This window comes from Gopherus flavomarginatus, chromosome 3 (assembly GCF_025201925.1).
Source record: "Gopherus flavomarginatus isolate rGopFla2 chromosome 3, rGopFla2.mat.asm, whole genome shotgun sequence".
Classification (NCBI taxonomy): domain Eukaryota; kingdom Metazoa; phylum Chordata; order Testudines; family Testudinidae; genus Gopherus; species Gopherus flavomarginatus.
The window spans coordinates 209,958,027-210,079,922 of NC_066619.1; the positions used below are offsets into that span (position 1 = coordinate 209,958,027).

Consider the following 121,896-nt stretch of genomic DNA (forward strand, 5'->3'; position numbering starts at 1 on the left):
GGCAGGGCCTGGGGTAGAGCAAGGGTGGGATGGAGCTGAAGGTTTGGGGAAAGGGGACAGGACCTGGGGTGGAGTGAGGGGTTAAGCACCCCCCTGGGCCCGGAGGTAGCCTTCGCCTATGACCATTGTAATCATCTAGTCTGACCTCCAGTATACACAGGCAAAGAGCTTCTCTAAATAATTCCTAAAGTATAGCTTTTAGAAAAGCATCCCATCTTCATTTAAAAATTGCCAGTGATGTCCACTATGTCCTTTGGTAAACTGTTCCAATGGTTAATTACTATACAAAATTTACACTTTATTACAAATCTGAATCCCTGTAGTTTTGACTTCAAGACGTTGGCTTGTGTTACACTCTTCTCTGCTAGAGTGAAGAGCCCGTTACTTAATATTTGTTCCCCAGGTAGGTACTGATAGACTATTTACTCTTCTTATTGTTAAGCTAAATAGACTGAGCTCCTCCAGTCTGTCACCGTGAGGCATGTTTTCTAGCCCTTTCATTATTCTTGCGACTCCTCTCTGAACCCTTTCCAGTTTAGAAACATCCTTCTTGAATGGAGGGCTCTAGAACTGGATGCACTATTCCAGCAGTGGTGACACCAGAGAGAAGGACTCAGGGAAAGCGGAGACCTGTTAACGCAGTTGCAGGGTCATTTTCCTTCTTCCTTTGACTCCAGACCTGAGTCTCCCAGTGAGAAAGCAATAAACCCCAGGCTGTGCCCAGGCAGCGTTTGATGGGGGTCACTCTGCAGCTCCACCTTCCCCTGCACAACTGGCTCATCACCGCAAAGCCCTCTTGACTCACCACTATGCCTTGTCCCGAAGAGCCCAGGCCCTCGCATCCCAGCCTGCCTCATGCCCCATGCTCAAGCTGGGACATGGCACGGGAGGGCACGAGGTTAGTGAGCGTCCCACTCACTTAACAACCATGTAAAAGAAGCAGTGAGAGATAAAAAGGCATCTTTTAAAAAGTGGAAGTAAAATCCTAGTGAGTAAATAGAAAGGAGCATAAACACTTCCAAATTACATGTAAAAATGTAATAAGAAATGCCAAAAAGAAGTTTGAAGAACAGCTAGCCAAAGTACATCAGAAGCAGGAAGCCTGCTAAACAATCAGTGGGGCCCCTGGACAACTGAGATACAAAAGGGGCACTTAAAGACGATAAAGTCATTGTGGAGAAACTAAATGAATTCTTTGCTGCAGTGTTCATGGCTGAGGATGTTAGGGAGATTCCCAAACCTGAGCCGTCCTTTGTAGGTGACAAATCTGAAGAATTGTCACAGATTGAAGTGTCACTAGAGGAGGTTTTGGAATTAACTGATAAACTTAATAATAACAAGTCACCGGGACCGGATGGCATTCACCCAAGAGTTCTGAAAGAACTCAAATGTGAAATTGTGGAACTATTAACTATGGTTTGTAACCTGTCCTTTAAATCAGCTTCTGTACCCAGTGACTGGAAGATAGCTAATGTAATGCCAATATTTAAAAAAGGCTCTAGAGGTGATCCCGACAATTACAGACCGGTAAGTCTAACATTGGTACCGGGCAAATTAGTTGAAACAATAGTAAAGAATAAAATTGTCAGACACATAGAAAAACATAACTTGTTGGGCAAAAGTCAACATGGTTTCTGTAAAGGCAAATCATGTCTTACAAATCTATTAGAGTTCTTTGAAGGGGCCAACAAAGATGTGGACAAGGGGGATCCAGTGGATATAGTATACTTAGATTTCCAGAAAGCCTTTGACAAGATCCCTCACTAAAGGGACCTCTTACGTAAACTAAGTTGTCATTGGATAAGAGGGAAGATTCTTTTGTGGATTGAGAACTGGTTAAAAGACAGGGTAGGAATAAATGGTAGATTCTCAGAATGGAGAGGGGTAACTAGTGGTGTTCCCCAGGGATCAGTCCTAGGACCAATTCTCTTCAATTTATTCATAAATGATCTGGAGAAAGGGGTAAACACTGAGGTGGCAAAGTTTGCAGACAATACGAAACTGCTCAAGATAGTTCAGACCAAAGCAGACTGTGACGAACTTCAAAAAGATCTCACAAAACTAAGTGACTGGGCAACAAAATGACAAATGAAATGTAATGTGGATAAATGTAAAGTAATGCACATTGCAAAAATAAACTCAACTATACATACAATATGACGGAAGCTAATTTAGCTACAACTGATCAGGAAAGAGATCTTGGAATCATTGTGGATAGTTCTCTGAAAACGTCCATGCAGTGTGCAGCAGCAGTCAAAAAAGCAGACACGATGGTAGGAATCATTAAAAAGGGGATAGAGAATAAGACTGAGAATATATTATTGCCCTTATGTAAATCCATGGTATGCTCACATGTTGAATACTGTGTACATGTGTGGTCTCTTCATATACTGGCACTAGAAAAGGTTCAGAGAAGGGCAACTAAAACGATTAGGGGTTTGGAGAGGGTCCCATATGAGGAGAGATTGAAGAGGCTAGGACTTTTCAGTTTGGCAAAGAGGAGACTAAGGGTGGATATGACAGAGGTATATAAAATCATGAATGGTTTGGAGAAAGTGAATAAGGCAAAGTTATTTACTTGTCCCCATAATATAAGAACTTGGGGTCACCAAATGAAATTAATGGGCAGCAGGTTTAAAACAAATACAAGGAAGTTCTTTTTCACCCAGTGCATAGTCAACTTGTGGCACTCCTTACCTGAGGAGGTTGTGAAGGCTACGACTATACCAGGGTTTAAAAGGGAAGTAGATAAATTTATGGAGGTTAAGTCCATTAACGGCTATTAGCCAGGACGGGTAAGGCAGGGTGTGGAGCGATCACTGAAGTTCTCACGTATCAGAGGGGTAGCTGTGTTAGTCGGGATCTGTAAAAGCAGCAGAGTCCGGTGGCACCTTACAGACTAACAGAAACTTTGCAGCGTTCCTTCTCCTGGGTGAAGACCCACGCAAATTGGATGCATGTATCCTCACGTTCACTGCGAGGCTGCGTGCTGACGTTGCGCCGTCACCGCCCTCCTGGCTGGAACCCGGAAGTGGGCTGAGCTAGCGGCGCCCGGCAGGGGCAGCGTAGCCCGGCTCTGGCGGGCAGATGGATGGGAGCCCGTCTCCTCCTGGGCGGCGGTAGGGCCCGGCAGGGGAGAGGCGCGGGTGTCCCGGCGCGCGCGGCGGGCATGGTGCGGGCGGCAGCGTGCGGTGCCTGCGTTCTGAGGAGGAAGCCTGCTCGGAGCCGCGATGGAGATGCTGCTGCCGCCGGTGTGAGTGCGGGCGGGCGGGCAAGAGAGGGGGGCCTCGGGGATGGCCTGGGCGCGCCCTGCTGATGACGTGGGGAATCCCCGGACGTGTCACCCCCCGTGGCCTCCGGCCTGAGGAGCAGCCCCCCCCTCCGGTCTCCGGTAGCCTCTGCCTGGAGGGAGGCGGCAGCTGTGGCTCGGGGTCCCTCTCCTGGTGCCCAGGTACCGCTGTGCCTTGAGTGCCCGTTGCTCAGGCTCATCGCCCTTCTTCCTCCCGCTCCCTCGCTTGTGTCAGCGCGATCCTGGCAGGGGAGACCTGGACGCCGCTGCCAGGGACCCGGCAGAATGCGCGTCTCCCACTTGCCGGCTGGCTCTGGGTCCCATCTGCCCTGGTGCGTTAGGACACGGTAAAGCCTGGCACAGTTACAGCCCTGCTGGATCGTGTGAAGGCGGCTATCCCATTCCCCGCCTGGGTTAGCGGGATTGGTCTGAAAACAGGAGCACCCAACAGGTAAAACGTGGTAGTGGGCAAGGTATCGGCAGGATTTTAATAATACTTTGCCCTAGTACTGTAAGATCTTCAGGGGGTAGACTGTCTCGTTGTACCTTGGACAACGCCAACAGTGTTTCCTAGATAACTCTTAAGGGCTGTCACAAGCAGAGACTGGTGAATGAGGGAGATCCCAGAAAGTGAGCAAGATTATAAATGGTCAGCAGAAAACATGATAAAATTCACTCCCATCCCATAAAACCAGGAGAGGAGATGCTAAGGAATGCCCTTAAAATCTCTTCCCAAGGAGGGGAAGAGCACCCTCATTTAGGATGCCTTCAAAGGAAATGTGTAACCACCATGTTATATTTCCCTCATCGTGACTGAGATGCTCTCATTTTTGCATTACCTATAGACATCTTTATAGCATCTGTTTTATGAAGAATGGTTTTGCAGAAAATATGAAACATTTATAGTATCATCCACACTCTTGCTGGCTTTGTGTATACATAAAATGCATGTACACCTGTTAGAGCATGCATTGAGATGTATTACTACATTAAGAGATTTCTAGAGTGTTGAAGGCATGTGGACGTAGTGGCTTTTTTTAAAAGCAAGGTTGCTAAGCAATAACCAGTTTCATCAGTGGTTTATGTAGGTATGTATATTTTCTGCTTCTCAGTATTTTACAACATTTTACCAATTCCATAGTTCCAAACCTCCTCAGATTTGAAGCACAATGAGTGTTCCAGTGATTGAGCAATAGTATTATGTATAAGTGTGTAACTCCTTCCTTGCCCATGGTACTTGCAACCCCCTTTTCCTCCTTGGTGCAGTAATTTTATTTTCGTAACTAACAACCATACGTTTTCTTTGTATTAAGGTAAGCAACATATTACCTTTTTTGTACCCAGGATTTGGAGTATTACCTCACTTATTTTTCTCTCTGATACCCATGGTTTGGCAGTTACCTAGGCAGTTGACCAAAAAATTGCTACAGGCACCTTCTCCCCACACTGTTATAAATAAATGGAAAAATATACCACCCGCTGTTTCTTTCTTTATCTCTTATGGTAAATTTGTGCTTTCCCAAGCTGTCTTCCAAAAAGAAGCCTGTCTGCAACAAATCTTGCAGCCTCTGCTGCTTGTAGGAGCCTGGATTTTGGAGGAGTTAGCAGAAGATTGAGGACAGAAGGAATTAACCGTGATGGGGTGGTGTGTATGGGATAGTGGAAGTGAATATGCTTATGAAAACTCAGCTTGGTGTACATGGCAACACTTTCTGCTCTTCCAAGATCTGGCAGGTGAAGACTTTGATATGTGAAATTAGAAATGACAACTGGGTCCCATCTGTTGTTTTCTGGTTTTCAATAAATGTGTTGCATGCCTATATACAAATCTAGACTCCCATTTTTTATACCAATCCAGGATTGAATGATGTGAGAGATCCTGCATTATGTCTTTTCTCCCTACATCATCATGTGTGTTGTAATCTGGCATGCAAGTGAGGTTATATATTGCCCCATAATGTTTAAAGTTTACTTACTTCTCAGGAGCGCCAAAGTGTAGCTATTGTAGTCCTGGAATTTCAGGAGGAGCTAGGATCATCAAATGGGGAGGGTTGCATTAATAGAATAGGCAGAGAAAAGTTAGTATGAGTCTGACCATTCCTCTGATTCAGGTAACCACACTGTTTGTTTTCACCCTGTTTGGTTAAGCATGATAATCAGGACAACTGGAAGATCTTTTGTAGCATCTATGTATTGAAGATTCAAACCACATGCCTCCACCATGCTTAGGTTAAGGTTCACCCGGCTGTCTACACTGTAGTCTAATGGACGTGCATCATACCCTCCTCATTACAGTATAGTCTCAGATGCCACTGATATGGGACCACTAGAAACAACTGAAATAGAGTTGCTGTCACAAACAACTGTAGCTCAGCTGGAGATACCACTAAACAAATCCAAAGTAGTTTAAAGTATGTAAAGCAGCCCCCAAAATAGGATGCATATTAATGAGGGCTTTTTAATTCATTGTAGTCTTTATAACATCATAGCTAACTTATGACAATGCTGTTTTGTAACCTAGAATCTGACAGTTTCATCATTTCCTTGTGAATCTATGGTTCATATGTAATCAACCCCTCCACCTCAGCCAGTGTGTCTGGAAACCCTCAAAGACAGCATTTGGCATAGTCTTTAAGTTTTTAGAGTGTGGTGTATTGTGTTGGAGTGTGAGAAGTTATGTTAGAAGAGGTATTGCTGACTTGGATGTGTGTTGTAAGCAAACAGAGACGTAAAAGGGTAAATGTTTACTTCACTGTTAATTATCTTATGGTGCAATATATATTGCCTAATACCTGTAGTTTCAGTATATCATTTTGATTGATTGCTTTTATTTCTGAATGATGATCCCTATATACAACATATAAATTGGAAAATTAAAGTTTACTCTAAAAGAAATGCACTACGGGGGCTGTATTTAGGTGTTTTGTAGTATAGTGATAGATGTAAGGAAGAAATACTTCCTAATGTTGGTTGTGGTTTTTTTTGAACATTGATGCAAAAATTTTCTACTAATTATCCCCTGAAACAATTTAAGTAAAAAGAGGATCTCTTTGTTTAGGATACTTCTCAAAAGTTAGCTGTAAAACAAACTTTTCAATTCTGGAGTGTAGCAAATGTTTAAGTTGCTAGGGGTTCGAAGTAGACAACCATATTTTTCTCTCTATCGATGATTCTTTCTTCCTTTGTGACAGGGTGGATTTGATTTAACTAAAGTCAGGAAGACTCGATTTAATCATGGTTTTCTACATAAAAGTGCACTCTTGTTGGTTATAACCTTAATACATATTCATCACAACTCAGATAGATGTAGATTTCATTTTTAGAAGGTACACACTATACATTTTTAAACAGTGACTTATTTTGAAAATTTTCAGATTAGTTTTACAGCTATATCAAAAAATGAATGAATGATTGGTTATTTCATTTACCGAAAGGCAATTGAAGCAGATATTTATGAAGTCATTGGGAGGTGAACTATCTCCAAGTCAATGGGTTAATCATTAATATTTGGAGGGTTTTCTTGCCATGTGTATTAGGAAGAGAACATCACCAAACAGACATTTAAATTGTTTTGTTTAACTAAAACAACAAGGTTAAGTATTCTAGATTTTTTTCTTCGACAGCAAACATAACATTTTAACAAAACAAGCATATGTCCCTCGCTTCTCACATTTATCTCCAGACTTCTTCTCCTTGTCCAGATCTATTCCGCTCCTAATAATCTTCTGTTCATTGAACTTTTTGAAACTTTGCACTTTTAGAAAGAGGTAAGGGATTGACTCTGTGTACACAAATTTGCAGAAGGACAATAGAGTTGAAGGTCTGTTATTTCTCACCTTGCTGTTAATAAGCATGTTACTTCTGGAGACACAAATCCACAGTTCGAAAGCTTCAAAACTAAGCATCTCTGATGGTATCTTCTAGAGTGAGCATCGAGTCCGATTGGGTAGATAGAAAGATTAACCTAAATAATCTGTACAGAGGCCCTTGGAACCCCATAAGATTGGGTCCCTAATCCATGAACTATTGGAACTCATTTACAAAACTTTTCATAAACTTTACATGAATATATTGACTCATACTACAGAATTAGAATTTATAATTCCTATTCTGTGATGAGATATCTTTGAGCTATAATGTATCTTAATTAAAACTATGTTTAGATAGGTTTTTTCCTCAACAAGCATTTTATCAAAAAAATCTGATTTAAATAAAAAAAATCAGATTTTTTTCCCCCTTTTAAATCATTGATTTTTATCCACCCTGCTTTGAGGATCAGTGCTTTTTGTCTTTCTTGCAGTTTGGTCCAAAATGTTATGTTACTAGACCCAAAATCCTGAATGGTATAGTAAAGGTTGCTTTGCTTTCCTATTTGTGGGAATACAGCGCATCTAGAATTACAGGTTTAAATCTTAAATTCAAGAAGCTGTTATCTTCATGTATGTGATATATATATTTTAAGCTGCTTCAGACATGCTTAGAAAAATACTCTAGCACAATGGTTCCCAAACTTTAACAACCTGTGAACCCTTTTCACTAAAATGTCAAGTCTCATGACCCCCCTCCTAAAAATGAATATTTCCAGGGTTTTTCTTCTTTACCTGAGTATAAATTATAAAAGCAGTGATCTTAGAATTATGAAAATGGCAACACTCTTCCAAGATCTCACTCTTGTAGCTTGTATCACTTTGAATAAGCCTGTTATAATACAGGGCTCCTACGTTTCATCAAGGAGTATCAAATGTGAAACAGCATGAAGGTATTTAAGAAGCCAACTCAGAGTGTTCAGGTCTTGAGCAGTTCAGGCAAACAACGCACTTTACAACAAAGCTTAAACTTGTTCTTCATAATAATTTTAAAAAGAATACTAGCTGCCCATTTAATTTTAAAAACAGCGAAAAAACCCACCTCCCTTTCCATTTCTTATAAGGAATCTTGAAGTTTAAATCTCCTCAGTGTGAGAGATCTGCTTGCTTTGATCTGCTTAGCTCTTGGAAGTCCAGGGGCTCCAGGCTACTGGCCCCATGCTGTCCAGGGTTCCTAGGGACAGCTCTGTCCTCCATTAGGGAATTTTTTCCCAGGAACCCCCTGTAACATTTCGCGGACCCCTAGGGATTCACGAACCCCAGTTTGGGAACCACTGCTTTTGCAGATGCAGTGGAAAAAACAGATGAGAGTTCTAGGTCCCTAAATCTTATGTTGAATTTGACCCTCCTAATTTGGTAAAAAAACTTAAACATGACAAACTATAAGCAGTGATTTAATCTTCACTATAAAATATTGTAAACTTTTAAAGTATTTGTGTCGGAGTGGATTGCCTCCGGCAAGTGATTTGAATGCCAAATATTCATGCTTGATTGTTGGGTAATTTTAAGCTTAGGGAATTAAGTTGTGTAGTGCAGATATACAATATTTACTAGCTCTCATATGTTCAACAGAGTGGAATGGTAATTTGTCTCCTTTGTGGGAATAGCAACAGAGCATTTAGGCATTATAGGCAATAGCATAGCTTGAAAAGATACTTGCCTACTCATTACTGGCTAGCTCAGGTGGGCAAAGGAGCTAGTATAAGCAATGTTTGTAGAATTTAAACCTTCTTTTAAGAAGTTAAGTTTTTTACCTTTATGGTTGTGAGACCACTTGCCAAATCTAAACAGAAGTGATGCTGTTCTTCAGACAGCTTTGTTGTCTCTGCTGCTACTCTGAGACTTTTCAAGCAGCAGTAACTCATTAAAAAATGTCTGATCAGTTTCACTCTTTGTGTTCAGAAGAGTCTTGTGGATAGTGGTGAAATTGCCCATAATCATGTCAGTTTCATGTTGCTGATGTGGAAAACTGTACAGGAGCAGATATTGGAATTTTCAAAGGGGGAGGATGACCTGGAAGCTGTGGGAGATATTGTGTTGTAGCAGGCTAGGGCTAGGGGAGAGGGAGTGAACTGATTCTCTTCCAACGGACAGATAAGGGTATTGGAGATTGAAAATTTATCAATACTGGGCTTACGTCTGAGATCTTGTCTACTCAGCTTTTCTGGAATACCTTGTACGGTTCTGGGAGAGTGCTTCATCTAATTCTCAGTTTGACTTCAGATTTTGTCACTCAGATTCTCTCTTTTTTTTTTTTTTTTTTTTTTTTTTTGTCGCAAAGCTGCCCTGAGTTGATTGGGCCCAAGTGTAGGTGGGTATAGAGAAGTGCCACACATCCAAAGTTACACAGAAAGCCTCTTCCTTTATATATATTTACATATTACATTGCATAATATGTTTTTGGATTGGCTTGAAAACTTTGCAGGAACCAATCCCTGTGCAGCATGCTCTGTCCATGCATTGCCCATGCTCCACCTCATCTCTTCATTTCTAACTTATTTTACCCATTGTTAGTAAATGGTGCTCTGGGTGTTCTGCTTCTTACCTTAGCTGGCTCAGACGTTGTCTTTTTAGTCTACTGACCTATTTACTTATCTCATTTAGCACAAAAGTTCTGTTTTCAGCCTAATCTGTTTACCTCTTTAATTCTATCCAAGAAGTAAGGTCTCCCTCATTTGTTAATCACTCATGTCAAGCCAGGCCTCAGCTATGATCAGGGAACAACTAATTATAGGTTTAGATGAAAGATGTTCTACCTCGCCTTACCAGGACTCAGGGACAGCAGCTGGGCAAAAATTCCAGTATCCATTGCTTTCCCAGCAGCTGAGGATTGGTCAGGGGGAGGATGGACTCCTCACTAATGCCTTTGCTCATGGAGCTTACTAGGCTAACATTCTCCTTTATCATCAACCTGGTTATTAGATGTGTTCCTCTGACTAATATTATTAGGTTCCTGGTATATTTTCCAAAACATGTACTGGGTGTTGGTAATGTGGAATTTGAAATTACTCTGAGTACAAAGTAAGTTTGGCAAGAAGAATTGGGACCATGATTTTCAAGTAGACAGAAATGTTAACTAAACTTGGTTGTCTTGTTTGTTTACAGATGTACAAAACTTTGCCATCAGAAGCCTGCAGATCTGAAAGATGATAATACTGAAAAACACTGCCCTGTTACAGTGAATCCTTGGCATATGAAGAAAGCTTTCAAAGTTATGAATGAATTAAGAAGGTATGTATTGTATTTATGCACATATATGGGGTCCATCCATTTTCAGTTGTTAGCAAGTTTTTTTTTTTAAGTTTCTACTGTAAATAGGATGTGTAATCCCATGAACATAGCTTTCCAGGTAAACCAATAAGACGAATTATAAAACTAAAAAGTGATAACATATTGGTCTTCATAAAGTAATTTGATGGAATCTATACTATAAATTCATATCACCCTTGACAAGCTAGCCAGAGCTACTGCTTATTTGTTGGCTTGGCAGAATTCAATGTTGTTTTTTTTAATAATTTCAACAAAAATAAACACTGATATCTAAGCATTTTTCTGTTTTTCTGGATATATATTATTAAAATTCCACAACATTATGGATTTTAAGCATTTTTATTTTTCTATATTTAAATTTTCACGGTTGCATGAAATTATGGGGGGTCAGACAATAATTATTTAATGACAGTAGATATTGAGATTCGAAAGTTAGTTTATAATAATTAAAACAATTGTTAACATCACATCAAAATATACAAAGTAATTATTTTAATTTGATTTAAAGATATCAAGCAATATTTTGTTTTACTTTGCCTATCTGTAAATTGTAGTTATTATTGATGGAGATATTCATTTGTCAATTTGGGTGTGTGCAGCGAAATGGATGCGTACCAACATTTACTGATAAAAATCTAATCCTTCCAAGCCTGCTTATGGGGTATGAAAAACATTTGAAGGGTTTTGTTTGAGTTTCAGTGACACTGTCCGTTGCACAGTGTATTTCAAATAGGTTCAGTAAATAGGTCACTTTTCACATAGGCCTCTTATGCCCTAGGAAAAGTTTTTTGTCAAGTTTCCCACCATTGCAACACTGGAAGCCATTGATGGCAGCAGTAGGTAAAGTATGGAACTGATCACTCCAGCCTATCAGAAATGCTGAGAATAGCAAGATTTTTAACTTGTATCTTGAGAGATTTGACCATGAAGAGTAATGTTAAATTGCAATGGATCAGACTGGACAGAAGTATCTAGTAAGTGTGCTACAAAGATCTGGATGAAGCCAGGTTTTAAATGAAAAAGTTAATAAAGAAATTTCTCTCTGAAAGAAGAGGGAGGAAACAGTGTACTGTAAACACTCAGGAGAGAAATACAAATGGTTCTAGAAAAGTTACAAGGTGAATGAGGTAATATCTTCTATTGGACCAACTTCTGTTGGTGACGGAAACAAGCTTTTTAAGCTGCAGGGAGCTCTTCAGATGTGGGAAAGGTAATCAGAGTGTCATAGCTAAATACCAAGTGGAACAGATTAAGCATAAGAAATTAACACATTGCAAGAGACCATTCAAGATGAAGTGACTATTAACACCTCTGCAGTCACAGGGCAAAGGAGGGTTAGTAGGTTACAAATTATTGTAATGAGCCATGAAACCAGTGGGTCTATTGAGGCCATGTCTACACTAGCACTTACGTCAGCAAAACTTCTGTCGCTGGGGGTGAAAAATTACCCAGGGCTGCCAGGCTCTAGCTCTGTGTTCCACAGTGCCTCACTTCAGTCAGTGGAAGTGCTAGTGAGCATGTGTGCACCACTGACAGAAGGAGCGAGTACGGATGTGAACCACTATTTTAATTACTGTGGTGACTGTACGTCAACTTAAGTCAGCTTAATTTTCTAGTGTAGAGAAGTCCTAAGTCTCTAGCAAAGTTATGAATTTAAGTTCCCAGGTTTGTCATTTGGAGGTGTTGTGCAAGTTTCCTTTGAGGTCAAGTACTAAGAGGCAGATATTGAGTGATCATTTTTTAAAGAGTTTGCCCATAGTGACAGGGTGTTTTTGTTATTTATCGTTTTTCTGTTTGAGTTCTATCGAGAATATAGTAGTTGTCTGGCTTCACCCAAGTCGTCGTTGGGGCGTTTAATGCACTGGATGAGGTACTCTATATGTTGTGATAGGCATTGATAGGACGTATGTATCTTGGAAGGTGTTGGAGGGTATTGATCCACTTAACAGTGGAGATATATCTACAGGCTTTGCATCTGTCACAGCAGGATCTGCTGTCATTTAATTTGTTGTGTCCTGGTCTGTGGGGAACTTGCTTCTAATCGTGAGCTTAGAGAGGTTGGCTGTGGTGGGGGGTTGTTTGAGGCCATAAGAGGGGATCTGGGAAAGATTTCTTTCAGGATGTGATCTCCATCAAGTATGGATTGCAATTGTTTGGTGACACCCCACACAGATTCCAGTATGGAGTGGTAAGTGATAGTTAGGGATGTGTAGTTGGTGGGTTTCTTCCTTTATTGAAGCAGATTTTCTTGGGGTATTTGGATGGCCATTTCCATCATGCAATTTACTTCTCTGATGGAGTGTCTTGGTTTGGTGAAGGCAGTTTTAAGTGTATATCCTGGACTTTCTTCTTGGAGCATATTCTGTGGTGTGTGAGTGGATAACAGATTTCTTGTTGTGTTTGTGGTGGGTACTAGAAATGAAAGTAAGTGTGGTGATCTGTGAGTTTCTTGTATATAGTTGCTGTAGAGTTTCTTTGTTGAAGCTGATTGTGGTGTCCAGGAGGTTGATGCTTGTGAGGGAGTGTTCTAGAGAGTTTAATGGATGCGTGATGGTTCTTTTAGGAGAAATTGTGGGATATACACTTCACCCACTTAAAACTGCCTTCATCAAAAAAGGACACTCCACTGGAGAAGTAGATTGCATCGTGAAATGATCCATCCAAATATCCTGGAAGAATCTGCTTGAATACAGGAAAAAATTCACCGACCGCACACTCCTAGTTCTCACCTACCACACCATACTGCAGTCCATACAGAATATCATCAAACAATTACAAACCATACTGGATGAGTCCTGCATCCTGAAAGAAATCTTTACCATCCCCCCTACTACCTTGTCTTTCTCATGTCCTGGGACCAACATAGCTACAACACTACCAACTAAAGAAGTTGGAAATTCAGGCATGCTATGTTTCATCCTAGAAAAACCTAAGCTATTTTTCTTGGTTGTAGTAATAACAAAGAAGACTTTATGGTGATTTTGAATAGTAAACAAGACATGAACTTGCAAAGTAATACAACAAAGAAAGCCACTCTGAAGTTTGGGCTCATCATTGACTAGGAAGCTCATAGCCCTGATCTACATGGGAGTGAATCGTAACCTTTTAGTATTTGTCCATATTGATACATAGCATGGAAAGAGGATTCCTCCAGAGTATGTAGCCTCAAACTCTGACAGGCTGATATAAGTTGTTCTGTATTTGGCATACAAGTCTTTTATCCAAGCAAGAAAGCAGAATTAATTAGTTTGCGCCTAGGAAGCTGCATGAACCCAAGCACCAGCTGTAAGTATACAGCTGTGTGTTTTTTGAAACAAAGTTAAAAATTTTGGTTTATCAACGTTGTTTTTGTTGGGGAAAAAGTCATGTTTACTCTAAGGTAGATGTTATGTGCTTTTCTACTATGGTTTTTCTTATGTAAAACTACTCTTCCTCTGATATTTTTTTTTCAAACAGTCAAAACTTGTTGTGTGATGTGACAATAGTAGCTGAAGACATGGAAATTACAGCTCATAGAGTCGTGCTAGCCGCTTGCAGTCCTTACTTCCATGCCATGTTTACAGGTACTAAATATTTTTAACACTTGTTACCTTTAACTATTATCAGACTATGCTGAAGTGCACAGGCAAAAAAGTTTTGTTTTGCTATGCTTTATTTATATATTAATAAAACATTGAAATTATAGGAACCTTGTATATTTTGTTAGTTTGTTCTAACTTTAAAGGGGACTGTCAACCTGAAATCCAGTATCTCTGTATAAAGAGAGTTAAAAGTAGGTTTGGGTGATTCTCTAAGTCCTCCTGACAATGCTTGATATTTCTCTCTTGTTTTGTTTATTTTATCTTTCTCTTCCTTTTTCTTTGTGAAAGATGCACACAAACAGGGGAAACAGTAGAAAATGACTATGTAAATTGCTATCACATGTTCAAAGTGAAAAGGTTAGAGGATCTCTTTCTCCTTTAATAGTAATAATCCTGTGTAACAGTGGGTTAAATCACTCTTTTCTGGACTTTAAGTAGATGATGTCCCTTTAACATCTCTTCTTTCCGTTAAGTAAATTCCTCAGTCCCATAGTGTTGTAAGCTGTTAGACATGAACGCTTTCAGTGGTTTTGGCAGCTGGAGTGCATATTTTGGTATTCTTTGGATAACTGAGTGACAGAGATGCTGTTCATTGTTGGCATAACTTTTCCGTGCAGGCTGGATTCTGCCTCTTCTTACTCCATGCTAATAAGTTGCTGTTATATTGTTACAGCAGGCATGTTAGAGGATTTGTAGGTCTAAAGTAGGTTTAGATCCTTAATGCCTCCCAGTGGATTTTGAATGTTGAAGATTTACTTCTTCACAGGCTGTAAATTACTTTGAAACCCTCTCATAGAAGATGCTGTCAAAACGAAAATTATTATTAAATGTGTATTTTATAATTTTATTTTAAAATTGCTTGGCTCTTTCCTCCCACCCTGTGATATACTTTGGTCTTTAATGTTTTCTTATTTTTTCTCGATAACATGGGACATCAGAAATAATCACTGTGATATGTATCTTACAACTTCAGTTACATTCCTGATATGGGGCATGCAGGTAAAGAGTAAAAATAAAATTTTGACAACTAACTTTCAAATTAGGATCAGAAGTTCTAGTTGTATATACAACTGTGTCTTGGGAAACAGGGATCACTTTATTGAGATTAAACTGTAAATGTAGGATAGACCGCATTTGCTTATGATATGGAATTGACTGAAATCTGTCAACATTTTCTTTCTGCTAGGACTGACTCGTCTTCCGTTCTGTTCTTTCTTCTCTCCTTCACCCCACATTTTTGGCTGAATACCCAGTGATGAGCTGCCAAAATATTAACAACCGGTTCCCTCCTCCTCACCTCACGAGGTCATCATACTGCCCCCCACCATGGGACTCCTGCCCCATCCAACCCCCCACGTTCCTTGACAGCCCCCCCCCCCCGGGACCCCTGCGCCATCCACCCCCCTTTCCTGTCCCCTGACTGCCCCCTGTGACCCCATCCAACCCCTTCTCTCATTCCTGATGGCACCCCGAGACCCCTGCCCCATCGAACCACCCCTTCTCTCTGTCCCCTGACTGCCCTCCACTACCCTATCCAACCCCTGCTCCTTCCTGACTGCCCTCCCCCTAGGAATCTTGCCCCTGTTCAGTACCCCTGTTTCCTGCCCTCTGACCGCCCCAACACTAATCCACCCCCCAACTCCCCTGCCTTCTATCCAACACCCCCTCCCTATACCCTGCCCCCTTATCGCGCTACCTGGAGGTCGGGGCTGAGGTCGCGACCGGACCCAGGGGCCTGGCAGGAGGTCAGACCGGAGCTGTGCGGTGCCTGGAGTCGTCCTCCTGCTCGTGCCCCCGCCCCCCTGCCCCAACTCACCTGGGGGAAGCCGCTGCTTCCTTCTCAGCCCTCTCAGGCTTCCCACGCGAACAACTGATTCGTGGGAAACTGGGGAGGGGGAGGAGAAGCTGGAGGAGCATTCAGAAGAGGAGGCAAAGGCGGAGTGAGGTGAGCTGGGGCTAGGGGAAGAGCAGGGAGCTGGTAGAGCTTTTGTTTAAATTTGAAAGCCCTTTTCGAACCACTTGTCCCTGGCGGGACAACTGATTCTAAACGGGCTTCTAAATTTAACAACCAGTTCCTGTGAACCGGTCGGAACCGGCTCCAGCTCACCACTGTGAATACCTACGTAGTGCAACGTAGAAATGACATTTAAGTAATTCTCCAATTATTAATTCTTAAGTGTTCATTTATGGTTGATACACAGATTACCAGTGAAAACAACGAGGAGTCCTTGTGGCGCTTTAGAGACTAGCACATTTATTTGGGCATAAGCTTTTGTGGGCTAAAACCCACTTCATCAGATGCATGGAGTGGAACACACAGTAGGGAGGTATAAATACACAGCATATGAAAAGATGGGAGTTGCCTTACCAAGTGGGAGATCAGTGCTAACGAACCAATTCAGTTTAAGTTGGAAGTAGGCAATTCTCAACAGTTGACAAGGAGTGGAAATCACTTTTTTGTAGTGTTAGATGCCTGTGTAAACAAGGTGGCCCATTTCAAACAGTTGACAAGAAGGTGTGAGTATTTAGCAAGGGGAAATTAGTTTTTGTAAAAACAACGAGGAGTACTTGTGACACCTTAGAGACTAACAAATTGATTTAGTTTCTGTAGTGACCCTCTATAGTGACCAGTCTCTATTCAGGCCTAATTTGATGGTGTCCAACTTTCAAATTAATTCCAGTTATGCAGTTTCTCATTGAAGTCTGTTTTTTTTGTTGAAGAACTGCCACTTTTAAATCTGTTATTGAGTGACCAGGGAGATTGAAATGTTCTCCTACTGGTTTTTGAATGTTATAATTCCTGATATCAGATTTGTGTCCATTTATTCTTTTGTGTAGAGACTGTCCAGTTTGGCCAATATACATAATAGAGAGACATTGCTGGCACATGACGACATATACCACATTGGTAGATGTGCAGGTGAACGAGCCCCTGATGGTGTGGCTGATGTGATTATGATGGTGTCCCTTGAATAGATATGCATACATAGTTGGCACCAGGGTTTGTTGCAGGGTTTGGTTCCTGGGTTAGTGTGTGTGTTGTGTGGTGTGTAGTTACTAATGAGTATTTGCTTCAGGTTGGGGGGGCTGTCTATAAGCAAGGTCTGGCCTGTCTCCCAAGGTCTGTGAATGAGGAATCATCCTTCAGGATAAGTTGTACATCCTTGATGATGGGCTGGAGAGGTTTTAGTTGGGGGCTGTAGGTGACGGCTGGTGGCATTCTGTTACTTTCTTTGTTGGGCCTATCTTTTAGTAGGTGACTTCTGGGTGCCCTTCTGGCTCTGATTACCAGAGAGCATTGATATTTTTATCAGATTAAAAAAAATTATCCTAGTTTTCTGTTAAACTCAAGTGAAAGCAACTTTTTTTATTATGCTTTTTTCCATCTGGTTGATAATGCAGAAATGCAAGCCCTTTAAGTTAGCTGTATTTTAAATGCTGAGTATTATGTCACACATTCAAAATATCTTTATGTAAACAGACTAACCATTTATTCAGTGAATCGGTGTGGTGGGAGTTTTAAACCCAACACCCAGTGTTGCTTCAAGGATTGGCAGACTGTGTGCTACAGGTGCAAATGCTTCCTTCCAATAAGAATCAACCACGCTGCCTATGCTATGTGGCCATTCTCCACTAACAAAGTCCTAAATTTAATCTTTAATTCCTATTTATGTTACACATCTAATAATCGACATTTCTACCTGTTGACCTTCAAATTTCACTCACTTAACTGGTTACAACCAAAGGGAAGAATGGAGGTATTTTCTCCATTCTTTCTCCATCCAGAGTTATAATTGTAATTGCTAACATTTTGAAAGATGTTAAACCTCACACTTTAGGGTTTCCATCAGTCTCTAGCTTCTAGGGATTGGGAGGAGATACAATGTGGAGGACAGATTATCCCACATTTCAGAACGTGAGGTTGCATACACCATCCTCTCAAACATCTGGCACTGGCCACAATCAGAGATACGATACTGGGTTAGATGGACCACAGATTTGATTCAGTCTGGCATTTCCTGTGTTTCCTCTAGATCAAGAGTTCTCAACCATTTTCTTTGAGCCCCCTCCTCCCCCAACATGCTATATAAACTTCATGCCCCACCTGTGCCACAACTGTTTTTCTGCATGTGAAAGCCAGGGCCGCCGTTAAGGGGTAGCAAGCAGTGCAGTTGTCCAGGGCCATTTGCCACAGGGGACTCTGCAAAGCTGAGTTGCTCAGGATTCAACTTCAGCCCTGGGTGGCAGGGCTCGGACCCCCAGAGCTTCAACACCATGCGGTAGGGCTTCGGCTTTCTGCCCTGAGCCCCAGCAAGTCTAATGCTGGCCCTGCTTGGTGGACCCCCTGAAATCTGCTCACGGCCCCCTAGGGGGCCCCAGACCGCTGGTTGAGAACCACTGCTCTAGAACCTAAATTCTAACAGAGAAACTCAAGAAAAGAGGCAAGAATGGAGAAGCTTCACCCTTCCTAGCCCTGGTATGTCCCCCTCATCCAAAGATAGAACCTATATGAGTTGCAGAAGCAAGGAGCCCTGATAGAGACTGTCAGATTCTATGGTGATAGGAGCCACATAAGTACCTTAGATAGCCTTTTAGTAACTTCAGATAATCTGAGTTAATCTACCTTTAGGCTATGTCTACTCTGTGCACCTTACAACAGCTGTTGTAAGGTGTGCTGTATGGCTGCTCTTTATTGCTGAAAGAGAGTTATTCCAGTGACAAAAATAAAACCATCCTTAACAAGGGACAGTAGTTTCATTGACAGTAGTGCAGCTCCTGGTGATTAAATTAATCAGACTGCAAAATTGTATTGCAGGTGAAATGAGTGAGAGTCGAGCAAAGAGAGTTCGAATAAAGGAAGTGGATGGCTGGACGCTGAGAATGCTTATTGATTATGCTTACACTGCTGAAATTCAGGTTACAGAAGAAAATGTACAGGTAAGAGAGTAAAACCTTCTAATAACTGTGGTGTTTCTGTGGTGTCTGACATTTTTGCTCTTGCAAAATAAGGTGTTTTTTTTTTCTTATACTTGCAAAGATAATAGGATTTACTGCTAGAATCTTAACCTTAAGAAAGAGAGAAAAATATTAGAAAGAAATTGTATGATCACAGAATTCTCCTTTTTTCTTAAGTGCAAAATCAGGCTCCCCAAGACACTGATTACCTACATTCATGTGCTGCAAAGAAAACACCAGTCACTACTTTGTAGTTTCTCACAAATGATAGATTGACAGTAATCTTGCTGTCTAGTAGAGTAAGTATCAGCAAGCCCTTAAATAAATAAAGGGATTTTGTACTAAAATCATGTAACTTTTCTAGTGAAAGTCAAGTGTGTGTGTGTGTGCGCGCGCGCTCTGAAATGTGACTGTTCCCTGCTTGAGAAAGCCCCATTACTGCAAAGTGAAGACCTCTATTCACAGTATAACTACACCAGCTAGAAGATCCTCTGCACTACTAATGTGCTTCTGTGCTGATGTGGAAATTTCCCTACCTTTGTGATGGAAGGGTAGTTCATGCTCCCAAGGCTAGTACTCGCACATCCTGTACTCTGGGCCTAATCCAAATATCACTGAAGTCGGTGGAAAGATTTCAGTGGGCTTTGAATAATACCATTAGCGCAGTAAACTGGGGGGTATCCCCCACACTCCTCAGTTTGCTGCTAGTGTTCTATCTGCAAGGCTACCTTTGAGTTTTCACTCTGATAGTGCTAGTTTGTACTGAGTTTTGTCCCCCTTTGTATTAAAATTTAGTTTATTGAACATTTCCTTTACGTTAGTCCACTAAGTCACCTACTACCACTTGGTCCGAGCTTATATGTTCTCACTTTGTCAGTGGCTTACTAAGTCTGGCTTTTTTCATCTTAAGGATGGACTCTTGCTAGTTAGCTCTATATTTTTATCAATCAGTATTTAGCTCAAGGACTTCGCCCATCCCACTCACTCAATCAGCTGATCTTACCTATGACTCATTCATGGCAGACACATTTCAAAGAGATTAGAAATGTCACGTGAAAGAATCTAATCAACAATGAAAAATACAGATTAAAATTTAGCTTTTACAGATTTAGCCCTTCCCTCTTCTTTTGCTTCTGCTGCCTTAAGATCGGAAGTAGCTATTCTGGAGAGTTAATGCTGGTTGCTTATTAAGAGGTGCTGTTTGGTAAGCTGTATTATTTAGGTCTCCAGTTATTCTTGTTACCTTCTGCCTTTGTTTCACCACTCCCCCTTTTTCTTCCTCTGAGCATTTGGTCACTAGCCATTCACACACAGTAAATCCTGAGGGGAAAAAAATTGTGTTATATGCACCACATACTTGCGCTTCAATCTTTCAGCCAGAACTGAACAGTTTACTGCTGGGCATTGGGCTGAGATTATCATCTCTTTCTTGGCCACAGAATAGCCATCAGTTGGAGTCACTACTGGTCTTAGCCAGTTTGAATCAGTGACCTGGAAGTGATAGACTTCATACTGCATTTTACAAATCATAATAAATGTTCCATTACCAGCCCCTGCAGCAATCTAGGCCATGTATGTTCCCATTCTGAAATGGTAACTTCACATCTTACTACCTAGTTTGGATATTGTTGGCTTGTGGTGTTACTGTCTGAGGGCTTTGTCAGCCACATAATAAGTCTTTGATGAGGCTGTGCTGTATCCTGCCAAACTAGCAATGGTACAGACCTCTTAATCTCATTGTGGAGAGCTCTTGCACTATCAAAAATGACAGAGATTACGTTAATACTCTTCTCACGTGTTCATGGCAGCTCCTTTTTGCCCATTCAGGAAAAGTCTGATTCTGAGGGGCAAAGCTTCTCCATATATAGCTTGATGACTACTTGTTCAGGGGACTGGACTTGATGACTTCTCAAGATCCCTTCCAACCTTGTGTTTCTATGAGTCTATATCTTTCTAACCTTCAGTACATAACATTAGGATGAATGGCCAAACTTCAATTAAAAATGAAGTTCTTCTGGTAAGGTCTTTTGTTTAGAGTTTTCTTTCTGACTCTGCAAGCAGCCTTGTGTGTTTTGGATGCTAGTTCTGTCTGAGAGGACATATTTTAGTCTGATGTTGACAGTGGTGGCTTCCTCTTTTGTGTTTATGGGCATGAGAAGTAAAATTCCTGTATCTTAGTAGTAGTATGAGGGATGTTAAAGACCAGATATCCACAGGTTTAATGCTTCTGAGTCTGATGCAGCTTTCATTTTCACAGCTCCAGATTACCTGGCTGTTTGAAGATGAATCTAATGATGTTGGGGTTGGTAATTTATATAATGTGACTTGGTGAGTGATCTTACAGTTTGTAGTTACTTGTATATTGAAAAGACAGTCTAGCTTGATTCGGACTAGATCTACTGAAATAAGAGTTGCACTTTTGAATGTCATCACGTGCATTTGTGTCATGGAACTGTCTATAAACGGAAATATATTTCTCTGTCACCCTCACGTTTATTTTAGCTAAAAATCTATTTTATTTGTATTCTGCTAATACTCACATTAAGTGCTGTCCAAATACATGTGCAGTCCCTGCCCCAGAGATTTAAAAGCTAAGATGAAAAAAGGCTGCCCTGAATCTTTTGGAAGGATAATCCAGTGGTTACATCCCTAACCTAGGCAGTGGGAGATTGAGCATTCAATTCCTGCTCTGTTGCAGGCATCTGTGTGACCTTGGGGCAGTCTTAGTCATTCTGTGCCTCAGTTCCCTGCCTGTAAAATTGGGCAAATAGCACAGAGGTCTTGTGACGGTAAACACCTTAATTATTGTGAGATACTCATGTATCATGATCATGGGGGTTGTAAAATACGTAAGATATAATATAGTAGATCCTGTTACACTGTGTCTGCAGACTGATTTACTGACCACCTGTGAGGCTCCTACTTACAGGTAGCTTCTTATGATATTTACATGTAATATATTTAATAGGACTGGAAGTGCTATGGTCAGTATATTTAGATCACATGTTAGGAAACTTAGTCTACTAAATGAGCAAATCTATTAAATGAGCAAATATTCAAAAAGCGTGTGGTTTTGCAGTTTCAGTGCAGAGTAGCTACACACAACTGCACTAATGTGGTTATGCTATGCACATGTGCAAATAATTATAGATTAATAGCAGAAGGACCATTCTATATATACTATTGTTATGCTGACTGACTGTCCTCTCAGTCCATCTGTTAACAGGAAAATGAGTTTGAGCTTCTTCCTTAATTTGCTTTGGCAAGTAGAAAAAAGTTGATAGCTGTTACATGAACATGATGTATTTTCCATTTGAAACAAACGTACTGAGTTTTACTTGTTTTTTCAAATTGGTACAAAATACTACAATGGAGTTATTGTAGTGTAGTGGTCTTTTGGGTCTGGATAAACAGTGTGAGCTGGTATTAAGTCACTATTAAGTTAGTTTTAACTAGCTATTCATATATATTGTGCTAAACTGCCTTGTTTACTTTGACTTAGAGATGGTCATGAGCAAGAGATCCCTTTATTAAAAATTCTGTATAAGAATTACTTGTGTTTTAGGCTTTGTTAAAGAGCATTTGCCTGGTTTTTAGAAAAATCTTTTTGTGAGAAAATGCTCCTTTAAAGGTCAGACTTGGTAATTAAGTGAACCAAAAAAGGATCAGCTTATTTTCCTGTAAAATGTGGAAACTGAACACCTGTAGGCTTGCATTGCTGGTGGATTGAAGAAACTAGTAAAACAGGTACATTTTGTACACTTGTTCATAGACTGTTTCCTGCATGCAAATGTGAGACTTCATTTGCCTTCCTAAATTTCCTCTGGTAAACTCAGGGCATGTCTACACTTACCGGTAGATCGGCACTGCTGCAGTCAATGCAGCGAGTGTTGATTTAGCGCAGGGGTGGCCAACCTGAACCTGAGAGGGAGGCATAATTTACCAATGTACATTGTCAGAGAGCCACAGTAATGCATCAGCAGCCCCCCATCAACTCCTCCACCCCGCTCCCAGCGCCTCCCACCCACTGGCAGCCCTGCCAATCAGCACCTCCCCGCACTTCCCGATCAGCTGTTTCGTGGCATGCAGGAGGTTTTGGGGGGCTAGGGGGAAAGGGGAAGAGCGAAGGCATGGCAGGCTGAGGGGAGGAGGTGGGAAGGGGTGGAGTAGGGGCAGGGCCTGTAGCAGAGCCTGGGGTTGAGCAGTGAGCACCCCCCAGCACACTGGAAAGTTGGCGCCTGTAGCTCCAGCCCTGGAGTCGAGGCCCATACAAGGAGTTGCATATTAACTTCTGAAGAGCAGCATGTGGCTCTGGAGCCACAGGTTGGACACCCCTGATTTAGCAGGTCTGGTGAAGACACGCTAAATTGATAGGAGAGCACTCTCCCATCAATTTGTGTACTCCACCTCCACGAGGAGCGTAAGAGAAGTCAACGGGAGATGCTTTCTCATCAACACAGTGCATTGTAGCCACCGCAGTAAGTGGATCTAACAACGGCAACTTCAGTTCATATAACTGAAGTTGCATAACTTAGATCGATTTACTGTGCTAGTGTAGACCTATCCTCACTTAGTAAGTTAAAGGTAAAAGATGGCTCTTGCTTAGGTTTTTCTTAGTCTCGTATTTTAACATCAATGGTAGATCTAATTTAATGTTAAAATGTTATTTGACAAATTCAAGAGTGAAACAGAAACAAGAAATGAATCATGAAATGATAGTTCATGATTCTAAGAAATGGTAGGAGGGAAAACAGCACAGAGAAGATAATGGATTTCAAGAAGGCAGTAGGTAGGTAAGATCCTAAGGGGAGCAAGTTTAAGGGGAAAAACAGTTCAAGAGAATTGCCAGTTTTCAACAAGACATTGTTAAGGACATGAGCAAACTATCCCATTGCTTAGGAAAGATAGGAAATGTGGCAAGAGACCACCCTGGCTTAACCAGGAGAGATTCAATGATCTGAAACTAAAAAAGAGTCCTACAAAAAATGGAAATTAGGTCAACTTACCAAGGATAAATATAAACAAACAATGAAAGCATGTAGGGACAAAATTTGGAAGACCAAGGCACAAAATGCAATTAGACTATCTAGAGACAAAAGGGGTAACAAGAAAACATTCAACAGATACATTAGAGGCAAGAGGAACACCAAGAACATGGTAGGCCCATTATTCAGTGAGAGTAGAAAAACAATAACAGAAAATGTGGAAAAGGCAGAAGTGCTGAACAACTTTTTTGTTTCTGTTTGCTCCTAACCTTTTTGGTGAAATGAGACATCTAATATAGTGAACACAAATGAAAAGGAGGCAGGATCAGAGGCTAAAATTATGGAAAGAACACATTAAAAATTACTTAGACAAGTTCATAGAATCATAGAATATCAGGGTTGGAAGGGACCTCAGGAGGTCATCTAGTCCAAACTCCTTCTCAAAGCAGGACCAATTCCCAACTAAATCATCTCAGCCAGGGCTTTGTCAAGCCTGATCTTAAAAACCTCTAAGGAAGAGGATTCCACCACCTCCCTAGGTAACCTGTTCCAGTGTTTCACCAGCCTCCTTGTGAAAATGTTTTTCCTAATATCCAACCTAAACCTCCCCCACTGCAGCTTGAGACCATTGCTCCTTGTTCAGTCATCTGGTACCACTGAGAACAGTCTAGATCCATCCTCTTTCAAACCCCCTTTCAGATGGTTGAAAGCAGCTATCAAATCCCCCTTCATTCTTCTCTTCTGCAGATTAAACAATCCCAGTTCCATCAGCCTCTTCTCATAAGTCGTGCTTCAGCCCCCTAATCATTTTTGTTGCCCTCCACTGGACTCTTTCCAATTTTTCTACATCCTTCTTGTAGTGTGGGGCCCAAAACTGGACCCACTACTCCAGATGAGGCCTCACCAATGTCGAACAGAGGGGAATGATCACCTCCCTCGATCTGCTGGCAATGCCCCTACTTATACAGCCCAAAATGCCATTAACCGCCTTGTCAACTAGGGCACTCTGTTGACTCATATCCAGCTTTTCAGCCACTGTAACCCCAGGTCCTTTTCTGAAGAACTATTGCTTAGCCATTCGGTCCCTAGTCTGTAGCAGTGCAATTTAGATGTCTTCAAGTCACCAAGGCCTTTTGAAATACATTCTAGAATACTCAAGAAGCTGACTGAGGAGCTATCTGAGCCATTAGTAGGGCTGTCAATTAATTGCAGTTTTAATCACACTGATAATAGAATACCAGTTGAAATTTATTAAATATTTTCAATGTTTTTCTTCATTTTCATATATATTGTATTCTGTGTTGAAATTGAAATCAGTGTATATTATTTTTATTACAAATATTTGCATTGTAAACATGATAAACAAAAGAAAGTGTTTTTCAATTCACTTCATACAAGTACTGTAGTGCAATCTTGTCGTAGAAGTGCAACTTACAAATACAGATTTTTTTTGTTATATAACTGAAACAATACAATATAAAACTTTAGAGCTTACAAATTCACTCAGTCTTACTTCTTGTTCAGCCAATCGCTAAGACAAACAAGTTTGTTTACATTTATAGAGATAATACTATCCTCTTATTTACAGTCTCACCAGAAAACGAGAGCAGGCATTTGCATGGCACTTTTGTAGGTATTTACGTGTCAGATATGCTAAATATACGTATGCCCCTTCATGCTTCGGCCGCCATTCCAGAGTACATGCCTCCATGGTGATGACGCTCATTTAAAAAAATAATGCGTTAATTAAATTTGTGGCTCAACTCCTTGGGAGAGAATTGTATATCCTCTCCTCTGTTTTACCGCATTCTGCCATATATGTCATGTTATAGCAGTCTCAGATGATGACCCAACAAATGTTGTTCGTTTTAAGAACACCTTCACTACAGTTTTGACAAAACATGGAGAAAGTACAATGTGAGATTTCTAAAGATAGCTACAACACTTGACCCAGGGTTTAAGAATCTGAAATGCCTTTCAAAATCTGAGAGGGACGAGGTGTGGAATATGCTTTCAGAAGTCTTAGAAAAGCAACACTCTGATGTGGAAACTACAGAACCCAAACCACCAAAAAGAAAATCAACCTTGTGCTGGTGACATCTGACTCGGATGATGAAAATGAACATGTGTTGGTCTGCACTGCTTTGGATTGTTATCGAGCAGAACCCGTCATCAGCATGGATGCATGTCCCCTGGAATGGTGGTTGAAGCATGAAGGGACATATGAATCTTTAATGTATCTGTCACGTAAATATCTTGAGACGCTGACTACTACAATGCCATGCAAACACCTGTTCTCACTTTCTGGTGAGGTTTTAAACAAGTGGGCAGCATTTATTTTCTGCAAATGTAAACAGACTTTTTTGTCTGAGCGATTGGCTGAACAGGAAGTAAGATTGAGTGGACTTGCAGGCTCTAAAATTTTACAATTTTTTAAATTTTTGTATGAAGTTTTTTTGTACATAATTCTACATTTGTAAGTTTCTTTCATGATAGAGTAACTTTCATGATAGAGATTGCAGCACTTGTATCAGGTGAATTGAAAAAACTATTTCTTTTGTCCTTACAGTGTAAATACTTGTAATCAAAAATAAATATAAAGTGAGCACTGTACAGTTTGTATTCTGTGTTGTAATTGAAATCAATATATTTGAAAATGTAGAAAACATCCAAAAATATTAAAAAAAAAATTAAAAAATCACACTGCTAAACAATAATAGAATACCATTATTTAATCACTTGACAGTCCTAGCCATTAGCGATTATCTTTGAAAAGTCATGGAAAACGGGATTGATTCCAGAGGACTGGAAAAGGGCAAATATAGTGACAATCTATAAAAAGAGGAATAAGGACAACCCAGGGAATTACAGACCAATCAACTTAACTTTAGTATCCAGAAAGATAATAGAGCAATCATTTTGAAAACACCAGAAGATAAGGTGATAAGTAACAGTCAGCATGGATCTGTCAAGAACAAATCATGTCAAACCAGGTAACAAGCCTAGTGGATAGAGTAGGAATGGTAAATGTGGTATATCCTGACTTCAGTAAGGCCTTTGATACTGTTTCTCATAACCCTCTTATAAACAAATTAGGGAAGTGCAGCCTAGATGGAGCTACTGTAAGGTGGGTGCATAACTGGTTATAAAACCATTCCCAGAGAGTAGTTATCAATGGTTCACAGTCAAGCTGGAAGAATATATTGAGTTGTGTCCCGCAGGTATCAGTCCTGGCTCCAGTACTGTTCAATATCTTCATCAGTAGTTTGTATAATGGCATAGAGAATACACTTGTAAAGCTTGTGAATGATACCAAGCTGGGATGGGTTGCAAGTGCTCTGGAGGATAGGATTAAAACTCAAAATGATCTGGACAAACTGGAGAAATGGTCTGAAGTATAGAGCATGAAATTCAATAAGGACAAATATGAAGGATTCCACTTTGAAAGGAAAAATCGATTGCACACATACAAATTGAGAAATGACTGCCTGGGAAATAGTGCTGCGAAAGAGGATATGGGGGTCATAGTGGACTACGAAGCTAAATATGCGTCAACACTAGGGCTTAATGATTAATTGCAGTCAACTCGTGATTACTTAAAAAAATTAATCACGATTAATTGCACTGTTAAATAATAGAATACAAATTGAAATATATTAAATATTTTTGGATGTTTTTCTACATTCTCAAATATATTGATTTCTGTTACAAAACAGAATACGAAGTGTACAGTGCTTACTTTATGTTCTTTTTTATTACAAATATTTGCACTGTAAAAATGACAAAATAAATAGTATTTTTCAATTTGCCTCATACAGGTACTGTAGTGCAATCTCTTTATTGTGAAAGTGTAACTTACAAACATAGATTTTTGTTTGTTTGTTACATAACTGCACTCAAAAACAAAACAACGTAAAACTTTAGAGCCTACATGTCCACTCAGTCCTACTTCCTGTTCAGCCAGTCACTAAGACAAACAAGTTTGTTTACATTTACAGGAGATACTGTTGCCTGCTTCTTATTTACAGACTCACCTGAGAACAGGCATTCGCAGGGCACTTTTGCTGATGTTACAAGGTATTTATGTGCCGGATATGCTAAACATTCATATGCCCCTTCATGCTTCAGCCACCTTTCCAGAGGACATGTTTCCATGTCTGGAATGGTCTACATAATACTGGACTAGATAACCTTTCAAGGTCCCTTCTATTCCCACGATTCTGTGCTGCTGATGATCCTTAAAAAATGCATTAATTAAATTTGTTATTGAACTCCTTTGATGGAGAATTGTCCTCTCGAATGGTGTTGAAGCATGAAGGGACATATAAATCTTTAGCTCAGCTGGCACATAGATATCTTGCGACACTGGCTACAACAGTGCCATGTGAACGCCTGTTCTCACTTTCAGGTGACAGTCTCAACAAGAAGTGTTCAGCATTATCTCCTGAAAATTGTAACCAGAGTTATTTGTCTGAGCAATTGGCTGAAGTAGGACTGAGTGAAGTTGTAGGCTCTAAAGTTTAACATTATTTCATTATTGAATGCTGTTACTTTTTGTACATAATTCTACATTTGTAAGTTCAACTCTTGTGATAAAGAGATTGCACTACATTATTTGTATTAGGTGAATTGAAAAATACTATTTTTTTACAGTGCAAATTTTTGTAATAAAAATAGTGAGCAGTTTACACTTTGTATTGTGTTTGTAATTGAAATGAATATATATTTGAAAATGTAGAAAACATCCAAAAAGATTTAAATAAATGGTATTCTATTGTTTAACAGCACAATTAATCACAATTAATTTTTTTAATCGTTTGACAGCGCTTGTCAACACTAACAGAAAAAAAACAAACATCTTTCTGGGATGTATTAGCGGGCGTGTTGTAAGTAAGACAGAAGAAGCAATTCTTCTGCTCTACTTTGTGCTGATAAGCCTCAGCTGGAGTATATGTTGGCCACAGGGTACAAGAGCTGGTAGTCATAGGACAAAGATTTTGAGGAAGACCTAGGAAAAAGACTGTTCAAGATGCTGAAGGATGATATGAAGAAAATTGTTGTCAACTTAGAATATATGCTTGACAAGAATTTTTAGAGAAAAACAGAGAGCCACTCGTACCAAATGATGGGACAAGGCAAAGAAGACGATTATGTGAGCAGGAGATACATAGAAATGAAGAACACAACTTTCATGGTGCTTAGAATGAGTCGCTCTTTTGTTATGCATCTCCTAATAGCCGTCACTATGTATCAGGTTATTCTAGCACTAGTTATTCATAACCAGCTTCTTTCTCCACATGTTCAACTTTCTGAATGTTCTTTTTTAATACCAGGAAATTAAATATCAAACTGTTATTGAAGTATTAAGGTTACATGTTATAAGACAGGGAATACAAAAGTTAAATGTTCTCAAAGAAATTAACTTTCTCACATCCAATTTTTCAATTTCCAGATTATTAAATATGTACCTAAATACTTAGTGTGTGGTGTAGGAGAGTTAGTTACTATAAGAAGCTTATGAGTAACTAACTCACCCACACTGTAGCATATGCATTTAGGTACATATTTAGTCAGGCCTGTACCTAATGAACTCTTGAGCATGGAGGAATCGGGACAGGAACTCAGGGAGGTGGTCTTGGACACAGCCAGGGACTACTCCTAGGGTTTGTTTTCTTTCCCCAAAGCCTTATCTGCCACTTTGTAGGAAGGGGCTGTAGGGTAAGTGGTATATGGACACACAGACTCGGACCAATTGGCAAACATGCTGTACTGCTTTATGATTAATTTTCAAGCAGCAGACACAATGCTAGAAGAAAGATTGAGGAGTACTTGTGGCACCTTAGAGACTAACAAATTTGAGCATAAGCTTTCATGGGCTAAAACCCACTTCATCGGATGCACGCAGTGGAAAATACAGTAGGAAGATATATAGATATACACACACATGACATGAAAAAAATGGGTGTTGCCATACTAACTATAACGAGATAAGAGAATATGCTAGAACAGAGAATCTCAAATGTTGAGTGATCACAAATATGTATTCCTGTTTTGATCATTGGAAGATACTGTAGGGTACAGCCTGCACAAATCACACAACTGAGACTTTGTAACTTTATTTAAAATTACTGTAGACAATGTGAACAAGCACATGTATACATAAAAAGTATATCTTTGACTTTTGCTTTGTAACCCTCGCCCCTCATCCTTCCATCTGCCTCAGAGTAGGGTCCTGTCCTCTCTTGATTGCCTCAAGTACCAGGTTTGCTGTGTAACCATGACACCAAAACCCACCACATGGTCACTACACAGCATTCCATCATGATCATCAACTTCATCAAGATGACCTCTAAGTGGAGCTGAATTATCTGTACTCTCCAAGGGACTGAACTTCTCTGCCACCAGAGAACCTGATCCTATACTAATATGGAGAACTAAAAACTCTTTTGCCAACTCTGCCTCAAATAATTCTTTCACAATAGAAATGACACCACCACCCACTTCCCCACTGACAGTCATAAGAAAAAAGAATCGTGTCACTGGATACCACACAGCAGATGAAACTACTTACTTGATCTTATACTGACTGCTTAAGGAAAAAAAATTGATTGTAAAATCTTTAACAAACATCACATCCATCACAATATCTCCACTGCTAAGAGAACAGCATATTCAAACTACTCACTGCACACAGAGCCAGTTTCCTCCAGGACACAACTGACTTATTTCTGAAAGTCTGCAACATTAACAATTTCCTTCAGAACACCATCAGTGCCATCATGGATATTGCCTCCCTATATATCAACATACCTCACAATGATAGAATTGCTGCTTGCCTCAAATATCTACAAGACAATGGACAACACTCAGGGATATCAATCCCAAGCACATTGCCAAACTCATCCATTTCATCCTCACCCATAACAATTTTACATTCAACAAACACTTTGTCCAAGCCATAGGAACAGCCAGGGATGCTAGAATGGCTTCCCAATACCTCAGCCTCTTCACGGGCTATGTTGAGGAAGAATTTTTGGAAAAATATATATCAAGTAATTTGATTCTGTGATGCAGAAGGAGGACCTAAACTGTCTCTTTTAGATTTCCATTAGAATGTCTACCACCACCACTCATCCATCAAACTTTGTTGAGAACAGGCCCATACATTAGGATCAGCTTCAACAATGCAACCCTACAGACAACTATGTACAAAAACCCACGGATCACCACACTTACCTCCACAGATCCCAAACACACCAAGAAATATTATCTACAGCGAGGCACTAGGGTACCACAGAATATGCTTCAAGGAGGAAGTCCAGGATAAACACCTTAATATACTTAAAACCAACATTCACAACAAGGAGATTCCACCAGAGAAGTAGATTTCATCATGGGAATGGACCACCCAAATACCCGGGGAGAATCTGCTTCAGTAGAGGAAAACTAGATACCATATTGGAACCCATACAGGATATCATCAGACAGTTGCAACCCATATTTGATTGGGACCACATCCTGAAGGAAATCTTTCCCAAACCTCCTCTTTTGGGCTTCAAACAACCCACCAACCTATCCAAGATCATCATCAGAAGCAAGCTCCCCATAGACCAGGACATGCCAATCCAAATGACACCACACCCTGCTATAACAGATGCAAAACCTGTAGACACATCTCCACTGCTAAGATGATCGATACCCTGCCCCTACACACATACCTTACAAAATCTATGGGTCCTGTCAATGCCTATCACAATAGTTGGAGTCCCTCTTCCAGTACATCAGATGCCCCAACAACAGCTACTTGGGTGAAACTAGGCAATCACTATGTTTTTGAATGAACTCACTTGGAAAAATGATAAATGAGAAAAACACCCTATCACCTGTGGACAAACACTTTTTTCACACGACAAGGAGGGAGACTTTCCTGTGCTTTCAGTGCTCCCAGTGCTGATGCCCAGCAAGCATAGATGAGAAAGAAGCTGCCCAAGACTATTGGCTGGTCTACGCTACCACTCATGTCGATATAACTTACATCGTTCAGGAGTGTGAAAAAGCTATCCCCCACCGAGTGACACAAGTTGCAGTGACCTAAGTGCTGTCTACACTGGTGCTATGTCGGCAGGAGACGCTCGTGGAGGTGGAGTAATTATACCGACGGGAGCGCGCTCGCAGCTGTGCTAATATAGTGCTTGTAGTGTAAACTAGCCCTATGTCTGTGCTACAATGGCACAGCTTTGGTGCTGCAGCTGAGCCACTGTAGCTTAGATGCTTCCTACATGTGTGGAAGGGGTTTTCCTGTTGATGTAGGTAATCCACCTCTCTGAGGCAGTAGCTAGGTTGATGGAAGAATTCTTCCGTCAATCTAACTGTGTCAACAGTGGGGGTTAGGTTGGCCTAAGTTTTAGGAATAGACCAGGCCTAAGGAGGTGAGGAACAGAAGGGCTTAGGGGGAATAGAAGGGAGAACAAGGATACACTGGGAGGCAAAAGGAACAGAGAGGAATAGAAGCAGGGTTGGCAAGGTCAGAAAGGGGTTAGGATTGGGGCGGAAGAGGCCATATAGGTCTATAATCAGTCACTGTAACGTTCCATTCAGAACCTGACCTAGAAGTCAGAATTCCTGAGCCTCAACATTCCTTTCCTTTACTATCAGCAAATAGCTCTGACACTGACTGGCAAAATCTGTGCTTCATCTCTCTCTAGCAGCTTGTCCACATAGAGTAGGCATGGGCAAACTAGGGGACCATCCTGCCCCTCTCTCTCCTCCACCCCCCCCCCCCCCGCGACCGAGGAGCCTAGTCCCCTCCCCCACTGACCTGGCAGCCATGCCATCACTCAGGCTGCACTCTGGCCTGCCGCTCCTGCTGGGCAGCTTGGGGAGCACAGCTTGCTCTGGCAGGGTGTCGTGGCTGCGAGTTCCTGCTGCTGGCAAGGGGGCGGGGAGCGGGGGGACTGGGTGAGGGAGCGGAGAGTTCTGGGGGGGCAGTCGGGGTGGGAAGTGGGAGGGTGCAGATGGGGGGCAGGGGCCAGGCAGGGGCACAGCCTTCCCTACCCGGCCCTCCATACAGTTGCGCAACCCCAATGTGGCCCTCAGGCCAAAAAGTTTGCCCACCCCTGACATAGAGAGTGACTGACTACTGCTGCTGTCAGTTACTTTGTTAGCTCAAGGGACAGAGGTTTAAGTTGTGAATCTGAAAGTTGTAAACCTCCTGATGAAACATGTCATGTGGGAGTCAGTGTGATGTCACATGATAGAATTTCTGGGTTTTTTTTAGTTCGCTATTTAAAAAAAAACCTTAAGAAATAACATGCAAAAAACTGTATTAAAAGAACACTAAGGTTCAAACATTAAAAATGTAGATGCCTGAATTAGTGGTTGCTTGTGTAACCTTAATTTGGCCCTTTTGTGTGTATGTATTAAATACACAATCATAAACTGTAATTCCCACAGGATCCTTGTCTCACTGAGTTCTTAGGATGGATGAAGCTCACTGAAAGGGTAGCAGTTCAATATAACTTTTCAACCTCATCATTCATTGTGTAGCCCCAGGCCTTATTTATCCAATATCATCCAAATCCTGTACTGACTACAGGTAACTTCCTTGCGCTCGGAACAGTAATGTTGAAGTGCTTCACAAGCTTTAACAAATGTATCTTCACAACACGTTTGTGAGGTGCTAAGCACATTTTATGCACTAGGATCGGAGGCCCAGGTTAAGACAGAAATTATCAAGTATAGGCATGCACCTTGAGATACTATCACAGTGCTTAACATTTCTATAGCATTTCATGGATTCAGAGCACAGTAGTTCTCCTGAGACCTGGTCAAAACTTGGAATTTCTGTTCTGCAGGAAATTCTGACATTTAAAAAATTTTTCATTCTGAACCACAAGAAGTAAAAATTCGCAATTTTCCTTGAAACTGAATTTTCCCCCAAATGAATTTGAGGTCAACTGAAACGTTTCACTTTGATTTTGACTTTGATTTTACATTTTTTATTTTAGTTGGTAACTGGTTTTGAAAATGATGTTCTAATTGGTAATTGGTTTAGTAGTAGTAGGTATTGATTTGGTAATTAGTTTTATTTGCTTGGTTGATATACTAACTGGTCATTTGTAATTGTCCTTATTGGCATAATATAAAAAATAAAATGAAAAAATTACAATCTGGTGCATGATTTTTCCCAGTGCTAAGTTTGTGCATATATGAAAGTGAAAGATTAGGCATATGCGTATATATCTCATAACACTTGGCCTAAATGTTTTGTCATTTGCTCCTTCATTGATAACTAGTAAAGACTGTTTCTATAAATAGATGGTGCAGTGTCAAGAGGATACTGGGCAGGTCCCCATTACAGGACCAATCAATTATAGTTATGCAGTTCGTTGAAGACAAAGGGTATTCAGGTATAAGGGAAAGTATAATTTGGCTTTGACAAAATCTTTGGTAGTGATGCAGAAGGAAACATCCTCAATTAACTTTCATGTCCCAGGTTGACTTTGCAGAAGTGATGATTTAAAAAAAAAAGAAAAGAAAAAGAAATCTTCCATTTGTTTGTAAAACTGACCACAGTTGCTCAGTGAGAAGCAATAAACATGGAAATCAGCAATGCCAGTTCTAGTTACTTTTCAAAGTAACACATTCACCATGTTCTTTCTCATTCTCTGGAATTGGACTTATGCTGCTGTACACTTGATATGTCCTTAAATCAGTGATTACATTTATTTATTTATTTTTTTTGGAAAAGTTGATTTACACCCCAGGGAATCATTTGCATATACTACCACAGTGTTTTGTATAATGCGATATCTATCGGAGAACTACTCTCACAGCATTTTTGGTCACAGATTGGAATCCAAACAATTTTTAATATGACTGCAGCAGTTCACTTTTCCTGGTGAGTTTCTCTAACCCATGAAGGATTTCAAAGATGACTTGCTATTAAGTAAAGTGATTACTGCAGAGCGTATCAATTCACGTTTTTTCAGAAAGCACTGCTTGGAGTCCAAGAACTTAGTTGCTCTGTTTAAAAAAGGTTGGCAAATGACAATGAAGCAATTTTAATGTTTTAATTTAAATAGCAGCGATGAAGATATAAGGATCTTTTGTGCTAAAATATGTTAATTTTTACTTTCTGTGATTTTAGGTTTAACTGGCCAAAAAAACTCTCAGCTAAATATCTGGTACAGCATGTAATATTTTTAATGAACTGTTTGGCCAAATGTTCACTAAACCATACAGAATGTTTCAAGCTGTTACACTCTTGTTTATCTGCACTGATAGGGAGTTCTAACACACAAATAAAATTCTGCTTTAAGCTTAGCAGTCTGGACAGTTTTGACTGGCGATATTGGTGAATCAGTCAGCTTTACATTTTAAGTTTACATAACTTCAGATATTTGAATTACCAAAATTGGCCAATTTCATAGCACCTATGAAAGTGATCTTGCACCAGTTTCCCTGTGCATTTCACCATGATCTAGCGTAAATAGAATCTGCTAGTGGTTTGGCAGATGTTAAGACTTGCTAAGTGTTATGCATGTTGCATGACACTCACATCTGCCTTGTCATACCTGCCCACATATCAGGTAAAATATCCTGCATAATGACTCATACCCCTCCCCCCCATCACTAAAATTAAAAATCTTTAGCCTAGGTGTAAAGAGTTTGGGAGCTAGGAGACATGAATTTTGATCGTCCATATTCCATTGGCTGCTATTAATATTTATGAGCAATTCCAAATGCTTAGATAGTGGCCAAGCCCTCATTTCTATCTTGGGAGGCAGGCACAAGATCACACCCCAACCAGTACTGGGAATAAAACATGGGTTTCTGTCCTACTTTTTTACACACACACACAGAGTCTCTGCCATACTGTCTCCCCTTCCTCCATTCATACTGCCTTGTAGAGTGTGAGGCTACATTAACAACGTGTTAACCCTTGAGGGCTAAGCTGAATGCTAGTTCATCATTTAGCAGTAAGGCATTCCCAGGGATATGTCCCATCCTCTAACTTAACCACCTCAACCAAGCTACACAGTCGTCATTACTGTGTAGAGTATTAAATGATTTGTTTAAAACTTATACTGTGTGTGTATATACATATATTATAATATAGTTTTTTGTCTGGTGAAAAAATTTTCTCTAGAACCTAACCCCCTCCATTTACATTAATTCTTATGGGGAAATTGGATTTGCTTAACATGATTCTGCTTAGTCACATTTTTCAGGAACATAACTACAACGTTAAGCAAGGAATTACTGTATCAACAATGGTAATAACCATCCTTTATGGGGAAAAGAGAGGAAGTTAGTTGAGGTGGGCTGCAGCTGTCATTGTGCTGCTATTAAAGTCCAGTCCCATTTCCTAGAAGGCAAAACAGTACAAACCCACACATGGGGAAAGAAGAGAACAGAAAAGATAGAAAATGCAGTTTCTGTCGCTGGTGCTTACTCACTTACAGTCTTGCTGCTAGAAAAACACAGGCATAGCACGTGGTCTAAACAGCTGTTCTGAGACATGGTAAACTTGTGCCAGCATTCGGCTGGTTAGGGCTTTACTTTTAGTTGCCTCTTTGCTCCTAGGCTTCCAGAATGTCATAAAATGTGCAGTCTTGGCTGGCTAAACCAGAATTTTGTTAAATGGAAGGCAAAAGGAGAGAGATAAGGAGGAAAAAAAAAAAGAAGGTGGGAGGAGAAAGGACGTAGGATTTACAAAGACTGACAGGCCAGGTGATGGTTGGGATTCCGCTGGAGCCAGTGGTGTCATCTGGGTCCCTCTCTTAGAATATCAGGGTTGGAAGGGACCTCAGAAGATCATCTAGTCCAACACCCTGCTTAAAGCAGGGCAAATTTGCTGACTTTTTTTTTTTTTACCCCAGTTCCCTAAATGGCCCCCTCAAGGATTGAACTCACAACCTTGGGTTTAGCAGGCCACTGCTCAAACCACTGAGCTATCCTTTCCCTCTTGGTCCAATCTGGTTAGAGCATCTCTTAGGGTCACAAAGAGGAAAGCACAGTGGTGTTGCACTGGATCACAGGGTTCCACGGGATAGTTGGGTTGGCAGCCATGATGGAGAAGCTCACTCCTTCCCCTTCATTCAGTCAGGGAATTATGGTGGTATAGCCAACTCTCTCACTACTTTGTCCACCAATTAGGCCTAATTTCCAACACAGCAGTTTTGGTTCATTAATTTCCAGTCTCTCACTTCTCCTGCTTACCAGGCATGGTCTTAATAGTTCTTGAGTTATAGCAATAAGACTTTTAGTTTGGACTAACTCAGTCTTTCTGACTCCCTTGTGCACCTTTTCTCATCAACATTTGTTACAGGTTATTGTGACACTTTATGAACTTTTATCTAATTTCTCACAGATTCAGAACTTTGGTAAATATATAGGCCCAGTTATTACAGCAGCACAAGTAGACTACAAATAATTAATACTGTCACTCTCCTTTTTGGTGTGGTGATGAATGCCAATGCAGAAAATAAACCTCAGCTAGCTGATGGGAAGGGATTCGCTTGAGTGAGTAAAACTATTACCCTTTTTACTTTTGCTTTGCCAGTGACATGTAACAAGATGAAATAAACTTAAAAATATGCATTTGACGTGAGGAAACCTAACATGCTTTCGCATATTGCTGGAATTTTTTCCACATTGTTTTGGGCAATTCTCCTAACAATGGAAATGTTGGTCTGCTTTATCCATCAGAGTAAATAATCAGAGTTTCTTGCGCAGTGTGGCACAAAACCTGTATTATGCAATGAACCCCTCAGATTTCATGCAACAATCTGTAGAGAATTCATTGAGTTGCTGAAGTAATTTGTAAGAATGAAGTGTCTGAGATACTAAGAAATATATAAGCTGTTGTTAATAGTGCTATAAAGGACTAACAGTAACCTTTTTTGTATCTAACTTTAAGAAAGGCATTGCAGGTGATCCTAGGAATTAAAGACAAGTGAGCCTCCTTTCACTGTGAAAAGACTAGTAGAGAAGAATTTAAAATAGAACTGTAAAACCCCTAAATGAACAGGCTGTTAGTATATAGGTCTGTTTGTTAGCCTGGGATATAATTTTGGGTTTTACATTTTAATATTTTTATATTTTATATTAATATGTGTAAACAAAGAACAAAAGACATTGTGTGTTGCTTTTTCCTAGTTAGATGGGTTTGTTAGTACAATGAAACAAATAAGAGCAGTGTTACAAGATAAAATGGGAGTCTAATATATGAGCACACTTTAAGATGGTCTCAAATCTCAAGACATGCTCAAGCTACCAGTCGGGAGGGACAAAGGAGGATTGAGGGGAAGGAATAAAACACTTGTCAAGGTTTTTTCCCCCACTTTGAACTTAGGGTACAAAAAGTGGGGGCCTGCATGAACACTTTTAAGTTTAATTACTACCTTAAATTTGGTACTCTGGCACCAGCCAGAATTTAGTGTCTGGCATTCTTTCTGTTCCCCCAAAACCTTCCCTGGGGAATCCAGACCCAAACCTCTTGGGTCTTAAAACAAGGAGAAATTAACTACCCCCCTCCTTTTCCCCCTAGCTTTTTTCCTCCCTGGAGCTTCACACCAATCCAAACTCCTTGGATCTTAAAACAAGAAGGAATTAACCATCCCCCTCCTTTCCCCCCACCAATCCCTGGTGAGTTCAGACTCAATCCCTTGGATGTTAAAACAAGGAAAAATCAATCAAGTTCTTCATTTTTACCTTTTCTTTCTTTAATTAAAAGCTTTCTTTTTATCTCTGTAAAATCAGGATGGAAAATGCTTTACAGGGTACTCAGATTCATATAGACTAGAGGGACCCCTCTCCCCCTATCCTTAGATTCAAAGTTACAGCAAATAGAGGTAAAAATCCTTCCAGCAAAAAGACACATTTACAAGTTGAGAAAACAAACATAAGATAAATCCACCTTGCCTGGCTGCTACTTACAATTTTGAAACATGAAAGACTGATTCAGAAAGATTTGGAGAACCTGGAATGATGTCCTGTCCCTCTCAGTCCCGAGAGCGAACAACAAACCAAAACAAAAAGCACAAACAAAGACTTCCCTCCACCAAGATTTGAAAGTATCTTGTCCCCCTGTTGGTCCTCTGGTCAGGTGACAGCCAGGTTTACTGAGCTTCTTAACCTTTTACAGGTAAAAGAGACTTTAACCCTTAACCATCTGTTTATGACACGCCCCCCCCCCCAAATCTCAGACAGTGGGGAACCACACTGGCGGTGATTTCTTCCTAGAACTTTAGAATAAACAGATTAATAAAACACATGCACCTTTACATATACTACTAATTCTGTAAACTACAAGACTTTTCACATTGTAAGGACAAGTTTTAATCAGTTGATTCTGGGAAACTTTCATGGGAGAGTGCATCAGCTACTTTGTTAGAAGCTCCTGAAATGTGTTGAATTTCAAAATCAAAATCTTGGAGAGCTAAACCTCATCGCAGCAGTTTTTTGTTGTTTCCCTTGGCAGTATGAAGCCACTTTAGTAGAATGGTCTGTTTGTAGCTGGAAACGCCATTCCCAAACGTATGGGCGTAGCTTTTCCAGGGCATACACAATGGCATAGCATTCTTTTTCACTGATTGACCAGTGGCTTTCCCTCTCAGACAGTTTCTTGCTGAGAAACACGACAGGATGGAAGTTTTGATCCGGTCTTTCCTGCATCAAAACTGCTCCTACACCACGCTTAGATGCATCTCTGGTTACTAGGAATGGTTTGTCAAAGTCTGGGTCCCTTAGCACAGGGATGAGTATCGCCTTAAGCTGGGTAAAGGCCTTCTGACACTCATCAGTCCACTTAACTGCATTTGGCTGGGTCTTTTTGGTCTGGTCTGTTAGTGGGGCAGCAATTTGGCTGTAGTGTTGTAGAAATCGCCTGTAATACCCGTCCAAGCCTAAGAAGGATTGAACCTGTGTCTTTGACTTTGGGACAGGCCACTTTTGGGTAGCATCCACCTTGGCCTGTAGGGGATTTATTGTTCCTTGACCCACCTGGTGTCCAAGGTAAGTCACTCTGCTTTGGCCTATTTGACACTTTTTAGCCTTAACAATTAGTCCTGCCTGCCTGATGCGCTCAAAGACCTTTTCCAGGTGTAGTAGGTGTTCGGGCCAGGAGTCAGAAAAAATGGCCACATCATCGAGGTAGGCAACTGCATATTCTCCCAATCCTGCTAGGAGACCATCTACAAGTCTTTGGAAGGTGGTGGGTGCATTTTGCAGCCCGAAAGGAAACACATTAAATTCATACCCCCCTGCATGGGTGATGAAGGCGGACCTTTGTTTGGCGGGTTCATCTATTGGTACTTGCCAGTACCCCTTGGTTAAGTCTATTGTAGAGATGAACTGGGCACTTCCCAATTTCTCCAATAGGTCATCGGTGTGTGGCATTGGATAGTTGTCAGGACGAGTTACAGCATTTAACTTACGGTAGTCCACGCAAAAGCGTATTTCCCCATCTGGTTTGGGTACTAGAACCACTGGAGATGCCCATGCGCTGATAGAGGGGTGGATTATACCCATCTGTAGCAAGTTTTGGATCTCCCGTTCTGTAGCAGTTTGGGCATGAGGAGACACCCGGTAGGGTGAGGTTCTAATTGTGTGAGCATTACCTATGTCAATGGAGTGGTATGCCCTTTGAGTCCGTCCTGGGGTGGCTGAGAACAATGGGGTGAAGCTAGTGCACAGCTTCTTGATCTATTGCCACTGCAGATGTTCCAAGGTTGTGGAGAGGTTCACCTCTTCCACGCCACTGTCACTTTTTCCTTCGTAGTAGACACCTTCAGGCCACCCAGCATCATCTTGTCCCTGGGCTGTAAACTGACAAACCTTTAAGTCTCTGGAATACAAGGGCTTGAGAGAATTAACACGGTACACTTTAGGCTTTAAGATGGAGGTGGGGATTGCTATGAGATAGTTAACAGCTCCCAGGCGCCCTTGGACCGTGAATGGCCCTTCCGATGCCGCTTCCATCTTATGGGCCTGTTGTGCCTTCAAGGCCATAACCTGGTCTCCTAGTTTGAAGGAACGCTCTCTGGTATGTTTATCATACCAGGCCTTTTGCTCTTCCTGAGCATCCTTTAGGTTTTCTTTAGCAAGGGCTAAAGAGTGTCGGAGAGTGCTTTGTAGGTTGCTTATAAAGTCCAAAATGTTAGTTCCTGGAGAAGGCGTAAACCCCTCCCATTGCTGCTTCACTAACTGTAATGGCCCCTTAACCTCATGACCATATACAAGTTTGAATGGTGAAAACCCTAAACTGGGATGTGGTGCAGCCCTGTAGGCAAAAAGCAACTGCTGCAACATTAGGTCCCAATCATTGGAGTGTTCATTGATGAATTTATGTATCATGACCCCCAAAGTTCGATTAAACCTCTCCACCAGGCCATTGGTTTGATGGTGATAAGGGGTGGCAAGCAAGTGATTCACCCTGGAAACTTCCCACAGATTTTCATGGTCCCTGCCAGAAAAATTAGTTCCTGAATCTGTAAGGATGTCGGAGGGCCAACCTACCCTGGCAAAAATGTCTGCTAAGGCCTGGCACACAGTTTTAGCCCTGGTGTCACTTAGAGCTACTGCTTCCGGCCATCGGGTAGCAAAGTCCACGAAAGTCAGTATGTACTGCTTTCCTCTGGGGGTCTTTTTTGGGAAAGGACCCAGAATATCCACAGCTACTTGCTGAAATGGGACCTCAATTATGGGGCGTGGCTGGAGAAGGGCTTTGACCTGGTCTTGGGGCTTTCCCACTCTTTGGCACACCTCATAAGACCGGACATAATTAGCAACGTCCTTGCCCATTCCTTCCCAATGGAAGGACTTCCCCAATCTGTCTTTGGTTCTGTTCACCCCAGAATGGCCACTGGGATGATCATGGGTTAAGCTTAAGAGCTTTCCCCGGTACTTAGTTGGAACTACCAACTATTTTTGAAGATGCCAGTCTTCCTGGTGTCCACCAGAAAGAGTCTCCTTGTTCTACAAAAAACGGGATCGATTAGAAGAGCTGAGAGTCGGTGACGTGCTCTGTGCCGCCGCCCAAGCTTTCTGAAGGCTGTCATCTGCTTCCTGCTCAGCCTGGAACTGTTCCCTTGAGGCTGGAGACACTAGTTCCTCCTTAGACTGTGGACTTGGGCTTGGTCGCTCTGGAAGCGATGTAGGTGATGGGGTTGTTTTCGTTGATGTTGAACCGCTTTCCGCAGGTGCACTATATGATATTTCAGGCTCTGGCTGAGCCTCTTGGGTACGGTTGTCTGCTGCTTCTGCCAGTTCAGGCCCACTGGTGCTCTCTGGCGTTGGAGTGGTAGATGGATTTGCAAGCGCTGGCGTCAGTGCTGCCAATGGTTCTGGTGCTGGTTGCTTTTCCAGTTCCGGTTCTGGGACTGGATTCACTATGGCTGTTGCAGTCGTTGCCGGGGGTCCAGGTCCACCACCTCTGTCTGGGTCTCTGGTAACACAGTCGGGGCCCTTGTGGACGGCTCAGAAACAGGGATGGGTCTGGAAGCTTGCCTGGCTTGGCTACGTATAACCATTCCCACCATCTTGGCTCGCTTCACGTGGTTGGCTAAGTCTTCCCCCAGTAGCATGAGGATGTGATAATTGTCATAGACTGCAAAAGTCCATATTCCTGACCAGCCCTTGTACTGGACAGGCAGTTCAGATGTAGGCAAGTTTACAGATTTTGACATGAATGGATAAATTGTCAGTTGGGCCTCTGGGTTGATGAATTTGGGGTCCACTAAGGATTGGTGGATAGCTGACACTTGTGCCCCCGTGTCTCTCCACGCGATAAGCTTCTTTCCGCCCACTCTCAAGGTTTCCCTTCGCTCTGAGCATATTTAAGAGGCATCTGGGCCTGGGGATATTTGGTGTGATGGTGGTGTAATGAACTGTACTCGGTTGGGGTTCTTGGGGCAGTTGGCCTTTGTGTGTCCCAGTTTGTTACATTTAAAATATCGCCCAGGTGACTGCTCACTGGGTCGAGGTGGGTTGCTGGAGACTGGTGAGATGGGACAATAGGGTATCTGGGGCTTCCCTGGGGTGGTAGGTGGGATCTTGGGTTGCCCTCGGTGATAGGGTTTATTTTTGGTTTGCCCTCTGTGATATTCGCTCCCCTTGCTAGTAGCTTTTTTCTTTTCTGCCACTTCCACCCATCTGGCTCCAATCTCCCCCACCTCGGTTACAGTTTTAGGCTTCCCATCTAGGATGTACCTTTCTATTTCCTCAGGAACACCCTCTAAGAACTGCTCCATTTGCATTAGGAGGGACAGCTCTTCCAGAGAGTTAACATTTGCTCCTGATATCCAGGCATTCCAATTCTTTCCAATGTGGTAGGCGTGTCAGGTAAGTGACACATCTGGTTTCCACCTTAGGAACCGCCGACGGACATGCTCAGGTGTGAGCCCCATTCTGATTCTGGCCTTGGTTTGAAAAAGTTCATAATCGTTCATGTGTTCCTTAGGTATTTCAGCCGCCACCTCTGCTAAGGGTCCACTGAGCTGTGGCCTCAGCTCTATCATGTACTGGTCTGTAGAGATGTTGTACCCGTGGCAGGTCCTTTCAAAATTTTCTAAGAAGGCCTCAGTATCATCACCTGCCTTGTAGGTGGGGAATTTTCTGGGATGGGGAATAGTACCTGGAGAAGGGTTGTTAAGGTAGGCTGGTACATCTGGCTTATCCTTTGCTAATTCCAGGGCCTGGTGGTGGGCCTCCCTCTGGAGCTCCAAAGCTCTCCGGTGGTCAGCCTCTTTGGCTTTTTCTTCTCTTTCGCTCTCTTTCTCTCATCTCCATCTCTTTTTCTTTCATCTCTAGCTTTCTCTTGTGGTCAGCCTCTTTGTCTTTCTCTTCTGCATCTAGCCTAGCCATTACTACTTTAACTGCTTTCTTGGCACTCATTTTTGTGCTTTCTTGTGCTGGCCACACCCCCTGCAGCTTACTGACTGGGATGCTTCAGCTCAGGCTGCTTGGTTAACAGAGATTTTCTAACTAGCTATACCCGAGAGGTAGAAAGAAAGAAAACAATTCAATTTGTAAATGCCTTTTGCTGGCTGTCTGCTGGCTCCCAGCTTGAAGCCTCCTCTTAACAAAGACCCTTGTTAAAACTTAACATCTCTGCCCTCAGGCTGCCTTCCAAGCAGCTAGAAAGGAGAGAAAAAAAATCCTACTGGCTTTTTGTTCCTAAAAATCCCAACTGCTGCTCACCATGTCAAGGTTTTTTCCCCACTTTGAACTTTAGGGTACAAAAAGTGGGGTCCTGGATGAACACTTTCAAGCTTAATTACCTGCTTAAATCTGGTATGCTGCCACCAGCCAGAGTTTAATGTCTGGCACACTTTCTGTTCCCCCAAAACCTTTCCTGGGGAACCGAGACCCAAACCCCTTGGATCTTAAAACAAGGAGGAATTAACCATCTCCCCCTTCTTTCCCCCCCACCAATCCCTGGTGAGTTCAGACTCAATTGCTTGGATGTTAAAACAAGGAAAAATCAATTAGGTTCTTAAAAAGAAAGCTTTTAATTAAAGAAAGAATAGGTAAAAATTATCTCTGTAAAATCAGGATGGAAAATGCTTTACAGAGTATTCAGATTCATATAGACCAGAGGGACTCCCCACCCCAGCTTTAGATTCAAAGTTACAGCAAACAGAGGTAAAAATCCTTCCAGCAAAAAGACACATTTACAAGTTAAGAAAACAAACATAAGACTAATCCGCCTTGCCTGGCTATTATTTACATTTTTGAAACATGAAAGACTGATTCAGAAAGATTGGGAAAGCCTGGGTGTACGTCTGGTGCCTCTTAGCCCCAAGAGCGAACAATGAACCAAACAAAAAGCACAAACAAAGAGTTCCCTCCACCAAGATTTGAAAGTATCTTGTCCCCTTATTGGTCTTCTGGTTAGATGTCAGCCAGGTTTACTGAGCTTCTTAACCCTTTACAGATAAAAGAGACATTAACCCTTAACCATCTGTTTTTGACAACACTCAAAGACCAACAAAATGCCTGTCCCTGACCGTAGCGCAGCCTCACTCCATAGCCCTCCCATTGGTACAAAATGGGTGGACCGTGGGCATGTATTGCAGGTATATTTGGGCCTGCTAAGGAGGAGGAGGTGGGAAATGGGAATGGGGAGAGGGGAATGCAGAACAGGAACACAGGGCAAGTCTCTGCGGTGTCAGAGCTGGAAAGCGGGACAGGGATTAAACACTCTGCGGTGTCACAGCTTAAAATGAAATATTGGAAAACAGACTTGCTGGCATGTAGAGCTGTGGATATATTTGCTTGGAACTAATCCCAATAAACATTGCATTGTCTGCACTTTGGACTTTCTGTCTGTGTCACCAGAACACGTACGTGTGTGTGTGTGTGAGAGAGAGAGAGAGAGAGAGAGAGAGAGAGGTAGGTGGGGGGAAAGCCCTCTAAAAGCTATGATGGAGCACACTGGAACAACTTCTGTACAGAAAATGGTGTCTTTGAAATCTACTATAATTCTATGAGCATATTGTTGAAATAGTGGATAAAATTTCAATGAAACTTTTGACACAGTCCCTCATAGGTTGTCATGGGGTCAGCAGTTAAGTATTGTCATAGATCAAAAATTGACTAAAACGGAAGAGATCGTAGGAATAAATGGTCATTTTCACCATAACAAAAGAATGTGGGGCCAGGAGGTTTCAAAGTAGGACTAATTTTTAATATATTACATTTGAAAAAGGGTGTGTGCATGGGGTGGTAACATTTGCAGATGACAAAATTATTCAGGTTAGTCAAAAGAGAAAATGAAGGAACCTCAGAAGCACCTCCTAAAGCAAGGTGTATGGGCAACAGGATGGCAGATAAAATTCAATATTGAGAAATGCAAGATGATGACTGTTGAAAGCAATAATTTGAATTATTTGGAGGTGTATTGCAATAACTTGCCACTACTAAAGCATAAAGCCTGAGTGTCATTGCAGATACCTTAGTGAAAATCTCTGCTCAATGTGCAGTGGTGGTTTTTAAAAAATGTGGGATAGAAAACATTTACTTTTATTGAGTAGATCAGTGTTATGCCCTCACTTGGAATATTGTATTCAGTAGTGGTAAACTGATCACAAATAAAGTATAGCAGGTTAATGAAGTATAGCAGGTTCATAGATTGGTGATTAAAATAATCAGAGGCATGGAATGACTTCAAAATAAAGAGAAATTTAAGATGAGTGCCTTTTTAAATTAGAGAGTAGATGAGTAAGAATGGACTTGATTAATGCAAAATATCTAGTATATGTCTAGTATTGAAAAGTGAATTGAGGACTCCTGTTTACCTTCTCATGATGTGAGAACATTTCATTCAACGAAAGAGAGATTCAACCAGTTAAAAGCTTGACTACTTTTTTTTAAACAAGGTATGAGTAACCTGTGAAACTTACTGCTGCAAGATATTCAGGTCAAGAGCTGCCTGGGTTTCAAAACTGTAGTAAACATATGGATAGTGACCCCATTTATTGTTACATTAGGTAGAATGAAAACTCTTTTAAAAGTGTTATGAGCTCTCATGCTTCAAGGACAAGCTCTAGCAGATGGTTTCGGAAAAAACTTCTCCAATGGTCAGGCTTTGGAGTTGCATGCATCTTCCTTTTAAGCATGTGTGACGTTATTGATATAAACTGGGACCATATAGAACATGGGTTGCAACCAAGGTCCTGTAGTGGCTCCAAGGTCCTGTAGTGGCTCCAGATCTTATGTAAAGGGGGTCATATAAGGTGTCTAAAACCAGGTTACGGGTTGCTGGTTATGATTATGCTGTATGTATGTCTGTATCATGTTGTAGTTGAAGTTCTGAATATTGGCTGTATACTGTCTATATTTCAAACTTGTGCTGTGTTACTGGGAAAGATCCCAGACAAGTGGGTGTTAGCTCTGCTTAGCCTGCTTGATGGCCCATTAAGGACCATCAGCTACACAATTGACCCATTGAGAGGTGGCAGATACCCTCCTGAGTCAAAAAGGCGTGTGCAGAAACTGGCCCATGTGACTGCAGACTCCGTTTTGCTGTAACTTTCCACAGTAAGAACAAAGAAGTGTTTCTTACACCTGGAAAAGCCTATATAAGGCTGATGCCTCATCTCCATTTTGTCTTCAATCCTGCTTCCTACCTCTGGAGGGACTTTGCTACAAGCTGAAGCTCTACACGAGGGACTGATGACCTATCCCAGCGGGGATGTACTCCAGAGACTTGATTTGAACATGCAGTTTACTCCATCACTGCCAGGGCCGTCCTTAGGATTTATGGGGCCCTATGCAGTATTATTAAACTGGTGCCCCTATGCCGGATGGCAGCCCAAGCTCACAGCCTGGTGGAGGAGGGGAAGGAGGGACTTGACAGCAAAGGATAATGAGATGCCCAGCCTGCCTCATGGTGGCGGAGAGTCACAGTTCCCTGCAGAGACTTCCATGCCCTCTCCCTCATGCAGAATGGACATAAAGAAAGTACCTAATTAAAAGCACTAAAATTTGGGAATAAAAAATGTCAATCACAGGTTTTTTGATATGCCCTGAAGTTTGTCAGAGATTTATTTGCAAAAACTCATAGTAAGGGTGAGTCAGCTGTCCTGCTGAATACAACATTACGTATAATGGAATACATGATGCAGCTCTTCTGTTTTACATTTTCTTCATCAGTATTTTTAAGTTGAATTTATATTTTAAATGTACTCAAATCTTAAGCCAGCATTCCAGATTACTACATATTTAACTCACTGAAACAAAGACATTCTTTTAAATTAATCAGAGAGGTTTAGTGTGTTCATAACAATGTTCATTGCTTTTAGAAAAAGGGAACAGTAATTTACTTTGTGTGATCTCCATAACAAGAGACATGGTTTTGAAATTTCAGCAACTTTAAAAAAAATATGTTTCCAAAGATTTTAGGTATAACAAGGATTTTGTCTTACTAAGGTACTGATTTTGCTGGAGGGTTCTTGTAAAACTAGTTTGTCGGATAGTCAGAAGTAAAGAAAAGGAACTCTTTGTCCAGCTATCTGGAAGGGAAGGACTATTGTCCCTTTAAGGATTCTCTTCACTGGGAAGTGGGGGGAGAGGTGGTGAAAGGAAGGACAGAAAGGACAAGAAGACTTGGAAGCAATTTTTTTTAACTATGGTAATTAAAATGTGTATTTTAGATAAGGGAGGTCTTTTGAAGGATTTATTTAAAAAACTATGTCTGAAGATCCACGCATTTAAGGCTAAAGATGATTGTGCATCTAAAACTCTATGCAAGCATTTTTTAGAAATGTGATTTTATAATCTTCACCAGCTCACTAATGAAATATTTTTAAAGCAAATTTTAAACTAAGGTCCTGTAGACCATGTTCTGTGTAAATATTACATTAATGCATAACTGCTTTTGTCAGTAAAGTCAGAAACTGACAGTATAAAAATTTATTTGGGCATAAGCTTTCATGGACATCTGATGAAATGGGTTCTAGTCCACAAAAGCTTATGCCCAAATAATTTGTTAGTCTTTAAGGCCATGTCTACATCTAAAATTTTGCAGCGCTGGTTGTTACAGCTGTATTAGTACAGCTGTATAGGGCCAGCGCTGCAGAGTGGCCACACTTACAGCAACCAGCGCTGCAAGTGGTGTTAGATGTGGCCACACTGCAGCGCTGTTGGGCGGCTTCAAGGGGGGTTCGGGGAACGCGAGAGCAAACCGGGAAAGGAGACCAGCTTCGCCGTGGTTTGCTCTCGCGTTCCCCGAACCACCCTGCAAACCGCAGGGAAGGAGACCTGCTTGTTCGGGGAACGCGAGAGCAAATCGCGGCGAAGCTGGTCTCCTTTCCCGGTTTGCTCTCGCGTTCCCCGAACCCCCGAGCAAGCAGGTCTCCTTCCCTGCGGTTTGCAGGGTGGTTTGGGGAACGCGAGAGCAAACCGCGGCGAAGCTGGTCTCCTTTCCCGGTTTGCTCTCGCGTTCCCCGAACCACCCTGCAAACCGCAGGGAAGGAGACCTGCTTGCTCGGGGGTTCGGGGAACGCGAGAGCAAACCGGGAAAGGAGACCAGCTTCGCCGCGGTTTGCTCTCGCGTTCCCGGAACCACCCAGCAAACCTCAGGGAAGGAGACCTGCTTGCTCGGGGGTTCGGGGAACGAGAGAGCAAACCGGGAAAGGAGACCAGCTTCGCCGCGGTTTGCTCTCGTGTTCCCGGAACCACCCAGCAAACCTCAGGGAAGGAGACCTGCTTGCTCGGGGGTTCGGGGAACGCGAGAGCAAACCGGGAAAGGAGACCAGCTTGATTACCAGAGGCTTCCTCAGGTATGCTGGGATACCTGCTTTTTCCACGGAGGTCAAGAAAAGTGCTGGTAAGTGTCTATACTTGATTACCAGCGCTGGATCACCAGCGCTGGATCCTCTACACCCGAGACAAAACGGGAGTACGGCCAGCGCTGCAAACAGGGAGTTGCAGCGCTGGTGGTGCCCTGCAGATGTGTACACCTCCTAAGTTGCAGCGCTGTAACTCCCTCACCAGCGCTGCAACTTTCTGATGTAGACAAGCCCTTGAGGTGGCACAAGGACTCGTCCTTGTTTTTGCTGATACAGACAACAGGACTACCACTCTGAAACCTGTCAGTATATACCTTGGGGTTGGCAAATGCCTATTAAATGGCTTTATTACCCCTTGAATGTCTCTTTAACAGTTTCAATGTTGTGCTAATAGGTCTGGCAGGCTGGAGGTTTCTTCACTTTTAACTACTAGATTCCCTCCCAAGGAAGACTCACCAGGCTAGAGCAGCCATCTGTGGGAGCCTGCCGGAAAGGTCAGAACAGGGATAGGAAAACAAGAGGGTGGACACTAAGACCCAGTGGTGTCCCAAATTTTCAGGTGCTCTACGCAGCTGCCTATGTTGCCTATGCCTAAGGACGGCCCTGATCACTGCTACAAGCCTGAACTAAGAACTTTGCCATTACTGTATGTAATTGATTCCATTTAACCAATTCTAGCTCTCATCTCTATCTTTTTCTCTTTATGAATAAACCTTTAGATTTTAGATTCTAAAGGATTGGCAACAGCATGATTTGTGGGTAAGATCTGATGTGTATATTGACCTGGGTCTGGGGCTTGGTCCTTTGGGATCGAGAGAACCTTTTTTCCTTTACTAGGGTGTTGGTTTTCATAACCATTCATCCCCAGGACGAGTGGCACTGGTGGTGATACTGGAAGACTGGAGTGTCTAAGGAAATTGCTTGTGTGACTTGTGGTTAGCCAGTGGGGTGAAACTGAAGTCATTTTTGTCTGGCTGGTTTAGTTTGCCTTAGAGGTGGAAAAACCCCAACCTTGGGCAGTAACTGCCCTGTTTAAGCAATTGGTCCTGAATTGGCACTCTCAGTTGGGTCCTGCTAGAACCGCATCGTCACAGCATGTCTTACAGGATATTGGATTAAGTGGACTATTGGTCTGATTGGGTATGGTTATTTGTATGTTGTCTAGTAACATCTTGATGTAATGGCTTTATTGAGACTGATTTAAGAAGCATTGAATTCCTATAGTCAGATGTCAGCCACCTAGCAGTGATTTAAAAGGTGGATGTAAGTGGAATAGTGGGTAAAAAGAAGTTCCAGATCACATGAAATGGTGCTTTCCCAAAAAATGCATCAACAAGAAGCTTTCCTCTCAGCAGAACGATGCTCCATCAGGCAATTTACGAGCTTTGATTGTCAGATGAAAGGCAAATTTTAGCCATTTTTTGAGAATCTTTTACTGAAACTAAAATTATAGAATAGCTTGCAAAATCTTTTTATAACTGTCCTGTTGTTTGTATGACAGTAATGCCTAAAGGCCCCAATGAAGATTGGGAGGCTATTGGGCTATGTGCTGTACCAAAAATAGTGAGAGAGAGTCCCTGCCCCAAAGAACCATCAATCTAAATCGAGGTGGGCAAACTTTTTGGGCCAAGGGCACATCTAGGTGGGGAAATTGTATGCAAGGGCATGGGTGTGGGGTGTGGGATTCTATGGGGGTGTGTGTGGTGTGCAGGAAGTGGCTCAGGGCAAGGGATTGGGGCAGAGGAGAGACGTGGGGTCTAGGGGGGCTCAGGGAAGGGAGTTGGGTGCAGGAGGGTTGCAAAGTGCAGGAGGGGGTGCAGGGCAGGAGTGCATTAGGGGTATGGACTGTGGAAGGAGGCTCAGGGCAGGGGGTTGGAGTGCTGGAGGGGTGCGGGATGTACGAGGGGGCTCAGGGCAGGGAGTTGGGGAGCGGGATGTATGGGGGGCTCAGGGCAGGGAGTTGGGGAGCGGGATGTATGGGGGGCTCAGGGCAGGGAGTTGGAGTTCAGGATGTAGCAGGGGGCTCAGGGCAGGGGATTGCAGTGCAGAAGGGGTGTGAGGTGTACAAGGGGCTCAGGGAAGGGATTTGGGGTGCAGGAGGGGTGTGGGGTATACGAGGGGGCTCGGCAGGGAGTTGGGGTGCAGGCAGGATGCGAGGTGGAGGCAGGGGGCTTAAGGCAGGGAGTTGGGGGGCAGGGTGCAGACGAGGTTTGGGCTCCAGCCTGGCGCTGCTTACCTAAAGCGGCTCCGTGGTGGCAGTAGTGTGCACTGGGGCCAGGGCAAGCCCCTGGCCCCGTGCCACTCCAGGAAGCGCTGCGGCCCCTGGGGCGGGGGGACGGAGGGCTCCATGTGCGCTGCCCTTGCCGGGCCTCCAGGTACCTCACCTGAAGCTCCCATTGGCTGCGGTTCCCTGTTCCCAGCCAGTGGGAGCTGTGGGGGGCAGTTCCTGGAGGCAAGGACAACGCATGGAGCCCTCTGCCCCCCCTGCACCCCAGGAGGTGCAGGGAAGTGGTGCAGGCCGCTTCTGAGAGCAGTGCAGGGCCATGGGGGGCAATCCTGCAGGACAGATCCAAAGCCCTGAGGGGCTGGATCCGGCCCCCAGGCTGTAGCTTGCCTATCCCTGATCTAAATAGACCACCAAGACAGAAAGTGAGAGGGGAGACAGAGACAAAGAGGTCAAGTGACTTGCCCACACAGCAAATCCTGTAGTAGAGTCAGGAATACCAACAGAAGTTTGGCTCTCAGTCCAGTGCCCTCTCCACTAGACATGCCACCTTCCTGTTACCCAGTTGCTGTTTAACCAGATACTGTTGAAGAAGACATCTTGGTTGAGTAATTTGCTTCCTCAACTAAGTTCGCCCATTGTCCAGGTGGTCTTCAGTCTTAAGATTTTACTAGAGTCATCTCATTTCCAAGTTGCATTGTAGGCAGAAATGCCCCATACCTATGGCTGGCTGAAAGATTGTCCTTTCATCTCATCTGTGAACCTTGCCCTGGGCATCTATACTTTTGAATCTTATTCTTGGCAATAATTCCATGTGGGGCCAGTCTTGAAGGGTCACCCTTAGAAGATTTCAAATACATAATGTGTGTTCCTGTCTTCTGTGTCCATACCAGTGAGTGCATATTAAAACTCTGTTTCTCACTCTGCACTGACTATCCAATTCCAGGTAAAATTCAAGGTGCTTTGTTAGAATGGTAAACTTATATTTACATAAGAGAACATGTATTCTTCTCTGACCCACCTTACCACATGTATTAATCAACAATGCTTATCTGTGCCAAGGATGAAGCTCACAGGAATCAGAGGAAATCCCTTCACTATAGTGGTCACTACCTTTGAAAATGTATTATTATAACCTTACACTACTTTAAATTTTCATGTACTTATGCGAATTTTCAAAGGCACAAATCCTTTGAAAATCCCTGCCTTGGTTATCAGATTGTTGTAACAATACCTTGATTTTTAAACAACCTTTTACTGTCAGTGAAGTGTCATTAAAAATAAACCTTTTTCTAGAAATTTTGCAAGGAAGTGTCTCCTAGAAGAATTTAGACACAATTAGATGAGTGATAGCTAAAAGCTTTCCTGGATGAAATGTAAAGTATTGGTCTTAGTTTTGTGTGCTGTGGTTATCAACATGTATTTTTAGCCTGCTCAGATGTCATCCACCTACTATTACAGATGTTGATCTTGACTCAGTCTTTCTGCATTGAAAGACAAGCAGCATACATGCAAAGTATTTTAGCTATAAGCACTTCTACTACCATTCTATTTGGGCTCTGTATTACTATAAAATTGGGAGATTTAGCTGATTCATCCACCTGTGGGTGTGGTGGGGGAGAAATGTACATCAGCTAGAGTTGGTGCTGTACTCCTCTGTCTGAATTAATCATGCCTTGTGTTTTCAGTCCAGACTTTGGGGTTTTCTGGCTATAGTGGATGCTTTTTCACTTAAAGGCTTATAGCAAATCCTCAATTATAATAGAGAAACAAGTTTTGTTAATTACAACCAAGTCTGCCTACACTATAAAAAAAAAAAAACAACAACCATGTTTGAAACATGCTTTTAGGCATGCTTGTGGACTTGGTGTTGTGTTGGCTTTTTGCCCAAATGGAAAAAATAGAGCTATTTTTTTCCTGTGATGAGTTGCAAATCATTTGGCCTCTCAGATTTTAAATGATTAAAAAACAAACTTCCATCATGCTACCAGTAGTGAAATGTGTTGATTTATATTTGAAGCTATCCCTTAATCTTTGTCCTTAGACTGTGAGGTCCTTGGGGCAAGGACTACTGTTCTTGAACATCTGAGAAGCCCCTAACACAATGTAGTTGCTATCATAAACAGATGATAATCATTTTAGCTGCTTTGTCAGATTTTCTAGCCCTTAGAAAGGGTTATACCTGTAATTAGCGATGCATGCAAATATGATGTTAGCAATAAGTGTTAATATAATCAACCCTAGTTGGGCTATTAAGAGGGTTTAAAAGTAGAACCTATAGCTCTGAAAGCATGAGCTTCTAAATGACTAAACCCATTAGATGGAAGCCTCAACTGATTCAGAGACCTCTAATGTGGGACAGCTTCTAGAGAAGGATAGAGATACATACTGTTAGTGTGGTTTACGCTAGCACCCTTTCTGTCTGAACTATATTTTTAGCCCTTAGGGGAAGGTGAATTTTCCACAGCATTGAAATTTTTAGCATTTTAGGTCCTGTATTTATAGGATTGATTTAATGGAACCGTTATAATCTCTGGTTGGAGAAACCCTGCTAGCTCCATTCAGACTGTGAATTTAGTCTTAAATCACCCTGTTCCTAAAGCATTGCTGGGGCTTTTTACAATATTTTGTAATCTTTCAAGTATTGCAGTACAGTATGAACAAGAACTCTAAACTCTTGCTTTGGGTGACCTACAATGGACTGTTAATGTTATACTAATGTATTTTAGGAAATAACTAAAAGGCAATTATCTATATTCACTGCTTTCCTTAATACCATGATGGCTTGTAGTTTCCAGTTTAGTCAGAGAACATTTATCTCCAAGTCCTCACCATCTTAATGTTTATTACAGCATTTCATATGGTTATAATTATCTTTTATTTTGGTATTTTGCTGAATTCTTATTTACATCTGAAACAATAATATGTTGTGAATACTGTGGCTGCTGTATAGCAGAGCTGTTGGGAAACGAGTTGTAAATCACTGTAGTGCCAATTAGAGGGGTGTGAAATGTAGAGCGATAGAACGTTTTGAGCTCTGACTGCCCCATGTAGATCCTGCTGGTGTGCACTGAAAGCTGTCTAGAGCACATTAAAGGTCGCTGGATAGACAAGCCTAGAACTGTATTTTGTTCAGTTATCTGAGACTTTCACATATTACACTTCATAAGGGTATTGTCCATTTTGAATTGCGTAAGGCTCATGAAGCTTCAGGATACATTTGTAGTGTTAAGGGCTACTGTCCAATTGCCATTAAATCAGTGAGAGCAGTATGAATTAGACACCATGCAACCCTATAAAAGTGTCCTTTAGCTCACGTGTTCTAACCTTTGTGCTCCTTGTACAGCTCTAAAACCAATGCTGCATTTTCATACATGTATTTTTAAAACCACATCAGTGCATCCAACATGTGGGTTGTATCCTGAAAATGTTCAGTAAAGATGCCAGGACAAATTATCAGACATAAATGCTGAAAGAGATGAACTGCGAAGTTTGTAACACTTATATTATTCCCACAGATGTACTTCTTAAATACTTTAAGTGCTTTGTAATGTTTGCATAAATATACTTGGCAGCAGTGTTGTTTAACTGCAATATCAAAATGTGATGCATCTGAGGAAGTGGGTACTCACCCACGAAAGCTCATGCTCCAAAACGTCTGTTAGTCTAAGGCCTTGGCTACACTCACACTTTACATCGCTGCAACTGGGGTGTGAAAAAACACCCCTCTGAGCACTGCAAGATACAGCGCTGTAAAGCGTCAGTGTAATCAGGGCAGCAGCGCCCCAGCGCTGCACGCTACACCCATAAGGGATGTGGTTTACATGCAGCGCTGGGAGAGCTCTCTCCCAGCGCTGCCGCTCTGACTACACTCACACTTCAAAGCGCTGCTGCGGCAGCGCTCCCGCAGCGCTGCCGGGGCAGCGCTTTGAAATTCCAAATGTAGCCATCCCTATAAGGTGCCACAGGATTCTTTGCTGCTTTTACAGATCCAGACTAACACGGCTACCCCTCTGATACTTGACAAAATGTGAATGTGTATTTACCATCCATTTCACTAAAAGTTAAGTTTCACTACAGGTTTCTCCAGATTTGGATTAAAAACTCAGGTTAAATTGGAGCTAGTTTAAGTGTATTTGGCAACCTGACCTAACCTTAACTTCTTTTCGTAATCTGGACAAACCCTTCCTGGTCTTAGTGCAGCTCTTTTCTTCTCTTCATACGTCAGAAGTATGAACCTATACTTCAGGTTTAGTGTGGTTTAAAAAAAAAAAGGAACAGTTTTCTGAACTTGTGACCATATAACCATGGAAAGTACAGAGTTTGAATATTTTAAGAATTAGATTTTGTAGGGGTTTTTTTTGTGCATTAACATTACTTTTCCACTGTTTTCTGTAGTGTGTCTCAAATTCAAGATCAGACCAAACAGTTATTTTTACATAGGAAGAAAATTTCTGGCAAAAAAGTCACTTCTGTTTTGTTACTCACTATGCTATTAACCCCATCATTTCTAACTCTTTGCTACCAGCTGTGAAACACATGTGGCTCTTGGAGGTTAAGAGGTTAAACACATATCTAAAGCTTGAGAATATTTAGCCAGCCTAATGAGGTCAAAAGATCAAAATTCCTCCTAAATAGCTTTTCAGGTGAAGACTGGAGTCTGGGGGAAAATTCTGTATTGATTCATTGTTCAGATATGGTGCAATCAACTATTCATACAAAAACTAATCAGTTAATCTGAATTCTCTCTGGAGCCATGTCTTTCTTAAGGGTGAATGATATCTCACTAGCCACAGTATTGTCATCATGAGTATCTCTTCATCTGAGATTGCTAGGCAAGTGACCCTGTATGTAGGGCTCTCATGTTTTGGACTCATAAGATAACTCATCTTATTTAGTCTTTCACCAGTGTTGCTGATTCAGACTTGTCTCCTGCACATGGTGATAAAAGGAAGGATGTCATGTTTGTATTTTTTAGGCACTAACCATGCTATTAATTTGTCAGCATTTTTAAAGTAAATAAGAAGTCTAGCTTTGGCTATATTATTTTAAGGTCTCTGTTTTGTATGTAAGGCACTTTTTCAACCTGTCTTAAGCAAAAGAACTGGGCAGGTAAAATGTGCCAAGAAATGGGAGGAATTTAAGTTGTGAAAACAATAGAATTTTGTTCCTAGTCTCTGTTGCATTTTACTTTGTCATCTTCCATGTGAGAGGCTGTCCAAATGGCCCCAAAAAATCGTTACTGATCTTAAGTTTCTGTGTCCGCTTCCCAAGTTTATTTGAGAATGTTTTCCTGTGATACGAAAGTTAAAATTCATTTTGATTGGCTTCATAGATTCCAAGCCTAAGCACTTCCCTGAAATAATTCCTGTTTCAACTAGAGCGTGGAAATATTAAATATAGTAACTTTAGAATCAGAGTAAGCATGGGGTGGGACCAGAATCCACAGAAAAAAAATCTTAAAGCAAGTAAAGGGTAATTAAGAACCATGTAAATTAGAGTGCTTAGAGGTAGATTAGCATATGGTTGCTCTCTCGGGAAGGGACTGTCTCCTTGTTCTGAATTTGTACAGCATCTGGTACAATCTGGGTTCTGGTCATTAATGAGATTTCTAGGTGCTATCTTCTTTTTCATCTTGTACTCATCTCAAAGCATCTTTACAGAGACCGGGAGAAATACATCATCACTGTTCTTTCCTGTTCAAGGCTTGTTCCTCCATTAAACCCAGCCTGGTTGTGTCCAGGCATATAGTGGCCTGCTACGTAGGTGGTGGTCAGCTTCTTGATCTGACTGACTTGGGTTGTATTTGCGTTGTTTTCTTTAGCATCCTGTCATCTGTTTGTCTTCTACAGTATCCCCACCATTGTAATCTTTACACTGCAGCCAATACCCGGATTTTTTTATTTGTCTTAAAATCATTCTACTTTCTACCTGCCACCTTCCAGAGAACTACCTCCAGCATTCTGATATCTGTATTTAAAGCAACTGCTTTCAGACCACAGAGTAATACTGTTAGTACACTGGTTTGATAAATTTTCACCTTATTACCAAAGACAATGTTTTTCAGTCTATAATTTCATCAACTTCTGTGCAATGCTTGTAAAATCACGTCGCCTTTTAACCTCGTTCTTGAGGAAAAGACTGGCACTGATCAAGATACACATAAGATTGTATTTGTTCTGTGGTTTCACTGCTGCATTTCAACACTTTATCTATTATTCCTTTTGCAAGACTCAACTACTGTCATCTTGGCATTTATTTTAAGTCCAGATTGACCAGACAATTTTCCAAGGTAGTGAAGAGTATCATTAATTCAAGTAGGTCTCCAGTTGTGTATCACCTACATAAGCTAAAGATCTTAACTGTAGATCATCCAGTATCATGCCCTCAGACTCATCTACCACCCTTCAATATAAGAACATGATGAAAAGTAACAGTAATTCCATGCCCTCTTGTCCTGCACTAAACTTTGACTTGAACCAGTTTCTTAATTTTCCACTAATTCTTACAGCACTATAGGGGTCTTGGTACGTAGCATAACTGCAATTATGAAAGTTATCTGGAACTCCATATGATTTTACTTCTTTCCGTAATGCTTCCCTCCAAACTGAATCAAATGCTAGGCACTAGAGCAGGGATGGGGAAACTTTTTGGCCTAAGGGCCACATTGGGGAATAGAAATTGTATGACAGGTCATGAATGCTCACAAACTTAGTGGTTGTGGTGTGGGAAGGGGCAAGGGCTCTAGGGGTGTGTCTGGGAATGAGGAGTTTGGGGTGTAGGGGGGTGCTCTGGGCTAGGACAGAGGGGTTTGGAGGGCAGGAGGGGGATCGGGTGCGGGAAGGGTTGCAGGTTCTGGCTCAGGGTGCAGGCTCTGGGGTGGGGATGGGCATGAGAAGTTTGGTGTGCAGGAGGGTGCTCTGGCATGGGATCAAGGGGCTTGGAGAGCAGGAGGGGATCCAGGCTGGGGCAGGTTGTTGGAGAATGGGGAGAGGCTCAGGGGTGCAGGCTCTGAGCAGCTCTTACCTCAAGTGGCTTCTGGAAGAAGTGGCATGTCTCTTCTCTGGCTTCTACCCGGAGGCACGGCCAAGTGGCTCTGCACGCTACCCCATTGACAGGCACTGCCCCGTAGCTTCCATTAGAGTGCTTAGGAGCTGCAGCAGAGCCATGCCGCAGCTTCAGGGAGTGGCCTCCGACCCTGTGCCCTGGCTGGAGTGGGGCCAAGCCGCGAGGTATGGCCAAAAGCCAGTGCCCTGGTTAGAGTGGGACTGCGTCGTGTGGTGCTGACCCAGCACCCTGGCCGGAGTGCCAGAGCGGGGCCGTGCCGCATGGTGCGGCCCCCGACCTGGTGCCTGTGTTGGAGCGTGGAAAGCCCGAGACCCCAGTGGGAGCTCCCTGGCCAGCTTAAAACAGCTCGTGGGCTGTAGTTTGCCCACCCCTGTGCTAGAGTAAGACAAACAATACAGTGGTGACTGAGTGCTCTAGTTGAATTCTCAGATGACAGTATTGTATGCAGGAGGGTGGAGATCACAATATAAGAGAGGACTCAAATCATACAGTGCTCTTTTTAAAGTTAAACCTTTCTTTACACCTGAAAACTAATTGGTAGCATTAGTTACATTTTTTAGCCCCATATGATATGACAGTTCAGGAGAAAATCTCATAGTGCACAGAAATTTCCCAAATCTTTCAGTCTGCAAAGACAGATCCATTTTTAAGGTCTTCTCTCGCACCTTCCCATACATGAATAGTGTTCGGGTTGTGGCAGAGCAACATCTCTGGTGATAGTCCTTCGGGACTCAAATGAAGAGTCAATATTGAAGTATTATATGTGGAGCTGGTTGCAGCACCTATTGTTAAAGGTTATTGTTGCCAGACACTTTCCATTGTAAGACCCTGCTTTCAGTTGCTTAAAGCTTTGCCAAACTTCAGCTGTTTCAGCTGAATTTTTCCATGGCAAGTATATGACTCGAGCTGCATTTTTCTGGAAAGTTTCGGCGAAAACTGTTCAGCCACTTCTAAGAATGAGGCTAGGAAAAAAACGTTTTAAAAAAAGTCACCAGAATTACTTTTAAAGCTCTATCTTGCCCATTTGTAGTCAAGACTTAAAACTTGGCAGGGAGGCAGTGGCCTTCTGTCAGGGCTGAGCCTTTTGCTGTCCCTGTGAAGATCCAGCGAAGCTTGGCAAAGTTCTAAACATTAGAAAAAATCAATTTGCACATGTTCAGTAGAGACTTAACTAGAGTGTAACAGCTAAAATCTCCAAAGGTTGTGTCCTTGCGGAGCATGCTCAAGCCTGTCTCAGCTCCTAGTGCTAGCCAGACTGTACATGCACCATCCCTGTAGAGCATCTGAGCGTATTCCATCTCCCTCACACCTCTTTCATGTAACAGGATTGCACATATGCCATCCCTGCAAAGTGACTAAGCATGCTCCTTTCAGCCCAGGATTACAGGGGCAAAGCCAGACTTTCCCTATAATGGCTGCTCTGAGCCAGGGTGGGGCCAGCACTGAAACTGAGAGCAGGGAGCCTCTCTTCTGTGCTTTCGATAACCTCCCTACTGGTGTGTATCCATGGTAGTGTGGGAGGAAGCCATCTGATTCAAATGCAGAGGGAACAAGTCATACCTAGAGCATGGTTCGGAAAGGCTGGTGGAGTGTGTTGGCACAAGGAAACTGGGATTGTCTGGGAGCCAGGAAGTGGAGAGGGTATTGATAGGGAGCCATTGGTTTGGGGAAGGGGGAACTGAAATCGTAGAAAGAGCTGGGTGAGCGGAAGACTGAGGTAGGCAGGCCAAGGAAATTGGGACTGGGTGCCTGTGGGCTGGGAAATGGGGAGGCTGAAGTGAAGGTGAGGGGACACAGATCTGGTAAGGAGCCGTAGCGTGTGGAGAGAACAGAGACTGGCTGGTTAAAGACTGGCACTAAGACGGGAGCCAGGAGCACTGAGATTGGTTGAAAATCTCAGGAAGGGAGATTGGGGCAGGAGTTAGTGAGGTTGGGGAAAGTGGGCAGGGAGGAGAGTTAGTGGAGGTTTGGCAGGGTGGAGAGAGATTGGGGAGTGGATTTGGAAGTAGGGAGACTAGGATTTATTGGGCAGGGAATGGAGAGTGGGACTGACTAGTTGAGGAGAATGGGCCTGGGATGAGGATTCGGTGGTGGGGAAGAGACAGGGCTGGGGAATGAACAGGTTGGAGGGGATGGGGGAAGAAGGTTTCAAGCTTGAAGAGAGTGGCAGAAAGAGGAGTCTATGCCCATTTGAGTACACTCCCCTCCAGAGCCTGGAATGGAACCCAAGATCTGAGTCTCACCATTTTTCTGCTGTCAGCAAGTATCTGTGAAACCCCCTGGGAAAGTGTCCTTTCCCCCTCTAGTGCTGGTCCAAATAGCACTAACTTACTACTGCTAACGATTAGTAAATTAGCTTAAGTGTCAGAGGACTGTGTCATGGATTTAAAGATTCCAATCCTGTTGATGACTTAGGTAGGTGTTAGTGTGATGCCACATGATGGAATTTTCTATTTACTACTTTAGCTTTTTAAATTAGGAAGTTGCACACACGAAATGCATTAAAAGAACAATATTAAGGTGGCAAAGTTAAGCACTCTAAAGTTAGGAAATGCTAAAATTAAGGTAGTCCAATCTGAATTCAGCCCCCTGGTGCATATGTGATCTCTCTCCTGCCATCCATCTCCACCCTCTGACAAACAGAGGCTAGGGACACCATTCCTTACCCCATCCTGGCTAATAGCCATTAATGGACTTAACCTCCATGATTTTGTCCAGTTCTCTTTTAAACCCTGTTATACTCCTAGCCTTCACAACCTCCTCAGGCAAGGAGTTTCACAAGTTGACTGTGCGCTTGGTGAAGAAGAACTTCTATTTGTTTTAAACCTGCTGCCCATTAATTTCATTTGGTGACCCCCTATTTCTTGTATTATGGGAATAAGTAAATAACTTTTCCTTATCCACTTTCTCCACATCACTCATGATTTTATAGACCTCTGTCATATCCTCCCTTAGTCTCCTCTTTTCCAAGCTGAAAAGTCCTAGCCTCTTTAATCTCTCCTCATATGGGACCTGTTCCAAACTCCTAATCATTTTAGTTGCCCTTCTCTGAACCTTTTCTAGTGCCAGTATATCATTTTTGAGATGAGGAGACCACATCTGTACGCAGTACTCAAGATGTGGGCGTACCATAGATTTATATAAGGACAATAATATATTCTCCTTCTTATTCTCTATCCCCTTTTTAATGATTCCTTACATTGTGTTTGCTTTTTTGACCGCCTCTGCACACTGCGTGGACATCTTCAGAGAACTATCCATGATGACTCCAAGATCTTTTTTCTGATTTGATGTAGCTAAATTAGCCCCTATCATATTGTGTGTATAGTTTGGGTTATTTTTTTCCAGTGTGCATTACTTTACATTTATCCACATTACATTTCATTTGTCATTTTGTTGCCCAATCACTTAGTTTTGTGAGGTAATATGTATTATGATATAGCTTTAATGAGATGATCACATACCACTCCTGCCTCATTCAGTGTTTTATTTTGTCTTCATTGTTCAGTGTGTGGTCCCAGGTCTTAATTACTGCATGCTATTGAAACCCTGCTTTGAAGACAGAATTATTCATTTCCTCATGGGCATTTTTATGATGGTCATCACTATAGTGTCAGAGTGCTTCACAAACACTAACGAAATTATTTTCACAACATCGCTGAAATTAGAAGGCAATATTATCCCCAGTTTACAGATGGAGAACTGAATCATAGAGACATTAAGGTCAAAAGTATCAGCTAATTTTAGGGGCCCAATTTGAGATGCCTGGAAACTGATATTTCAGAATAGTTAGTATTATATAGCACTTCATACATTTAAAACACAGTCCCCATTGACTTCAGTTGCAGCTTCAGCATGTCGAACTTCAGGGTCTCAAATTTGGTACCCGGAAAATGGAGAACATGTAATTAGTGACCACCTGTGAAAAGTTGGGTTTAAGCAACTTGCCCAGTATCACACAGCAACTCCATGGCACAGGCTCCAGTTCTCCAAGGCAGCATTCAGCTGCATTAACCATGAGACCATTCTTTCTCTCCTGCCTCTCTCATCCATCTTCTGCCTTATTTATGGCACATCTTCTAGCTTCTGCGAAAATGAGACAAGGAGTCTTACAGACCAACAGCTTCATTCATTGCATAACCCTGATTCATCCCCAGAGCAGGTACATCCAGTGCACTGAATGAGACAGGGGAAAATAGTACAGTATGTGGAAAAATGTAATTAAAGGCTGCATCAATACATATGCACAAAGGGGCTGAATAAAGGTTGTAAAGGCAACCTTTATTTTGGTGTTTTCCTAGCTTTTGAGTGTCTGACTTTTGCAATCTTAATACTGTTCTTTTAATGTAGTTTTGTGTGTGTATAAATTATTTCGAGAGAGTATAAAACAGGATATTACAATGCCAGTGAAGGATGCCATGGGGTACCTAGTGGTAGTGTAACACAGAATTTAGATTCTTAACTTAATCCCCACCCTGCTCGATAGAAGCACTCTGCTCCTAATTGCAAATGGAAAACGGTGTCCGATTTGCAAATACTTCTAGCTATCGGAAGGACTCTGGAAGGAGTGTAACTGCAAAATGAGACATTTATGAGGGAGAATTAAAAGGATGGAACCAAATAGTTTTCTTCAGTGCACTATGGCTAGATGTTTTTTCATTCAAATATGTCCCTGGACACCTTAGAGAAATTTCAAGTTTGAGCACTACGAGATAAAACAATGCATATGCATTTTCTACTTAACCATCTGCAGTGGTACTCAGTGTTCAGATATTGAGATGACAAAGGTTATTAAAAATATCTCTGAAGTAGATGTTTCCTAATTATAATCTTCTCAATTTTCAAGCAAATTTCAGAGCAGTTTGCTTATTAAAAGATATATACTATGTGATCTGTAGAGAAAGTTAGTGTGTCCTCTACTGGTTATCCGTTGGAATAGCATCCTGAGCAGTAGCCTGCAAAGGAGAGAGATGGTAGCAGTTTGGGCAAGAACCATCTACTCTGAAAGTTATCCTGGCTGCAGTTTATCATAGTTAGCAGGACCAGCTTTAGGAAGTGCGGGGCCCAATTCGAACATTTTCGGCGGGGCCCTGGCAGGGATGACTTAAAAAAAAAAAAAGTGGGGAAAAAAAAAGCCTTTCATTTCTTTCATGTATTATTTACTTTCCGTAACTATATATATAATAAAATTATATATTATGTACATTGCATCATATATGCTGTTGATTGGTTATTAATGACTGCCGTTTCACATGTGTGGGTCCCAGCTGCTCCCTGCCCACCTCATTGAAGCAGGTGTGCAAGGTTACTGCCCTGGGAACTGCAGGGCACAAATGGACATGGGGCTGGCTGGAGGCAGGGTCTGGCTGCAGGCAGGGCAAGGGGTGTGGGGCTGGTTGGAGATAGGGGGTGCGTGGGGCGGGCTGGCTTCAGGCAGCGCCGCGGGGGGTTGCAGCAGGGGTTGGCAGGGCTAGAGACAGAGGAGTGTGAGACTGGCTGGCTTCAGGCAGGGGGGTGCAGCAGGGGTTGGCTGGAGACAGGGCAGGGTGTGCAGGGCTGTTGCGGGCAGCAGTGTGTGGGGGGCTGGCTGGCTTTGGGCAGGGCTACGGGTGTGTGGCAGGGGTTGACTGGAGACACAGCAGGGGGTTTGACAGGGACTGGCTGTGGGCACGGGGTGCAGAGCTGGTTGTAGGCAGGGGGAGCGGGGCTGGTGTGGGCAGGGGGGTGCAGCAGAGGCAGCTGGAGCCCCAGCCCTTTAAATAGCCCCCAAGCTCCCTGCTATCCCAGGGCTTTGGGGGCTATTTAAAGGGCACGGGGCTCCCCAGCTTCTATCCTGCCCTGGACCTTTTAAATAGCCGCGGGAGCCCTGGGGAATGCATGGGGGTGGCAGGGCTCTGGCGGCTATTTAAAGGACCGGGATGGCAGAGGCAGCTGGAGCCCTGACCCTTTAAATAGCCCCCGGAGCCCTTCACTACCCCAGGGCTCTGAAGGCTATTTAAAGGCCCGGAGCTCCAGCCAGGAGAGCGGGGCCTTGGGGCTTGCCGCGCTCTGGCCGGAGCTCCAGCCAGGAGAGCGGGGCCTCAGGGCTTGCTGCACTCCAGCCGGGAGAGCGGGACTTGCCGCGCTCCGGCCGGGGCTCCAGCCGGGAGAGCGAGGCCGCGGGGCTTGCCGCGCTCCCGCCGGGGCTCCAGCCGGGAGAGCAGGGCTGCGGGGCTTGCCGCACTCCCGCCTGCGCTTCCCTCAAGGGAGCGGGACCATGGAAGACCCCTGAGCAGATCTCAGCCAGGGACCCAGGGTAAGATTAAAAAAAAAAAAAAAAAAGTATCTAAGGCGCGGGGCCCAATTCCTGGGAATCGGGCGAATCGGCCTAAAGCTGGCCCTGATAGTTAGGGCTTGTCAAAGTTAGACTCAGGACTCTCAGTTTGTCAGACCACTCTGTTTTATTAGCACAGCGCTCTGCTAATAACATCCAGATAATGTGAGCACCATGCAAGACACAGACTATCTTATTTATACAGATAAAAGAGTGGGAATTAGACAAAGGGACAAAGAAAGCAAAACAGTAAAATTCACCTGTGGCACAGCATGCATATCCTACTTCCTTACTAACTCTTATCGATCTAAGGCTAATACTTCACCAGTTGCCCTTAAATGGTGCAATTGTTCTATGTTAATGTCTGTATTCCTGACACCTGGATTGCAGCATTCCAACAATTTTGCTTAAAGATACAGACAGCATTTCTTTAATCCTTCCTATTTTCACAATATAATTCATTCTACTTTCACAGGCTATAAAACTTTTTACCCCCTACTCATATCCTTTTTTCATGGATACGAGAGCAATAGCTTAAATTTTTTCTCTTCTGATGAATTTGTGTCTATATCTTGAACATTTTAAACATTTAGGACTTTGTTGCTTTAGGGCTATTAATTCCACAGTTGCAAAATTGCAAATAGCTACATGTAATCATTGTTCATGTTGCCTAGTAACTAGAACTGAGCATGTAATTCTAATTAGATAAATTTGATGGAATGTAGCCTCTTCTTTTCCTCCAGTAGTGGAATATACATAAGCACATTGAAACTTCCATGCATTTATTTCCTACAGAACTACAATGTCTTTGAATCTTTTACTGTACAAACTCATTACAGATATGCAAAATCTGATAGGTATTGCTTAATTGTGATTGGTCTTCTAACTTTCATAGTATTTCTGTTCTCTGTTTTGATGAATGGGTAAGCATTTCAATATTGATATTAATGCATGCAAATTGAAAATTCTGTTTCAGTATAAAACTCTTAATATTCACTGTCTTTTAATAGTGGAAAGAAAACACAGGGAGAGCAAACATGATCAAAAGCAAGTTATTTTAAAATCCCAAGAAATAGTCACAGAATTATTTTCTCAGCTGTACTAATAAACTTGCACAGAACTTCCTATGAATATTGCAAAATTATACATGTGAGGTGCTTGTAGTATCAAGGCTTAACTCACATGAAATTAAACATCTGTATAAAGGCTTGCAGAAGCAGGTCCTTAATCCTAAACAGCATAGAAGTCCAGTGTCATCTCTTATCCTAAAATTCATCATCAAACCATCTCTTGCCACTAAATGATAGAGAACTATAATATGGTTTTGCTATTAATAGAAACTGTTACAAACCTTATTCTAATTACTATAATTTTCACATTTTCATATGCTTATGTTGTATGTTCACTTAAATGAGCTCATTATAGTCTCTTAATCTAGTGATTAGTGAATTTTTCTAAGGAAGCTGAGGTCTGTGACTTTAAATGAGATTATTTTTATACCTGACTGTGTACACCTTCTTGTCTTTTTACTTAGATTCAGCAGTTGTTTTGTTTTTAAAGAAATGGTGATTTCTCATATTTTTGAAAAATAATGTTTAGCAAAAGTGTAAGTAATTCCCCCTTCTCCCCCCCCCACCCTTAATTGTTAATTCTGCTTGAAGCCAGACTTCTGTTCAAGATCTGGCCTTTGGTTTATTTCACACTCATAATGATAGTCCTCAGATTAAACACTTGGTTGCTGAGGTGATTACTTTGATACTACAGTGGGTTATTAAAACTTCAGATGAGAAATAAATATTATGCGGAACAATAATCTGGTCTTTGACAGACTAAGGAAGAGAAGAAATAAGAAGTTCAAGCAGTACTAAACAACAAATCTTCAGTTGTCTGAGGCATCAGTAACTCCAAAAGAATGAAAGTGAATGATGTTCCAAAATTGTCTTAAATGGCCACAGTACCAGAAGTCTTTATCTTCTTAAGCTTATTTTGTGCCTTCAAATAAACCAATCCAAACCAAAACCCACTAATAGACAATACACTAGCAATAGCTCTGTAAAATTCAGGTTGGGAAATGTTTGTGATTGTCTTAGTACTTGTCTCCAGAAACAGACATTTTAATCTTTGTAGTAATGTTTAAAAATTTTTAAATGGAAATTCCGCAACATGAAGAAGAAGGAAGCCAAACTAAAGAGTGACATCTACTTCCTGAGCAAATGCAAGATTCAAAACATCATCCCCAGAGGACTCGCCACTTATAACACTCTGAACGCTACGTAGAGCTCCATTTATGCTGAACAGCTCTTCAGAAGGACAAGTAAAGACTCATCTCCTGCACTTCATGTACTCCAGAAGGAACCACTTTTTTAATAAGAAATCACCTCCAGCTCCCACACACTGGAAAAAAAAAATATCAGGAAACTTGGAGATTGTGCAGGAAATCCAGAACTATCAAAAAATCCTGACGACAGCCATCCAGCACAAAACCAAAAAGTGGAATCAGCTACACCACCATCACAACCAAGAGAACACTGCCTCTGGAGAAGAAAACAGGACCCACTGCACTAAATTTACACAACACCTCAACATCAACCTATCAAGACTACTCCTGACTGGAACTGCATTACTTGTGCTATCCAAGTGACTGAACTTCTGCCCTACTACAGAACCTGATACCATACTAACATGTGGAGAACTAGGATAATTATTTTGCGAACTCTGCCTCACAGAATTATTTCACACAGACACCGCCATCCACAACCACTCTGTCTCCACTAACAGACATTAAAAAAAAAAAAAGGCATCACCTGACTGGACACCACTCAGCAGATGAAACCACACATTTGATCATTTAAACACTGCAGGAAAAAAAAATCAACTGTGAAATCCTTAATAAACATTATCTCCACCACTGAGAGGGAAGCTATGCAGTCCCTGAAATCCAGCCAGCAAGTAGTGATCAAACTAGCACACACAGGAGGTGCCATTGTAGTCCTCATCTGTAATGACTACACTAACAAAGTCAACTGACATCTCTGATACCACTTACTATAAAGAACTCAATAAAAGACCCCACTCCACAGTTCACAAAATAGTTTAAGGATATCATCAAATGCTTCCCCAAACAAACCCAAGAAAAACTCTACAACTTCATCCCTCACAAACCCACCACAGGGACCTTTTACATGCTTCCCAAGGTACACAAACAAGGGAACCAAGGCAGAACCATCATCTTTGGCCACAACACTCTCGCTGAAGGAGTATCACGACTCATAGAAACAATCTTCAAACCACTCACCATACACAGAGCCAGTTTCCTCCAACTCCAACTGTAACAACCACCTTTAGAACAATACGCTTGCTACCATGGACATCATCTCTCTATACACCAACATCCCTCATTATGAAGCATTGCTGCTTGCCTCAAATATCTACAAGACAATGAAAAACACTCAGAAATCCACCCCAAACACATCACCAAACTCATCCATTTCATTCTCTGCCATAGTAAAGAACTAAATTATCAGACGCATAGATTAACAAGATTTGTTGGGTAAGAATCAATGCAGCTGTTGTAAAAGGAAATCATGCCTCCCAATCTATTAGAATTCTGTGGTGGAGTCAACAAACATGTGGACAAGGGTGATCCAGTAGATATAGTATACTTGGACTTTCAGAAAGCCTTTGACAAGGTTCCTAAGTAAAGACTCTTAAGCAAAATAAGCATCCATGGGATAAGGTATAAGGTCCTCTCGTGGATCAGTAACTGGTTGAAAGACAGGAAACAAAGGATAGGAATAAATGGTCAGTTTTCAGAATGAAGAGAGGTAAATAGAGGGTTCCCCCAAGAATCTGACCTGGAACCAGTGCTGTTCAAAATATTCATAAACGATCTTGAAAAAGGAGTAAACGATGAGATGGCGAAGTTTGCAAATGATACAAAATTACTCAAGATAATTAAATCCAAAGTAGACTATGAAGAGTTACAAAAGGATCTCTCACAACTAGGTGACTGGGCCACAAAATGACAAATGAAATTCAGTATTGATAATGTAAAGTAATGTATATTGGAAAACTATACATATAAAATGATAGGGTATAAAATAGCTGTTCCCACTCAAGAAAGAGATCTTGGAGTCATTGTGAATAGTTCTCTGAAAACGTCTGCTCAATGTGCAGCAGCAATCAAAAATGCTAACGATGTTAGGAACCGTTAGGACAGACAAGATAGTAAATATTGTAATGCCACTATATAAATCCATGATACACCCACGTCTTGAATACTGTATGCAGTTCTGGTCACCTCATCTCAAAAAGGTACATTAGACTTGGGAAAGGTGCAGAGAAGGGCAAGAAAAATGATTAAAGGTATGGAATAGCTTTCATATGAAGAGAGATTCTAAAAATGGAGACATTTCAGCTTGGAAAAGAGATGATTAAGGGGGTGGGGGATAGGATAAAGATCTATTAAAATCATGACTTGTGTGGAGAAAGTGAATAAAGTGTTATTTACTCCTTTACATGACACAAGAACCAGCAGTCATTCAATGAAATTAGTAGGCAGCAGGTTTAAAACAAAAGGAGGTACTTCAAAGAGCACACAATCAACCTATGTAGCTTATTGCCAGGAGATGTTAAGTCCAAAACTATAACTGGATTAAAAAAAGAATTAGGTAAATCATGGAGAATAGCCAAAATGGCTATTAGCCAAGATGTTCAGGATGCAACCCCATGCTCTGCGTGACCCCTCTGACTGACAGATGCTGGGACTGGATGACAGGATGGATTACTGAGTAATTGCCCTGTTCTGTTCATTACCTCTGAAGCATCTGGCATTGACCCCTGTAGGAAGACAGCATAATGGACCAGATGGACCGTTGGTCTGACCCAGTATGGCTGGTCTTAAACAACTCTACATTGAACAACAGTTTTGCCCAAACCACAGGAAAAGCCATATACCAGTCTCTTAATGGACCACCTCAAGGAATAATTCCTGGAAACAACGCACTAGAAAACCAGTGATATACCTCATATAGATAAATGGTATTTTCATCCTCTGGACAGGTGACCTAAACTTTCATAGGTTTCCACTGTAACTTCAGCCACTACCACCCACCCCACAGACTTTCTAGAACACTCCCACACCAGCATCAGCTTCCTGGACACCATGATCAGGTTCAGCAATGGAACTCTACAGACATCTATATACAAGATACCTATGTATAATCACATTTACCTCCACAAATCAAGTAACCACACCTGGCACACCAAGAAATCTGTTATCTACAGTTAAGCTCTCCGATCCACAGAATATGCTCCAATGAGAAAGTCCAGGATACATACTTAAAACCAACTTCACTAAACAAGGACACTACACCAGGGAAGCAGATCACATCCTGGAATGGCCCACCCAAATGCTCTAAGAGAACTTGTTTTTCTACAGGGGGGAAAAAAAGTTCCACACTAGAACCCATAAAGTGTATCAAAGAATGAGGGGGACCACATCCTGAAAGAAATGTCTCAACCCTCCCTCCCCCTGTTCCTGGCCTTCAAACACCCCTCCCCCGCCTCACCTTGCTCATCATCAGAAGCAAGCTGCCACAGGCAAGGACACACAACTCAGATGGGAGCAGACCCTGCCATAACAGATGTAAAATCTGTGGACATATCTCCACTGCTAAGATGATTAATACCTGCCCCCCAACACACTCACTCACTCATGCCCGTCACCCCAATCGGGATATGGGCCGCCAACCACAGATCTCCAGAGTCCTCTATCCTGGGCCATTCGCTCTAGCTGGTTCCAGGTATAGCCCATTTTTTTGCTATCAGCGCTGTCTTTCCTGACTCGTACATGGTCCTCACATTCCATGTGCATATGGTAATCCTCCTGGTTGCAAGAAGGGTAATCAGCTTAGTGGCTTCCTCATGGCTTTTACCACCCAGCGTCATGCATCTTCGAGTTGAAGACCATTCTTTTTCCAGGGTAAAATTCTCTGTTGTCTCTATTGTTGGCGTTTCTGTAGCAAGTTGATTTTTTACGAGGTGGAGTTGCTAGCCCCACGCCCAACCCTCCTCCTTTATCCTGACTTGGGACAGGCAGATGGCCCCAAAGGACCTCTCTGGTGGAGTTGCCCCCCAACAACTAACCTTTTAAGATACATGAGTCCTACCCATGTCTGTCACAACATGTAGTTTACCTCACCCAGTGCGCTAAACGCCCCAGTGACAACTATGTGGATGAAACTAGACAATCCCTATTCTCTCAAATGATCTTACACAGAGAAATGATGAGATAAAAACACCCTATTGCCCATGGGTAAACACTTTTTACAAAAGGATGACTCCATATGTAACCTCTCAGTCTTTATTCTCAAAGGAAACCTGCATAATACCTTCAAAAGAGGAGGCTGGGAACTTAAATTCATTACTCCGCTGGGCACTAAATCCGTCAACTTAACAGACACACTGATTTTATGGCTCATTACAATAATTTGTAATACACCTTGCTGCCTACTAAACCACCTTTGTCCTTCAGACAGGTTAATTGCCCCCTTCACTTTAAGTGATCTCCTAGAACATGTGTGAATCATTTATGCTGAAGTCTGTCCCACCTTGTGTTTAGCTTGGACACTGGCTATCTTCTCCAGACTTGAAGAAGACCTGTGAGCAGCTCAACAGCTTGTCCTTTTCAGTAACAGAAGTGGTCCAATAAAAGATGTTATTTCCCTCCCCTTGTCTCAATGATAAAAAACTTTTTTTTCTCCCCTGAGAGAGGAAGAGGACAAGCTCAAGCACATCTTTTTTTATTTTTATCATAGCACTGTAATTGTACCAAAATTGCAGTGGCCGTTAATACAGATGGTAGGAAATCTTCCATCCCAATATATTTTGATGGAAAATGGAGTTTCTACACAATTGAAATGTTCTGTGGGAAAATTTCAATTTACCAATACAAACCAAAACAAAATACTTCATTTCAGGATCTGAACTAGAATATTTAGGTTTGTTGTTATTTGAAAAGTTTCATTTCAAGTCAATTGAACATTAAACTCTGTTACCCTATTGTGGTACATTGTCTCATGAGTATTGTAGTTTAGATTCCTGATGCCCCCGTTCCTCTTTTTGGGTTAGACTTTCTGGCTGGCCCGTATTGAGCTTGAAGCAACATAATCTGTGACCAGAAGGGAGAACATATTGCATCTTGCCAGTTGTAGGCAGACCCCCAAGAAGAACAGGGGCATCAGAAATCCCAACGACAGCTCTCACGACGCAGTATTGATGTTGAACTGACTCGAAATGAAATGTTTTGGATCGAAGCAACAAACCAAACTGAAACACTTTAATTCACGAATGTTAATGTTTTGTTTCAATAAAAACAAACAAAACATTGACGAAACAAAACATTTTGCCATTTCTGAAATATCTTGGAACTTTTAATTTCCCTAAAGTTTTCAAATTTTCATTTAGATTAGAGATGAAAACAGTTGTTGAAATGTGGAATTTCTTGTGGGATGGAAATTCCATTTTTTTTTTTTTTGAGCTCAGCTGCTACATCTTCTGTTCTGTAGTGAGAACTGAACTTTGGGCAAAGGTAAACATTTCTTAATTCCTTTTCCAACATATTTTAAAATAGTTTGAACATAACATAAGAGAGGCCATACTGGGTCAGACCAAAGGTCCATCTAGCCTAGTATTCCTTCTTCCAACAGTGGCCGGTGCTTGGTGCCCCAGAGGGAGGGAACAGAACGAGTAATCATCAAGTGATCCATCCCCTGTTGCCCAGTCCCAGCTTCTGGCAGACAGAGGCTAGGGATACCATTGCTGCCCATCTTGGTTAATAGACATTGATGGACCTATCCTGCATGAATTTTTCTAGCTTTTTTATAAACCCTGTTATAGTCTTGGCCTTCACAACATTCTCTGGCAAAGAGTTCCACAGGTTGACTGTGCGTTGTTTGAAGAAATACTTCCTTTTGTTTTTTTTAAATCTGCTGCCTGTTAATTTCATTTGGTGACCCCTAGTTCCTGTATTATGAGAAGGAGTAAATAATATTTCCTTATTTAATTTCTGCACACCTGTCATGATTTTATAGACCTCAATCATATCCCCCTTGGTCTCTTTTCCAGGCTGAAAAGTCCCAATCTTGTTAATCTCTCCTCATAAGGAAGCTGTTCCATATCCCTAATCATTTTTGTTGCCCTTTTCTGAACCTTTTCCAATTCCATAATCTTTTTTTGAGATGGGTCAACCACATCTGCATGTATTCAAGATGTGGGCATACCATGTATTTATATAGCAGCAATATGATATTTTCTGTCTTCTTGTCTATCACTTTCTTAGCGATTCCCAACATTCTGTTCACTTTTTTGACTGCCACTGCACATTGAGTGGATGTTTTTAGAGAACTATCCACAATGATTCAAAGATCTTTCTCTTGAGTGGTAACAGCTAATTTAGACCTCATCATTTTATATGTATAGTTGAGATTGTTTTCCAGTGTACATTACTTTGCATCAACACTGAGTTTCATGTGCCATTTTTTTGCCCAGTTGCGCAGTTTTGTGAGATCACTTTGTAGCTCTTCGCAGTCTGCTTTCGACTTAACTGTCTTGAGTAGTTTTGCATCATTTGCAAATTTGCCACCTCACTGTCTACCTCCTTTTCCAAGATTGGTCCAATAAAAGTCATCCACCTTATCTCTCTAATATCCTGGGACCAACACAGCTACAACAACACTGTATACATTCTTCAGAATCTGTTAAGATAATGAGGGAACAGTATGAGCAGTGTGACTAGCACCTTCCTTACCTACAGGCTGAACAAGAATTCAGCCGACTTAATCTCTCTCCACATGACTTACAATTGCAAATCCACTCTAGATTTTAAAATCTTTCCAATTGTTGTTGCTGCTGTTGTCGCCTATAGACATGGTTTAGTAATCATTTCACATTTACTTGTTTTAATGAGATTTCTATTTTAGAATATACATAAAAATAAAAATGCTTCATGAAGAAATGGTAGATGGCAGAAGAAAACTTCACTCAAAGGCACAGAATAGGCTTAGGATAGAGTAGTCTCATGTTTGTTCTTCAACCTTAGAACTAATGTGTGTGTAATGGCATTAAGTTATTTCTTCTCTGCTGTGCCTCTGAAAGCATAAAACATTTCTCTTTTTGTCTTCAAGTAGTTCATTTTTTATTGCTAACTATTTTTTTAAAAGGATAGTGTTTTCAAGGCCCAAACTTAGTTACCTGGCCCTATATGGTTTCACTCAACAAACTTACACAAGCTCTGCTGAAAGATTGTCACTGAAAGAGTTTGATCTAGAAAGTTACGTAATATGGTATATGTAAGCTAACAATGCACTTTTATTTATTACTGGAGTCTTCAGTTATGATCTGGTGGGTTGCCACTTGTAATTGGAACAGTTTAGAGGGTAACAGCCTGTGCTGGCGAAAAGAAAGACACACAAATATGGCACTAGACAGTGATTCATAATTATTTATAATGCTAGCAATTCAGCAGTGAGCGATGGGTATGAAATTCTTTAGATTAACATACAAACAATAACATGGTCATCTGATCACTGGGACTTGGGAGAATAAGAAATCTAAAGTACTAAGATATTTCAAGATGCTCAAAACCACAGTTTTTGTGGGGTAATTTGTACTACTGTGATAGCTGAGTAACAAATGTAGTAAAACATGCATCATAAAATAAATTCCTAAATTAAACAGAAGACAGTTTTGTGATCCAAAACTTAAACTCAGATCAGCGAAAAAGCCATCTGGGATCAGCTACTTATTGTTGGAGAACAACTGATCAAGAATAAGAAGAGAGAAATAGGGAGATTTGGGACTAATGGCTGTGTCTTGTATGGCTTGAGTATAGTAAAGTGGTTTTTTTTGTTTGTTTGTTTTCTTTTTTTACATCATATATGTGCTGTGGTATTAGATTTTTAGGAAAACAAAGATAGAGAAATTCATGAGTGACATTCAGTGACAGAATTAATATCCACCACTGTAGAAGGAAGACTGGCAAGCCTAAAATACCATAAGTAAGGCACATTTGACAGTAATTCCTCTGAAGGAGAACAAAAATAATTACTTGGGAGTGGAGAGAACTTTCTGATGAAGAAAGACTGGAGGTTAATATATATAATGAGGTCAAATGATGATGAAGAAGAGGCATAAGTCTACAAATATTTCAATGGGTAGAATACCCTGTGGGGAAAGTACTGTCTAGGTTAGTGAAAAGGGTTAGGAATATAACTAGGAGTAATAGGGTGAGTAAGAGGGGGAAAAAACCCTATAAACTGAATGTTATGAAGCGTTTACTTACACTGTGATTAGTATGTGGAATGATTTCCAAAGGGAAGTGGCAAAAGCCCCACTACTTGTGACCCTTAGAACTAAACTTCACACTAACAAATATATGTTTGCAGGGAGGTGAATCGGAATGACCTAGTAGGATTTTTTTAGCTCTAACTCTCGTAGTTCTGATACTTTTCCTTTCTCCATTGTTGTCAAATTTTTATATTTTTCTGCTTTGTCTTAGATGTTGTCATAATACTATAGCATAAAATCAGATGGAATATTAACTAGTTTTTGCTTCTTACAGGTACTTCTCCCAGCAGCTGGTCTATTACAGTTGCAGGATGTGAAGAGGACTTGTTGTGAGTTTTTAGAATCCCAGCTTCATCCTATCAACTGCTTAGGGATTCGTGCTTTTGCTGACATGCATGCATGCACAGATCTATTGAACAAGGCCAACACGTATGCAGGCAAGTCTAACATGGTACAGAAAATAACCTGCTTTATAATTGGTTGGTTGGTTTGTTTTTTTAGGAAGGTGCTTTTTCTAGTATGCCCCCTAACATTTACCCAAGATACTTGAGATAGGTACTTTTTCTGAAAAAGTATAGTGGGATCTATAACATCTATCACAGGAAGAAAAAGTCTTCTGGCCAAAACATTGGTTATGTGGGCACAAGGGGAAGTGCATCTTCATATTCTGTAATTGTCAGGACCAGAACCATGAAACATGTGACCCAGCAAGAGAGTCGCTTAGCTTGGAATTACTGTAGTTCAGGGTTATCTTGTGCACTGGATTGATAAATTGGAGGGGACATTTTTGGGCTCATCCAGGTCCCTAGTTAACTGAGCCAGTTTTGGGGCACTATGAAGAAGAATATCATCTTTCATTTTTTTAAAAACTAAGCTTTTAGTTCTCTTCCTTGCGGAGACAATCTTGACAGCATAATCAGTGTAAACCAATGTAAGCCAATTGCTAAAGCTAAAAGGAAAAAAACATATGGGCACTATTTTGGCAAGAGGAGGCTTGGAGGGACTTAAAGGGTCCCCTTCACCGAACATACACTGTATACGTAAAATTAGTCATAAGTGAAAATAAATTTGGAGTGTTTCCCAAATAATAATCTTACTGTCTCTCTCCAGAATTTTTAGCCAGGTGTAATTCAGAGTGATGTGGGGAAAAAGGGGACAAGAATCTATTATGTTCAGGAATGGGCACAGCAAAACTTTCTGCTGGCCTTCTCTGAAATTAACATTAAGGCAAATGCTGCTCACTTGAGTAGCTGCCTCATCGCAGATGTGCTTGCTACTGCTATGATTGCATCAGCTGTACAAGTGGAACTTTCTTTTTATAACTGCCTCTAAAATTGCTATAAGCACACTGGGGACATGTTGCGTAGTTCCTGTACCCTGCTGGCTGCTCCAATGACATGTAAGGATAAGAACATAAGAATGGCCTTACTGGGTCAGACCAAAGGTCCATCCAGCACAGTATCCTGTCTGCTGACAGTGGCCAGTGCCTGGTGCCCCCGAGGCAGTGAACCTAACAGGTAATAATCAAGTGACCTCTTTCCTGCCATCCATTTCCACCCTTTGACAAACAGAGGCTAGGGACACCATTCCTTACTCATCCTGGATAATAGCCATTAATGGACTTAGCCTCCATGAATTTATCTAGTTCTCTTTTAAACCCTGTTATAGTCCTAGCCTTCACAACCTCCTCAGGCAAGGAGTTCCACAGGTTGACGGTGCGCTATATGAAGAAGAACTTCCTTTTATTTATTTTTCCTTTACCTCAAGAAAAGAGAATGTAGTTTCATCCCTGCCATCTCACTATGCTGTTGGCAGTCTCCTGGCATTATAGAAGCCCTGCCTGTTCCTTCACAGGCAAGGTTCTTCCACACAGCCTAAATCTACTCTGCTTGCAGCTCAATTGGTTGATTGGGCGTGCCTGGTCTAATTCAGTTCTTTCAGAGTCGGGAGAACGAAGTCTACAACCTCCCTTGGAAGCCTATTCCAGAGCTTAACTACCCTTATAGTTTTTTCCTAATGTTTAACCTCAATCTTCCTTGCCGCAGATTAAGCCCATTGTTACTTATCCTGTCTTCAGTGGACATGCAGAACAATTGATCACAGTCTTCTTTATAATGGCCCTTAGCATATTTGAAGACTGTTGTTAAGTCCCCCCTCAATCTAGTTTTCTCAAGACTAAATATGGCCAGTTCTTTATACCTTTATTCATAGATCAGGTTTTCTAAACCTCTTGTCATTTTTGTTGCTCTCCTCTGGAGTCTCTCCAGTTTCTCCTCATCTTTCTAAAGCAGGGGTAGGCAACCTATGGCACGTGTGCCGAAGGCGGCCCACGAGCTGGTTTTCAGTGGCACTCACACTACCCGAGTCCTGGCCACTGGTCTGAGGTGGAGCTCTGCATTTTAATTTAATTTTAAATGAAGCTTTTTAAATATTTTAAAAACCTTATAGAAAGAGACCTTCTAAAAACGTTGAAATGTATGACTGGCACGCAAAACCTTAAATTAGAGTGAATAAATGAAGACTCGGCACACTACTTCGGAAAGGTTGCCGACCCCTATTCTAAAGTGTGATGCTTAGAGCTTGACACACTAATGCAGCTGAGGCCTCACCAGAGCTATTTTGCCATCCTGAAAGACACTGCCTATTCTTCCACCCTTACAGAAATTGCAGTCTTTGTGGTTGCTTTTCTAAGGGAGCAGGGAATGGCATTAGATAGGGATGCAGAGTGAAGAGTCACTCTTTTAAGTGATGATCTATTTCATATACAAAGTTGCTAACTGACAGAAAAATGTTTAACCATGCACAGAAATGCCCTAGATGTTAGCTATTGAGTATTTGTAGCAGAACTGTGCATTGTAGTAGTTAAATTCTTACTTTCATTGCTCCTTAGAATAAACATTGGTAAAAATTCAAATGTTTGGTATCAACAAATGAAAATTCACTTAAATTTTATACTACTATTTTTATGAGCCTGAAAATACTCTACATTGATAGCAGTGAAATAGCTAATGCAGTTCTTCATATTATGTCCTTTGATTATTCTGCATTTCTAACATTCCTTTCTTTAAACCATCTACCAGGAAATGGAGCCATTATCCAGATTAAAAATAAAATAGTGCAATGACACTAATATCACACAGCGGCTTTACTATAGTGGGAAATATCAAGCTTCTTATCTTATTTCTTGTTTAACAGTTGTCATAGTTTATAACATATTACAACTATAAACACTAAGATTACGTTTCTTTTCACCCCCTGATCTAATGCGGAGGAGAGATGAGATTGAAAAGTAGAATTGTTTTAGAAATTTTCAATAGTAACAATAAGACTAAAATTGAATGGCACCCCCAGGAAATTGCTTTATTCACACAATGACATATATGGTGAGGTATTTTTTAAAATAGCTGACCTAGGTATAAACCACTTAGAGTTAATGTCTGTTGCACCAAAGTTTTCTCTCCAGTAAAGAAATCTGACCATTAGTTGGTGACAGCCGTGCTGGAGATCCAGAATATATTCCTAATCAGACTCTTATAACCGTCACTGGGCTAGGGAGTAAATTCTGTGGAAACAATTCATCACTCTTTTATGAGCCCTATTAGCTAATCAAAGAATGTAGCTGAAGGGAGATTTCAATAGATGGACTCCTGAAGCTAGCTGGCATTTTCAGCGGAGATCAGGGAGTGAATGCCTATTCAGACTGAATGATTTTCTCACCTGGAGAGTGTCCATTCCAGGTTAGGGATTAAGTGGATTGGAAGGGCAATATGAGAAGCTTGTATTGTTGCAGCATGTTCTATACTGTCTTGTACCAGTTCTCTAGGTCAAAACACTTCAGATTCCTGTGCTCTCAATCTGCCATTTTTCGTGATCACTGAATGCAATTGAAAAAGTGTATTTCTCAATACAGTATTCTTGTGTAAAGTCTGGTACACTTCACTTAAAGGACACCTTTTAGCAAAAACATTTTTCTAATTCTATTTTGAGCCGTAATTTCTGTTGCTATGCTTCTTTTATCCTTGTTGCTATGATTTTGTAGTATGTTCCAGAATGCAGTTATTTAAACATAAAAAAGTCAAGTAAATTACCTTATTGCTTAACTAGTGTATGACCATCAGCTAGGCTATCACCTAAAGCTTTTTGTACCTGTATGGTAATAGCCTAACATTCAGATAATTATTTTAAAGACAAACTTTCACCAGTTTTTGTACTCTTCATTTGCTGTGACTGTGATATTAAGAACTGAAGATACTTCTTAATCTTCAAATCTAGGATTTTTAAAAAAGGGTCTTCTATCAAAATGAAAAAGGGCAAAGGTATCAAAGCTGTGGTATTACCCATGATATTGGCAACATCTTCATTTTAGAAGAGGTGAGTCCAATGGGTGCAAGTAGTCCATTGATACGCCATACGATTGCTGAAGAGCAATGTGGTTCAGTTGATTTAATTCATGATCTATAAAGGGATTGGCAACCTTTGGCATGCGGCCTGTCAGGGAAATCTGCTGGCGGGCCAGGACGGTTCGTTACCTGCAGCGTCCACAGGTTTGGCCGATCGCAGCTCTCACTGGCTGTGGTTCGCCATTCCAGGCCAATGGGGGCTGGGGGAAGCAGCGCTGGCCAAGGGATGTATGAGATATAGGAAACGATAATATATCCTTTTTTTTGTATTTTCTGTGCAGCACGCCTCTCACCCACACATGCACGGTCTGTCAATGACTCTCATGTAGATCTTTTTTCCTACATGCTTTGAGCAGTTACGTATTTTAAACATAGATATTAACTATAATAATTGACATCTGAGTTAGCTCCTATTGAAATTAATAATTCAGCCCTCTGAGCAATTGTTTCATGTTCTCTACTACTACAGTGAGACACCACAATATCAGCTATATTCATTTCACATTTTGAAGGTTTTCTTTATACGTATAACAGCTAGAGACTTCATTTTAAATGACAGTTTAGGCTCTGGGGAATAATTGAGGTTGGCCCTTGCCCACCTGATCAATTCTTTGGATCCCCAGCACAGAGTACACCCTATAGTTTGAGAAGCATTAACATAGCATTCTCTTAAACTCTTAATGCAAATATATATAAAGCAAACTGTTATTAGTAAGAGGTTATGCTTCTGGAAGGACTGAAGTATGTCCTAGCATGTGAGGAGTCCTCTTCTGACAAGTTTGCTGGGACGTAAGGTGGGGATGGGGTGAGGGGAAGACCCTTTTGTGTGAAGTCTCCTGAAGATCTACAAAATCTTAAATAAGCTTGATGCATCTTAAAAATATATTTCAGAAATTGAAGGCAACTACAGAATCATATAAAATAGCCATAAATGGTTGAAATCTATTTAATGGTAAAACATGTATCTATGCTGTCCTGAACAGCAGATCGCAGATGGAGACAAATTTAGGGGACAGACAGTAATTTTCATAAACTAAGCAGCAGATGGGCTATACTAGCCTCCAAACCGCTCTTCCCACAGAGATTCTGCAAATCAGTTTTCATCCAAGAGAACTTCAGTAGATCTTTACTAAATTAAATATTCATACAGAAAAGTAGTAGTTAGTCAAATCATAAGCAAAAAAAATTCAAGTACCACAAAATCAAGAAGGTCTAACCTTATGTTTACAATGAATGCATTATTAATACTTAATTGATTCATGCATACAAATATTTGATGCATAATCTGTTTCTTGTGTAGATTTCATACACACAGTTTCTCATGGGAAGTGAGATTGCTGATGTCCGCATTCCTAAGGACAGCAGGTCAGACATTACTACCTGTGGCTTCTGGCTGGTACAGTAACAGGAAAGCTGTTTGCTGCCTCTGGATGTAGAATATGCAGGGCAAATCGCAGTGTCTGCAGCAGATAATGTGAGGAAGAGGTGGGAGCCTAGTGGCAGCTTCAGTTCCTCTCTGACTTTTCTTTTCTCATCCTTGTTCCCTGCTCCACTCTCTCCAGCTTCAGCTTTTATACTTCCCAATTGTTCAGCTGCTCCCCCCCTGCATTCTGTTAGAAGTTTCTTGTTCTTTCCCTTCGTCTTGGTTCCTCTCTGGATCTGATGAGCTTCAAATCAAGGCAGTTCTTGAAGAATCCCAGTTTAATGGAATAGTTCAGAGGAGGCTATCCTCAGAGTACCTGCCACTAGACCTGGGTGGAGAACAGCAATTCCATTTTGCAGAGGATTTCAGATTTTGTGTTTGTACTGATTTGGAATAAAAACCCTAAATTTCAAAATTCTCAGATGCAGAAATGTGAAGAAAATTCATTAAAAAATTGAAACATTTAATTTTAATAATTTCAGAACAAAATTCTGCCTGACAGCTGACAGAGAGTTGGAAGCCCTGGCTCTGTAGCAGTCCACGAAACAAACTGCTGAGGAGCTGGGAACTTGGGAGCTGTGGTTCTTCCAGCTCCAGGGGCAGATGACTCTCAGGCAAGTCAGAGAGCTAGGGAAGCTGGCAGGAAACTAGAGCAGTTTTTGAATGGAAATTCATTGAAATCAGCACATCTCTATGGAGCATTTCAATGTCAACAAGTCAGCATTTTCAGATGAAACAACATTCCATTGGAAAATTTCTGGCCATTTCTATCTGACACTCTATCTAGAATGAGGAATTTCTGGGAAACCTGGAAGAGTAGAAGATTGAGGTAAACCAGGTAAAACCAAACCACAACCAAGTTGTCATTTCATGCAGCAATGGTACAGAGGTGTAGAATATCACTTTGAAGTAAGATTAGGATCACTAGTGTTACCAGCTCTTGCAGATGCGTTGCCTGTTTTGTGATATCAGGTGTTTAAAAAGCCTCAGATCCTGAAATTATGTGCTCACATGAGAACTTCAGCTTTTATATTAAAAAATAAAAACATAAAAAAAAAGTAAGGTGCTTTTCTGGCCCTTGTGGTTGTGGAGAGAAGCTTGAAAATGTGAACCCTAAGGACTCAAAACCAGAAGGCAAATCAAAAGACCCCAACCGTTAATATTTAATCACAAACTTTAATACAATCACATTTTTGGAGTACGGATCGTTAGTTTTTAATGGATGGGGTTGGAAATATTTGTTCACTTAATTTCAAATTAAGATTCTGCTATCCCTCTTGTGGTTCTGTTAGTTAATGTGAAGCGTACAGATTGGTTGGTTGTAGCAGTACACAAGAGGTTTCTTAAGCATTATATACTGTGTGAAGGCAGTTATGTATTCTGCCTTCAACACTGTACTGTCTTTAGATAAATTATTGTTGATGAGCTATTAAAAGTGATCCCGTTCAGTTACTGTGTTCTTCCCTATTTTGATTTCTCATTACAATAATTCATTTACCTGCAATTTCACTTGTCTTCTGCTAACAGGATATGAATCAAACAGTTAACAGGATCTCCTTGGTAACCGTCTAACTCTAAAGAGGCAGCAGATAACAGCTTAGCCTATTTTGGTAACTAGAATTTATTCAGGCATCCACCTGCTGTGATGAAGTTCTCCTTTGTCCCTAGTGCATCAGACTGCAGGTTCATAGGTTTTCTCTGCTACCAGTAGCACTCAAGAACCTGAATCCTTGTAGCTATTGACTATTTTGTGGGTTGGTTGTTCTCATTTTTCCTTTCTTCACTGTGGCCTTCACCTGCTCATTTTTGGCTTTATGCTTTATTTTGTGCCTAACCGCATGCCAACCCCTTTGCTTAAACCAGGGGTCAGCAACCTTTCAGAAGTGGTGTGCCGAGTCTTCATTTATTCACTCTAATTTAAGGTCTCGCGTGCCAGTCATACATTTTAACGTTTTTAGAAGGTTTCTTTCTATGAGTCTACAATATTTAACTAAACTCTTGTATGTAAAGTAAATAAGGTTCTTAAAATGTTTAAGAAGCTTCATTTAAAATTAAATTAAAATGCAGAGCCTCCTGGATTGGTGGCTAGGACCTGGGCAGTGTGAGTGCCACTGAAAAATCAGCTCGCGTGCCACCTTCAGCACGTGTGCCATAGGTTGCCTACCCCTGGCTTAAACAGTCTTCCACTTCTTCAAACCTCTGCTTTCTTTTTGTTCAGCTCCTTTCTAGAATTTGTTTCTGTCCTTGAGGTTCCTTCCTTCATTGATTTTTCTCATAGATAATGTTTCCTGAGTGCTCGTCTTGTGTATCTGATATTTTGTTCTGATTGCAATCTCTTCTGAGCAAGGAACATGTCTCTTCCTATTCTGTAAAGTACTAAGTAAATCTATGGTATGGCATAACTCCAAATCACTTGTTAAAAAGGTGTTTACAAATTGATGGTTTACTATTGTTTATAGAATAAATTGGGTACTTGAATTACATGGATCCTTAAATATCTTGACTGGTTGTATTAGGAAAGGATAAACCAGGGCTTCTGTACCTAAACTTTCTTTAAGGATTGGATTAGATCAGTGGTTCTCAATCTAGTTACCATTGTGGGCCGTATATGCACCCCATGATGTGTTATGTGGTCAGCATCCAATGATACCTGTATGGCCCTGAGAATGTCACATGGGCCGCTGCTGTGTGTGGATTGGGCCACGAGTTGAGAACTACTGGATTAGATTAATTTAAGGATAGTCACTTCTCCTGCTCTGCTTCCTTCCTCTCCCTTGAAATTCCATTGCTTCTTGCCTATCTGTTTTATGTGCTTCTCCACAACTGGCTTATGCCTCAGTTCATTCAATTGGCCTTGGCTGCCAACTCTTTTCATTCTCTAGGAAGTCTTAAGATTCTGTAAACTTTGAACATATCCCTACATGGCTTAAAAAGAGAACAGAAGAGGTGGGAAATTCCTCCATGCCCTTATTTTACTTAGAAGGTAAATCTTTCAGCTTGCTTTTGAGCCTACTCCTGGATTTGCAGGTTAGATTTTCTTGGGAGTAGAAACTTTCACTGAAATATCTACTTGAATCCAGACAAGATACTTGGCAAGCAAAGGAGCTGTTTCAAATCGCCTTGTCATGCTTACTGCTTTAAGTGACACACACTGTTCATACAGGGTAACTCATGCAATTATTTTGGTTCATCTTATTTACTGGTGATGTGTGTGTGGAGAACATATACTTATTTCAATACTCATACACCTTATGGGATTTTAATTAACTGTATCAACTCAGGATAGGGAACTGGGCATCATTTTGGGCATCTCAGCTAAGACCTCTGCTCAAAGTCCTGGTACAGTCAAGAAAACAAACCATGTTAGGCTACATATAGAAAAGAATGGAGAATAATAGAGATATTATTCTAATGTTGTTATATAAATTAATGTTACTGCCCTGTCTAGAGTAATGTGTAACTGATTATCCCATCTCAGAAATCTATTGCAGAATTAGAGGAGGTTTAGAGAAGGGTGGTGAGAATGATAAGGGGAATGGGAACACTGGTACAATGAGACATTGGTTACCTTAGGGAAAGAATAAAAGGAGACATGAAAAAAGTATATAAAATAATGAATGGTATAGAGAAGGTAGATCAAGAATGTCTATTCTCCTTGTCTCATATCACAAGAACTAGGGGACATTCAATGAAATGGAGAGATGGCAAATTTAGATGATGAAAGATAATGCTTTTTACTCGTGCTGTTATTGATGATAACTCTAACTGTAACAAGACTATCCAATGCTAAAGAGTGTAGAAGGGAAGTAAAATTGCATGCTGCTGGATTTAAACCAGTCTCTAACCAATGGAGATTAGGTGAGACCATCAAATGTGGGCAGGGATGGGGTGAGGGAGGGAGTGGGAGAGCAGAGATGATTTCACATCTTATTTTGAGGTTTCTTGAACCAACCAGTGAAGCATCTGATGCTCCCACAGTCAGGGACACGATAGTGGACTAGATGTCTTGACCAGTATGGCATTTCCTATATTTTATGCTCACTTGTTTTTGTTAAAATCAGTTTAAATATTCATCAAAAGGTTTTTGCATAGGGAGTTACTGAAGACTCATGTATGTGCTTTACTGAAAAATCAGGCTTCTCAACCTAGAAATCTTCAGTATTCTTTATAACTCTTGGTCTTAAACATCTTTATCTGTGGTAGTGTATGTCATGCATGAAGTATTATATTGTATAATACTGGAAAAGGCTTTAAAAATATAACTTTGGTTTTAATCTGTTTTGTCTACTGCTGGCTGGTCTTTTTATTTTCTGTCACTTCAAAGCAAATTTTTAAATTCCTAACATCAAACTGCCTCTTGTCTGTAATGAGATACGTGATGAGAAAAAAATTCCAGTTAATAACCACGAGGCTATCTTTTATGCCTATTTATAAGCAACCATGTCACTTCCAAGACTCTAAACCAGTTCTTTCAAGCCATTTGGTGAAGAATATCATCTTTGCACTTTTTTGCTCTAAAGGATATTTTAAAAAAATCTATCAGCCCCCCAGTCCACACAGAGGGACAAGGCACTTAGTACCAACTACAACAGCTCATGGCAGAGTCCAAAACTTCAGGGTGTAAATCCTGAAGGAGGGACACCGCTGATGCCTCTTCTGCTTAGGAAAGTGCTACAACCTGGATAAGTGCTCTGTGTGCCAAACCTTCTTTTCCAAGATTCACAAGTCCAGGGCCAGATAGCTTAAGCTGCATCTGCTTAAGCAGTCCATGCATGTCACTTTAGACCCAGAGGTGACAGTTATGACCAGAGTGAGGCTGAATAAACCAGCATCAGTCAAGTACTTCCTTAAACTGAACGCTTTTGGATGTAACATGCTCTAATTGTTAAAGTGAGAGGCAGGCGCATATTACAAATAATAAATAAAAAAATGTCTGGCTCTGCCACTGATTCACTGTAGACCTTGCTCAAGTCATTTATCTTCTTTGTGCCTCAGTTCACAATCTGTAAAATGGTTATATGAGTTGCTCCTGGGGTGGCTGTGATGCTTAATTTAATGTTTTTAAGAGTCTAGAGATGCTCTGAAAGGAAATATAGATGTGCAAAGTAATTCAATTATTTATGCTTGCTGAAGTACACTTCAGATGCAGGTCATTGAGATCAGTTCTAGAATACTGACTGTGCAAAATTACTATTCATGTAGAGGATTGTACTACAGGCTGTAAGTATATATCCAAACAATCTATAAAAGCATATTCATGTTGTATTTGAAGCATTGGTGTACACCTTCCAATATAAAACTAGTAAAATATGAACAAGGGATCTTAAAATAAGGAATTCCCTATGGGCAAGTGGTGTGCCAACTTGACTTTCAAAGAATGTCTTAAAGTGAAAAAATTCTGTTTAATCACTATGAAAATTACTTCTAATGCAAGTTTTCAGTGTCATTACTGTAAAATGTGAAAAGTTATTTTTATGAAACTTTTACATTTAACTTTAAAAATAACCTTTGCCTCTTTGAAAATGTATATAAAAGTTGCCTGCTCTGCTTGTGTGAAGGCAACGATTAAAACTTGAGATGCTAGAGAATATTGTAAAATAAGGTATTGTTTATAGACTTACACACGTATAATATGCTAAATCAATCTTGCTTTTCATGCTATTGTTTTATTGCTGCTTATAAACTAAACTCAGTGGTGTATGCTAAAGAGAACTTTTTTCTAAACAGAACAGCATTTTTCTGATGTCATACTTAGTGAAGAATTCCTCAACCTTGGTGTAGAACAGGTGTGCAGTTTAATATCCAGTGACAAACTTACAATTGCATCAGAGGAAAAGGTAAGATACATCTATCCTTTCTTCCTTTTGGATAGACAAAAAAAGTATCCATTTTTCTCAGATTTTACATAATTTTTTGGATGGATTTTTTTGTTAATCCCTCAGTAAAATGGTTTACTTGGTTAAACATACATAGTGTTCTCTGCACTTAAGGAAGTTTTTACAGAAATGCTGTCAAGGTGTTAAGCCTTTAAATTAATCCCCTGACAGATTTGAGCTCTTAAGGATTCTAAGAATGCATTTAACCAGTTGACTCACAGTTAAAAAGTTAAAGCTCCCAGTTTTGAGGTAAACCAATTAATACATGTGTTAATGCAGCAGCGTGCATGTAGTAATCGGCTAACAAGGGGACATACAATAAATTGGATTTTGCTTTAATTTAGCTGGGCAAAATAGTGTTTTTGAAGAGTTTATATACCTAATACTTTTAACGTAAGAGGTACCAGAGTGGACAGCTGTCAAGCTAGATTGGTCTTCAGATTTAGGAGATAAGTGTCCCAATTAAAAAAAATAAAGAGTAGGGAAGGGCTGCAAAAGAGATTGCTAGATAGCTGTGTATGGCCAAAGCATCTTTAAGGTATCTTTACGTTTTCCCAGGCAGCCAGGTCCTGGGTTCCATTGGAGTCAAAGGCAGAATTCCCACTAATTTCAGTGGGATCAACAATTAGCCCTTAACAAATACCTAACTAATTTGATTTACAAATATTTTCATTTTGAACATATACATACAATGTTTTTTTCCCCATTAATAATGTGCTTATCTCTCTAAGGAGAGCTGCGGCCAGCCCATAAAATCTGTTCAAGAGAAGGCTAAATCCCCGTGTTCAGGCGCACTTAACACATATAAGCATATTTGAACACAAGATGTATAGCCAAATGGTCTCACACGCTTTATATAAACTAAAAAACATTTTGAAGCCCTTGTGAGCATAGGAGGCACAGCCATCCTCTTAGAACTGATGCCATGTTGTTATTCCCATGGTATCGTGAAAGTCTAGTTCTCTCCCACACAGAAGTGCTTAGGGGGAGGGATAGCTCAGTGGTTTGAGCATTGGCCTGCTAAACCCAGGGTTGTGAGCTCAGTCCTTGAGGGGGCCACTTACAGATCTGGGGCAAAAATTGGTCCTGCTAGTGAAGGCAAGAGGGCTGAACTCAATGACTTTTCAAGGTCCCTTCCAGTTCTAAGAGATTGTTATATCTCCTATTATTATTACTTTTTAATATATAAATGTCTGTCTCTAGAAAGACGCAGTTTTAATTCTCTGATTTTATAGAAACAGTGAAGTATTGTGCAGTGGGAGAGAAATCACACTTGCCTTGCCCTAGTTGGTTGGTTATAGACTTCAGTGAGAGTCAAGTGTGATGACACCAGCAAAGACGCAAGGGAATTAGTTATGAATGGTAGTTATGGACTTCAGAACCTTAAGAAAAAGTAGAGTGGGGAAATATCTTTACTTAGATGCAGGCTTTTATTGAGTTTACAGCGCTAACTAAATTAGTTCCTATTGGAAAAGTTCACATTAGATTTGTTGACAGCTTTCATAATAGTGAGAGTAATTTGACAGTGTCCTAGTCCACTGGGAGTTCTCATTAAGGAACCAGTAGAGTATGTATTCAAAAAGAGATTGGCTCACATACTCACAGGGATATTATATAGGATAACTATGCTGAAAGGATTGGAGTGGCCAGTTTATGTGGCCTCCTATTTTTATGCTTCAGAAACTTTGGTTCAAGTGAAAATTGGCTTTGGGGTCACACTTGTACTTTCATACTGACGAATTTGTAAAACAGGTGGGGACTCATGGCATGTATTTGTTTTCTGCAAGGTTTTTGAAGCAGTGATAGCATGGGTAAACCATGACAAAGATGTGAGGCAGGAGTTAATGGCACGCTTGATGGAACATGTGCGGCTGCCTTTACTTTCCCGAGAATATTTAGTTCAGGTAAGCAAAAAGAAGAAGACTTCTAGCAAGAATTTACGCACACTGGTTTTACTATGATCCTGTCTGTCAACAGCCAGATTTACATCAGAGTAATTTAATTGTGTTTTAGTCTAAATGCAATGCTATACCAATAGTTTCAAATGAATGCTCCCTTAATACATATTGTAAATAAGTGATTATTAATCTGACTTTAGATTTGGGCTTCCTTTTGTAATGTAATCCCTTATGTAGCACATTTTTTGTTAGTGATTCTTTTCATGACTTTAATGGTTAAAAGTTAATGTTTTATATTTTAGTACATGGTAGCTAATGTTCTATCATTTTTAAATATGTAGAATTCCGTGTCAAAGGAAGTCTATTTTATGTAGTTTAGGTATACCACAGTTTTGCCAGTTTTGTACGGTTATCATTTTGAACATAAGGTTTGATTAGTGTTAAGATGCTTATCACAGGTAATTGGCATCTTGGTCAACAGCAGAAGAAAACTCAACGGAGTTGAGTATAAATGCTGAAGTGTATTCTTTACCTTCTAAGAAGCTTGTGGTTCTCCAGATCAGATCACGTTTGTAAAGAACAAATATAGGTCATTTTGGTGGTCTAAATTTTGTTCACTCTGTTTCTTGCTTGTTTTCTGTATTGATTTTCTGTTTAATGGGATCCTCTTGTTCAAATAGTTCATTTTATCTGAGCCTCTGACATTGTGATTTGGAAAAACTAGAAATCTGCTTGACCATCAGGAAAATGACTAAAAACACTTGCCATTGCCTAAAATTATATATTCCATTTAATAATTAGAAGGGTCTGTATTCTCCCATTTTTTTTTCCCTAGGGACTTGGCATACCAACTGTCATAAACAGACAGCTAAGGGTTAATGTTCTTTTACCTGTAAAGGGGTAACAACAGTAACCTGAAACACCTGACCAGAGGACCAATCAGGAAACAAGACTTTTTCAAATCTGGGTGGAGGGAAGTTTTGTGTGTGAGTTTTTTGTTCTTTTCTCGGCTCTGAGAGTGATCTTTCTATCTCCTGGCTTTCTAATCTTCTGTTTCCAAGTTGTAAGTACAAGGATAGTAAGACAATAGGTTTATATATTTTTTTTTTTTTTGTATTTACATGTGTGTAATTGCTGGAATGTTTTAAATTGTATTCTTTTTGGATAAGGCTGTTTATTCATTTTTTTTTTCTTAAGCAATTGACCCTGTATATTGTCACCTTATTACAGAGACCATTTTATGTCCTTTTTCGTTCTTTTTATATAAAGCTTTCTTTTTAAGACCTGTTGGAGTTTTTCTTTAGTGGGGACTCCAGGGAATTGAGTCTGCAGCTCACCAGGGAATTGGTGGGAGGAAGAAGTCAGGGGGAAAATCTCTTTGTGTTAGATTTACTAAGCCTGACTTTGCATACCCTCTTTGTGAGGGGGAAGAGAGATTAGATCTCTCGGTACTTGTGTTTCCAGGACTGGAAGCCGGGAATCTCCTAGGGTCATCCAGGGAGGGGAGCCTGGGAGGAAGGAACAAGGAAACAAGGGGAGGGGGTTATTTCCCTTTGTTGTAAGACTCAAGGCATCTGAGTCTGGGGGTCCCCCAGGGAAGGTTTTGGGGAGACCACAGTGAGCTAGGCACTCTATAATTCCTAGCTGGTGGCAGCAATACCAGGTCCAAGCTGGTAACTAAGCTTGGAGGTTTTCATGCTAGCAGCCATATTTTGGATGCTAAGGTCCAGATCTGGGAAGAAATGTTATGACATGGTATGCAGCGTTGTGGAAAAGATAGAATCCAGAAGCCAGTAAGAATGTTATATTTTTCTTTTCTCTGCTAGGGGCTTTTAGGCAGAGAGGGTTTGGTTTTAAAAGGAACCAGAGAGAATTTTTTTTTCTGTTCTCTCCTGGCAGTAGCTTGCATATTAAGCAAGGAACCATTAAGCTGTGACAAAGGGTCTTTTGTACACAATAGCACTCCGAGTGACAGTCAAGTACCCAGCACAATACACATGCAAATAAAGTGGTTTTTCTGGTTTACTTTACATTTAATAGATTAGCTAGAGGAAGAAAGAAAAAAAAGGCACTGTTGCTAGGCAGACCCCAGGAGGCAACAGAGAGCCTGCAGTTCAGACAATAAACACCGGAGGGCACCCCAACACAAGAAAACAAGATCCATGACTTCCAAGGCAAAAATGGAGGCGGAGGAACAAATCAAAGAAGCAGACCACAGGTGACAAATGGAAAAAAGAGAAAAATAGGTGGAGCTGAAAGAAAGAGAAGAACAGATCAAACAGGCAGCCCATAAAAGAGAACAAGACGCCAAAAATGCAGCCCACCACAGAAAACTACAAGAAGAAGAGGTGGCCCACAAAATAAAACAAGCAGAAGAAGAGGCTGCCCACCGCCGAGAAATGGAAAAACAACAAAAAGAAAGTGAAGAGAGGGAAAAACAGAGAAAACATGAACTGGAGTTAGCGCAGGCTGGGCAGCATGCTCCAGCCAATCCTAACAACCCTTCGCCAATTATGGTTCCACATCCCAAGAAATTTCCCACCTACAAGGCAGGTGATGACACTGAGGCCTTCTTAGAAAATTTTGAAAGAGCCTGTCTTGGGTACAGCATCTCTGAAGACCAATACATGGTGGAATTGAGGCCACAGCTCAGTGGACCTTTAGCAGAGGTGGCAGCTGAAATGCCTCAGGAGAAAATGAACGATTATAAACTGTTTCAAAACAGGGCCAGATTAAGAATGGGGATAACCCCGTATCATGCCCATCGGCGTTTCAGAACCCAGAAGTGGAAACCAGATATGTCATTTCCCAAACACGCCTACTACGTTGGAAAGAATTATGAGGCCTGGATATCAGGAACCAATGTTAAATCCATAGATGAACTGCACCTCCTCATACAAATGGAACAGTTCTTGGATGGTGTTCCTGAGGACATAACACGGTACATATTAGATGGAAAACCCAAAAATCTCACCGAGGCGGGGGAGATTGGAGCCAGATGGATGGAAGTGGCAGAAAGCAAGAAAGCTACTGTCAAGGGGAATGAATGCCCCAGGGGCACACTGACAATAAACCCTACAACCGAGGGCAGCCAAAGACCCCTCCTACAACCCAAGGAAAGCCACAGACACCCTATTCTTCCACCTCACCAGTCTCCAGTAACCCACCTTGACCCAGTGACCAGTCAGCTGGAAGATGCTTTAAGTGTAATGAACTGGGACATATAAAGGCCAACTGCCCAAAGAACCCCAACCGAGTGCAGTTCATTACACCACCATCACACCAAAGATCCCCAGGCCCAGATGCCTCTCAAATACCCTTGGAGCGAAGGGAAATTTTGAGAGTGGGCAGAAAGAAGGTTACTGCGTGGAGAGACACGGGGGCACAAGTGTCAGCTATCCACCAATCCTTCGTAGACTCCAAATTCATCAACCCAAAGGCCCAAGTGACAATTTACCCCTTCATGTCACAAGCTGTAGACTTGCCTACAGCTCAACTGCCTGTCCAGTACAAAGGCTGGTCAGGAATGTGGACTTTTGCAGTCTATGACAATTATTCCATCCCCATGCTACTGGGGGAAGACTTGGCCAACCAGGTGAAGCGGGCCAAGGGAGTGGGAATGGTTACATGCAGCCAAACCAGGCAAGCTTCCAGACCCATTCCTGTTCCTGAGCAGTCCACAGGAAACCCGTCTGTGTTACCAGAGACTCAGACAGAGGTAGTGGACCCGGATTCCATGCCAACAACGGAAACAGCCACAGCATCTCCAGTCCCAGGCCCGGAACTGGAACAGCAACCAGCACCAGCAATTGCAACCACATCTTCAAACTCAACGCCAAAGGGCGCCAGCGAGCCAGAACTGGCAGAAGCAACAGACAGCCACACCCAAAAGGCTCCGCCAGAGCCTGAAATACCCTCAGGTGCACCAGCGGAGAGCGGTTCACCAGCAACGGAAACAACCCCATCACCTACATCGCTTCCAGAGGGACCAAGCCCAAGTCCACAGTCTGAGGAAGAACTGGTGACCTCAGCCTCAAGGGAACAGTTCCAGACTGAGCAGGAAGCAGATGACAGCCTTCAGAAAGCTTGGGCGGCGGCACGGAGCACCCCACCGCCTCTCAGCTCTTCTCACCGATCCCGGTTTGTTATAGACCAAGGACTTTTATACAAGGAGATTCTTTCTGGTGGACACCGGGAAGAATGGCAGCCGCAAAAACAGTTGGTGGTTCCAACTAAGTACCGGGGGAAACTCTTAAGCTTGGCCCATGATCATCCCGGTGGCCATACTGGGGTGAACAGAACCAAAAACAGATTGAGGAAGTCCTTCCACTGGGAGGGGATGAGTAAGGACATTGCCAAGTATGTCCGGTCTTGTGAGGTGTGCCAAAGAGTGGGAAAACCCCAAGACCAGGTCAAGGCCCCTCTCCAGCCACTCCCCATAACTGAGGTCCCATTTCAGCGAGTAGCTGTGGATATTCTGGGTCCTTTCCCAAAAAGGACGCCCAAAGGAAAGCAGTACGTACTGACTTTTGTGGACTTTGCTACCCGATGGCCGGAAGCAGTAGCTCTAGGCAACACCAGGGCTTCCGCTGTGTGTCAGGCCCTAACAGACATTTTTGCCAGGGTAGGTTGGCCCTCCGACATCCTTACAGATTCAGGATCTAATTTCCTGGCAGGGACCATAGAAAAACTGTGGGAAACTCATGGGGTGAACCACTTGGTTGCCACCCCGTACCACCATCAAACCAATGGCCTGGTCGAAAGGTTTAATGGAACTTTGGGGGCCATGATACGTAAATTCGTCAACGAACACTCCAATAATTCGGACCTAGTGTTGCAGCAGTTGCTGTTTGCCTACAGGGCTGTACCACATCCCAGTTTAGGGTTCTCACTGTTTGAGCTTGTGTATGGCCACGAGGTTAAGGGGCCATTACAGTTGGTGAAGCAGCAATGGGAGGGGTTTACGCCTTCTCCAGGAACTAACATTCTGGACTTGTAAGCAACCTACAAAGCACCCTCCGACACTCTTTAGCCCTTGCTAAAGAAAACCTAAAGGATGCTCAGGAAGAGCAAAAAGCCTGGTGTAACAAACATACCAGAGAATGTTCCTTCAAGGTAGGAGACCAGGTTATGGTCTTGAAGGCGCAACAGGCCCATAAGATGGAAGCATCATGGGAAGGGCCATTCATGGTTCAAGAGCGCCTGGGAGCTGTTAACTACCTCATAGCATTTCCCAATTCCTCCCTAAAACCCAGAGTATACCATGTTAATTCTCTCAAGCCTTTCTATTCCAGAGACTTACAGGTTTGTCAGTTTACAGTCCAGGGAGATGATGCTGAGTGGCCTGAAGGTGTCTACTAGGAAGGGAAAAAAGACGGTGGCATGGAAGAGATGAACCTCTCAACCGCCCTGGAACGTCTGCAGCGGCAACAAATCAAGGAGCTGTGCACTAGCTTCGCCCCATTGTTCTCAGCCACCCCAGGACGGACTGAACAGGCATACCACTCCATTGACACAGGTAATGCTCACCCAATTAGAACCCCACCCTACCGGGTGTCTCCTCATGCCCAAGCTGCTATAGAACGGGAGATCCAGAACATACTACAAATGGGTATAATCTGCTCATCTACCAGTGCATGGGCATCTCCAGTGGTTCTGGTACCCAAACCAGATGGGGAAATACGCTTTTGCGTGGACTACCGTAAGCTAAGAAATACGCTTTTGCGTGGACTACCGTAAGCTAATTTCCCACCTACAAGGCAGGTGATGACACTGAGGCCTTCTTAGAAAATTTTGAAAGAGCCTGTCTTGTAAGCTAAATGCGGTAACTCGTCCGGACAACTATCCAATGCCACGCACCGATGAACTATTGGAGAAGTTGGGACGTGCCCAGTTCATCTCTACAATAGACTTAACCAAGGGGTACTGGCAAGTACCACTAGATGAACCTGCCAAGGAAAGGTCAGCATTCGTCACCCATGCAGGGGTGTATGAATTTAATGTCCTTCCTTTTGGGCTTCTAAATGCACCCGCCACCTTCCAGAGGGTGGTAGATGGTCTACTAGCAGGACTGGGAGAATATGCAGTTGCCTACCTCGATGATGTGGCTTTTTTTCACACTCCTGGCCCAAACACCTACTACACCTGGAAAAGGTCTTTGAGCACATCAGGCAGGCCGGACTAACTGTTAAGGCCAAAAAGTGTCAAATAGGCCAAAACAGAGTGACTTACCTGGGACACCAGGTGGGTCGAGGAACCATAAACCCCCTACAGGCCAAGGTGGATGCTATCCAAAAGTGGCCTGTCCCAAAGTCAAAGAAACAGGTCCAATCCTTCTTAGGCTTGGACGGGTATTACAGGCGATTTGTACCACACTACAGCCAAATCGCTGCCCCACTGACCGACCTGACCAAAAAGACCCAGCCAAATGCAGTTAAGTGGACTGATGAGTGTCAAAAGGCCTTTACCCAACTTAAGGCAACGCTCATGTCTGACGCTGTGCTAATGGCCCCGGACTTTGACAAGCCATTCCTAGTAACCACAGATGCATCTGAGCGTAGTATAGGAGCAGTTCTCATGCAGGAAGCAACGGATCACAACTTCCATCCTGTCGTGTTTCTCAGCAAGAAACTGTCTGAGAGGGAAAGTCACTGGTCAGTCAGTGAAAAGGAATGCTATGCCATTGTGTACGCCCTGGAAAAGCTACGCCCATATGTTTGGGGACGGCGGTTCCAGCCACAAACTGACCATGCTGCGCTAAAGTAGCTTCATACTGCTAAGGGGAACAACAAGAAATTTCTTCGTTGGAGTTTAGCTCTCCAAGATTTTGATTTTGAAATTCAACACATTTCAGGAGCTTCTAACAAAGTAGCTGATGCTCTCTCCCGTGAGAGTTTCCCAGAATCCAGTAGTTAAAAAGTGTTCTTAAAATGTAAAAGTCTGTTAGTTATATACTTAGTGGTATATGTAAAGGTGCATGTGTTGTATTAATCTGTGTATTGTAAAGTTCTAGGAGGAAATCGCCGCCAGTGAGGTTCCCCACTGTCTGCAATTTGGGGGGCGTGTCATAAACAGTTAGCTAAGGGTTAATGTTCTTTTACCTGTAAAGGGGTAACAACAGTAACCTGAAGCACCTGACCAGAGGACCAATCAGGAAACAAGACTTTTTCAAATCTGGGTGGAGGGAAGTTTTGTGTGTGAGTTTTTTGTTCTTTTCTCGGCTCTGAGAGTGATCTTTCTATCTCCTGGCTTTCTAATCTTCTGTTTCCAAGTTGTAAGTACAAGGATAGTAAGACAATAGGTTTATATTTTTTTTTTTGTATTTACATGTGTGTAATTGCTGGAATGTTTTAAATTGTATTCTTTTTGGATAAGGCTGTTTATTCACTTTTTTTTTCTTAAGCAATTGACCCTGTATATTGTCACCTTATTACAGAGACCATTTTATGTTCTTTTTCATTCTTTTTATATAAAGCTTTCTTTTTAAGACCTGTTGGAGTTTTTCTTTAGTGGGGACTCCAGGGAATTGAGTCTGCAGCTCACCAGGGAATTGGTGGGAGGAAGAAGTCAGGGGGAAAATCTCTTTGTGTTAGATTTACTAAGCCTGACTTTGCATACCCTCTGGATGAGGGGGAAGAGAGATTAGATCTCTCGGTACTTGTGTTTCCAGGACTGGAAGCAGGGAATCTCCTAGGGTCATCCAGGGAGGGGAGCCTGGGAGGAAGGAACAAGGAAACAAGGGGAGGGGGTTATTTCCCTTTGTTGTAAGACTCAAGGCATCTGAGTCTGGGAGTCCCCCAGGGAAGGTTTTGGGGAGACCACAGTGAGCTTAGGCACTGTATAATTCCTAGCTGGTGGCAGCAATACCAGGTCCAAGCTGGTAACTAAGCTTGGAGGTTTTCATGCTAACACCCATATTTTGGACGCTAAGGTCCAGATCTGGGAAGAAATTTTATGACACGAACATCATGGTGTTTCCAGCCTTTAACTGGCTGGGGTATGATCTACTAATTCAATGCTTTATTTTTTCCCTGTAATGTAGGTTTATTTCATTTCAAATTGTGATTTGTGTTTTGCTTTAAAATGTTGAGACCTTGTCAAACTTTCATTAATGCACAGAGAGTTGAAGAGGAGACGCTGGTAAAGAACAGCAGTGCATGTAAAGATTACCTCATTGAAGCTATGAAGTATCACTTACTGCCAACTGAGCAACGAGCGTTGATGAAAAGTACTCGAACCAGAATGAGAACACCTGTAAGCCTTCCAAAGGTAAGACCTCTCTTTAACTTCTAACTTGGTGCCTTCTTTATATTCAGTTTTGTCTAAAGTCTGGGATGAAAGTGTAACACTGGATTGGGCTGTACTTGGGGTTCTCCATTACTCAGTCTTCCTACTAGAATTGTTCACCATTGAGAAGGGTGCAACATGATAACAGCTTAGATCCTAAACTGACTGACAGAAACTTCTTATGGAGTATAAAGCTCATAAATGTCTCTGTTTTGGCTCTTCAAGGAATATATGTTATAGAATTGTACTATTTTGAGCCCAGAGAAGTTATGGTGCTGCTGTAGCATCTTAGGAACTGAAGTTATGGATCTGGGGTGGGAGCGAGGAATGTAAGCCTGGATAAAATTATGTGGTTGTGTCTAATTCTGGAGTATTTTAAATAATCTCATTTGTTTTCAACTAACAGTACTTGTGTTAAATACCTAGGCTCCTCTCCTCTTTCACCCAAATACAGAAGAAGTTTGATCACAGTACTATTATTCCAACTCAGCAGTGGCAGAATAGGAGCTAGATATCAATGCCATTCCTCTGACTTCTGCATATTCAGTGAAGCTTTGCAACTAGTCTTCCCTCAAGAGGACCAAATCAAAGGCTAGATTCTGCTCTCAGGTGCACATTCACAGTCCTCACTGACTTCGTCTAGAAGCTGGATTCTCACACTTGAGGGCAGAATCCCTCCTCAAAAGTTCCCAGAGTATCTTTATCTTCAGCTTCCTGCAGAATGTGCTTACCACAACTGAATGTGATGGTTGGGTGGGAGGAAGAAAAGAAGACGGTGCTCTTTCCAGAGTCCTGACTGCATTTGGCTTATGAGGGAGGGAAAAAGGGTCATACCTAAGTGGAGTCTCAAGGGGAACAGGAAGTGGCCAGACCAGGTGGAGCAGTGACCCACCATGTGCAGTGGAGGGAGGGGAGATATTTATACCCCATGCATTCTGGAAGGAACTCTCCCATCAGTCATCGATCCACATCATTTACCCCCAACACATGGGATCAGAGTCTAACCAGATTTTTATGATCTGCTGTTGGCATTGCACTAGTACACTTTTTTCTTTTGGGATTGGTAAGGAATTTTGCCCTCACTGCCAGATTGGCCAGTGCAGGGTGGATTTTTGTCACTTCCCTGCAGCATGTCTGGTGGGGTAGGTAAGGTTAGGTCAGGATATTGCAACTTAGTGTATAGCAGGTGTCCTGTGCAGGATTTGTTACAGAGGGGCTCTGAACAGTGTTCAAAAAAGAACTAGATAAATTCATGCAGGATAGGTCCATCAATGGCTATTAACCAGGATGGGCAGCAATGGTATTCCTAGTCTCTGTCTGCCAGAAGCTGGGACTGGGCAACAGGGGGATAGATCACTTGATGATTACCTGTTCTGTTCATTCCCTCTGGGGCACCTGGCATTGGCCACTGTCGAAAGACAGGATACTGGGCTAGATGGACCTTTGGTCTGACCCAGTATGGCTGTTCTTATGTTCTGATTCACTGATAATCAGGAGTTGGAAGTAGATTTAGAGGAAGGCACCACCTAAGGAAACTGGGAAAAAGGAGATTGTGACTCCTAATTTCTGATATAGTGAGGAGACAGCTCCACCTTTTTATACCCACCCCCACCCTCTCTTAACCTTCATATGAGAGAAGCATGGCAGGGTCCCAGCAATAAGTTTGGAACCAGCTTGGAAAGGGGAATGTCTGACAGCAGACCTCTGAAATAGGTGGAAATTATTAAGGAAAGAATGATGACCTGCACTGTATGATTTATTTCCAGATATATGAAGTGACTAAAGTTGTGGCCTAATTAAACTACATCCATTGCATCTTATTGTTATTCCTGTGTGGCCAGGGCAATTTGAATCTTTCCCATACAGCATGTATAACAAGGCCTGAATTTCTTTCTGTCTTGCCTCAAATACTGCCTTTGCTGGAAAGATCACAAATTGCATGTTTCAGAAATCTTTTTATTTTTTCCTAACTTGTAAGATATTAGGCATATATTTGAATGAAACATCTTTTGATTATTGGCTGTACAGAGAAATGTTTTTCTTTAGCACTTTAAAGCCTTTCAAATATTCCCATATGTGCAAATAAGCAGTAAATGTTGTTGATCCCCTTGCAGTTGATGATGGTGGTTGGAGGACAAGCACCAAAGGCCATCCGCAGTGTGGAATGCTATGACTTTAAAGAAGAGCGCTGGCATCAGGTGGCTGAATTGCCTTCCAGAAGATGTAGAGCAGGTATGTGACATGTAACTTAAGGGCTCTGTCTACAGCAATATTTGAAAGCAAGCTGCTTCTTTCTTTACTACTTATTCTACATGCCCTGAGAAGTGCTGAGCATAGATTTCAATGGGAGCTGCAAGTGCTCATTGCCTCTTAAATTCAGGCCACTTACTTAAATTACTTTTTAAATATGGATTTAGATGCCTAACTTTAGATCACCCAAGTTTGAAAATTTGGTCTTTATCTCTTTGTGGTTCAGTTCCCAATCTGTAAAATAGAACTTGCAATGATACTGAGGATAAATCCATTAATGTATATAGGATGTTCAGATACTACAGTGATGAGCATCATTTTATGTTTAAAGAATATAGAGAGAACTGTTATGTAAAAATATTGTTTAAAATAGCATTGAATGTAATACACCTGAGGAGCTGTAAGCAGAGATAAATCCAGACTGCAGAGCATTTTTGCGCTAATGTCATGTAAAATTTAACATTTAAACTGAATAAATTGTCACTAAAAATCTGGTTATACACCTCTACTTGTCATAACCCCACCCATTATAACACGAATTCGGATATAACGCGGTAAAGCAGCACTCGGAGGGAGGGGGGCTGCGCACTCCAGCAGATCAAATCAAGTTTGATATAACGCGGTTTCACTTATAACGCGGTAAGATTTTTTGGCTCCCGAGGACAACGTTATATCGAGGTAGAGGTGTATAATGCATCTGTATTATAAATGGTTACTTATTAAACACTGATGTCCTGAACATAGAAAAAAGTCAGTGGTAAGGAAAAGTAAACTCTTGTTTTTTCAAGGCATGGTGTACATGGGTGGACTGGTTTTTGCTGTCGGTGGTTTCAATGGCTCCTTAAGAGTTCGCACAGTCGATTCCTATGATCCAGTGAAGGACCAATGGACCAGTGTTGCTAATATGCAAGATAGGAGAAGCACCTTGGGAGCTGCTGTATTAAATGGGCTCTTATATGCTGTAGGAGGATTTGATGGGAGTACAGGTATTTTATCTTTAAATACTACTGTGTTGGTTATTACAGTTTTAGCTACTATTGAAATAATCCTGTCCGATTTACTTACGCATCTCGATATTGTTCCTGGCATTTCAAATGAAAAAGACCAGGAAAGACAACTAGCCTTTTGTGTAGTTGAACATTCACAAATCATGTACTAAGTGGGAGCAATGATCTGGACCCCCACTTGCTAGAGTGCAGGTTCAAAAGGACTCAACAGTATCTGAGCCACTGCAGAGCCAAATTTCATCCTCACTGTCCTACTACAGTACTCTGACAACTCCCTCATGATAGAACTGAGCTTAGGAGCCCCCTTCCTGTGTGCACGTAGAATAGATTCTCTGTATGTTTTCTGTAATGTAAATATGCACACTTATTCCTAAGTCTTAGTGACATATGAAGTGTGTGTGCACGCGCACAAGCGATGGGCACATGTATGTATGTATGTATGTATGTACATGTAAGTGTTGGTGAGCAGAAGACTGTACCATATAGCTCATCATTTAAAAAAAGAAAGGAAGACATTTTTCTGACTCTCTACAAAGACTTTATTCACTATTCCTTCTCCAAACATCACAGTATGTTGTGGGCTATCCAAATAATACTTCCCAGGCCACATGTATAGCCATTAATTGTTCTTAGAAAAAAACTTGACTGCAAATCTTAGCACAGAGAATTTCTAAAGACTGGATACTGTGAAGATGTCAATTACAGATTTGTTCTGTTTAAACAGGTTTATCATCTGTAGAAGCGTATAATATGAAGACTAATGAATGGTTTCATGTAGCTCCAATGAACACAAGGAGGAGTAGTGTTGGTGTAGGTGTTGTCGGAGGTAAGTTTTTATGTCATCTGATAATGTTAGTTGTCCTGCCTGTGTCACTGTCTATACATTTGTAAGATTTATTTTTCTCAATCAAATACTACATGTACAATAAATATATAGAATGGAAGAGTTTTTGCATAGCAATCTAGTAGTGACGGCAGACATCCAAATGTCCTTGTTGTTAACTGAGAATAAGACAAATACAGTTCTGAAAGTTTCTGCCTTTTCTCTCTGCTAGTGTTCAAAAAATGGGGTAGGGAATGGAACATTCTCAACTAAAAGGTAGATTAGTGACACATTCAGTCAGTGACAAAGTAGAGAAAACCTTATGTCTGCAAGTAGGGAAAAAGTTAGCACAACCATGTATGCTATTTTCTGCCACATTGGGGAGCAGACTTTAAACTTTGTTTACATTTTTTCAAAACTCCTCTGTGAGCATGGTTATTCAGCTCGTGTGGACAGGGCATAACTGTTGTAATTGCTTTTTAAAAGCCATCTGAGAATAGGAAATATTTTGGTCATTAGACTAGGAGATTAGTTTATTACCCCATCTTAGATGGCCTTTAAGAAACATGTAGATGGTTATATTCACCCACTATCACTGGCACATCTTTTAGTAGAAACTGCTTTTGTTATGGTTTATTTTATTTAAAACAAAATATTAGAATACACTTTTAAAATAGTGTTGACTGGTCCTGAGATGAACTCAGATTTGTACCCTGCCTGTTGAGGAATTAATAAGGATACAACCCAGAAGTGGAGGGCTATCCAGAAGCTCTGTGCTCTGAAGCTGATAAAAAGGTAGACTGTGGGCCACGTTTTTAAAGGGACTTCAACTCAGCCTCAGGTTGAGCTTCTTTGTGTATTCTCATTTGGATATGTCAAACCATTGTTTTGTACACAAGTGATAGTACTTAAACTTGCCTGCAGAGAAGTGTGCACAAAGTAATGTGGAAACCATCTGTTAAATAGTTGGCCTAGTACACCTAAAGCAAACTGAAAAATTTCCATAAATTAATAATTTGATGCTTCCAAACAAAGCTAGCAAAGTTTGATGCAATAAGATAGTCATCTCTCTGATAACTCTTCATTGATGTAACACAAAAATTTGAGCTGCTCTGTTAGAGGTGTGTTTTTAATGGTATGGGAGCTGTGATGGGTTGGGTCACAGAAAGCCTGTTGGGACTGCCACCTGATGTGCTGAGACTACCTCTGAGCCCGTTTTCCCTGGCACCTTGGAACTTCAGAACCCTGCCTTGTTGAGCCAAACAGGCCAGTCTGCTCCAACACAGACCCAGGAACTGAACCGCATCCCCTAAAACTGCAGACTTAACTGAAAACAGCTTAGAAAGTGCTCCTGTCTCTAGCATCCAGATACCCAGTTCCCAGTGGGATCCAAATCACAAATAAATCCATTTTACTCTGTATAAAACTTGTGCAGGGTAAACTCATAAATTGTCCGCCCCCTATAACACTGATAGAGAGATATGCACAGCTGTTTGCTCCCCCAGGAATTAATTACTTACTCTTGATTAATTTATCAGCAAAAAGTGATTTTATTAAATATAAAAAGTAAGTTACCAAGCAAAATAAAATAAAGCACACAAGTATAAGTCAAATACAGTAGGAAACTGAATACAGGTAAATCTCACCCTCAAAAGAGATGTTCCAATAAGCTTCTGTCACAGACTGACTCCTTCCTAGTCTGGGCCCAGTCCTTTCCCCAGTACAGTTCTTGTTAGCTCAGGTTGTAGCTACGTTTCTCCTGACTGCCACCTGTTTTGTTCTGTTCTACCCCGTTATAGCTTTGGGAATCTTTTGTCTCTGGGTCCCCATCCCTCTTTCTTAATGGAAAAGCACCAGGTTTAAGATGGATTTGAGTACCAGGTGACATGGTCACATGTCCTGTGAGACCCCAAGTCTTCATTTTTCCTGGTCTGACTCACAGGAAAGCTTGCAAGTAAATGGAGCCATCTACAGTCAATTGTCCTGGTTAATGGGAGCCATCAAGATTCCAAACCACCATTAATGGCCCACACTTTGCATGATTACAATAGGACCTCAGAGTTATATTTCGTATTTCTAGTTTCATATACAAGAATGATAACATTTATACAAATGGTATGACCACACTCAGTAGATTATAAGCTTTAGAATGATACCTTACAAGAGACCTTTTGCATGAAGCATATTCCAGTTATGTTATATTCACACTCATTAGCATATTTTCATAAAATCATATGGAGTGCACTGTCACAGGAGCCTCTTGCTATCCCTGTTCTGAAAATTTAACCTATAGAAAAATTCTCCACCCTGTAATTTCCCAAGAAAGGAATTGGCTAGCTTTCAGTGCTGCACACACCTGAAATAGTTCGCCTTTGTGGAATTTTTGATTAAAATCAGAGTGAGTGGCACCAGGTACTTCAGTTGAGCAACCCAACATTTTTTGTTCATACAGTTGCTGAATCATGGAAACTCACATCAACTTAAAATAACAGGGACCAGAGACTAGTACTTTTGGCTAATTGTTTTTATGTAGGACCTTCCCCTTAACCACTCTACTGTTGTTTTTCATAGTCTGATTTAGAGAGTGTAAATCAATCGATGTTTTGCCTGTTTGCATATATGTAGCACATCAGAGTCTACATACCTGTGTCTGTGTATTAAAATACTTAGATTAATCTGTGTATATTGGGCGGGGGGCTTGGCGATTGCCTTTCTAGGTATGCTATATGCTGTTGGTGGCTACGATGGGGCATCACGTCAGTGCCTTAGTACGGTGGAATGCTATAATTCTAGTACAAATGAATGGACCTATGTTGCAGAAATGAGCACTAGACGGAGTGGAGCAGGTGAGTGAACAGAATTAACAAAATGAAAGCAAATTATATTGCAACCACAGAAACACGTTATTTCTTAAAATATAAAATACAGGCTGACTTTAATAGGACACTTCAGAATATTTACTTTTATTGTACGGTGCAGTTAACAGAAGCACTGCAGGTTACAAATGCATAAGTGTCCCATACAGGTTAGGCAAATATTAACTGTGCAGGGGTTTTATTCCCCCTTGTTTTGTACCTTTTCATATTTACCTACTAGACTTCTTAGGCTTCTTGATATCATCATATGGAGTAATCTGCATGGAACGTCACATCCAGTGCTTTTACATTTCCAACTAAGCTCCATTAAGCAGCTCATTGAATCACAGAAATCAGATGAGAGAGGCCTATGTCATCTAGGTCATCCCTTTGTCAGTGGAGGATTGCTTTCTCTAATAGGGATTTCAGTCTAACTTGACCTGTGCAAAGTGATTGGGCTTCCACCACCTCCTTTGAAAGACTTGTTCTGCAGTCTAATTTATCTCGCTCTTAGGAAGTGTTCTCCTTATATTTGTCCTTAAATTTCCATTCCTTAGTTTAATCCTGTTACTTTTACGTATACAACCTTTGTTTCATCCTGAATAACCCCCTCGTTACCTGTTGTTTACACCTTTCAAATATGTATAGGCTATCATGTGCCATGCCCTATCATTTAGTCATGGCTGTACACTTTTATCTCTTTTAATCTTTCTTCATAAGTAAATCTCTTGTATCCTCCTTTGAACTCCCTTCAGTTTTTCTTTCTGGTATTGAAGTGCCTAGAATCCAAAACAGTAATCTAAGTGTAATCTCACAAAGAGCTATGTGTGTGTTTTTTATTTTAAATATAACTCAAAATGCCAGAGTGACATCCACTTCTTGTTCATTTAGATGATACTAAGGCCATTTTGGGGCTGTAGAAGTATTTCCTAAGGCCTTGTTAAATTGGGAACTCAAGTCTAGTTTGCTGATTATTGTCATCTCTGTCTTTTGGTATTCTAGGTTTTTCCAACTTATTGAATAATAGTTTGTTTCTCCAGATGTTTTCATGTGATCTTTTCCAAATCAAATTTAATTTTGGTATTTCTCTGCCTATATTTCTAACTTCTTCAGGTCCCTTTGTACTCTGGATGTCTTCCATGGTGTTTCTAGGCATACCCAATCTAGTATCCAGCAGGACTTGCATTAATGTGCTGCTTTCTCCTTTTCCTGATGAACAGAAGAAATATTGCTGTAAATAAGACCTAATAGAACTTGGATTCCTAGATGCACCCCAATACATTTTCTACCACTTCTCCAATGTTACACCTTGCCTTCTCTCATTTATTCTATCTTTATTTATTGAACTATATCAAGTTTCTAATCTATGTAGCAGTACTTAAGTCCAATTCAAATTAATTATTTTTGAGTAGTAATTCATGACACTGTATTAAAATATTTACTAAAATCCAAATACTTTCTCTACAGAGTTCCCTTGGGAGACTTATTTTGTAATTCTAGCTAAAAAAATAACAAGAGTTTGATTTGTTTATATCATACTTGCCTAAAGTAACTTGATTTTTTTTTTATCTAAAATTACAAAATTAGTGCATCAAGGAATCACTATATATGTGATATCTGGATTCTTTGTAAAGCATTTTAGTATCTCATAAAATACTACTAACTAAACTTCTTCAAGTGATTGTCCATGTAAATTCCAAGTGTGGGTGTGCCATGCGTGCAGTCTTCCGGAAGGTTTTTCCCCTAGCGGTAGCCATCGGGACAGCTGTGGAGCCCCTGGAGTGGTGCCTTCATGGCGGTGTATATGGGTCCCTTCCAACCCACTGCCTCTTCAGTTCTTTCTTACTGCCAGTGACGGTCGTTGGAGCAGCTTTCCCTAGAAACCAACCCAGGGTTGCACTTATATTGGTTTTATTAAATACTGTTATTCGATCAAACAGAAAAGGGATGGTGTTTAGTCATGCACGCACACATTCATTGCATTCAGACCCTCATGCACCCACATACTCTCACAGGCGGAGAGTTACCGGAGACAGCAGAGAAAGTCAAGAAGCCAAAGTATAGTAGATCTGGTGTGTCCACGTGCAGTCACGGATCCAGGACAGCAAGCAGGTCAAGAAGCAGGGGGCTTGTGTGCATGCCTTCTTCCTTTTTTGGAACTGGGCGGCTCCTGTCACGTACACTGAGTTTCTCTTCTGTGTCCGTCACTAACAGCATGTCCAGGCGTTATTCGGTTCATGCATACCAGGTTCTTCTTTTCTTTACAGCACCCCATGATTGCCTTCTCAGGGCAGATTACATCAGACACACCTGGCTCCAGGCTCTTTTCTCCTTGCAGTTCCTCTCCGCCCAGTCCCACACACACTCCCTTGTTCACACGCTCTCTGATTGCATGATGGAATATTGCAAAGCTTGGAGGTTTATACAAGTGGTAACTGAAAAGGTTACATAACTTGCAAAAGTTACAAAACTTAAAAGGCTATACTAACAATAACTAAAATTACAAAGTTTGCCAAAAGATTACAGAATTTAATGATCATACTAGCAATGACTGAAAAGTTACAAATCTTACAATCGCATTCATCTGGATTGAGCAGCTTTACATAACACTTTCTGAGTAGCAGCCGTGTTAGCCTGTATCAGCAAAAAGAACAGGAGTACTTGTGGCACCTTAGAAGAGACTAACATATTTATTTCAGCATAGACTTTTGTGGGCTACAGCTCACTTCTTCAGATGCATAGAATAGAACACACAGACAGGAGATATTTATACATACAGAGTGTGTATTCCATTCTATGCATCCGAAGAAGTGAGCTGTAGCCCACAAAAGCTTATGTTGAAATAATTTGTTAGTCTCTAAGGTGTGACAAGTACTCTTGTTCTTATAACACTTTCTCTCTTGCATTTAGCAAGCGATTTCCTCGTGGACTGTTATCTGTTTTTCTGTAAATAATTTTAAAAGTTGTAGTTAGTATTAGTGTTAGTAGTTAGGTTTTAGCTTTGCTCCCACCAGGGACTGGGGCATGTCTTGGCCTCCAGGTTTCAAGCTGTGTGGATCCTGCCTGAAGCCCATGCTAAGGGGAGACTCACATGACTCCTGTCTGAAGTGCCAGAGAGGGGCACACCAGACCGACAGGTGCAAGATCTGCAGGGGCTTCAAGCCCAGAACTAAAAAGGAGCGGGACTTTCAGCTGAAGCACCTTTTAATGGAGTTGGCCCTTTGTCCCCAGACAGCCCAGGCAGCATCTGACCCCGCGCTCAGTACTTCAGTGCACAGCGCACTGGCCTTGATGTGGGAGGCTTCGGCACCGAGTAAGGATTCAGTTAAGGAATCTCAATGGCACCACAATTCCCGAGCACCGAAGACCGCCTCCAATGCCAGCACAAGGCACCATTCCTATTCGCCAGTGCCGTATAAAAAGAAAAGAGCAGACAGAATGTGGAGCAAGCAGGTACCAGTGGGGTGCGTCCCACATCGGGACACTCAGCCTAGGCCCCATCTATACTGGCACTGCTGACTTCAGTTTTGCGGGGAGGTCTGTCGAGTCTGGTCCTGGTGGACTCCCTAGTGCACGAGGATCTGGAGGATGACCTAGGCCTTCTGTCCACACCAGACACATTTGAAACGGCAGGGGACTTGATCACCATGAATGGACAGTCCCCTGCTCTGGCACTGGCACCGACTTTACAGAGAGGAACTATGCCATTCAAGGCAAGCCAGCATTTGTGTGGCACTGATCATTCTCGCCACGGCACCATTCCCCAGCACTGTTTCAGTCTGCACCGCCTTGGTCACTGAGATCGGACTATTCTTCGGAGTCGGAGGCAGACTTCTATGTCTCTAGGCTAGCCGGTACCGTTCTCAGCACCATCTGAGGCAGAATGAAGGTCAAGTGGTGCCAGTGGCAGGGGCCATCCCAGTGGCGCTTTTGGACATCGTGGGCCTACCATCAAGCCCAGGGGTTAGGCTCCAGATCCCTGTCAATGGCCTCAGAGGTTCGGATCCCTCCTTCAGCCACCTCGGTAACCCGGGAGTCTCCCCATTAGAAGGAGTCTCCCCATTAGAAGGAGTGGCGACACCTTGAGCAGCACAGGGGATATCGTTGGTGCCAGGTCAGTGCCGGGCACCAACGATATCCCCTGTGCTGCTCAAGGTGTCGCCACTCAGGGCAACTCTTGTGAGCCAGAGGGTCAAGAAGACCCAGTGGCCCCAAGGGCGTCATCCTCTTCCTCCCCTATTATGCTGTCTGCTATAGACTTCAGAGCATGTCAGGACCTGCTTAGCAAGGTAGCCCAGAACCTAAATATGCAGGCAGAGGAGGTCTTTGAGGAGACTGATCCAGTGGTAGACATTCTGGTCCTTAAAGGACCTTCAAGGGTAAAATTGCCCAAGACTATCCAAAACACCGCTAAGGTGTTGTGGCACACACCCGCCTCTGTCCCCCCATGTGGCCAAGGGGGTGGAATGCAGATACTTTGTGCCATCGAAAGGGTACGAGTGGCTCTTTACCCACCCGCAGCCAGGTACGCTGGTGGTGGAGGTGGCTAACCACAAGGAGCGGCATGGATAGCCGGGGTCTACCCCCAAATCCAAAGATGCTAAGAAGCTGGACCTCTTTGGTTGGAAAGTGTACTGCACTGGGAGGCTCCAGCTTCATATAGCAAATGAGCAGGTGGTCCTGGGCCGTTACTGCTACAACTTCTGGAATACCTTGGCCATGTTCCAGGAATTGCTCCCCATAGACTCCTGCTCCGAGTTTGGCACAGTCTTGGAGGAAGGCAAGGTAGTCGCAAGGACCTCGCCACAGGCCGCCTTGGACTCGGCAGATTCGACTACCCGCACGATGGCTACTGCCATCGCTATGAGGCGCAGCTCATGGCTTCAGGTCTCAGGGCTCCCTCATGAGGTCAGAATACTATCCAGGACCTACCCTTTCACTGCTCTGGGCTCTTTTCAGAGCAAAGAGACTCTTGGCTTCTGGGCTTGGAGATTCGCAGGCAACTCCCCAGCAGAAGCTGTTCAAACCTCAGCCCGCCCCCACACTTTTACTCTGTTCCTCCCAGACAAGATTATAATAGGAAGCGAGGAAGGAGTAGCAGATGGCGCCCTGCTCAGTCCTCCTCTGGCCACAGCCAAGCGGTGGCAAAACAGCCCTCGGCCTCAAAACCAAACTTTTGAAAATGCACCTGAGGATGGAGCACCAGCCCAAATCACGGATCCTTCCCTCTCTTTGTGAATCATCTATCTCATTTCTACTCTGCCTGGTCTCAAATAACCTCAGACCAATGGGTTTTGAGCACTGTAGAATTGGGATAGTCTACCAATTCTGTTCTTTCCCGCCTTTCCACCCACCCTCCACGTCCCTCTTCAGGGACCCTTCTCACAAGCAACTTCTAGTGCAGGAGATGCAAATGCTCTTGCAACATGAGGTGGTAGAGGAAGTTCCTCTGGAGTTCAGGGGCAGGGGTTCTACTCCCATTATTTCCTAATCCCTAAGGCCAAGAGTGGGCTCAGGCCCATTTTAGACCTGCAAAACTTCAACAGATTCATGAAGAACTTGAAGTTCCACATGTTCTCCCTGGCTTCCATCGTTCCCTCTCTGGATCTGGAGGACTGATACGCTGCCTTCGACTTGAAGGACACGTACTTTCATGTGTCCATAATCCCATCCCACAGATGATTCCTTCGATTTGTGGTCAACAACATCCACTACCAGTTCACAGTCCTCCCCTTTGGCCTATTGGCAGCCCCTTGGGTGTTCACCAAGTGCATGGCAGTCGTGACAGCCTTTCTGAGGAAATAACAGGTTCAAGTATTCCCGTAGCTGGACAACTGGCTAATCAAGAGTCGTTCTCGGGCCCAAGTGAAGGACCACATGAGCGTTGTGCGCATGACTTTCCTCAGGCTCAGCCTCATCCTGAACATGGCAAAATCAACCATAACACCCACTCAGAGGATAGAGTTCATTGAGGCCCTCCTAGATTCCACCCTGGCCAGGGCTTCTCTTCAGGAAGCTTGTTTCCTTCCCATGAATGCCATCGTAAAAGATGTCAACAGATTTCCCAGCATGACTGCATGGAATTGCTTAAAATTGCTTGGGCATATGGCAGCTTGCACATCTGTGGTACAGCATGCCAGACTGCAGCTATGTCCCCTTCAGGCATGGCTAGCCTGAGTTTACAAGTCAAACCAAGACCACCTATATAGGTTGGTCACTCTTACTTCCCAGGTTCTCGAGTCCCTATGATAGTGGGGACCCACAAACAGTATGTGCAGGAATACCCTCCTCCAAACCTCAGCCAACGCTGTCACTAGTCACAGATGTGTCAGCGATGGGATGGAGAGCGCACCTAGGCGATCTCAGGACTCGAGATCTGTGGTCCAGACAGAACTTTTGCTGCACATCAATGTCAAGGAGCTGCGTGCGATGCACCTCACTTGCTAGACATTTCAAACCCATCTATAGGGCAGATTTGTATCAGTACTGACAGACAATATTCTGTATAATGTTCTATATAAACCAAAGGTGGTGTTCACTCCTCTACCCTGTGTCAGGAAACCCTCAAGCTGTTGGAGTTCTGCATTACCCACTCGATAGAATTGGAGGCCTCATATCTTCCGGGTTCGCTGAACGAACTGGCCAATCACCTCAGCAGGTCTTTTCACGGCCACGAGTGGTCTCTTCACCCCTACGTCACCATCAATATTTTCCAGATAGACCTGTTCATGACATGGCACAACAGGAAGTGGCAGCAGTTCTGCTGCTTCCTGAATCACAGCCAGGGCTGGCTCGCGGACGCCTCTCTCCTGTCCTGGAAAGGGTGCCTATTGTATGCATTCCCGCCATTCCCACTCATCCACAAGGTCCACATCAAGGTCTGATGAGACAAGGCATTGTTAACCTTGATAGCACCAGCATGACCACGTCAGCACTGGTTCACCATGCTGCTTTACCTGTTGGTGGATACGCATATAACTCTGCCCCTTATTCCGGAGTTGATCACACAGGACCACGGCCACCTCGAGCACCCCACCCTAGAGTCTCCCCATCTCACAGCATGAAAGTGCCATGGCTGAACCTGTTAGAACTCCTGTGCGCAGATTCCATTAGGCAGGTGCTCCTTCTATGCAGGTCTTGATTCCCTTCATCTTGGACTATTTACTTCATTTAAAGCAGCAGGCGCTGGCAGTATTGTCAATGAAAATGCACCTGGCCACATTTCAGCTTTCCATCCTGGCTCAATAGACCGTTCAGTATTTGCTAACCCTATGGTTGGACACTTCCTCAAGGGGCTAGACATACTGTACCCTCAAGTAAGAAAGCCAATTCCCCCATGAGATCTTAATCTGGTGCCCTCGAGACTGATGGGCGCTCCCTTTGAGCCCCTGGCGACTTGCTCTCTCCTTTACCTCTCTTGGAAGGTGGCATTCCTCATGGCTATGACTTCGGCTAGGAGGGTATATGACCTCAAGTCCCTGACATATGAGGGTTATACTGTGTTTTACTAGGACATGATGCAGTTTCAGCAGCACCCAGCTTTCCTCTCAAAGATAGTGTCAAGGTTTTTTCCCCACTTTGAACTTTAGGGTACAAAAAGTGGGAACCTGCATGAACACTTTTAAGCTTAATTACTAGCTTAAATCTGGTACGCTGCCACCAGTCAGAATTTAGTGTCTGGCACACTTTCTGTTCCCCCAAAACTTTCCCTGGGGAACACAGATCCAAAACCCCTTGGATCTTAAAACAAGGAGAAATTAACCATCCCCCTCCTTTTCCCCCCAGACTTTCCCCTCCCTGGGTTGCCTTGAGAGGCTTCACACAGACAGATTCCTTGGATCTTAAAACAAGGAGAAATTAACCATCCCCCTCCTTTTCCCCCCACCTATCCCTGGTGAGTTCAGACCTAATCCCTTGGATCTTAAAACAAGGAAAAATCAATCAGGTTCATAAAAAGAGAGCTTTTAATTAAAGAAAGAAAATGTAAAAATTATCTCTGTAAAATCAGAATGGAAAATGCTTTACAGGGTACTCAGATTCATATAGACCAGAGGGACCTCTCCCAGCCTTAGATTCAAAGTTACAGCAAACAGAGGTAAAAATCCTTCCAGCAAAAGCACCATTTACAAGTTGAGAAAACAAACATAAGACTAATCCACCTTGCCTGACTATTACTTACAATTTTGAAACATGAGAGACTGGTTCAGAGATTTGGAGAATGTGGAATGATGTCCCATCCCTCTCAGTCCCGAGAACGAACAATGAACAAAAACAGAAAGCACAAACAAAGACTTCCCTCCACCAAGATTTGAAAGTGTCTTGTCCCCCTATTGGTCCTCTGGTCAGGTGTCAGCCAGGTTTACTGAGCTTCTTAACCCTTTACAGGTAAAAGAGACATTAACCATTAACCATCTGTTTATGACACATGGTTTCGCAATTTCATATGAATAAGGACATTTTTCTGCCAGTGTTCTTCCTTAAACTACATGCCAGTAACGGAGAACGTGTGCTCCATTCCCTGGATGTCAAATGGGTGTTAGCCTTTTACATCGACTGGACAAAGCCATTTAGGAAGTCAGCCCGCTCTTCATAGCAATTGCAGAGAGGATGAGAAGGCTGCCAGTGTGATCCCAAAGGATCTCTTCTTGGATCACGACTTGTATCAGGGCATGCTGTGACCTAGCAAAGATGCCAGTCCCACTGTGGACAGCTCACTCCATGAGAGTGCAAGCTTCATCTGCAGCTTTCCTGGCGCAGGTCCCTGTTCAGGACATCTGCAGGGCAGTAATGTGGTCATCTGTTCACACCTTTACATCACACTATGCCATCACACAGCAGGCTAGAGACAATGTCTCATTTGGTAGAGCTGTGCTACAGTCTGCAACTCAGTGAACTCCAACTCCTCCTCTGGGGGAATATTTGGGAGTCACCTACTTGGAATCGACGTGAGCTATCACTCAAAGAAATAAAACAGTTACCTACCTTTCGTAACTGTTGTTCTTTGAGATGTGTTGCTCATGTCCATTCCAAGACCCACCTGCCTCCCCTCTGTCAGAGTATCTGGCAAGAAGGAACTGAAGAGGCAGTGGGTTGGCAGGGACCTATATACACCGCCAGGAGGGCGCCACTCCAGGGAGCTCCACAGTTGTCCCAACGGGTACTGCTAGGGGAAAAACATTCTGATTGTGCACACAGCGCACACACACCTACTTGGAATGGACATGAGCAACACATCTAGAAGAACAACAGTTACAAAAGGTATGTAACTGTTTTTTTTTATTAGCTTGGAGATGAGAGGTAGATTAAAAACTGGCCAAAAGATTATAAAAAGGGCACTAATAATATTAGTGATAGCCATCACTAGTTTGTAATTGAATTTTATGATTGGAAATGTTTGCATATAAGCAGGCTAGTTATTTGAGTCATAAACAAGAGTAGTAATTGATGAATTGCAGCAAAATTTCACTTTTCAATCTGCTCTCATGTCTATTTTATCCAATGGTACAACGGGGAGTTAGAATTTGCTTTTACAAACTAATGTTGCTTAATACCCATGGCCCAGTTACCCAACAGTGGCTAGATTACAAAGAAACAAGAATGCTGACACCGAGCATTGTCACTCCTAACTTTATTAGGTGCTTAGACAGTTACTGGGATTCCCAAAAGTCTGAGTTTAGCACCATATACAATTAATGGATAGAGAGAGGCACCTCAGAATGGGATTTACAAAAGGCAGCACGTTAAGTCTCTTATGCTAGATATCTCTGTGAGGAGAGGGGTGTTTCCTGAGTGTCTCCACTGTGAATAAACACTTCAAGGAATGGAGCCAGAGTGAATGAGCATGAGACTGATGCTGTAGCCTGGTGGTTAGAGCACTCTTATGATGTGGAAGACCTAGAATCCAGTCCCTTGCGCCAGTGAATTTTTTAAATTTATTCCCAATGGAACAACTTCAACAGGAGAGACTGAGGGAGCCCATGTCAAAATATCTCAATGTCCAGTGGTTAGAGCACTTACCTGAGAAATGACAAATTCCTGTTCAAATCCCTTCTTCCCCTCAGGTGGTGGGGGGACTTGAACCAGAGATCTGCCACCTCCCAGGTGGGTATCCTGACCACTGGACTAAAAGTTAAGAGGGAGTTCCTTCTTCTCTCCCTGGCTGTTTTGTGGAAACTCATTTATAGGGGCCCAATCTGGCAGACAGGCTTGGAGCTACTAGATTGGGCCTTGCTGGTGAGTTAGGTAGAGGAACACCTCTCTTCTTCAGGGCACAGCATCGCTCTGGGACTTGGGCATCTAGATATCTAGCGTGGACTGCAGTGTGCATGAGCAGGGGCAGATACGTAGGCATCTAGGAAACTTTTGTTGCAAAAAATTAGGTGCTGAGCTAGTATAAGCACCTGCACAGATAAGTAGCAGTTGAGTTGGGGATTTGTGAATCCCAATGGGACCTGGTTCTAGGATTTAGGCACCTAAAGTTGTAGTTAGGCACCAGAGTCCTTTTGTGAATCTAGCTCTAAAAATTTTCAGGTTTTTTCCCTCTTATATTCCATTATTTTACCAAGGACTGAAATTCAGTTTACTAGATGGTAATTGCCAGGATCACTTTTTTCCAAGTTTTGTCCCACATCTGTCTTTTTTCCAGTCTTCTGTTATCTTTTCGGTTCTCCATGACTTCTAGAAATAGGCAGTGGTTCAGGGTTTTACTTAATCCCCTTCAAGTAAAACTTTACTAACATAATTCAATGGGTTATATATAAAGAAGTGTTAAATACATGTACAAATTATATCAGTAATTTGGAAAAAAGTAAGTTTTGCTTGCATTAGTGTGCTGTATTTCAATATGATCATAGTGACCAGATATCCTGGCTTACCAGAATGTTTCCATATTGGGATTTGTCCTATTGTCACAGTAGGTTTTATTAAAGTAGGAGTTTGATCTTGTTTTAGTTAAGCCTCCTGGATATATGGTCACCCCAAAGGACTTCTGCCCATTCCCACTGCATGCTTGTGTTGGCTTCACACAAAGATTGACTTTCAGCTGCCTGGCCCCTTTAGAGTCACCTGCCTCTCAGCTGATCAGCATAGGGACGGAAGTCATATCTGCTCCTGGCTACAGCTGAGAGGAGTGCGCTGCATCACACAGGGATGAGGATCTTAAATCCCATATCCGCCAGGTCTTTTGGGAGGGGTAAAGGGTAAGACAAGGACCAGGAAAATGGGCAGGAGAAGAAAACAAAAGAACAGAAAATGCAAGAGAACGACAAGAAGAAGATACAGATGGAAGCAGCAAGAAATGAGGTATGACTTGGAAATGGGTGTTGGTAGAGGATAATAAAGGATAGACCAAAGGGGAGTGGGAGGCGGTATTAAAAATTAATATGTTAAATGATTGGGTTTTGAGAAGTAAATATACTAAACAATAAGGCCAGCAGCTACAGTTGTGTGGAGTTAGATCAGAGAGCTAGCAATGAAACCCAATGTTTTTATATATTTGGTTTGGCTATATGACTGCATCTCAAATTTGTGCTAAAAATCTCATCCTTCCTCAAGCCCTCTCATATTGAAAGCTTTATAACATGTGTGCTGTGTGATACTCTACACTAAAGTGAGATCACAGAGCAGTAGAAAGAAAAGTGACACAATACTGCATTATGGTTGATGTTGCAGCCATAAACAATAGCAACCAAAATACCCATTAGCTGACCTGAATGATAGTCCATATTGAGTATCACTGATAAAGCAATGGATAATGTGATTTTATAATGGTGGTATAGTGATGTTTTATGGTACCTATTTTTTTTTAGACTTTTATTACTCCCTAATTACTCCAGTCTCCCTCCTTTTTAGTTTTCTTATTGAAGACAAACATGAAAATTTAAGTATTTCAGCAGAGGTCATGTCCCTCTTTATATTATATAGTAAGGCCATTAATACATATTTTCCCCAAAGTATATTTTTGAAAGTCCTTGATACTCACCTCACACTTTAGTTGGACAAACTGGAGAAATGGTCTGAAGTAAATAGGATGAAATTCCATAAGGACAAATGCAGAGTATTCCACTTAGGAAGGAACAAGCAGTTGCACACATATAAAATGGGAAATGACTGCCTAGGAAGGAGTACTGTGGAAAGCGATCTGGGGGTCATAGTAGACCACAAGTTAAATATGAGTCAGCAGTGTAACACTGTTGCACAAAAGCTAACATCATTCTGGGATATATTAGCAGGAATGTTGTAAGCAAGACACAGAAGTAATTCTTCCGCTCTACTCAGCACTGATTAGGCCTCAGCTGGACTATTGTGTCCAGTTCTAAGCGCCACATTTCAGGAAAGAGGTGGAGAAATTGAAGAAAGTCCAAAGAAGAGCAACAAAAATGATTAAAAGTCTAGAAAACGTTATTTATGGGGGAAGATTGAAAAAATTGGGTTTGTTTAGTTTGGAAAAGGGAAGACTGAAAGGGGACATAACTTTTCCAGTTCCTTAAAGGATGTTACAAGGAGGAAGGAGAAAAATTGTTCTTAACCTCTGAGGATAGAAAAAGAAGCAATGGGCTTAAATTGCAGCAAGGGAGGTATAGAACATTAGGAAAAACTTCCTGTCAGAGTGGTTAAGCACTGGTATAAATTGCTTAGGGAGGTTGTGGAATCTCCATCATTGGAGATTTTTAAGAGCAGGTTAGACAAACACTTTTCAGGGTTGGTCTAGATAATACTTAGTCCTGCTATGAGTGCTGGAGACTGGACTAGATGATCTCTCAAGGTCCCTTCCAGTCCTATTGTCATGGTATAATTCCCCACTCTGAACCTTAGCATCCAAAAGATGGGGTACCAGCATGAATTCCTCTAAGCTCAATTACCAGTTTAGTACTTGTAGCGCTGCCACCAACCAGGAATTCCAGTGCCCGGTACACTCTAGTCCCCCCAAAACCTTGCCTGGGGACCCCCAAGACCCAGACCCTCTGGATCTTAACACAAGGAAAGTAAACCCTTTCCCTCACCGTTGCCTCTCCCAGGCTTCCCCTCCCTGGGTTACCCTGGAAGATCCCTGTGATTCAAACTCCTTGAATCTTAAAACAGGAAAATTCACCTTCCCCTCCTTCTCTCTCCCCCTCCCAGACTCTCCCTGAGAGAGAAAGTAATCCTAACACAGAGAGAAAATTAACCTTTCTCTCCCCTTTCCCTCCTTTCTCCCCACCAATTCCCTGGTGGATCCAGACCCAGTCCCTTGGGGTCTCACCAGAATAAAAAAACAATGAGGTTCTTAAACAAGAAAAGCTTTTAATTAAAGAAAGAAAAAACAGTAAAAATTATCTTTGTAAATTTAAGATGGAATATATTACAGGGTGTTTCAGCTATAGACACTGGGAATTCCCTCCCAGCCTAAGTATACAAGTACAAATTAAAGTCCTTTCAGCAAAATACACATTTGAACTCCTTCCAGCCAAATACACATTTGCAAATAAAGAAAACAAACATGAGCCTAACTCGCTTTATCTACCTAGTACTTACAGTCTTTTATATGTCCAGAATAGTATCAGAGAGATTGGAGAGAAACCTGGTTGCACGTCTGGTCACTCACAGAACCCAGAGAGAACAACAACCAAAAACTAACGGCACACACACAAACTTCCCTCCTTCAAGATTTGAAAGTATCCTGTCCCCTGATTGCTCCTCTGGTCAGGTGACAGCCAGGCTCTCTGATTTTGTTAACCCTTTACAGGCAAAAGAGATATAAAGTACTTCTGTTCTATTAACTCCTACTATCTGTTTATGACACCTATGATTAACTTTTTCTAACCATATCTTTTCTCTGAATGCCATAACTGATCCTGTGTATTCTATTTGATTCCCTTCCCCTTTTTTGCAGTATAGGTTTTATTTTAAACTCTTAATCTTTTGTGACGCTCTTTATGAAACCACATTTGGCCAACTCTTATAGCTTACACTTTTTTGTTTAGCAGTCTGTGCCATAATTGTCTCCTGGGATTCCCCAACCAACTTCCGTACTGGTGAATTTTAATATTTCTGTTTGTCATACATTACTTACTAGTGTCTTAACTCCAAAAACTTGCCTTTCTGAAATATACTATGCTAATACTGTTATGTTCTGCTATCCCATTTCTTATTATAGTGGTGAATACGCAGCTGTTATCACTGGTTCCAGGGTTTCCTAGGATTCTCACATTTTCAGTTGGTTTATACTTATCAGTAAGAAGTAGATCCAGTCTGACTTCACTAGTTCCTTGATTCCTTCCTTATAGATTGATAAAGTTGTTCTTAACGTAAAGCTAAATATACACTAAAATGTTTATTTGACACAGAACTGGGTTCTGTAACCCATGAGTATGGAATCCTTTGGGTTTTTGAGCACTTTCAGAGTTGGTTCAACTAATTTTTAGTGTTCTCCACCAGTCCTGGTGGTTTGTAGCAGATGCCCACTGTAGTTTGCTGTTTGTTTGTTCATTCATTGTATGTTCATGCCCAGTAAAGTATTCCATAACTTCATTGTCAGCTTGTTTCAACATACTTCTGATGGATATATAGTGCCACTCTTGCACCTCTTTTCTTTTTGCTGTGTAGATTGTACCCAGCTCTGTTTAGATTCATTTATAGGGATCATCTTGCCTTGTTTCCATTAAACCCACTGGATCATAGCCCATAATTTAGTATCATTTCTAATTGGTGCTTACTTCCAATATTCTGTATTTTCATAGATACTCAGTACATTTATTCTTTGCTTATTCTAAATCTTCTGTTGCAGAACAGCTCTCATCTTTGTATGCTGTGATATGCCCAGTTACACAAGGCCTCTAATCAATGTCTTGCCTTTACCAATTTGTAATCATTTATTTTGTTTAACATGTTCTGACCCAAATTTCTTTTGAGAGGGTTCCTGACTCTGACTGTGAAATAGGATTTACATTTGTAAATACACTGTGTACTGGATCTCCCTGATGTCCAGGTCATAGCCATTCTTCTATCTGACTTTGAGTGGTTTTGTATTTTTGCAGGTGTTGGGGTGTTAAACAACTTATTGTATGCAGTTGGTGGTCATGATGGTCCTTTGGTTAGAAAAAGTGTGGAAGTATATGATCCTGCCACCAATACATGGAGGCAGGTTGCAGATATGAACATGTGCAGAAGGAATGCAGGTATATACTGTAGTTTAGATATATTGTTCTTTAAAATGCTATTAATGTGGCTATGTATCTGTTCTATACCTGCTTCTACCTCTCTTTAATATTTTCTGCTTCTTTACTAAAGCCTCAAAATGGAAGGCATGATTTCACTGTGTAAGCAAGCAAATAGGTGTGCACTTTCTGTAAACTTCTATCTTATTGCAGCTATTTTCCTTTTTAATAGGGGTTTGTGCTGTATACGGCCTGTTGTATGTAGTTGGAGGAGATGATGGTTCCTGTAACTTGTCAACAGTGGAATATTATAACCCAACAACTGATAAATGGACAGTTGTGTCCTCTTGTATGAGTACTGGAAGGAGCTATGCAGGTAATGGATATATGGTTTTTTTTAACTGCTCACAATTAATTTGAAAGTAGTACCTCAAGTGAGGTGTGTGACAAAACATCCAAAGAGTAAAATGTCCAGGTAAAAATCTATTGCACTGAGAGACCTGTTTTTAAAAGTATATTTTTGTATAGTGCCTGATCCTGGTCCAGGATTAGGACTCCTAGGCACTATCATAATATAAACAATAAATATTTTTCTTAAATACATTTAAAAGCAAAATATTGTACTAAAACTGTATGAAAAATCTGGTTGTTTTGGATAGCACACTTTATTTTCTTCTCGGTATTCACTAAGTACAATTTACATTAAAGCGGCTGGAAGCTTACTTTAGGGTCTGATTTTGAGGGGAGCAGGACTCTCTTTAAAGGAACCAGTCTCTGACACACTTTAAAGAGCCTGATCATTAGATGTGCTGGGCATCAACCCACTGAAAATCAGACCCCTTTAAGGAATCTTGGCTTACATTTTTGGGAAAACAAAGCGTGTGTAATATAAACAAGTGCCTGATAGAGATATTATGCTACTGATAATCAAACTGAGTTGATGGTGAAAGGTTAATTAGACCTTGGAAACTTGAACAACTTTGTATTGAATAACAGAGGTTGAACATTTTGGGACATTTGCCTTAAATTAATGCACATATAGATATATATTTTTGATAGCTGTAAATCCTTGTATGAAGTCTTGTATTTCTTCTAATACTTTTGGAAGCTGTCTTTTTTGAAAAGATGTGGTCAAATAACTTACACTTTAATCTTGTGATTTTCTTATTCTATAGGTGTTACAGTTATTGACAAACCATTATGAACAGCAAAAAGATTTTCAACTTAATAAGGTACTAAGGGCCGGCTTCAACAAGTGTTTTTGAAGTGACTGAGAATCAAAGCACTTCTCTACTTGTAGCTGCACATTGAGTCACAGTGGAAGATGTGACGGTCTGCAATTACGTACGACAGATAATGAAGATTTCTCTAGGTAGAAGCAACGTGTAGGATTATTCTGCATTGAGCAGCAGCTGACTGAATTTTTATAAATGCTGGTGGACCACAGTTTTTATTTGCAAGGCCTTTAAACCAAAAAATCACTTTCAAAAGGACCAATTTATGTCAGTTGTGACTGACAAATGGATTATTCAGTGAAGAATGATAAAGTGATGTGTATTCTGGTGAAAGTAAATTTTTGTCTTATTTTTTCCCAGAGACTGTAGATCCATGAATTGTAAGTCTTCAGGATGGGTATTGAATCCCACCTCAATAGTACAAGCTGGCATGGGAGTAAACATGTATTTTTATAACAGTTTTCATTACATGAATATAGTGTGCATTTGTGTGTGTGTGAGAGTATAGGTTGCTTTCCAGTAATACTCTTCAGAACTTTATTATATTATTTATAATTGGCAAAGTACCTGAATTATGCCAGTACTATGTTGTAAAACAGAGTTGTATTTTTTTTATAACAATGGTTAACACTAGTAAATGCCACTTAAAGAGAATGGAGAAGACACAGCATTTTTTGAATGGTATAATGCCAAAATCTTCTATTAAAAAGTTTAGTTGCCTGTATTTATTTATGATTTTTCTTTGTTTAATCTTGGTCATGTTTAGATGAATTCCTTTATTACCTTTTTATCAAAAGGTGATTATTTGGCATGAACATAACTGCAAGTTTATAATGAATGTATGGAACTCAACTGAGCTTGCATGGTATTAAGAACTGTCTGTTTGTAACTTAGCTGCTATTAACAAATATGAAAACTTACTGTATGTGCCCATGTTTGTAGAGCAACTCTCCTTTTTATTCATGGATGACCTTTTAAATATGACCAAAACTATTGTAATCTTTGAGCTATTTTCTTTAAATAATAAAAGTTTGTATTTTTGTTTCATAATACTAATGAGTTGGTTAACACTTGTTTTGAGAAACACAAGCTTCACAACAAATAAGTTTCTAAGATCAACAAACAGTCAAAAGTTGTTTGGAAAAACATGTGTGAACCTAAATACAAGAATAAAATGTAAGTGATTTGAAGAGGGAACTGCCAGGCTGTAACCGTGCCTTTGTGGGTTACAACTGGGAATACCAAATTCAGGACAAACTGTTGAGAAATAGGGCAGAAAAACCCCAAAACTGGTTGTTGTTCTCCCATAAGATATACCAAACTAGCAACAAAAGTAAACTTCTGTTTCACCACACTGGCTAACAAGAAGTCAAAAAAGCAGTTTCCTTAAGCATTGCAGTCCTGGATTCAACAGCCAGACACAAGAGTTAAAGATGAGTGGTTATTTAAAGCCAGTTTTATCAAACAAAAGGTTCTTCTGATCCCAAAGGACCATGTACCCAGGTTAATATA

At 41.6% G+C, this 121,896-nt stretch overlaps 1 protein-coding gene across 2 annotated transcripts; it reads left to right on the forward strand.

Moving 5' to 3' along the window:
* Positions 1-3,042: 3,042 nt before the first annotated feature.
* KLHL2 (kelch like family member 2) lies at positions 3,043-121,436 on the forward strand. Of its 2 annotated transcripts, XM_050946468.1 has the most exons (15): positions 3,043-3,253; positions 10,261-10,386; positions 13,882-13,988; positions 18,823-18,944; positions 75,472-75,634; positions 86,748-86,857; positions 88,684-88,800; positions 96,913-97,062; positions 99,195-99,312; positions 100,119-100,316; positions 101,062-101,163; positions 103,878-104,006; positions 119,030-119,170; positions 119,382-119,525; positions 120,325-121,436. In XM_050946468.1, exons 1-15 carry the CDS (start codon positions 3,231-3,233, stop codon positions 120,351-120,353), a joined length of 1,779 nt encoding a protein of 592 aa, XP_050802425.1. In that variant the 5' UTR covers positions 3,043-3,230; the 3' UTR covers positions 120,354-121,436. The 2 variants fall into 2 exon arrangements, with proteins under 2 accessions (XP_050802425.1, XP_050802426.1); XM_050946469.1 differs by lacking the exons at positions 3,043-3,253; positions 10,261-10,386; positions 13,882-13,988; positions 18,823-18,944; positions 75,472-75,634 and adding an exon at positions 84,768-84,878.
* Positions 121,437-121,896: the final 460 nt, after the last annotated feature.

Coding starts and splice junctions, on each gene's coding strand:
- KLHL2 (XM_050946468.1), top strand. CDS start 3,231: ATGGAGATGCTGCTGCCGCCGGT. Junction 88,801..96,912: donor CCCGAGAATATTTAGTTCAG/GTAAGCAAAAAG, acceptor ATTAATGCACAG/AGAGTTGAAGAGGAGACGCT. Junction 119,171..119,381: donor CATGTGCAGAAGGAATGCAG/GTATATACTGTA, acceptor CCTTTTTAATAG/GGGTTTGTGCTGTATACGGC.